This window comes from Populus alba, chromosome 12 (assembly GCF_005239225.2).
Source record: "Populus alba chromosome 12, ASM523922v2, whole genome shotgun sequence".
NCBI classification, from domain to species: Eukaryota; Viridiplantae; Streptophyta; class Magnoliopsida; order Malpighiales; family Salicaceae; genus Populus; species Populus alba.
In genome coordinates, this window is record NC_133295.1 from 2,045,124 (window position 1) to 2,168,509 (window position 123,386).

Sequence of the window (123,386 nt, forward strand, 5' to 3'; positions counted from 1 at the left end):
CAAATTTTCTTGCAATCAAACCCTCCAATAATTCAATTAAACCTTCAATAAAATTTAATTGAGTCCATAAACATCTGATTTTGTACTTTTCTTCCTCAAATAAAATTTCCTTAATCAATAGGGCTCTTACTAGTCAATGATATACTGCCAAATTTTGACATTTATATCTTTGAACCTCCTCAACCATTTTTTTTTTTTAATTTTTATTATTCTCTTTTCTTATGCGGGGACCCAAAAATGGGTTACGACATCTCTCAAAAACTCCTCCTCGGTCCTAAACAATCTTCCCCCTCAATTTCCACTTTTCTCCCAAAAGTTTTTTCTTCCCCCCTCCTTTTGTCTCCCTCTCCCCTAGTATTTATAAGGGGAAAACAGGGGAAAGAGAGCTACTACCCCTGTCTAGTCATGACACAAGGGTAGGGTGGCTACAAGGCAGCTACCCCAGGACTACCCACAGGGCTTGTCCCCTCTGATTTTTTTTTTTTTATCTAATTGTAGGCTACAGGTGTGGGTTATGTTGGGGTTTGGGCAAGTTAGGGGGGAAGCGTTACAGGGGAGAGAAACTTCTTCTTCCCCTACCTATGTGTGTCTAGGGGAAAAAAAAGCACGATACTGTTCAAAATGGCATCGTCTCGTGCTTTTCTTTTCTTTTCTTTTTAATAGTGCATGAAATGACGCTATTTTGCCAAAAACACGTCGTTTTATTTAAAAAGAAATGGCTCCAAAACTTATCGATTTTCAAATCAGTCCTCAATTTGTGATTTATTCAAACAAGTCCTTAATTGCAATTTTAATTTTAAGAATCAATTCAAATGCATCATTGCCAAATTCGAATGTTAGCCCTAAAGTTATTTGCCTTTTTCACTTTGGTCCTTACTCTCGAATTTATGCAATTTGATCCTTAATTGATCAATAGACTTTTAATTTCTTCAATTTGGCCCTTAATTCGACAATTTCAGTTCTTCTATTTATGCGCCTTTTCCAGTTTGGTCCTTGGTTTCAGATTTATTCATCCAAGTCCCTAATTGGCCATCAAACTTCAATATCTATGCAATTAAGACCTTGATTTGACCAAATCAACTCTTAAGAATTGTAATTTGACCCAAGAACTTTAATTTTTCCAATAAAAGCTCAAATTAACTTAAAAAAACAATGTTTCTTGTTGTCAAACCCTTCATAAATTCAATTAAACCTTCAAATAAATTTAATTGAGTCTATAAACATCAAATTTTGGACATTTCTTCCTCAAATTAAATTTTCCTTGTCAAAAATGCTCTGATTAGTCAACGATATATTGTCAAATTTTTAATTTTTGTATTTTTCGAACCTCAAAAATTCTTAGTCATTTTCTGGGCACTCTAGCATCCTCTTCTCTTTGCTATTACGTTTTGGTTTTCTTTTAAATATATAAATTATTTATTTATTTTCTATTTTTATGTGGAGATCCAAAAAATGGGTAACAATATTCTCAAAATACAAATAATACTTTTTTATAGTAGTCATGACATCGAGAACATACTCATTATTATTCATGTTGATAATATAAGTGTTCAAAAAAGAGACAAATGTTTCTTGAGCCATCCACTTTGGAACCTACATAAAGCAGAAGGTTACCTCACGATGTACCTTCACCAATGACAATATCGCCAACATAATAATAAATCATCTCCTTTCCAAAAAAAAAAAAAAAAACTGAGGAGTTGCAAGATTTTAAAAGCAAAGTGTTTTAAACTCACATCAAAATAATTTTTTTTTCAAAATGCAAGCTCAAGATTCATTCCAGACAAAGATTCGTTCACCAAAACCAAAAAGGAGAAATGAAAAAAGGTTTACTCAAAACTATCATTTATCTAAGTCGCTAATAGAGTACACTTAGGAGACAATGACCTGTACAAGGAGGCAATATTATGTTTAGAAAGGGACTTGATCTCTTTGGGTAATAGAAAAAGAGGAAAGGAAATTTCCTACAACGAGAAAAAGGGCATTTTTGCTTACAAAAGGTAACTTGGTCTTTTCAACAAGTTACACTGAATGTTATTGGCAGTGAGACAAGAAATTAATGAATGATCTTCTCAAATTGATCAACAAAACAAAGAATTTCCAGCGAGTAAATAGGTCACAATGGTTACCATAAAGACTGAGATGGGTAAAATTACAAATATTCAAGAAAAGACCTATAAAAGCAAGCTCAAGCAGACTGAAAGCCAATTAATAAAGATGACTTAAAATCAGAAATAGCAAGACCTCATCAATCAAGCAATGAGAAGATTGAGAAGAAAGGAGGGCCTATATTTCAAATTAGATAAAAATACATGCATATCATCTAACTTTGAAATATTAAACAATGTGTTTTGCAAGAGAAATTCTTGGCGGGATCCATCAAAAGGAAGGCTACCTTGAAATGGCTAAGAATTGAAAATGCTTTTGAAAATTTTTTACTTTGAAATTTTTAACCTGGGCAAGCCTTCCATGGGAATTAAGCCATCTGAAAAATCCTTGTATTTTGGCAACCTGAATAGGTCACCCATTATAATAAGATCATTTTTTAAAAAATCTCCTTATTTTTCCACTTGGGTAGGTCACCCATTATAATGAGACCATTTTTTAAAAAATCCTCATATTTTTCCACCTAAGTAGGTTATCTATTACAATGAGATCATCTTGAAAAATCATTGTATTTTTCCACTTGGCTACGTTACCAATTACAATGAAACAACTTTTAAAAAATCATTGTATCTTTCGGCAGGTAACCCATTATAATGAGATAATTTTTGAAAAATCCTTGTATTTTTCTACTTAAGTAGGTCACCCATTACAATGAAACAATTTCAAAAAATCTTTGTATTTTTTCACTTAGACAAGTAATCCATTACAATGAGATCATTTTCAAAAAATGCTCGTATTTTTCCATTTGAACAGGTAACCCATTACAATGAGATCATTTTGAAAAATCCTTGTATTTTTTCACTTGAGCAGGTAACCCATTACAATAAGACCATTTCAAAATTCCTCGTATTCTCCCACATGGGCTGGTAACCCATTATAATGAGACTATGTCAAAGAATCCTTATATTTTTCTATTTAGGTAGGTCACCCATTACAATGAAACCACTTTTGAAAAATCCTTGTATTTTTCACCATCAGGCAAGCCGTATGGAACAATTAAGTCACCTTTAAAAAATCCTTGTATTTTTCACCATCGGGCAGGCCGTCTGGAACAATTAAGCCACTTTTGGAAAATCCTCGTATTTTTCACACCATCAGACATGTTGTCTAGAACAATTAGACCACTTTTGAAAAACTCCTTGTATTTTCCACCATTAGGCAGGTCGCTTGGAACAATTAGGTTATTTTAAAAAAATTCTCGTATTTTTCACACAAATCGGCCAGGTCACCTGAAACAATTACTTTTGAAAAATCCTCGTAGTTTTCAACATCAGATATGCCGCCTAGAACAATTAGACCAGTTCCAAAAACTCCTCGTATTTTTCACACCATCAAGCTGGTCTTCTAGAACATTTAAACCATTAAAAAAAAAACTTTTTTGATTTTTTTCCTCGACAAGGTAGGCCGCCTTTCAAATGACTAATTTTTCAATTTCAACATTTCTTTGTGAAGATCGTCTGTCAATCTACTGTTTTAAAAAGTTTTCAAGACTCTAAAAAATTATCAAAATTCTTTTTTGTATCTACTTTTCCTTATAAATTTACTAATGCAAAGCCATAAGAAAACAAAAATTTTTAATGTCTTTGCATCATAAATATTATAAAGAGGGGACAACTATCATAACCTAATTTTTTATTCTATTTTATCTTAAGTTATTTTATTTATTTATTTATAAAAATAATAAAAAAATAAAAGAATGAAGAATAATTTAAAATTCGGGCCAAGACAATATAAATTGAACGTTTAAGGATTTAATTAAACTTTGGATTAGTTTAATTAATCAAAACTTTGGATTAGTTGCAAAATTGTTTTTTACTGTTCATTACCTTTTTCGGGGACAGGTCCAGAGAAAAGAAAAGAAAAAAAAGCTGAAATTGGGCCGGGCTGGGTTTTTAAAATACCCGAAATAGATATAAAGAAAAATAACGAAGCTGGTCCAATATCCATTTTATCCTATCATGCGGATCCAAAACCCAATTTTCAAATATGAATTATGTCTTTTTTTTAGCAATTTCAACATAATCATCTATTTTAGGAATGGATTTTATTGGTCGTTTTTAACCAAAATATTATAACATTTAAATGAATAAATAAAAACACATTAAGGGTAGTTTTAAATGGACTCCTCGTCATCTTAACTAGGTGTAGGGGAATAATCGAGAAGCGTCAGCTCCTCGTGGAGAAGCCATATATGAGTGAGAAACTCTCCGCCTTGTCCGAGTTGTTGTGCGTGCTGATTTCCCCTGCTTTGTCTTCCGGCATGGTATAGAAATTCAAACCAGCAAATGGCAATTAACTCCCATTTTCTCTCCATGCGCTGACAGCATGTACGGAAAGAAATAATAAATTACAAAAAAAGAAAAAGGAAATAAGGGAAACTAAAATGAAAAAAAGATTAAACAGATATACAGGTGCTCACCTCTTCTTCAGGCCTATCCCGCATGCTCTCTATCAGCTCTTTAGCAACCACGCACCCCAAGGGTAAAAGGGATCCGCTCAGTTGTTGCTTTATTTGATGTACACCGGTAATTGAATCTTTGTGCCGCTCGTACAACCTTTTGGAAGCCTCGATAAGAATCTTATGTTTTCTGTCTCTCTGGTTGCCGTCTTTATCAAATAATGCAATTATTTCTTTCCTGCCCTCGTCACAAGTGCGGTTAAAGTTGATCTGACCAATTGCCCCTATGGATGGAAACGTTTCAGGTGAAATGGCGAGGAGATACATCATATATCTGGAGATGCTCTTGCTCATTTTCCAGTTCAATACAGCAGTTTCGTATTGTCTGTTTTCTTTTTGGATGAAATAGTCATGATCTAGGCCATAGCAGAGCTCTGTAGCGATGTGCCAAATAATGATCGTTTGATGAAACTCTGCAAAACCACTCAAAAACTGAATCTTCTCCGTCTCAGCAGGCAACAAAAATGTCAACGATAATTGTGGGTTAACATTCCCCGACTCCTCTTTTAACATCTCCCCAAATTTAATGGAACGCATGACTAACCATTCCTTCAAGCCCTCTGGGACTTGACGATAACCTTTGTCGCACCCCCAAAAAATCTCAATTCATCAATTGCGAGTTCGACTGGCGAAATTTTTTTTTTTTTTTTTTTGGTTCTTTGGAGTCGCCACCTAGTATTTTGGTCACTAGGAACCTAACTGGTCTCAGAGATCGGGTACGGAGACTGGTTGCGTAAAGGGAAGGTATTAGCACCCCAAATACGCCCTACCTAAGGTAAGCTGCATTGTTTTATTGTCTGATAAAAACTAAAGTGTTGTCGTGTTTTCCTAGTCGTTGATCTGTCTATGGTTCAAGAAAAATCCTCCTCAGTAAGAAGGTCTTTTATCTTATCGGGTAAAAATCCTAACCGTTCTAACGTCCATACCAAAATTTTATTAATAATACTTAGGAATACGTTTTACGTATAAATTCGTAATCCCAAATACTAAAATAAGACAAAAAGATTTTTTAGAATTTTTGAAATATTGGCCTAGTTCTCATGGCTTGAATAAACTGGTTATTAAAGCCAAAATGCATGCTAATACATATATTGTTTTGAAAATTTTCTTTGTTGTGTGAAAATAATCTTATAATATTTTATATATATATATTGGAGAGACTAGGCCGTGTTTTTAAAACAAAAAACAATTTTTGGAAAATATTATTTTTTTTTATGCTTTGACGAAAATCGGGTATTTAATATTGAGCTTGTATCCTTACGGTATAAAAATACAACCCAATATTAATCCGCTTTTAAAAACAATATGCAGAAAAATCAATAATATTTTTTAGGGAATTTTTAGAAATTTTTTGAAAGCAAAAACATTTTTATTCTGAAAATCTTTGATGTTTTGACGAAAACCGGGTATTTATAACACTGGTTTTGTATCTTTACAGTATAAAAATACAAACCAAAATTAAACCATTTTGATAAAAATAGGCAGAAAAATCAACAACATTTTTATTTTTATTTTTTTTCGAAATATTTTTATATATATATAAATACATTTTTTATATATATAACATATATACACATAATAATAATAATAATAATAATAATAATAATAATAATAATAATAATAATAATAATAATATATTTATATATTAAAAGGGCTGGGCCGACCCAAACTAAACTGGGCCGGACCCAGCCCACAGTCGTTGGGCCGATCTCGGCCCAACAAGTACCGGGCTGACCTCGGCCCAAAGTACTGGGCGAACTCGGCCCAAAAAATAATTAACCTCGGTCTGGGCCGGACCCGGCCCAGACCGCCGGACCGGGCCAGATCTCTCTGGCCCGGTCCACATAATTCTGGGCCAGACAACATCTGGCCCAGAGGAATTAAAAAACGCAGGGGGGGAATTATTTCCCCCCCTCGTCCCCTGCATGCAGAACGCCTCTGCATGCAGGAGACGAAAATTAAGAAACAAAAAGAAAAAAAATGTGCAGGGGGGAGGGAAGCGTACCTGGCACGGCGGAGACGACGGCTTGGTGGCGGTGCTGCTGCGGAGACGGTGGCAGCTTGGCTTACGGACGGCGGTTCAGGCGGTTTTCTCTCTCTCTCCTCCCTTCGGGTCTCTCTCTCTCTCTATTCCTCTCGGGGTCTCCTCCTTTTTCTTTTTTTTTTTCTTCTCTATTTATAGGGGCAGAACCGTGGGGGGCCATGGGGTGTAACGGCTGGTCGGCCAATATCTAAAGGTGGTGGGGGCGAGGAGAGAGAGAGGCGCGGGAAGATTTTCGAATTTTTCTCTTCTTCTGTTCTGTTAAACGGGGGGAAGGAGGAAGATGAACAGTGTCGTTCAAAACGACACCGTTCTGATCTTCCTCTTTTTTTTTTTTTTTTTTTTTTTTAATATATGAAACGGCGTCGTTTTGGGTAAAACGCGCCGTTTCATTTAAATGGTTAAACTTCAAATCAGTCCCCCAAATTCGGTCCCCGCCCCTCTTGTTGGCCGCCTTTTTCACTTTGGTCCTTGGCCTCTGATTTATGCAATTGAGCCCCTAATTGATCAAATAAACTTCCAATTTCTTCAATTAGGCCCCTGAACCGAATAATTGCAGCCCCTCCATTTACGCGCCTCTTTCCAATTTGGTCCCTGGTTTCGGATTTTTCTTATTTAAATCCCTAATTGGCCTTAAACTTCAAATATTTATGCAATTAAGCCCCTGATTTGACCCAATAAATTCCTAAAAAATATATTTTGGTCCCAGAACTTAAATTTCTCCAAATTAAAGCCCAAATTGACTTAAAAATCAATTTTCTTGGAATCAAATCTTCTATAAATTCAAATAAAAATCCAATTAAGTCCATAAAAATCCAATTAAGCCCATAAAAATCCAAATTTGGGCTTTTCTCCCTAAAATTCAAATTTTCCTTCTCAATAGGGCTTTCATCCTTCAAGAATATACTGTCAAAAATTTAATCCTTGTATTTTTAAATTCCTTGACCAATTTTCTGACTTTTTCGGGCGCTTCTGCCTCTTTTGGCTATTTATTTTATTTTTTTCAGGGGGACCCAAAAATGGGTTACAACAGATGCCCCCTCTTTATAATACTTACGGAGCATGGGTTTTGCGCAGTAAGTGTTATAAAGATAAACCCAAAACGGAACTCCCGAAACTGATCTGGCCGAAGCTTGATTGACCTGAAACTTTGTCTTTTACAACAATCCTCCTTAGCCCAAAAACTATGATCAAAACTTAGTCATCTCGAGATCCTTATCCAGCGATCCTCTGAATTCTTACTTTAGTTTGATCAATATGGAAATCCATCCGAGATCCCATCTGGTGATCTCCTTTAACTTGGAATCCCAACCGGCGATTCCTTTACTCATAATCAATACAAAAAAAATGTGTATGTGGTCTCATTATGATGGGTGACCTGCCCGAGTGGAAAAGAGAAAGAGTGGTCTCATTCTTTGGGTGACCTACCCAGGGGAAAGAAATGGCCTCATTCTTATGGGTGACCTACCCAGATAAAAAAAAATGGAGAATGGTCTCATTCTTATGGGTGACCTACCCAGAAAATATGGTCTCATTGTGATGGGTGACCTACCCAGAAAAAGGGAAGAGTGGTCTCATTCTTTGGGTGACCTACCCAGGGGAAGGAATGGCCTCATTCTTATGGGTGACCTACCCAGGGAAGGAATGGCCCTCATTCTTATGGGTGACCTACCCAGATAAACAAAAATGGAGAATGGTCTCATTTTTATGGGTGACCTACCCAGAAAATATGGTCTCATTGTGATGGGTGACCTACCCAGAAAAAGGAAGAGTGGTCTCATTCTTTGGGTGACCTACCCAGGGGAAGGAATGGCCTCATTCTTATGGTGACCTACCCAGATAAAACAAAAAATGGAGAATGGTCTCATTCTTATGGGTGACCTACCCAGAAAAGTATGGTCTTATTGTGATGGGTGACCTGCCCAAGGAAAAATGTGAAGTGCGGTCTCATTGTAATGGGTGACCTACCCAGAGAAATATGGTCTCATTGTGATGGGTGACCTGCCCAAGGAAAAAGGAAGAGTGGTCTTATTGTATGGGTGACGAACCCGAGAAAAATGATAGTCTCATTGTATGGGTGACGAACCCAAGAAAAATATTGGTCTCATTGTATGGGTGACGAACCCAAGAAAATGCTGGTCTCATTGTATGGGTGACCGACCCAAGAAAAATGATGGTCTCATTGTATGGGTGACCTACCCAGAAAAATAATGATGGTCTCATTGTATGGGTGACCTACCCAGGGGGAAGAAATCTTATTAAACTCCATGCTTTTCTAAGAAATGGTTTCAATATGAGGTCCCTTCTGGCGACCTTCCTTGATGAATGTCGAAGTACGAGATCCCTTCTGGCGATCTCAAATAACTTGGAATCCCATCTGGCGATTCCGTTTATTCAAAGCTGAAATATTAGGTCCCTTCTAGCGACCTTCATTGAAATATGAGATCCCTTCTGGCGATCTCCTTTAGCCAAACAACTTGGAATCCCATCTGGCGATTCCTTTTATACCAAAGCTGAAATTTGAGGTCCCTTCTGGCGACCTCCATCGAAATACGAGATCCCTTCTGTCGATCTCAACAACTTGGAATCCCATTTGGCGATTCCTTTTTACCAAATGCTATCGATGTCGTTCTTCCTGCTGGCAGGGTTTGAAAACCATTATCTTCTCTTCTTGTTGTTCTAGAATCAACTCAATGATTCTTTCTTCGTCCATAATCTTGTTGGAATGCGTTAAGATCTCCTCCTGTAACGATCCAAAAAAACATATATGCAATGATTTATGATTAGATGCAATGCATGCATTTATACCTGGTTTTGAAACATAGGTCCCAACCTCTTCTTCTAGTTCATGAGACTCCCTCTTAACATGAACTTGCTTTCGAAGTCCTATGCTAGATTTATCTCTCGTGCCCCTATTATATTCTTGGAGAAGAAGTCTTTGACTTTCTTCAAGTAGTCCTTTTCTCAAAATGTATGACTTGTATTTGCCTCTTTGTCATGCTTTTGTCAAATGCTTTAGCTTGGTTTTCAAATCTATAGGCTTTCGTAAAAATTTTCATAAAACATCTCGTCTTGCCCCCAGTGTAGGGGTGCGATATTAGTCTGGGCTTTTATATAAAGAAGAAATCCATTCCGACTCAAAACAAAACCACCAACCAAAAAACTCTTTAGAGAGTGAAAGGACAAATGATGTATTTTTTCAAAAATGCACATTGTTTAGGATTGATAAACTCTATTTTTATCTTGAAAGAAAATTTACAGGTGATGTATCAATTCATTATGTTATCCAGAGGTGAGGTTGTATTTCAAGGGTAGCTTTTCTTAAATTTCATATTAAACCATTTTATGATACTTTGTTTGTAACCACTCAACTTGTTCCAAAAGTGCATAATCTCATCATTTATTTAAAGAAAAGGAAAAGGTAGGCTCAAAGATAAACACAAAAATCTGGTTGATAAAATGAGCTCTGAATGCTTACTAGAGAAAATAAAAGCAAAGACAAAAGCATGCTAAGGCAAATAAAGTTGTTTTACATTTTAAAAACTACGAGAAGTTCTTGGGTCAACCCGTTCTAAAACTTCTTCTAGTGTGTGGAAAGTCAACCGAGGCAATGCTTCATCTTCCTTCCCCACTTGCGTTTCCTTCGATCTCGCCTTCGATCTCGCCTTCTTGATTATTTACGACTCTTGACCAAGGTTTTCCAACCTTTATCCCCTATCACTTTTGTCATGACCAGGCAATGGATTTGAACTGATATTGGGTGTGTCTTCAAACGACACCCATCCTATCTTGATGAGCTTCAACAACTTGTTCCTGAAACCATAGCAAGTTTTAAAACAATGCCCGGGAATACCAGCATGGTACTCGCAATTCAACTCGGGCTTATACCAAATGGGAAATGGTGGCTGTAGTGGTAATGTAGGGATAGGAGCTATTTGTCCAATGCTCAGTAGTTTGGCATATATGTCCTTCAGAGGCATGGGTAATGGCGGTAATTGTTCTGAAATGTATCTTGTGTTTGGTCTTTGGTGGTTGTTTTGGGTGTTTGACTGGCTATTTGCTCGATTAGGGGAAAAAGGTTTGTTAAAGTTTATGTGGGCCACATGGGAGGTAGGTATTTGTGGGTTATATGAATCCGTTATCTTGTCACTGGACCCACCTTCGAAGTTGTTAACGGGACCTTTCAATTTTCTTCCGATTAAAACCCTTTGTCTCCAATGGCTCAATTATGCGTCCAGCTTTAATCCCTTGCTCGATTCTTTCTGCTATGCGTACAACATCATAGAAATGTTGAGATGAGCTACCCATTAAATGCTCATAGTAGGGTGCCTTGAATGTGTTGGCGAACAAAGTCACCATCTCTGTTTCTATCAAAGAGGGTTGCACATGAATGGCCTCGTCCCTCCACCTTTGCGCATAAGCCCTTACTGATTCTTGGCTTCTTTTTTTCCATTGACATAAGGCTCGTTCGATCTGGAGCAATTTCCAAATTGAACTGTATTGCTTAAGGAAAGCCTCAACTAAATCCTTCCATTTCTTGATCTTAGCATTATCCAGCCTCATGTACCAACTTAGTGCCGACCCTGATAGACTGTCTTGGAAAAAAGTAGATCAATAACTTATCGTCATGAATCACCTCAGCCATCTTATTGCAATAAGATCGAAGGTGAGTGTTTGGGCATTCCAACCCAGTGTACTTTATAAACTCCGGTATCCTAAAAAATTTTTTTGGTACCGTGATGTTTGGTACCAAGCATATTTCAGACGCTCGCATGGGGTCAAACCAGTCATTTCCCTCGACTGCTCTTAACCTTTCTTCCAAGGCTGATATCTTGTCATCTTTCATAAATCTGGTGGACCTATTATCGGGAGGCCTTTCCACAATGATGTGAGCTTGAGCGGGCTGAATGGGAATGGTAGGCGCAAAGTGCTGCCCCGTCACTGATTCTGCCCCCAAGTTCTGAGATGCCCCCGGAACATGAACTGATGGTGCTCATATATAGGTGGTTGGGTAGACGTTCCCTCCCCGTTCTTGACTCTTAAAAGTTGCTCAAGCAGATTGGTCAGTCGAGAAACTTCATTTTTCACAGATTCCAACTCGGTCTGGTAATGCGACTCTAATTGAGCTCTTTCTTCGTTTTCCATTATTGATCTGGACCGGGTTTGGTGGACTCTGGATGTGGGACCTATGTTTCACGATCTGGAATGCATGTGATGCATAAGTGATGCACGATGAGTATAATATTGCAAAAAGATACATAACCTAAGGACAAGCTCTATTTATTAAGTTAGAGTGGGTATTTTTCTATCTGGTCTTGAAGGGTCTCATATCTGCCCAGTGACGTTCTTCGTAAAGAAGTATGGGGGCGTTGCAAGGAACAGTTAAGACACGTATGTCCACCATTACCAAGCAGGCACTCAGATATGAGTTGGGTGTTTCACGCATTTAAACCCTGACCAATAGTCTTAGGGTAAATCGCTAATTCCCCACTTAACTTAAGGCTTGTGTGTGCTTCTCAAAATAAAAGCAAGTGATGCATGAGACAATTTTATACAATGCATAAATAATACGCGTAAAATAAAAAAACAAATATGCAAATAAATAGAAAGGCATATTAACAATAAACATACAAAAACACAAACATATCAGACAAAAACAAAGCTTAGTCTACAAGGTCCCCAGTGGAGTCGCCATTCTGTCGCACCCCCAAAAAATCTCAATTCATCAATTGCGAGTTCGACTGGCGAAATTTTTTTTTTTTTTTTTTGGTTCTTTGGAGTCGCCACCTAGTATTTTGGTCACTAGGAACCTAACTGGTCTCAGAGATCGGGTACGGAGACTGGTTGCGTAAAGGGAAGGTATTAGCACCCCAAATACGCCCTACCTAAGGTAAGCTGCATTGTTTTATTGTCTGATAAAAACTAAAGTGTTGTCGTGTTTTCCTAGTCGTTGATCTGTCTATGGTTCAAGAAAAATCCTCCTCAGTAAGAAGGTCTTTTATCTTATCGGGTAAAAATCCTAACCGTTCTAACGTCCATACCAAAATTTTATTAATAATACTTAGGAATACGTTTTACGTATAAATTCGTAATCCCAAATACTAAAATAAGACAAAAAGATTTTTTAGAATTTTTTGAAATATTGGCCTAGTTCTCATGGCTTGAATAAACTGGTTATTAAAGCCAAAATGCATGCTAATACATATATTGTTTTGAAAAATTTTCTTTGTTGTGTGAAAATAATCTTATAATATTTTATATATATATATTGGAGAGACTAGGCCGTGTTTTAAAACAAAAAACAATTTTTGGAAATATTATTTTTTTTATGCTTTGACGAAAAATCGGGTATTTTAATATTGAGCTTGTATCCTTACGGTATAAAAATACAACCCAATATTAATCCGCTTTTAAAAACAATATGCAGAAAAATCAATAATATTTTTAGGGAATTTTTAGAAATTTTTTGAAAGCAAAAACATTTTTTATTCTGAAAATCTTTGATGTTTTGACGAAAACCGGGTATTTATAACACTGGTTTTGTATCTTTACAGTATAAAAATACAAACCAAAATTAAACCATTTTGATAAAAATAGGCAGAAAAAATCAACAACATTTTTATTTTTATTTTTTTTCGAAATATTTTTTATATATATATAAATACATTTTTTATATATATAACATATATACACATAATAATAATAATAATAATAATAATAATAATAATAATAATAATAATAATAGTATATTTATATATTAAAAGGGCTGGGCCGGCCCAAACTAAACTGGGCCGGACCCAGCCCACAGTCGTTGGGCCGATCTCGGCCCAACAAGTACCGGGCCGACCTCGGCCCAAAAGTACTGGGCCGAACTCGGCCCAAAAAATAATTAACCTCGGTCTGGGCCGGACCCGGCCCAGACCGCCGGACCGGGCCAGATCTCTCTGGCCCGGTCCACATAATTCTGGGCCAGACAACATCTGGCCCAGAGGAATTAAAAAACGCAGGGGGGAATTATTTCCCCCCCTCGTCCCCTGCATGCAGAACGCCTCTGCATGCAGGAGACGAAAATTAAGAAACAAAAAAGAAAAAAAAATGTGCAGGGGGGAGGGAAGCGTACCTGGCACGGCGGAGACGACGGCTTGGTGGCGGTGCTGCTGCGGAGACGGTGGCAGCTTGGCTTACGGACGGCGGTTCAGGCGGTTTTCTCTCTCTCTCCTCCCTTCGGGTCTCTCTCTCTCTATTCCTCTCGGGTCTCCTCCTTTTTCTTTTTTTTTTTTCTTCTCTATTTATAGGGGCAGAACCGTGGGGGGCCATGGGGTGTAACGGCTGGTCGGCCAATATCTAAAGGTGGTGGGGGCGAGGAGAGAGAGAGGCGCGGGAAGATTTTCGAATTTTTCTCTTCTTCTGTTCTGTTAAACGGGGGGAAGGAGGAAGATGAACAGTGTCGTTCAAAACGACACCGTTCTGATCTTCCTCTTTTTTTTTTTTTTTTTTTTTTTTTTAATATATGAAACGGCGTCGTTTTGGGTAAAACGCGCCGTTTCATTTAAATGGTTAAACTTCAAATCAGTCCCCCAAATTCGGTCCCCGCCCCTCTTGTTGGCCGCCTTTTTCACTTTGGTCCTTGGCCTCTGATTTATGCAATTGAGCCCCTAATTGATCAATAAACTTCCAATTTCTTCAATTAGGCCCCTGAACCGAATAATTGCAGCCCCTCCATTTACGCGCCTCTTCCAATTTGGTCCCTGGTTTCGGATTTTCTTATTTAAATCCCTAATTGGCCCTTAAACTTCAATATTTATGCAATTAAGCCCCTGATTTGACCCAATAAATTCCTAAAAAATATATTTTGGTCCCAGAACTTAAATTTCTCCAAATTAAAGCCCAAATTGACTTAAAAATCAATTTTTCTTGGAATCAAATCTTCTATAAATTCAAATAAAAATCCAATTAAGTCCATAAAAATCCAATTAAGCCCATAAAAATCCAAATTTGGGCTTTTCTCCCTAAAATTCAAATTTTCCTTCTCAATAGGGCTTTCATCCTTCAAGAATATACTGTCAAAAATTTAATCCTTGTATTTTTAAATTCCTTGACCAATTTTCTGACTTTTTCGGGCGCTTCTGCCTCTTTTGGCTATTTATTTTATTTTTTTCAGGGGGACCCAAAAATGGGTTACAACAACCTTTGTATCGTTGTTTTTCTAGCTTTCGGTTGATTTTCAAGAGCTCTAACATTCCACGAAAACACATGGGTTTTTCGTTGAAGCAGTAGCTTAGCAAATTGAATTGACCCATGTAATTTGACCATCTATGATTTCTATGTATTCGGAGAGAAGTGATGCATCGTGAGATGCTAGGGATATTATTTTTTCTCATCCAGACAAGAGTACGGTCTGAGAAAAGGAATGCAAGTGCCGCATAAAGCTCCAAAACAATTGCCACAACAAGCAAAGAAAACGTAATGCGAAGATCGACCTTCGAGTACTTATGTACGTTGTGGGGGGCCAAAGAAAATAACACCAGCACAATGCTGGTGAGAAGAAAACTGGTGAGCCGCAAGACAATTCCACAGGGGGTGTAGGACACTAGTGCCTTCGTATAGAGCAGGTCATACATGAATCCAAGCTGCATTTCAATTACCTTAAAAGCATCTTTAGGAGATATTTTCCACAAAGGATTCCAGGTCACTTCTTCCGCCAAAGGATTCCAGGTCCCTTCTTGATGGTTAGCCAAAATGCGCCTTTGTGCCGATGTCGGAAAACCTACGAAGAGAGGCTTAGCCAGCTCCAACATCCCGTAGGAGACTTGAAGTAATTCATCATCAGAAATATTAGAATTATCTTGAACATAAATATTCGAATTATCTTGAACATCAGAAATAGAGGGCAAAATAGTAATATGAAACCGGGATTTTGATGCATTGATCCTACGGTGGTCATAGCTTGCAGACCACAGGACCCATGTTCTTTCTCCATACTTAATCAGCCCTGCCACCATTATTGGAATTGTTAGAAATGAAACGCGGGAACCTGTCCACCCGGCGGAAAGGATGTAAAATGCAACTACCGTCTGGCCGGCCAGTTGAAACAAGTGCCTTAGCCATAACTCGTTGTCCTCCACAGAATACGCGGTGATTGTGTCAGGCCCACCCAAGTGCAGTAAGAGAAAAGGTGCCCAAAATGCTGTTAGTTCGAGTTGTGCATCCAAAGGCCCAGAATGATAAACGAATCGATTTGTGAGGACACCAAGTGCAGTTGTTGCTATAAAATCTGCGAGCAAGTAAGCAGGCCATACAGTAATCTTGATCCAAGTTTTGTTAATATACTTCCTACGATTGCCGAGAAGGATGAGTATTACTTGGAGTGAGAGGCTATTCAAGACCAATGCTTGCAGCTTCCATTCATTCCACAGTTTCTTAAAACTTGGAAAGAGTGCCTCCATCGGTATCGTCCTATATATATATATATATATATATATATATATATATATATATATGCATTGAAACAATCAAATTACAAACAATTGAAACAAAGCTGCAACAACCAGATTCAAAAAAGTAAACTAGATAGGTCACGAAACAAAAAATAGAAAATAAGTTACTTTAATATTCCATATGAACAAAAAGAAAATCAAAGCTGACACCATGCGTTCACCTAGTAGAATGCAAATGGAATTTAGTTAACATCATTCCAGAAATTAATATGCATTTACCTCTTTATAAAATGATGCTTGTTAAAGTTCGGCCGCGAAATATGATAATTTAGCTGAGAGTGAATATTCCGAGAGAGATTTTGAAAGATGAAACCTTATTGAGTGATGTTATGGTTCTTCAAGTTTATGTTTATAGAACTAGCAAACGAATATATCCTTAGTACTTGATACCCTTGCTCTCCTCAAGAAAAGAATTTTAATAAAAGGGAAAGCTTGTAATACAACAGGCAAACATCTATGTTTTTTTTTTGCTCTCACTGTATGAAAATACCAAATTAAAGTAAAGAAGAAAATTACATCCACTTTTTAGAAAGAGGCAGTAGGTTTTATTGTTGACACTTGACAGAACCTTTTTTTAATATAAAAATAAATAACCATTAAGAGAATGTTATTTTAGAAAATAGCTTTGTTGAAAACAGCTCTATTAGCAAGCAGAATACCATTAAGAGAATGGTACTATTGATGAAAACAAATACAAAGATATTTCACTATATATTTTAGAGGATCTATCACAAGAAATTTTTTTGAGCAGGGCGATAACTCTAAAAAAAAATCTAATTCAAACCTTTTCATGAATTTTCTTCACCAGGAGGCAGTATTGCATTGAATTATGAAAAGAAAATTCATGAAAAATATGAACATCAAGAGTTAAACAATAAAAGAAACTGGCATTATGTCTACTAAACATTCTTTTCCAGTACTTGGTTGCGATAAACCCACAATTATCTATATCATTAGAAAAAAACTAAAAAGAGAAGGAGAAAACAATGTTGACCTAGACACATACAATATAACCAGTTGTTTTGCGCAGATTTTCATAACCCTATTATGCAAAAATAGGATATGCATTTGAAATGTATACCCCAGCTATCATATATATATATATATATCATTAGCAATACAAAAATGGAGCAAATAATCTATTTCTTTATCCAAGCGAGGGTCTTTCTAGTTTGTATGGTTCAATTGTTGATCCAAAAAAATTCTACAATAAAATTAGAAAGGAATATAGATTCCTATCCACGATGCTTGTGAAACATATATTTCTCTTCACCTTTTCTTTTTGTTCCCTGAATGTTGATGTTATGCATGTTCCTCCTCCTTTCTTCTTTACTTTTTCACAAGGCAGACGTCTCGTGAAAATTATGAATTAATTCCAAACTTGCATGCTATGCCATCTTGTGGGAATTCAAATGACCAGAGGCTAGGTGCTCCCTTTTTTTAGCTTTCATTTATTTTACTGTATGCAAAGTAACAACTGCAAGTAAAGAAGCAAATGCTACTTTAAACAGACGAAAATAGGAATAATTGTTCTTTTGTTGGCTAGCAAAGCACCTGCATGGATCACTTAATTATTCTCTCCTCTTTTTTTCTTTTTAGTACGTACCTTGATGTTTTTTGTCCATTTCACGTTACTTCTTCTTCTTCTTCTTCAATTCTTCACCACGAGAACTTCAATATGCATAATTAAGTGTGTGTGTGTGTGTGTGAATTCTCTCTCTTTTTGGTATATAGATTAGTCATCATCTATAATTCTATCATTCTTGTCCAACTAGTGCATAAATTAATTTTCTGTTTCTTTTTAACAGATCACTTGATGAAACTCTTTGAGAGATCTTTAATTCTTTGGTGAGTAATTGAAAAGCATAAAAAATTCTTATTGACGGGGAATGAAACAATGTCAACCTTGTAAGATGTGATTAATGAGCTCTTAAAATTTTTAATAACTATTAGTCAATTTTGAGAAGTAATTTTTTATTTAATATATAACTACATACACTATGGATGTATAAATTATAACAAGTTTATTCAAAAAACGAGTCCTCATCTATTTATTTTTTTTCTATTTAAAAAGATTGGCTGTATTGCTTTTCACAGCCTCTCTAGCAGCTTGCTGTATGCGTTTGTTGGCCTGTAAAGGCAATCTCATGAATTATGAGTTGATTCCAAACTTGCATGGTATGCCGTATTATTAGAATTGAGTTGCATCTGAGAACTAGAAGATTATCGATATCAGTACTACCAGGCTAAGTTGTAGCTGAACTAGCTAGGTGAAGTGAAAACATCTTGAAAAGTGGCTGTGTGAAGTAATTATTATGAATGTCTAAACACTAGACTTCTTCATAATTAATATTTCTTATATAGCCTAGCAAGTCTGATCATAAACTTTCATCCTTTCTTTGTCCACAAAAAAAACTTTACAAAAAGATAATACATGTTACTTAAGAAACAGGAGAGAAAGCAAACAAAATTACTGAAATATTTTATTTGATCTTTTACCTTTTATGTTGCTGCTTGCTAGCTACATTATTCTATAATAATAATAATTATAAAATAATACTTTTTCATGGGCATTTATCCATATCTTCTAGAAGGGAATCTAAGGAATAGAATGCTTGTGATTGGTCATTAATGTTAATAGAATTAACGTTTTCTTCTTCCGAGGAAAAGAATCAAGAAAAGGAAAACGTCAAAAGACGAGAGGCTAGATGCAGAGCCAATGCCATGTTTCCTCTCTTTTTAGCGTTTTTCTTTTACAATATGGAAACAACAAACGCAAGTAAATGAGCAAATACTACTTTAAAGTTTAAACAGAGGCAAATAGGAGTAAGTAATTGTTCTTTTCTGGCTAGTAAAGCAACTGTATGGAACACTTAATCACACCTCTTTTTTTCCTTTCCACGTCTCCCTTCTCCTTTCTTTTTTGTTCCTCGATGTTTTTTTGTCCATTACAAGCTGCTTCTCCTTTCTTCTTCTTCGAGTATTCTCAACGAAACCTTCAATATATATATATATATATATATAGAAGCATGTAGCGTGTGTGATATATATATTCTGTCTCCTATAGGTATATAAAATGGTCATCATTCCACCATTCTTGTCCTTCTAGTGCATAAATTATTTCTGTTTCTTGGGAACAGATCATTTTAGAGATCTTTAATTACTTGGTGAATAATTAATTGAAAAGGATAAGAAATTCTTGTCAATGTGAAAATGAAACAATGTCAAACTGGCTAGGCTATATAAGTAGTATTTAAAAAGTGTTTAGCCTTCTTTTTAATTAATTAATTAGTCCGCCAGAGTAGTAGATCATGAGAAGAGCATAGCCAGTTTTAAAGATTTATTCGCATCACCTACTTCAGCTATAATATGGCTTGTTAATACAGATATCGATCAAATTCTAATTTTCCCTTAGCCTGGTTCTCGGATGCAACTAAATGCTAATACGGCATTGCAATTACTTTGCATTGATTCATAATTCTCAGGCTGTCTGGAGAAGAAATGTAGTCGGAAATTTGATAACAAATAATTATAATTAAGTAGTTAGGTGTTAGTATCTTATAACTAAATAAAAATCTCTCTAAGATAAATTACATAAATAATCTAGTAAAATTATTTATAAATTAGTATGACAAGTATAATTTTATCGGTCAAACTAGAATAACAATTCAAAGCGAGTTATTAACTCATATAGTAAAAATTCAAGCCAAAATCCATAAAGTCAGCCAATAATACCAAAACTAGAAACCTGAGTCCAATAGTACACAAGTCATCAAGTCAAAGACCCATCACGACATGTCATTTGCTCCATCTAAATGACATGTCCCCTGCTACAGCTACCATAAGAAAATAAATAAATAAATAAAGCATCTATCATCATAAACCTCCATTTTAATAATAACGAGATCCATTTAAATTGACGTTGAAAATTTAATTTTTATGTTTTCGATTTATCTCTTTTTCTTCCAAGAATTCTTCAATGAAAGTTCTAAAAAAGCTTGCTATACAAGCCTTCTCACATTACATGACAATAATAAAATTAAGATATACGAGACTTAAACTTACTTTATTAATATAAATTTTCAGTATCATCTTAATTTCTTCTATTTAAATTTCAGTTTTTATTAAAGAAAGTTGTAAATGATAATTTATCTTATGCTTAGAAACACAATTGCCTTGTATTTTCAATTAGATATTTAGATATCGTTTAGTATTATAATAGTTTTTATTTTTGTCTATTAACAGATAAAATATTATTTGATTAGATAAATAAATAATTTATATTTTTTATATTAGGTTTTATATAAAATTTCTTTTAAAACCTTGATTTTTTATAAGGTAAGATAATATATTTTTTATTCATGAAAACATTTTACTTATTTTTAATTCTTTTTCAAACTAAAAATAAAAATATTTTTTAATTTATTTTTTAAAAAAATTATAAAAATTACTATAATATCAAACACACCCTTAAAATTATTATAATATCAAACATATTTTTTTTAAAAAAAATTACAAACTAAGTATCTTTACAAATAATTTTCCTGTACTGGGCCTAATAACGCAAAACAAGGAAAACCCAATCCTCAAAAACCCCTTAGGCTCCAAAACAGAAAACCTCACCCGCGCGCCAAAACTCCATTTCCCGCGAAATCAAAAAAACCCGCCAAACACTCTCAGTGTCTCCGAACTCCACCCTTAAAAAACCCACATGAAAACCCTCCTCGACAGCAAAAATGGCGCTGAGAAGCAAGAGAAGTCAAGCTCCAAAGCCAATATCTAGATCCAAAGCTGCTGCTGCTGATTACAGTGATGTTTACTGTGAAAAATGTGGGTCAGGAGAGTCACCAGGAGAGCTACTTCTTTGTGATAAATGTGATAAAGGGTTTCATTTGTTTTGCTTGAGACCTATTCTTGTTGCTGTTCCTAAAGGGTCTTGGTTTTGTCCTTCTTGTTCCAAGCAAAAGATGCCCAATTGTAAGTTCATTCCTTTTTTTAAAAAAAAATGTCCTTTTTTAGCTTTTTTATGGGGTTTTGTTGTTGATTTTTTGGTTTTGTGAAATGGGGTTGGTGGATTTTTTTTATTTAAACTTAATTTTTAAGGGATTGATTCGTGGGGTTTTTCTGTGGAACTGGATTGAAAATTGTTAACTGGGAAGGAAAAGAAAAAAAAGGGATGATAGAAAAAAATTAGGAAGTGAAAATTGCAAATGTGTTGCATTTGATAATCTTGGAATTGTTAGTCTCTTAGTAATATTAATTGCGAAAATTAATCTTTTTTGGTTTATTTTGTCTCAAATTATTGAATTTGTTTTTTTAATGAGCAGCATTTCCTCTTGTTCAAACGAAAATCATTGATTTCTTCCGCATTCAACGGTCCACAGAATCGATTCAGAAGCTAAGTCAAGGTAAACAAAAAATATGGGGTTTATGTGCTTTGTGTTTTGATTCATGGGATGGTGTTAGTTACCGTGTTTCCTGTCCTGTTTTTAGATATTCAGAAGAAGCGAAAGCGGTCTAGTAGTTTAGTGGTGTCGAAGAAGAGGAGGAAGCTGTTGCCATTTAGTCCGAGTGAAGATCCTGAAAAGAGACTAGAGCAAATGAGATCACTAGCAACAGCATTGACAGCCTCAGGGACGGAGTTCAGCAATGAACTAACCTACCGGCCAGGCATGGCACCGAGGTCTGTGAATCAGCCAGCTCTTGAGAAGGGAGGAATGCAGGTAAAAAATGGGAAAGCAATTGTTTTAAATTAAAACATAAAAAGATAGACATATTTCAGTGCTTGCCTTGTGAATTCGTTAACATTAGGGACATGGCAGTGCAGTGGTTTTGATGTTTAAGTCTGATTTATGGCTTTAATATCAACAGATATATAGGCCACCTTGTATTGTATATTGCTTGCATTTGACAAGAGAGGCCCCGTTTTGAAATGTCAATGGTTGTGGTTATCTAGATTGTTGTGATGATTGCAGCTTTTTAAGGATGACTTTACTGGCTTCTAGTTACCTGTATCTGCTCTTCTGCAGCTGAGCTGAAATTACTATTTTATAGATTTGTAGGCGCACATGTATACGAATTGGGCAATAGTCTCAAGGATTTTCCTTATTTTTTTTCTACTTTAGAAGTATAGATTGAAGGGGGAGTAACTGTTTCTAATTTTGATTGATGTGTACTGTTGGCTAGTTAGCTGTTTAGTGATTCATAGAGTCCACGTTTATTGAAATTCAAGTATGATTACTGTACAGGTCTTGTCAAAAGAAGATGCTGAAACCTTAAATTTGTGCAAAAGGATGATGAATAGAGGTGAATGGCCTCCTCTCATGGTTGTTTTTGATCCCAAGGAAGGGTATGTATATATAGTTTCCGACCTTTCAAGATTAAATATGTTTTGTTCTCGTTGTGGTTAGTAAATTTGGATCAGTGGTTCAGTATACCTGTTTGATTGTAACAGGTTCACAGTAGAGGCAGATAGATCCATAAAAGATTTAACGATTATAACTGAGTATGTTGGAGATGTTGATTACTTGAAGAACCGGGAAAATGATGATGGTGATAGCATGATGACGTTGCTTCATGCTGATAATCCTTCACAAAGCCTTGTCATATGTCCTGACATGCGTGGGAATATAGCTCGATTTATCAATGGTATCAACAATCATACACAGTAAGTTCATCCTCAACATTGAACTTCTGCTTTAGGCCATGTAAATAAAAGCCTCTGGCAAATCCTTTGGAATTAAAAATTGACGTTACAAGGCTAACCTGTAAGTTAGGCAGACTGCGTGGCATATGGAGTTAATTTCTGATGCATTTGGCACATAGTGGTTATAACACTTTGCATCAATCTGCTGTGCATTTCACTTGATCGTATATCATGGCTGGAGGTGCCATGAGAGTGTAATCATAGAGAACACACAACATATAATTGAGTTAATTAGGAATGTCTCTCAACTCTAGCTCCTTCATTTTGCAAAACACTGAAATAAGTCAGTATAAATGCATGAACACAATGTCTTTCAAGTATGCCAGTTTACTTTTTTTCCTTGGGACATTTGCAATCTTGCAGGAGGCCTTTCTGTTGCAAACAATCCTAGTCTTGCATTTTCCATTTAATTTTTGTCAGATTGGATTTTGAAAACAGTTATACCTTTGGTCCACTCTTATAAGAACCTTATCCTTCGATGCAGAGAAGGGAGAAAGAAGCAGAATCTAAAATGTGTGAGGTATGATGTAAATGGTGAATGCCGGGTTTTGCTGATAGCCAACAGGGATATATCAAAGGGAGAGAGATTATATTATGACTACAACGGATATGAACATGAATACCCAACAGAGCATTTTGTTTAAATTCCTTTCTATTTGATTTTGAAGTAAGTTAACAGTCATCGACTAACAAGCTAGTCAGATGTTGTAGTCCTTCCATACATCAGTGAATTATGTAATCATTGAAGAAAGAAATGTGAAAAGGTTCCAACTTTTGCAACAAGAATGTCTAAGCTCTTGTACATTATTTTTGAAGTATCTATAGCAAGCAAGTCTTGCCTTGCCTGGAGTGAAAGACAGCCAGGGTAATGCTGCTATTACCATGAGACATTCTGTATGTAGCATCATTCTTAAAAACAGGACACGAGCAAATTGTTTCGTCCTTTGATCCACATAGTTGGAGAACACAAGGTTCTGTAAGACAGGAGATTATTTTAGAAGGACAAACCTGAGATGCCATCTAAAATACGAGTGCTGCAGATTAAAACCCAACATATAAGCAGCTTGAGATGCCACCATGCTAATAGCTAGGGACTGCTCAATCATTGGATTAAAAAAACTTTTCTGAGCCTCCACAGCTAGTCTTTCAGAGCTGGTAACTACACATCTGACTCCCATAATGCTAATTCTACCTACTGCTTTGCACCTCTAATAACCCTAGAACGTACTTCAAGGCCAAAAAGTTCAGCATTTCAAGAGTTTTATCTTTACCATGAGTCTATTGGCACCTCATACACAATCGATTCCCTCTCAACCAACCGACAGCAAAGTAGTTACCGGAAAACCTTCCATATGGAAATATTCGTACAGCGCTCACATTCAATGCTCTGTAATCAATATAATAATGGCGATTGACAGTGAAGTTCTTGTAATACTAGTACTAAGTTGTACAGAAGCAGCCAGCATTGTCAGTCCAGAACACAACATGTCCACACACTTTCCTGCAAAACCCAGTGAAATACACAACTCAAGAGTGATCCAAAATTAGGGTCTGCCATGATCATAGTAGCTGGCAAAAACTATTTCTTACGTAGAGAGAGGGAGGTAGGAAAAATGGGCAAGCCCCTCAGATTTGAACCGATGCACCCCCTCGATTGTGGCCCTACACTCACACTACATCCAGAAAATATGTGAGACTGCATCAGATCATGGATCAGATGCACCCCCACAATTGTGGTCCAATGAACCAAAAATTAGTACTTTTTCTCTGCGTGTTACTGTAAGGTGTTGAGGTCAAGCCAAGCAAACATACATGTTACCAGAGATTCTCATCAGAACTCAGATCCCAAGAGAGGGCTTATAGGTTTTACTGTCCTAACAGAAACGGTAGTGCTCATACATCCAATAAAGATAAATTGCTTGGCTAGTTGTCCATGATGGTCTACAGCGTCATATTTCTTTCGTTTTCAGCTAATCTTTCTAGTAGAACATGTTAAAACAATTTGGATCTACAGCAGTATGTTTTTCATTAGCCACACTTCCTTGACACCGTAGCAATTTCCAAATAATCTTTTGCAAGCTTCTAGGTCAGTATAATACGTTGTTGATCAAGCTATCATCCCCTTACATGTGTTAGAGAATAATATAAATTATATTTTAGAATCTCACCTAACAGTTTAAGTTTTTGAATTGAGATAGTTCTTTGACATGGTATCAAAGTCTTGATGACCAAGTGGCCACGAGTTCGAATCTCAGCATCCTCATTTATTTGATAAAAATTAAGCACAAGTTAATGTAGGTTTGTGCAAGTTTCAAGTCTAAAGGGCTTTCATTTGAGAGGATGTGTTAAAAAATAATATAAATCATATTCTGGAATCTCATCTAACATTTTAATCTTTTAAATTGAGATGGTTATTTGACAATATAGATAAGACTCAACAGCTAGACTCCGTCTAGCTAGGCTAGTACTAGTTGATAGTTCTAGCTTTAACTATGCATGGTACCAAGGATATGAGAAGAGCTATAAATCTTGATCGCGCCACAAATTAAAGTTTCAAGAAAAAAAGATGGGAAATTCAATTTGCGTTAATTAGAATATATTATAATTCTCTCAAAACATTACATCAGCTTGATTTAAGCTCGTAACTCATCTTTAGGAATCACTGATTGATTCTTTTGTAGCACATTTAGGCTTATATTTATAGCTATATATATAATCCTTCACTATATAAACCTTCACAATTACGACGTAAAATTACAAACAAGTTTAACTTTGTAATATAACAAGTTTAATTATTCAAGATATTGATATGATGTATGAAAAAAGATGTAATATAAGTAGAATCAATAAATTAAAAGTTAGAAATTATATTTTTTATTAAATCAAAATTTTAACTCAAATTTATAATTATTATGAGCTTTCAAAAGTTACAAGAAAAATTAAATTAATTTGCAAAAGTCATACCAAATAGAATCATAGTCTCTTATGGTTATTCGTTCTCTTGTAGTTTCTTTTTATTATTCTATTTTTTTTATTATTTTTAATCATCTGTAAGGCTAATTTAGTGTTTTTAAGATAAATTTAGGTGCAAAAAATATAAGTACATAAAAATAATGCACGAGATAAGAGTGCTATAAAAGAATCTTTACATCTAAAAATTTAAGCTTTTAGAAGAGAATTCAAGAATAATTTTATATTATTTTGTAATATATCATTTCAAGTAAAAAAATTTTAAACTTGAAATTTATACAGGTTTATATTATGATTGTGTTTAATTTTTATTAATTAGAATGAGAATTGTGAGATTTGAACTTGTGATTATTTAATCAATAAAATTTTAATATTATATCAAAAAATATTCTTATTTAAAAATTTAAATTATTAAATAAAATTTTAAAAATAATTTTATATTATTTTCTCAACGTGTAGGTACACTAACAATACACGGAGTACCCTTATCCAACTCTCAGTTCACTGAATTTGTTATTGCCTTTCAGTTTCAGGGGGGGGGGGGTAAAGTTTAAAGTCCCGGCATGCCTATTTTTCATTAAAGATAGAACTGGGCAGTGGGTACCCATAGTAATAAGAATTATTCAGGGAAATGCAACCATCAAAGACCCACCTCTCTAGCTTGTTTGGTGGAGAACTGTCTGCTACACAACCTTTTACCCTCAGGGTTCAACATGCATAAATCCAGCCATAGGAATATGGATGATATTTTTTAAACAACTATATGAAATTATAAGTAGGTGAAATTTAAGATATAATTTATATAATTTTTTATTATATTTATTTAAGTAAAAGTTATTTGAGTTTAAAAATTTATATAAGTTAATTTATTATATTTTATGTTTAATTTTTATCAAATAGAATAAAAATAATAGAGATTCAAACTCGTGTTCATTTGAACAATAAAAATTAATACTATGAGTCAAAGAATCATTTCAATTTAAAAATTTAATTACTAGATAAGATTTTAAAATATAATTTATATAATTTTTTATAATATTAAACCCATAAGCACGAATATCATTATTACAATCATATTTCCCACTTTCATTTTGAAAATATCACATGGATCTTTTGCTTTATGAAAATTGTTGGTCTTTTTTGTCCAAGACGGCTAACTTGGGCATGCAATACATGGATCTAAGTTTTTCATTATTCTCTTTTATCTAACCTATGACCATAATCATGAACTTCAAATCTACATCTAGGTTATGTTTGGTTAATAGTTTATAATAGAAAAAATAAATACATAAGAGATAAAAATATTTTGATTGAAAGGATGGGACAAGAATATAAAATAAATATATTTTTAAAATAGTTTTGAAGTTAATTTATAACCTTTTAAAATAGAAAAGACAAAAAAAATATGTTTCCTTCATTTTCATTATTTTTTTCTCAAAATAATAAGTAAACATTAAAGAGAATTGAGGTCTGTATAGGAAATCAGTACTTTCCATCTCAGGGGAGGTTATGCCCACACTAGACTCACATGCAAGCTAGATCTATATATATATAATGAGTTCATGACCACTCCTTGCAATCTAACTTACTTTGTGCTGGAAGATGAACGAATTTAGAAATCTAAATGGCTTATAGGCTTGGCTTCATGTATGCCTCCTAGGAATTAAGATAATAGATGCTATGATAGGTTTCTTGCAATAAAGAGATGATGATAAGGATTTCTTGTTTTATTCCCAAATTAATTAGCAGAAGGATACGTATATTATAATGTCATTAATTATGGGAAAACAGAAAAAAAAAGTAGAGAAAATTTATAGAAAAAAAATACAGGTGGAATAAATATCCCTAATTAATTAAAATTTTAAAATTCCAAACATATATGTATAATTTATTTATACCACTCTCATATCATTAACAATAAGCTTAGCTAGCTTGGGTGATCACATGAATTGACAAAATTAACTTTCTCGTGGATATTGAAGACTCATGTATGACAAATACGTTTATTTTTTGCATTATCATTTCTAGTTTGAGTTTAATTACAAAAGTATGGTATGGATTGTATGAAAATCAAATCATAAGTTAATGTTTGGTTAATATCTCAAGATAAAATATATAGATAATGATAAAGAAAGAACATGTTTCATTGTGTTTTCTGTTTTGAAAATATAAAAATTTATTTTAAAAATATATTTATTTTATTTCTTTGTTTTTATCTTTATCTTTATTTCTTCAACTAAATATTTGTTTTTATCTCTTTTATATATTTATCCCTATATTCTTGGACATTAACTAGGGGTGAGTATAAAAATAAAAAAAAATTAATTAAACCGAAAAAAACTGAAAAAAAAATAAAAAAAAAAAATAAACTGTGAAGAAAAATCGATTAAATTTTTTTTAAAAAACCGACCGGTTCAGTTTTATAAGCCTGAAACCAAAAAAATTAACCGAACCCAAATTAATAATAAAAAAAAACTAGAAAAAAAACCAAGCCAAAACCGAGCCAAACCGATTTGAATCGGTTTTTATTCTAAAAAATCAAATCAAACCAAAACCAGTCAGTTTAAACTGATTTTGGTTTTTTAAAAAATAAAAATTCATTTTAGTTGTCTTTTTTATATAAAAATCAAACCAAACTGAAAATAATCACCCTTGACATTAACCACAACCAACCTAAAGAAGTTTTTTCCATGTTAAGTATATGCAACTGATCATGTTACAATCGTAATTAGAAAACAATTCATAGTAGATGATTGTAAATTATCATGATTAACAAGCTATCATTCTAGAAGAACATATTTAATGTTGCTAATCAAAGGATTACTATCTATAAGAGCCAAATAATTAATAGTATCAAACATATATTAGGTGAGACTACTTCAGTTGTCGGCCATAACCCATTACTCCTGTTAATGAAGAGACTTATTGGAATCAAAATGATTGAGATTTACATTGTTAAAAAAAAAAAAAATCAACGAGGGCACCTACTTATGTCTTTATTTAATCATGTCGGCGTCCATAATTAGCAAGTAACTTACTAAGGAGCCATTCATGCGACCACATAACCTCCATAAGTGACCTAATTTTACGAGGACACAGAGAGAGAGGTGCATCCTCTCTGCCCTAAAACCCCTAAAGCTCAAACCTCTAACCTTTCTAGCCAACTCTGTGGACGAAGCACCAAAAAATAGAAGGGATAGAGTAAAAATACAAATTAAATGGTTGACAAAACAAGAATCCGTGTGATGATCAGACCCACGATCTCAAACCTTGGGATCTTCGTGTAATGTCAAAGATCAATTTCATTTTATTTTTATCGAAGAAGAAACATTACAAGTCAACTATTAGGAGAATCTGGTGCTGTTTCTCAACAACAAGAACAAACCACCCATGCAATACCATGAACTATATGGACATTATCGAGGCTACAATCTTGGGGTTGTGCGTGTGTTTTTCCCAGAGAATGATTTGTTGCTTAAGGAGAAGGCAAATTGATGAATTAAATCATGGCCACCTACAAGTAATGCCTTAGAGTTTTACAACTCATACTCATCATGCATATGGATCATCGCATCTTGGTGTCCAAACTAAAGAAAAACAAAAAAGAAAAGAGAAATCCCATATTCCCAATTTTGGTTATGCATGTTATTGCTAGCTTACCACTTGCTTACCCTAATATTTGTAGTTTGAACTTTTTATAAAGAAAAAAAATAAAGTAATTTTAATTGATTTGGATTAACTTTTTAACTCATGACACGAGTAATAAGTTAATTAAAAAAAAATTATTTTAATCGATTTTAATTAACTTTCCTAACCCATATGAGTAATAAGTTGATCTGAGCTTAATGATTATGTTTATACTTTCAAGAATTTTAACTTGTCAGGCAATGATTTGTCAAAATTCATTTTTTTTTATAATATCAATCCTTTCAAAAATCAAATCACTGAATTTTATAGAAAGAAGCAACAAAAATAATGTTAATCACCGTATAAGAGAATTGCAAGCATACATGCATCATCAAATGCGTTGACAATGTTAACTAGCAAATTAATAACATGAAAAAATAAGTTAGAAAAACCATTATAATCAATTTATGGACGACAAGGCCTTTAGATTTTGCATGTGGAGCTAATTATTGCAAGCCCCACTCAATTAAGCAATCAAACCTGGCTTGTGTATACCACGCATGAACACGTTTGTCTCTCATTGAGTATGACCTTATGTACTTGCCAAAGCACAGAAATTAATTTGTAAATGAAAAGTTGGGTGTAGAATTATAAACATTGTATTATTACTTGTCTTAATAACAAGCCAAACCTAATTAATCAGCTTAACTTCAAACATAATCATTAATAAAAATATATAATATCAACACATCAAAATAATTTAACATAGTATAAATTTTTAAAAAAAAAAAAAGATGTAAAGAGTTTAATTCTGATCTTCATTAAATTTTTAAATTTTTAAATTTGAGTCATGAAATTAGTATTTAATAAAATTAATTTTTTAATATATATATATATATCAAACTAATAATATTAATAGGAAAGTTGTAATAAAATATATGCACTCCCCTTCATGTTAAACAACAAGAAAAAAAAAAAAAACCATAATTAATTTTGCCCAATGCATGTCATGTCCAGCTTTAAACAAAGTAATAATAAATCAACCTCTCTTGTACATCAAAACAATGACCAAACTAATTTCCAGGGAACAATGATGTGGTCGATTGATCTCCAAAGTAGGAAGAACAATCATGCTGAAGGTTGATCACCAAACCTTGAAGTAAATTGTTTGGTCACGGGGAAACAAGCATGAGTTTTGCCTTTTGACTTATTAGGGTTTTGTTCTGCTCTAACGAGACATAAACCTATAAAAAGTCGACTTAATTAGCACCAACTTAACCTGTGATTTTGCTCTTACAATTACCCTATAATTAAAGTTTTTCTTTAATTTAGCTAGGTACACCTTTTTAGCATCATCATTCATTTACTCTTTTACTATATTCATTAAACCCGACAAAAGCTCAAATCATGAGTGAAATGAATTAACCTGGTCGACATGACATGCAAAATTTATTTTAATTTTTTAAAATAAAATTAAAATAATATTATTTATAAAAAATAAACTGAATTTTAATTAGGTTATAGATTAATCTATTAAGTATTTGTTTTTCTAACTTGGTTGAATTAGGTTTAATAAGAATGATTCTTGCCCTCGATAATTGGTATATATAATATGCATCAACACCTTTAGTTAAATTATTGGTGGGAAAGACCTCATATTAAAATCAATTTAATATTCCAACAGAATTATTTCCATTGGATGGGGTCCCACATGGGATCCACACACCCAACTAGAAAAAGTAATCACATTGGTGAATAATTAATTATGAGAAGTTGATAAAATTATATGAACTAATTATTTGATTTCCTATTTTTTCTTTCCTAATGATGGCAATTCACTTTTATTAGAGTTGATAGGAGAAAAGACGACTCAAATCCAATTACAAGCTCACTGGCATTGGATTTTTTTTTATGCATAATTTTTAATTTTTCCAAATATTAAAAAAAGAGAGATTTGGAATTAATCAAAGAAGAGCAAAAGTAGAAAAAAGTTAATTTGCATATAAAATTTTAATCTCCAAAATATATTGTTACTTTTGATTAAAAATTTGGTACCACTCTCTTGCTTATACGACTCCATATATAATTTGTTTTACTTTGTCTATAAATTTACTTGTGAAAAATCAACGAGATAATAACGTGGTAAACTATAAAATATTGTAGTGAAAATTAGTAGCCAAAAAAAAAAAAAAATTTCCCTTGTTATTATTATCATTAGACAGCATCCTAACTAATGAGGGGGAGTCACCTTAAATTTAAAAGATCTTAATTTTAATTTTTGTTTAATTTTTAAATTAAATTATGTAGAAATTAATCCGACCTTAAAAGATTGAGTATATCTTTCAAAAAAAAAAAAAAACAAACTAGACTTGCTCTAATCAACTTGCAACTTAGAGTTATGAACTTATTTTATGCTGAATTATTTTTATTTTATTATATAATAAAAAATATAAATAATTAATTTATAATAATTAAATAATTAAATAATAAAATTAAAAATAAATTTAATATTAAAAAAAAAAAAAATAAAAACAATTGCATAACAAAAAAGCCAAATGGCCAGTAAAAAACCATGTGCTTGACAAAAATGCCCATGCACGTGGGCATAAGAGAGGCTGCAAACTTAAGCACTTTTTTTTTTTTTTGCTTTTTAAGAAGAGATAAACAACTTGTCGTCCACTTTTCTTTTTTTAAGAAAAAACAAACACATAGACAACAAGTTGCCTGTCATCCATAGAATGAAAAAAAAAAATTCCATTATGAATCAAACTCTTTGTTGATCGGACAAAAGGTAACAATAATTCAATGAGAGAACAAAACAACCTCATCAAACTCTTCAGCTTCTTGATTGCCATTAATAGGTAACAATAATTCTTTGTTGATCGGACAATCTAGCTACCATGAGAACAAAACAACCTAGACAACTTTTAATAAATCAAGGAAAGAACAAGATTCTATTTTTATTATTTATCATGCTTGTAAGCATTTTTATTTATCATCAAAAATTTTCTTTTACTTTGACGTAAAATTCCCTATGATGTCAATACTTCAAAAGAATATCAAATGCTCAAAAACTTTATGGATAGAAAATATAAAATTTTCAAGTATTTATGGGTGAGAAACCAAAAGGATGGGCAAGAAAGAATATCCCAGTTGAGGAGGGAGAAAGGAATGGTTTATATTTAGCTAAATTACTAGGTAATTTACATGCGTTACCCGGGGTTAGATTAAGTTTTTTAAAAATATTAAAAATTTATTCAGTCTTTAAAAAGAAAAAGAAAATTACGTAGAAATTGACATGATATGACGTTATCAATTTGATGTGTTTAAGAGTAACCTACACAACCAGAAAAAAAACATGGTTTGATTAAAAAAATCAAGATGATATTTTTAAAAAAATAAAATTTGAGATTACAACATATTAGATAGATTCAGATCAACTTAGGTTAGCATGTAAGATTCACAACCCATATCATGAGACTGTGATAACCTCGTATAAAGCAAAGTAAAAAAAATATTTTGAAATTTAATTCTTAATTAACCCAATATTAAAGAATTAAATTGAAAAAATCAATTAAAAATGACTAAAAAAAATAACCGAGTCAACTTGAGTTAACCTATCAAACTTGGGTCATGAGATTGAGATAACCCAATAAAAAGCAAATCAAAACAAATTATGAAGCTCATTTTCCGATCAATTTAATGTTGAATGGTAAAATTAAAAAAAAAATTTAATTAACAAAATAAAAGACTTAAGCTTCATAATTTTTTTTATAAGATTATCACAGTCTCATGATTCAGATCATAGATTTTACGAATTAATCTTGTTGAATCATGTTGTTTTTAGTTTTTTTTGTAATTGATTTTTTAAAAATTTTATCATTATATATTTAATTTGATTGAGAATTAAACTTAATGATTTTTTTTAAAAAAAAAATTATCTTAATCTCATGACTTAAATCAATTCGAATTAATCTACCTCCTTTTTCATAGAAAAAAAAGATCTATAACCACTCCATCATGGTGATTCATTTTATCACAGTAGAGTCCAAGAAGAAATTCATACATATTATTGATATTATTTGAACCTTTGATAAAATATCCCACTATTCATTTGAATTCATTGTTTGAATTCAACAAATGTAAGTGACTTGTGTATACCATGCGTAAACACCTTTGTCTCTCATTGAGTATGACCTTGTGTACTTGCTACGCACAGAAAGTTGTCAAAGAAAAGGTTGGTGTAGAATTAGCTGGAACATTCTAGTATTAGTGTCTTCTTGTCTTTAATATAAGGCAAACACATAATCATTAATCTTTTTTTCCACTTCAATAAGTATATAATATCAATATATCAAGTGATTGATATCAATACATCAATCTTTTTTAAAGTGTGCTTTGGCCTCGTCGCCGATTATTTTTATGTTTGTAATTGTATTTGGATGCATTTTAAAAGGGTATTTGATTTGAAAAAATATCAAATTAATTTTTTTAATGTTTTTTTGATGATTTTAATATTAAAAATAAAAAAATAAAAAAATATTTTGATGTATTTTTAAATGAAAAATATTTTTAAAGAGCACTCTTCATCACAATACTTGTGGAATACAAGGAGCTTTATTCCCTTGATTAACCTTTTAAATTAAAAATTTTAAATTAGTATTTAGTAAAATTTATTTTTAAAATATATCAAACTAATATAAAGAATACATTCTTATAAATGTTCAAATAAATCTAATTTTTTTTTATTAATATGGATGTTCTGGCCAGCTTGCGTGCATCTTCGACTAATTTTACAGGCCTTGAAATTTTTGAGGCTCGAACTAGTAATCTTTAAAAAATAAATTTAGAATATAACTAGTTGAGAAAGACCCCTCAAAATTAAATAATATGAAAGTCATGTCATAAGGTGTTTTTTCACAATTCAATAAACCTAATCTTGATCAATGTGAAAGTTGTTCTAGGATATCTAATCAAGTAATGTCAAAAAAAAAAAAAAAAAAAAAAACTTTGGCATAATGCATGTCATGTCCAACTTTCATGAAAATAAAAATAAATTAACGTCTTCTGTGCATTAAAACAATGACCAAACTAATTTTCAGGGAACAATGATGTGGTCGATTAATCTCCAAAGCAGAAAGAGTTAAGAAAGGAACAATCATGCTGAAGGTTTATCAGCAAACATTGAAGTAAATTAATGTTTGATCATTTGGAAACAAGCATTACTTTTGCTTTTTAACTTTTTAGGGTTTTGTATTGCTCTAATGAAGACATAAACCTATAAAAGTCGACTTTATTAGTACCAACTTAGCCTGTAATTTTGCTCTTACATTGAACCTATAAAGTGCTGTCTAATGTAGCTGGGAAGCCTTTTTTAGCATGATCATTCATGTCCTTTTTTTTTTTTTTTTGTGTTTTTACTAAAGTTGTTAAGCCTGGCAAAAAGGTTTGAGTCACAAGATTAATTTAAGTTAATAAAAAAAATATTGTTTTATTTTAAAATAAAAAATAAAGTTAAAATGATGATGTTTTGAAAAAAATTAAAAAATTAAATTGGATTTTAATTGAATTGTGGGTTAAATTAACTGAATTAATATCGAGTCAATTTCTTTCTTTTTTTTTTTTCAACTAGACTCGATCTGGTTTAATAAGAATAATTCTTACCACATATTATAATAATGGAGAATTAAAAAATTATTAATGGAAAATACCTCACATTAAAATCATTTCAGCATTGTACATGATAAAGTAGTTAACTTTCTCTTGAAATATACTTATTTTAACATAATTATTATTTTTATTTTTTATATATTAGATGGGGCTTGAGATCCACTTAAAGAAAATTGAAAACTACAATTGTATTGTATTTAGCATCCTTAATATATATTACAAAAAGGAAGCTATAAAAGGAATATATACAAGGATCAAGCTATATATATAATATGAGATGCACAATCTATGCTCCTATAATCAATAGCGTGTTTTGCTATCCTAAAGTTAAGTCATGATTAGTGATATCATATAATCAAGCTTGATTATGTGATGGCATTTCGCGAGAATATAGTACCATTAGTGATGCCAATCTCGAAACATAATAGTCGAAAGCGTGAGTGAGCTAGCGACTTAGTTAATAGATCAACAAGTTGATTTTTAATAGAGACATAGCCTTTTATTTTGAAATCCATAAAAAGTAGAAGGTCATCTCATTATATACCTTCATTAATTGTAATTTTGCTAACGCAAAAACAGATCATCCCATTTCCTTATGAAAAATTATTACCAAGAAGTTGTAATATTTCAAAAGCAAAATGTTTTAAACTTGCATTGAAACAATTTTTATTTTTAAAATGCTAGGTCAAGATTTTAAAAATCATTTTGGTTAAAGATTCCTTCATCGAAACCAAAAGAGAGAGAGAGAGAGAGGAATGAGAGAAGGGTCACTCAAAACCATTATTTGTCCAAGTCACTAATAAAGCACACTTAGAGGTAATGGATAGTGCAATGGGTTAATGTTATATTTTAGAAGAAAATATGATCTCTTTATGGTAACAATTAAAGGAGGGAAGGAACACTTCCTATAATGAGACAATGAAACATTTTTGTTTACAAAATACAGTTTGATCCTTTCAAGATAACTAGTGATGATGAACAAATGGGTTGTGATGAGCATTAGGAAGACTAGGCTAGGTAAAATTGAAAACATTTTAGAAAAAACTTATATAGACCAACTCGAGTGGGCTAAAAGCCAAGAGATTAGAAATAAAAAAAACCTCGCCAAACAAGCAACAAGGAGTTGAAGAGAAGTGGGGCAATATTTCAAACTAGATAAGGATATGTGCATGTTATCTAACTCAAAATCATTAAACAATGTGTTTTTGCATGTTAATTATTCATAAGAAAATTATCAATGGGATCCATAAAAAAGGAAGGTCACCTCAAAATGGCCAACATTGAAAATGCTTCTGAAAATTTTTCACTTTATAAAAATCTTTGAACTTTTTATAATTAAATAGGTCACCCATTACAATGAGATCAATGTTGAAAAATTTTTAAGTTTTTCACGAATGTGCAGATCACCTATGAGAACTAGACCAACTGAAAAATCTTTGTATTTATTAAAATTAGATAGGTCACCTATTACAATGAGACCAAATATTGAAAAACTTTCAAGTTTTTTTCATGAACAAGTAAGGTCGCTCATAAGAATTAGATCAACTAAATTTTTTTTGTATTTTTCATAATTAGGTAGATCACCCATTATAATGAGATTAATGTTGAAAAACTTTCAAGGTTTTTTTCATAAATGAGTAGGTCGCTTATGAGAATTAGACCAACCAAAAAATCTTCGTATTTTTTCACCTAAGCAGGCCACCCGAAAAATCTTTGTATTTTTTAATTGAGTAAGTCATTCATTACAATGAAATCAATGTTGAAAAACTTTCAAGTTCTTCACTAACAAGCAGGTTGCTCATGAGAATTACAACACTTTTGAAAAAAATTTGAATTTTTCACACCAAATGAGCAAGTCATCTAGAACAATTAGATCATTTCTGAGAAATCCTTGTATTTTTCACCAACAAGCAGGTCACATTAGAACATTTCTGAAAAATTTTAAACTTTTCACCAGCAGACAAGTTACTTGGAACGATTAGACTAATTCTGGAAAATTTTAGAATTTTTATTAACAAGGTAGGTTGCCTCAAATGGCTAATTTTTAGATTTTACTATCCCTAGGAAAGAAGGCTATTTGTCAATTTACAAATTTCAAAATATTCAATTTTTAAAAGAAGTAAAAGTTATTTTCAATGATGTCTCAAGTGAATCCATAAGTCACTTCTTTCTCTTGAACATTTGTGGTAGCACAATTGGCAAACACATTAGCAGGACGATACTTGAGACATCATTTGGCTATATGGCCAGCTGTTTGGTCACAAAGTTGACAATTTGGTGTTAGTGATTACCGCGCTGTTGAGAACTTTTGTTAGGAGTTCTTTGGTTGTTGGTTTTTTGTTGGCTGTATGGCCAGTCTTTTTTTGAAAGGATAAAAAGACGACTCAAATCTAACTATAAGCTAACTGGTATTAGACCTTTTTATATACATAATTGTTAATTTAATATCCAAATATATTTTTTTTGAAAAAAAAAAACAAGTGATTTGGAATTAATAAAAGAATAGAAAAATAGTAGAAAGTTAATTTGCATATAAAAATTGAATCTCCAAAATATATTGTTAATTGTGATTAAAAAAATTAAAATTTAGCACTACTCTCTTGCTTATGACTCCATAGTTTTTGGATTATTATTTTCAGTTCGGTTCATTTTTTATATATATATAAAAAATTAAACTGATTTTTTTTAAAAAAAAAACCTAAACCAGTTCAAACGACTGGTTTCGGTTCGGTTTTTTAAGACAAAAACCAGTTCAAACTGGTTTGGCTTGGTTTTCCGATTTTTTTCCGGTTTAAGTTGGGTTTGGTTTTTTTCAGTTTTAGGCTTATAAGCCTAAAACCAAACTGATCAGTTTTTTCAAAATTTTAATCAGTTTTTTTTTCACGGTTTGGCTTTTTCGATCATTTTTTTCCAGTTTTTTTTTATTTAATCACTTTGTCGGTTTTTTTTGCTCCCTCCTAATAATTTCTTAGAAATAGTTTTTGATCATACTGAAATTTTTTTATATATAATTTAGTTTTATTATTTTTAAGTTTATAATTGACTATTATTCATCATCATCATTAAGAATTATCATGCGATCCAAACTAATGAGGTAGAATCACCCTCTATTGATCCTATTTTAAATATTTCACCTTCGGATTGGCAGGATATGAGAATTTGTTCTCGATCACATATATTTTCCTGTTCAGAATCCAATCAATTATTATTAACAAACATGCATGCATAAACATGGGAGTCCTATGCTCTTTATGAGCCATTATTGCTTCCATTTTTGTCGGCCTCCGACTATTGACTCCTCCGTCTCAGGACGGTCATCGCCCACCTCCTTCCATGAATTGCTCTGTAAACTGTCACCAGTCACCACCTTTCATAAATTACTTAAATTCTACATAAATACACACACACACACACACACACACACACACAGGAGAAATAACGAGGGTAGTTCTTTCTCAATTACAAAAACCTTAATTACCTCGATTATATTTCTTTGAACATAATGTTTTTTTTTTTTTTTTTTGCAAAATCTGAAATCTTAATGCCGGGAAGTGTCGTTTTAGGATAATCTCTAATTTATATACAAGAAAAGGGTTTGTTGTTGAAAAAGATTGCGTACATTATTAAGAAGAAAGGTCAATGAAAAAAAAATATTTGTTTTTGGGATTTCAAAAGTATTTTAAAAATATTTTTTTTATTTTTATTTTAAATTAATATTTTTAGATCATTTTAATATGCTGATATCAAAAATAATTTTTTAAAAATAAAAATATATATTATTTTGATATATTTTTAAATAAAAAATATTTTAAAAAAGCAATAATAATCACATATTCTGAAACAAGAAGTAAATGGTTCAACAAATGAGCCACTATCATACAAAATTGAAACACCTCCTATAATAAAAAAAAACAAAAAAAAATATATCATTTAATTAGTTAGTTAGTTAGTTAATTAATTTTTCGAAACTCAAATTGCCAAAAAAAAAAAAAAAGAGATGTTCCACTCTAAATTACCAAGTCAAATGCTTGAGGCTTTGAATAGAAAGTGGGGATTAAGATAACTACCTATATAATATAATAGTAATACACATATAATATAAATATATTTTTTGGATTAAGTTTGGATTGATTTTTAAGGGGGTCAAAGTTTGATAATATTTTTATTTATTATTTCATTAAATAAGTTAACTTAAAAAAAAAAAAACCTCATTCAAATTAATATTCAAGTTAAATTATCATGAAATTAGTAAAAGCAAAGGATAGATTGCTTTTCATGTAATAATGATACTCGTAAGTTTGACTTTATATCATTTGTAAATTAGGCAAAACAATCTGTTAACAGTTGTGTTAAACAGTTATTTTAATATATTTTTAAATTTAAAATACTTTAAAAAACAACCACCTATCACAATATCAAATACTACTTGTATTTAATTAAAAAATTCAGTTTTTATATGAAAAAATAAAGTAAATAAACTAGATGCGGAAAACAACATGACACCCTCTCATAAAAACCTTGAAATCAATCATGAGAGGTGTAGTTTAATTGATCAGGTTCTAAGTTTGTTCTCTAAAGATCACTAGTTTGAGCCTCACAAATATTACGGACTGCTGGAAGAACCTTACATACAAGATCAAATAGAATAATAACTGAAATCACGAATTTGATGGGGGAAATAGAAAGAGAAGAACTAGTAAATCATTGGATTCATTTACTTTATATTTTTTTCTAAAAAATCATTTTCTTTTATTAAACTGGGGCTAAGCATCTTAGATAGCCTTGTACGTCATATGATTAATATTTTTCATCTTAGCTAACAAATGGATTTTTATTAACAATTAAGGTTAATAAAATTGTTTGATTGAATTGCCTAATAAATATAACAAATGTATGGTGGAATGCATAAAATTATCCACACAAAGTTTAATATATGGATTTGATAAAAAATAAAATGTCGAAATGGAATTTTCCCAAAAAGATTGGTCGTGCACTTTTGCAATATAGTCGGTTCTTATTATATTCCCATGGAGTTTACACCATTTGACCCTAACTAAACCTTTAGTTAGAAGTAAATTACCTATAAACTATGATGTACCCTTTACATCATATTTTATACATCTTAAAATAAGCAACAACAATTTAGATTAAATTGTTAGAAATGATTTTTAGATTAAAAAAAATAGTGAAGTTGTATTAGGTTAATGTATCAAGATAAAAAAAAAATTACTAAAAAAATCGATTTTAGTGTCAACAAACTCTATTCAATAAGAGAAGTTGAATAATAGTTATTTTAAACTTTAATATTGCTTGAAAAAACAAATTAAAATTGTGAAAAATAATTTTTACTCGGTTTGATTTTATGTTTCTATTCCGTTGTTTGGGTTTTTAAACTTGGTGAATTGATTTTTAAATGTTATGAGGGTGTTATTTAGGTTAAAATAGGTTTAAAATGAATTTTTTAGAATAAAAAAACACATGTCTTAATTTTCCAACCATCATAATGATGGGTGGAATATATTGTGTGTCTTCCCAAATTTCATTGTCTATTATATTTATTTTGATTTTTTTTATAAGGTTATTCCAATTTTATGATTGAAGTTGTGATTTTATCAGATTAATCTACATTGATTTAGATTGATTTAATATATCATCATTATTTTTTAAAAATTATTATATTAATTTTTTTTTAATTCACCTTTTATTTTTTATGTTTTTGTTGTATACTTACATAAAAAAAATTATTAAAACAAATACAGTCTATGACTGATTTACAGGTTTGCTGAAATAAACATAATTGGGTTAAATTAATATATTATTGAGTCAAAATTTTATTTGAATTCATATGTGCTTGATTTATTTTTTCTGTCATCTACGTTTTTTTTTTATTTGATATTATTTTTATATTCAAGAAAAAGTTTAATTCGGCCCGCCAATAACACGGATAGCAACCTACTCTTCTCTGTATCTATTTATTCTAACTATTTATTTTTTTAATTTTAAAACAGTAATTAAAATGAGACATATAACTAGAAAAAATATATTTGAAAAATAGTGATTGTTATTTTGTTTAAATTATTTTTTATTTAAAAATAAATTAAAAATAATATTTTTTTTTATATTTTAAAAATTATTTTTTATAGTGTATTAAAATAATTTAAATATATTAAAAAATATTAATTTAAAATAAATAAAAAATTAATTTTTTTTAACAACAAATGTAAAAATAAACCAGGCGGAAGAACTGTGGAGAGAGAGTTAAAGAGCAACTCTCGTTTCTCGGGCCATCAGTTCACGATTATCAAGGAAATTATTTCTTTCCTGTTTTATCCTTCCATTATTTTTTTTAATTTATAATTTATTTGTGTACATTGTTTTTTCTCTTAATTATTTTTTATTTTTATTTTATTTTCTCCTTCTGTTATACTGTCGTTGTTGTTTCCTTGCTTTCTTCACATATATGAGAAGACTAAAACATTTACAAATTTTAATGGATGCTTTGACCTTTGCTCTCTTCATTTTCAGAAAAATCTCTTAAACAAAACAAAACAAACCCCTGTAAGCATTTCCTTTTATTTTTATTATTTTAAAATTTTGTTCAAAAAAATTGAAACTTTTTTGTTTGTTTAATGGTAATACGCAACTCATAATTCTGTTTTATTTCTACTAATGCAGTCACATGATCTTCTACTTCACGTTGATGGGTTTTTATTTTTGTGTGGTGAGATTATGTTTTGAATGCTAAAGTTTGGTTCTTTTGAGTGAAAGATAAATTTTTTTGAAGCTTCAATTTTGATGGTTTTGTTATTTTAAGTGTCGATCTTCTTTTTTATTTAATTTATTGAGAGGACCAGATTCAATGGGATTGGATTGGAATCCATGTTTGATCTCTTAGTTTTTATTTTATTGTTAATGTTGTCATTGCTGTTTGATTTATTAAGTTTTTTGTATGGAAACTAGAGGCTGATCTTGGTTTTTGTGTTTCTGGTTTGTTTTTGTTTTTCTAGCTATTTTGGGATTGCTTGTGTTGAGGGATATAGTTTTTTAGCATAGCTTAAAAAAGGTTCCTTGAGAAGGGGTTTCATGGGTTGAACTCAAAGAATAATGGGAAGTTTGAGTGAAGAAGAATACCGATTTTTTGATGCCTATGAAGACATTGCATCAATTTCTGATGCAAAGTCTGATAGCTTTGAGATATTTGATTCTCATTCTAGTTTTGACAACTCTGTTTCTAGTAGTCTTCACCATGAACTATGGATTAAGAGCCTTGGAAGTGTTCAGGAGCAGCGGAGTAAGTTCTTTGATTGGATGGGAATTGGTTTAAATGAAAATGGGAATAGGAATTCAGAAGCATTTAGTCCAGAAGGAGAGAGTGATAGGATTACAGAAAGCAGTGGGGCTGTATTGAGAAAGTCATGTTTCGAAGATGAATTTTGCTCTACTCGATCTATGATGTCATGTTGGTCTAATGGTGAATCTAGTTTGTCAGCGGAGTTGGGTTTGTTGGGGAATTTTGTTTGCAGAGAAGGGGATTCAGGCGGGGGGATGATGTGCAAAGTAGATGAATTGGGGCATGATGTGAAAGCAAATGAAGGTTGTGAAGTGGACTCAGAACAGTCAGTAACAGCTGAGGAATCTGAGAACATCTCTGAGTCTTCTCCCTCATTTCAGAAACCTATGCAGAATGAAGTTGGGGAACCAAATACTTTGGTGGATGCTCCGAGAAGGCTTAAGAAGGGGTGGTTGAGTAGAATACGTTCCATTTCATGCATTGTATATAGCCTACGGGAAGCTGACAAATTGAGACATGATGATGATGATGATGATGCACTTCTGCGGTACAGGGTACAAAGAGTTAAGGTTCACCGATATGGGAAGCGAATAAAGGAACTCTCGGCTCTTTATAAAGGACAAGATATCCAGGCCCATGAGGGTTCAATTTTGACCATGAAATTTAGTCCTGATGGGCAGTACCTTGCAAGTGCTGGTGAGGATGGGGTTGTGCGTGTCTGGCAGGTCCTGGAGAGTGAGAGATCAGATGAGCTTGACATTCCAGAAATAGATCCATCCTGCATATACTTCACGGTGAACCAACTACACGAGTTGAAACCCCTCTTGGTTGAAAAAGAAAAGACGGCCAAAATGAGGAGCATGAGGAAAACATCAGATTCTGCATGTGTCATTTTCCCTCCAAAAGTTTTCCGGATTTTGGAAAAACCATTGCACGAGTTCCATGGGCACAGGGAAGAGATCTTGGATCTCTCATGGTCCAAAAATAATGTAAGTTGCTTCATACTGGATGCATTTCTCTAACAAACTGAAGAAAACAAAGCATAATATTTACAGAAATTCTTTTTTTTTTTTTTAAAGCAGCATTTACTATCAGCTTCAGTGGACAAAACTGTCTGTCTATGGCAAGTGGGACGTGACTGTTGCCTCAGAGTTTTCTTACACAGCAATTATGGTGTGCTTCTGGCTAATTTTAAGTTTCTCCCAACATATGTTCTGTTAGTTTACCTGTTAGTCAAGTTGAATTACCTTTCTCTTTATTTTGGTTATTTGTTTATTTGTTTATTTTGTATGTGATGCAGTAACCTCTGTTCAGTTTAACCCTGTGGATGATAATCACTTCATGAGTGGTTCAATTGATGGAAAAGTCCGCATATGGGCAGTTAATAGTTGCCAAGTTGTTGATTGGACTGATATAAAAGATATCGTTACGGCAGTGTGTTATCGTCCAGATGGGCAGGTTTGACAAATTTCCCTCAACTCTTTTCTCTTAAAGAATTGAGTATCTGGGGGTGTATTTTCCCATGTTAAGTGACCTCATGGAAAAACTTCTCTTCATGTAGGGAGGGATCGTTGGCTCTCTGACAGGAAACTGTCGCTTTTATAACATGTCAGGTATGCATATTCAGATAATTAGCACCTACTGCATTCTTTAGGTGTTAGGACATGAGTAAGTCAAAATGCTGTTACTTTTCATTTGTAGAAGTATTTCTTTTGACAGCTTGTTATATCCTGGTTGAATTACATGTCGTAGGGGCAGTCTCTCATGCAGGGAGGGATCGTTTTATGGATTTTATGCATGAATTTACTGGTTTAAATGGGTTGTATCTCTGAAAAGGTTCATAATAATTTAGGTTCCATGGTAATAAAGATCTAGTTTTGCCTCAGATTAACCTTGAGTTTTATGCATTTAAAGAAGAAATGAATATTCACTAAATGAGCTATAGTTTCATCAGGTTCAGACAGCTACTTGCAACTTGATGCTCAGATCTGCTTACCTGGTAAAAAGAAGTCACCTTGCAAAAGAATAACTGGCTTCCAGGTATTTGTCTCCTGCCTTACAATGTTGCTTTTGCTGCTTTTTCTCTGTTCATGTTGTTTACTATTTTACTTCATTATATGCCTCTAACTCCAGTTTTCCCCACAAGACTCAACCAAAGTAATGGTGAGTTGTGCTGATTCACAAGTCAGAATTCTTCAAGGACTTGATGTGATAGGCAAATATAAAAGTACGTATCTTTAGCTTCCATTTTGTTATCTTTTCAATGTCATCTATTAATGTTGTTTCAGACAAGTCAGAAGTTTTTGTGTTGAACATTAATTGCTTGTAGATTTCATATTGTGAAACCCAAATGGGTGTGCTGCCTGTAATGTTATGAAATGTGTGAAATATAAGACTGTTTTATTATCTTAGTTATCTAAACTGATTAATTTTTAATCCTGATTTTCTTAAATTTCTCCCTGCTCTTTAGGCAATACAGCAAACCAGATATCTGCATCTTTTACTTTGGATGGAAAGCATATTATCTCGGCTTGTGAGGATTCCAATGTACATTTGTGGAATTACATTGATCAGGAACAATCTGCAACTCCTCAATCAAAAAACTCAAGGTCTTATGAACATTTCTCTGCCAATGCATCTGTTGCTATACCTTGGTGTGGATTGAAATGTGGGAGCTTAGATAATGGATGGGGTTTTCGTGTCTCTGACAATAACTCACAGGAAGTTCTGCCTCTTTTTCTCCTGCTCATTTTTCTCTGAGTCAAGAATATTTCTCAGAATCTTTTCCCAAGGGTTGCGCTACTTGGCCAGAGGAAAAGCTTTCCTCGAGCCCATTGTCGACATCATCAGCAATGCACAAATCCCAGTACAAGTTTCTGAAAACTTCATGCCAGAGCGCAGACAGTTCTCACGCATGGGGTCTAGTCATTGTGACTGCAGGGTGGGATGGAAGAATAAAATCATTCCACAATTATGGGTTACCAGTTTCTGATTAACCTATGGTGGTATAGCAGTGCTTCCGAGAATCAAGATTGATCCTATTTGTTGGGATTTTTAGTGCTCCCTTTGATGGATTACCTGCCGCAAAATCTGATGTTGCGTAGCTGACCAATTAGCATTGAGTTTGACATCATAAAAAGTCGCCAGCTTCCTCAACTTTTGCTGAGAATATGCAGTGTAGATGAATGTTTGAGACTTCGGGATGGGCCCTTCTTGTATCACGGGTGTACTGTAAAAGAAGCATAAATGACAAGTGGCAACAGTTCTTTGGCTGTGATGATTATGTAGCTTGGGAAGAGCTAGAGGCTGAGGTTAGCCTATCTAGATTCCCAGCTTAATTATACAATTTGTTGATAATTTTTGCACGAGAAATTTGTCTGCTCAGCCCAGTAAAAGATGTGCAAGTCATGTGTTATGAGAGACCAATTTGAGATTCTCTCTCTTTATAATAGAGTTATAGAGGTGCTTGTGGGACCTTTGTTTAACCTCTTTCTTTGGCTTGCTAAAATGAGAGGAGGGAATCCAGAGCTGGTGGTTGCAGTTTATTTGGGAGAAAAAATGGTGGGGAACTCTGCCATTATAACTTGGTGGCCAATCTGAATGATTGAATTGTTTGTCTGCCATTTCATGCTTCATGGTAGGGTCGATTTCACCTGAGCTTGACGGTGGGGTTGTATTAAGCTTCATCTTCAGTTGAATGATTTGTTTGATTAGCCGAGTGCTTACGCTGAGTCCCTGATTTGCTTGGTTGGGTCGATGTCACCTGAGCTTGACGTGGGGTTGTATTCAGCCTCATTTTCAGCTGACTGACTTGTTTGATTAGCCCAGTGCTTATGTATGTTGATTCCCCGATTTGCATGGTGATTGGATTTCCAGATGAAAGCCTCTAGCCTTTATTATTTCATGGATGCTGGCAGGCAGTCGACTAACTTTGATCATTGCTTGAGGGGTGATCATCTTCTCTCTTTTTTCCCCACTAACAGAATTTTGTATACTGTATCTCATAATTTATTCTAACATCACTTAGATTAGTTTTGAGGCTATTTATCTTCAGAAAATCTAGAAGAAATGCCCCGAGTTTAGCATATGCAATTGTGGTTATGTAAATGAACATGTTCAGAGGTTAATTTCCTTGTAAACTGTTGGGGGAAGTGGCCTGGAAAATGAAAATTGATGAGCATTTGTGCTCGTCTTGTATGCCTGATAATTGTGTCTCTATCTCAAGTACCATGGCTATCTCAGAGAGATTTATTACCAAATCATTTCCCATCTTTTCTCTCTCAATCTGTTCTGTAACACTAACATTCTAAGACTGTTTTTTTCCCCTTCAGATGCTGATGGCACAGTAAATTATTACCTGTTAGCCCATTTCAGTACTTGGCTAAAAAGTTAAAAGAACAGAGCAAATAAACTATGCATCAACAAGGAAATACAGAAACATGGGTTTAAATCTCGGTGCTCTGTTTTTGGTTAAGCCGTGATCTGTTCTGGTAGGCCAAGCTGGGGGAGGAAGGTGACGCCACAGCCAATTATTAACACTAAATTTTCATCATTTTTAGACAAGAACTTCTCTTAAATCATTTCAAGGGAGTTACAGACTTATCATGGGAGGCTGGTGATGGGAATTTCAATTTCTAAACTTCGGCTTCAAGTTGATAAAATCATTATAAGAAAGAATAACGTAACTTTGTGCCTTTTCTATTCTTCTCAATGTGAAACATCCACATGGGTGGGTGCCATGTAGTGGGTTAGTGACCTCGGATTCCTCTTCGCATATATTTCTGCATTTCATTAAAAAAAGAAAAAGAAAGATAAAACACCCATATATTGCACCGCATTAACAAGCTTACCCTTAATCCAACATCTTTTATGGTTGATTAGTCAGTTTTCTGCTTTTTATAATATTATTAAATGTAACCTGGGTGGTTTATAGTGTTTGAATTAAATTGAATCTGTATAACTTAGTGACATCGCATATTTATTTATAACTTGATTAATTCGATCAAAACTTGTTTGATTTTTTTTAAAAAAAATTAAATTTTATTATTTTAAATTTTATTACTTTTTAAAAAATATATTAAAACAAAGATGTTTTGAATCATTTCTAGTTAACCAACTCAGTTATAACTCAAATAATGTCTCCACTAAGTATAATAATTAAACACCACATGCTTCGTTACATCATAATCCAATACCTTTTAGGGTAAATAAGACAGAAAAAAAGCCATTAATTTGACGTGGTTTAAAGAATTAAAGCACTAATGGGCCATACTATACTCTTAAAACCATGCAATTAGCACTTTATGATGATTTCTGAGGTCCCTTAATTAGGAGACAAAAAACAATGACTTGGGTTTCAAGGGACAAAACCTAAGTAGCATCATATAAACTTTGAGCTCTAGACCTTAGTGAACATCCTTTTGATCTGGGAGATTAGTGGGGTTATTTTTTGTATTAACTTGAGTAAAACTTTTTTAATAGATCCAATAAAAAAAAACCGACAAAGAAACATAGGATTTGTTGCCAATCCCTACTCTACGCACTACCTAGGGTTTTGCTTTGTACTTATGATTAACAAACCTGTTTACTCCACTAAGTGAAGTACTTGTTAATTACACATGTTTCTGTTCTCTTTTGTACTCTTGTGTCACCAACTCTTTGGCACTCAAGAGAAAAGAATCCACTTTCTCTGCGATTATGTTATTAAAAGCTTTCAATACATTAATTTAACTATCAATAACAAAGTAATTAAACTATATATATATATATATATATATATATATAAGTCATAATGATATAGTTTTTTTTAAAAAAATAAATAAAAACGGGTTTTAGATAGGTTGCAGATCAATTTTGATTAATTTTCTTAATTTTTTTTAAAAGTCAACCCATATTAAATCTTAAATTGTCCTGTCAGAATAACCATATTAAAAAAAAAAAATTAAATTATTTAGGGTCACTAGACCTGATTTGTTGATGAATAAAAATGGGAACATCGGGACAAAATATTTAGAATTGGTTTTTGGATATTGAGATTAAGTTTTCTAATAATTAAGAATTAATAAGTTATTGATTGATGATACATTCATAAAAAAAAATTAATTTCATAAAAAAATTTATGTGAAAGGAAAATTTAAGAATGTTGAATTCACTTGACAACCATTTTAAGAAAGCCTAATGTGGATAGTATAAATATAATTAAGCAATTAACATGGTGGAATGGGCTGGACTCTCCAAAACAAACCAATTTAGGGGCTCTGAAAAAAATTTTTTTTTAAACCAGCCCAAATACCAAGGTGTCAATAAAGCTTGCTTTCCTCTCCTACTCTCCTGCTCCTTACAGGGCTGGATTACTGGTTGGGCTCTTCAAGTTGGGGTTAGGCCCTCTTGGGTTATTTCCTGTAATTTGACTATTTTAGTTTGTAATTTGGGACCCCATGATGTCATCATCTTTTCCAAGTACAAATTAATTATTAATAATTAGTTTTGAAATTATAGTCATTATTATTTTTTAAAATATTTTTTATTTAGAAATATATTAAAATAATATTTTTTATTTTTTAAAAATTATTTTCAATATCAACACATCAAAATAATATAAAAATATAAAACAATTTCAAGCAAAAATATTTCTAAAAAAAATCATGAAATGTGATTTTAACCAAAAAAACAAATAACATCTAAATTCTTTTAAGTATATTTTTAAAAAAACCCATATACATCACGCTATCAACATAATTACTCTAAAGTTATTAGGAGGATAATGTTAGTATTCGTAGGAATATATATATATATATATATATAGTAGTTAAACCAAGTCTTACCCAATTTGAAGAGTTGATTAAAAAATTAAATTTTAATCAAGATTTTATCGACCAGATTTTTAATGATCCAACCGAACTCGATTAAAACAATAACAAGGAAAAAAACAAGATATATAATTTTAATAAAATCATGGATTTAATTATTCAAGAACTGGCTTGGTAACCTCATGGTTTAGATATTTTTTTATTTTTGGATGAATTCCCGAATAAGGTATGACTAGTATGCCAAGACCAGTGTTAAGACTTAAGAGTTAGAGACGAGTCTATCCTGACGAGATATTTTGTTCAATGGGAGACAAGTGGACTTGGCAACAAAAGACACAACTGTTCCTATGTGTTCTGCCACGTCAGATGCATGCATGAATGTCCATCCTGGAACCAAACCTTTCAAACGGATAACTCCCAAAATCAACAATGAGCTGACACTTGACAGACAAACAACACAAAGATAGAAACCTCTCCCTCCTGTGATTGATTAAAAATGGCATCAGCAACTTTTTCCCTCCCTCTCTCTCAAAACAAATTCCCTCTTTATCACTTCTCTTCTGCGCGCCGTCGGTTTCCCATTCCAGACCTTCACTCACCTCTCAAAATCTGCTGTTCTGGTAAGTTAGATCCTTCACATCCTCTTAACAGGTTCAGAGTTTGCAAATTTGTTGCTTATCAGGGATTTTTCTTTAATGGGGCGACTTAAAATGTGGTCAACATTCGCTGGTTTTGTGGCTCTTGTGAGTGGCAGGTAGTAGAGATGGTTCTAAATCAAGGGAAAGCTTGTTTCAGCTTAAGAAGGAGATTAATTATGTGGCTTGTGGCATTCTCGCTGCTTGGGCTGTGACTGCTGCTTCACCTGTAATTGCTGCTGCTCAGGTTGGAAGAGCCCATTTTAGAACTTTATTTTTACAATTAAACAAAGCATCTATAAATAGAAATTGTATTTTAATTTTAGATATTTCGGACAAAACAATTCCTTTTAAGTTTTGAAGCATTGCCTAAATATGCTTGCAATTGTCAAAGCTATTCAATTATGATCTAAAGGGAACTGTGTGAAATCTTGGAGAGACTGCTGGTGGAGAAGTGGGAGTGAGGGAGCTAAGAATTGAACCTTGAAGGAGATATCTCCTTTTGATGGCATGTTGCAAAAAATCCTGGGTGTGTAGAAATAGGCTGAATATTTCTTGAATGAAAGGAATACTCTTGTTGGTTGATGTGTTTGGTAAAGCATGTAAAGCATCTTGGGTCTAAGGAAGGGTATAGGATTTATTTCTTACTTTGAGGTTATTAAATCACAATTGTTAGAAAGGAAGTGTGTCGGCTTGAGTTGAGAAAGAATTCATGTTGTCGAAAGAGGTGAATCATTGGCAAGAAATCTTTTCACTTATATGTTGGCAATATAGGTCTTGCTAGTTGGTGTCTTTGGTAAAGCAACTTGGGTCAAAGGGTATAGGATTTATTTCTTAATTTACTCAGAAGATTTATTAAATCACAATTGTTAGAAAGGAAGTATGTTGGCTTGAGTCGAGAAAGGATTCATGTTGTTGAAAGAGCGGGATCATTAGAAAGAAATGTTTTCAATTAATTGTTGGCAATAGAGATCTTGCTATTCTGGCTAAGAGGGTGCGGCAGTGTCGGACTCTTGCTTTGTATTATTTTTTTCAGAAATTGATGTTTAGCCACTTGTGGTACACTCCTGAACGATTAAAAAATAGTGAATGTTGGAATTGCAGAATTGTTAGATCACCTCTTGCTATCTTGTTGTATGTGTTGAATCGTGGATGACTTTGTTTTCGTTTGAACTTACTTATGCCATCCGGCATTTTGATCTTTTAATTTTTTTAGTTGTTTTTTACACAGAGCATGTTGTTGCCATATGAACAATAGCAATAATAGTAACAACACTAATAGAAGCTAATTTCAATGTTCTTAAATTTTACTAGATTCAGTATGTTTGCCTTGCAGAGGCTACCCCCACTATCGACAGAACCCAACCGATGTGAGAAGGCATTTGTCGGGAACACGATTGGTCAAGCAAATGGTGTTTATGACAAGCCTATTGATCTTCGCTTCTGTGATTATACAAATGACAAATCCAATCTAAAGGGGAAGTCTCTTGCAGCAGCACTCATGTCAGATGCGAAGTTCGATGGTGCTGATATGACAGAAGTGGTAATGTCTAAGGCTTATGCTGTTGGAGCTAGCTTCAGAGGTAACTTCTCCATTCAGTCCTCGGCTATCCTCTCTAGATCATCTACGCCTAGATGATGAGCACATTGATGCAAAATTTTCATGGTTGAAAAATGAAAATGTCACAAATTCACATTTTTATACATGCATAAACAAAGAGAGGAGAGGGAAACAGAACTAAATGAGCTGCTCATGTAAGGCATAACTGTTCTTTTCTTTCCTTCCCTTTTGCATTTGAAGGCAAATTTGTCCATGGAAATGATGAAGTAGCCTGCAAATGGTCTCTTTCTGGTAGTGCAAATGATATGGGTGGCTTGAAAGCCATTGAAAATGACAAGTATTTGTTTCTAACAAATGCAGGTCCATACTAGCAAACTCTGAGAAACGTAGAAATATATGCAAATGTAAGGATGAGCAATGGCTTATTATGCCTTGAGGATTTGACATTCAGGGCAATAAACTTGACGTTCAAGCTCTCATCGAAACACTTCATTCTCTTGTCTTAACTGCATGCCTTGTTGTGATTCTCCTAATCGAAGCCAAATATCAATTAACACTTAATTTTTTCTTATGGCCTACTTCTTGGCATCAATCTACCCTTCATCAACAACTATAATATATTTTTCTTGACTATCTGAAAACCGAAGCAGATCATTTATGCTCTTCAAAAATCAAACTAAAAATATATCCCTGAAATACGTGTAGTTTCCTAGAATAGCTATATGAATTTCAGACTGATCAGAAAGCAGCAATCCTACGTAGGATTTGTAGAGTTACTATGGTTCTTTCTGTACATTCCTGAAGTGTTTCCTCTTCTTTTATTTGAAAATGTGAAAGTGTAGCGGTCAAGGAACTCATAGGATAACAATGACTCCAATTATTTGCAGGAGTAGACTTCTCAAATGCTGTTTTAGACCGAGTTAACTTCGGAAAAGCTGATCTCAAAGGAGCTGTATTTAAGAACACTGTGCTATCAGGCTCCACATTTGATGAAGCTCAACTGGAAGATGCTATTTTCGAGGATACCATTATCGGCTACATTGATCTTCAGAAGATTTGCAGAAACACATCCATTGGTCCTGATGGAAGGGCTGAACTGGGCTGCCGATGACCTCAAGTTTATCTCATGATTAATATATGTTCCCACATTTTATAAATTCAGAATTATGTTGAGCGGTTCCAAATTGATATAGAGCAAGACAATCTTCATTCTCAGTGAATCTTGAACACAAAAATTTTATGAAAGCTACCACACCGAGACCCCTTTGTTTTTTTCTCCCTCCCATGTCATATTCTCCTAGTCCTTTTGCTTGGTGCATTGTTTGATACAACCCTCTCAACCCTCATCAACATATCCCAGAATTATTTACTCTATCAATCTCAAGTGATTCAAACAAAATTTAGAACCTCCGAGTACGAGGAGGCTGTTCTTGTAAGTAAAACATAGATATTACATATTGCAACTCGTAAAGCAAACAGGCGCATCTAGTGTAGTGGTATCATAGTACCCTCCCACGGTACTGACCGGGGTTCGATTCCCCGGATGCGCACGGCCTTTGTCTTCTACTTTTGTGGCCAAACTACGTTAAGGTCTTTCTTGCTCCAATCTGAAAATTATTTTTTGTATTTAATGTTTGTTTGTGTTTTTTTGAAATTATTTTATTAATTTTAAATTAATATATTTTTAGTGTTTTTGAAATTATTTTGATGTATTGATATTAAAAATAATTTTTTTAAAAAACAAATATATTATTAACACAAAAAAATATTTGAAAAATAACCATAAGCTATCAAATAAGCTAATTAATGTCAAGAAAAGCTGGGCTTCACAGCCGGTTGCTGAATCATTTATATCTTTTTTAAAAAAAAACTAGAATAATAGATAGATTAATTAATAAAAAAATAGCATTAACAGAGGCACTTCTGAATATTAATCTTTTTCTTGAGAAGAATGATGGGAAGAACAGGGAGAGCATTATCAACATATATATCCTTCACCTGATTCTAAATTAACGCCTCTCAGTGCTAGCTAGACCTCATATCCTCGGCCCATGGAGGAGGAAGGGTAGCTGCCTCTAATGGCTCCTCTACCTTACCCTGTGTGTTAGAAATAGTAGAGAGAAGCATGCACTTGCAATCATTAGATGCACCTACCCTATTTCGATCGTTTTGTGAAAACGTTTAATGTATCATATGGTCTCTACAGGTGCGTGATTCTGTTCTCGTATCAGCACTTTGATTTTTGCATGGTACCAAACTTGGAAAGATAATAAATGAATATTGTCCATTTCCTCCATCTAGCTAACCCCATTACCACAGACTCTTGCCCCATCCTTTTGCATTCTCTCCAAGGCTGCTAACTAGTTGAAAGCTCTGTCTTTTAGGTTTTGTTTTCTTCTGTTTTTTTTTTTTTTTTATGTTGTGTAAGTTTATTTTTCTCGATATTATTAATTTCACTCAATGTATTAAACTTAAACATCATCTTTGATTAGCTAATTAAATTTATAATTTGACTCTTGGATAAGATAACGAGTTGCGTTGGGTTTAATAATTTTGTTTTTATTAACTACTTTAAACTCTCAAGCTTTCCTTAGTCATGCATTACTTGGCTTGAGTTGATGGTATTTTAATAATTATTTTAATTTATTTCTCGTACTCATGTCAATACTTATGTGTTTATGACAAGTTTTTATTTTATTTTATTAATGTGGATGTCCGGATTAATTTATGTATATCTCGATTAATTTCACGGACCTTGAAATTAACGACAATATAAGGTTCACTGAGAGGACTCGAATTTATAACCATTAAGAAGTAAACTTAAAGTCTGATGAATTAAATTTTTTTTACTTGTATGTAAAAGTGGAAAAATTTATTTTAAACTTAATTAGAATATTTTTATTTAGTTTTATATATAAAAGAATCTTCAAGACCTTACCAAACATTGTGAAATACCACGACACATGTATCCCATCATCATACAACCAGATAATATTGACAATATAAATGGTTTTTGAGTTTCAAAGATTTTTTGAGAAATGACAAGGTCTATTTTCATGAATTGACGTGGCAAATGAATAGAGCATAATTGTACGTTTTTGGAGGGCACAAGCAAGGGACGCCATTTATTGCTGGTTTTAGAGGTAACATGTTGCATGAAACTTATTAGCATGGAAGAATCTCCTTATTGGCTCACACCTTGGCTCCCACAAAACATTCACCTACATATTGATAGACAGGCTACGATTTTCGATGGTCAAGTAAATCATGTGATCGTGGGTGCCAGGGTGTATATATATTATTTACTTAGTGGCCTCAAGAGGGTAACTAGGGTTTGAATCTGATTCATTGCTAGATTACTTTTTGGAGTTCATCCGTGAAAATTCCAAATTTTTTAATTTTTTTTGTAGCTCCATCAATTTGACACGGAACATAAGGCCTATAAGAAACTCTATTATTATATTGATATTGGCTATGATAATTTGAACGACTTTCCTATGCTATTATAGAGTAGTTTTTAAGAAATTACCAACAACACTTAGTTTATCTAGATGATGTATAAGATCTATAATATATAACTCATTTTTAATTAGGAAAAATAATGCATGAGATTTCTTTTCTTGATGTTGGAACGACCGGTTAGAAAACTTATGTCATAATAATCATCTATTGTCTAAACCATTACTCATACTTTCTTCTTTTTCTTTTTTCTTTCTATTTTTCTCGATTCTATTTCTATAAGAATCTTTTTTGCTGAGATGATACTCTCTATTGATGAAGGTTTTTTGGGTTTATTTTTTCATGTCATATGAAATTATTTTATTGATTAATTTTATTTATGAGATTTTATAATATATATCTCATTTCATGTGTTCATCTTTCAGTGGTCAATAAATATATAAAGATTCATTTATTTTTCATGTCACTGATTTTAATTTTTTTTTTTAAATAACACATGATATAATTTAATTGTTATATATTTTTTTGTTTCTACCATCATCGATCGTTATCATCCGAGATCCATATCTATAATATATAAATTATTTTATTGATTAACTTTTATTTATAAGATTTTATAATATATATCTCATTTTATATGTTCACCTTTCAGTAGCCAAGAAATATATAAAGATTCATTTATTTTTCATGTCACTAATTTTAATTTTGTTTTATTTTTTTATATAAAAAAATAACACATGATAGAATTTAATTGTTATATATTTTTTTGTTTCAACAATCAAATCATCGATCATTATCATCCGAGATCCATATCGATCTAGCTTTAGTAGTAACCATTAATTAAGATATTGCTTAGACCTTAAGCATTGCATGGGATTTCTGTTCTTGACGTTGAAACCCACGAGAAACTTATGCCATGGGATTTCTTTTCTTTAATTTATTTGTGAATCATACCACCATGAATTAAGTATTTCTTTGCCATTTCTTCCACAAAAATGAATATTCCTTCCAGCATACTTTAAGTGTGTCCCATATTGTTTACCTTTTCCAATGTGTTCGTTCATTTTAATAATAAAAACAAGTGATTTTTCATTGCATTGTTAGGGTTGTAGAATTAAGGTGTTCCATGATTTTCTCTACACACAAAAAAAAAAAAAGAAGAAAAAGGTGTATGGAACTGACAAAAGATTTGTTTATTACTTGGCACTCCCTTCAAGCAAAAGAAGTGCCTAGAAGAGATAGATCACTTGGAAGTTGGCACTTATTATCATGCAAATTAATTAATTTATACTTTCATGGATTAATCTGAGGGACTAGTTTGCCGAATTGAAATTTTCAGAAATCATAATCGATCTTAAATCAAATAAAATAATTGATATATATATATATATATATATTATTTTTTTCAATTTAATTTCTATATCAAATTCCACCTTAATTAACCCATAAATCTAGTTTTGAAAAATTCAGTATTACCATTTCACTTCACAAATCAAAGTTAAGTTTTTTTTTTTAATTATTATTATTAATATGAATGTTCGGATCATTTTATATATATCTCAATTAATTTTATAAATTTTAAAATTAATGATTATATAAATTTTCAATAACCATTATATATTTTCTATTTTTAATATTTAGCTAAACGTCTATTTTCTATTTTTAATATTTGGCTAAAGGACGTTCAAATGTTCATCCCATCGAGGTCTTGTTTTCTAGCAACACCAAACAGAAGATAACAAAAATGGGGGCAGAATCTGAGGCCAGAACAGTAAACATAGCTAGAAAGATAAAAACAAATCCTTGTTTTAGGGGTCGGTGACTGTGAGAGGCCAAGAAAGTACCATATTTAATTCATCGATTAGAAATTGCAGGCGAGCACCAAAACTCTGTTTTAATTATATTTATATTCTATTTATTACTTTTTTTGAATGGAAAAAAATAAATATTCATATTATATTTATTGGTTTTGGATACTTATTGAAGTATCCATTACTCAAATATTATTTATTGTTTAATAAAAAATAAAAAATTAATATATCCATATTTTTAGTTGGATGTGGATTGAATTTCGCATTCAGTATATATAATAATATCAATATCTTATCTAATATCCATGAAATAAGATAACTACTAAAAAAAAATTCACTCATTTGAATATATATGTTGAGTTCACTATTTATTAAGTTTAGGCTAAATTATCATTTTCTTTTAGAGGTGACATGATGTTGCATTGGAAAAAATATAGCTACAATATAAATTTTAGATGAAATAATGTTTATACGCTACTAGAATATTTTTATTAGAGAAAAATATAAATCATATCTTGGAGTCTTATCTAACAGTTTAAGCTATTGGGTTAAGATGGTTCTTTGACATGGTATCAGAGCTTTAATTATTAAGCGGTTACGAGTTCGATTCTCACCATCCCTATTTATTTAATAAAATTAAGCACAAGGTAATGTGGGTATGTGCAAGTTGAAAGCCTTTCACTTGAGGGGATGTGTTAGAAAATAATATAAATCATATCTTGGAGTCTCACCTAATAGCTTAAGCTTTTAAATTGAATTGATTCTTTGATAATTTTATCCATATTTTTTAATTAATTTTCTTGTAGTGTTTATTGGGTTTTGGATATTCAGTAAAGTATCCATTACTCAAATATTATTTATTGTTTAACTTAAAATAAAAGATACACACACAGTCGGCGGTTTTGAATAGAGTTTCTAATAGAGTATAATAATATTAATATTTATCCAATTAAGGTTAAAGTATCGTCTACTTTTAGAGGTGATCATATGATCTTGCATGGAAAAAATAAATAGAGCTGCAGCAGAACTCCTATTTAATACGCATATACTGACAACAGTCTTGAACAAGAAGATGAAGTTTGGAAGGGTAGCTTCCAAAACTAGAGCTTCAATTGCTACTGACTTACTATATAGTAAAAAAAGGCAGGCTTAACTTGTACTTTAATGGTCATGTTGATGGTTGTTGAGCTTGAAATTATATATGCTGAACTGCCATTCCATGATCAACTACAATTCCTTTCTCTGTTTTCTACTCCCAAACTGATCGTCAAGTCTCAACAAATTTACACTACCTTCCAGCCATTTTCCTCGCCATGATAGCAACTCTTAGCTATCACCACTTTCTATACTCTTATTAATGTAACTACCCGTTTGCCCTCAGCAAGATTAAACCTAAGTTACCCTTGGGGAGAAGCATCGCCGTTCAAAGTGGGGCTGTGTCCTTTGATGCTTGTCATTTTCTTAGCAAGACGAGGGTGTATGTGGTAATTTTGCCCTAGTTCCACGCATGTTGGCCTTCTATTTGTAGCTACAAGCCTGGATTCCGAATGGCCATGTTTAGCAACTCTTGAAAGCTCCTCGGTTGATAAGAAAGAGAGAAAGCTGGGAGAGAGAATTTGAGCTTCAATCTCTCTTTTTAATGTTTCTTGCTCAAATGAGTATTCCAACAGCAGTAGCCTGATGCAACGAGCATATATTTTTTACTTGTATCACTGTGTATGATGTTGCTGGAATGCTACTGTTTCTGAGATGCTCATTTGAGCAAGTAATGTTAGAAGATGGTATTTTTTGCACCAGGGCTTGCTTCGAAAAGGATCGAGTGCAGCATGCCTGTTCTTGGTTTATCAGATAAGTTAGTGTAACTTTCTTTCTTAGCCATACATGTCATGGTTTTCTGTGTTTTGCTTACACGAGGCCTAGCACTAAATCAGGTATAGGGTTTCCTTTTCTTTTTGTATTCTCTTTAAATAGTACTGGTTTTATCTAGGCAGGTAATCCTTCTGGTGGTCTCTTGCTTCTCTCCCCACTTTTCATGCCCCTCTTCTGTAATTCCTCCTCTTCCTCTTTCTTCTTCCCTTGGTCTTGTTCAATTTTATGTCTTTTATCTTATCAGTGATCCATCTACAAAGCCTTTTCCTATGATGATCACAGGTTCTGTTCTTTGCCTGATGTCTTGAATTGAAGCTAATTGTGCTTTGCATATATGGAAGTCCTTCTGCTTCTGATCACAGGTTGCCCAAATCTCTTAGGATCTCTGTGGCCAGAACTGTCTTTACTGCTTATCAATATTTGATTCACTGATTGACATGAGTCTCTCTTCTTGTGGGGACTGACAGGCCGGCTGCAGTTTTGTTATGATCCTTTTGTCACCATGAGATCATCCCATGCTTGTTTCACCTCAAGTTCTATTTTTCTCCCTGGATTCTCAATAAATTAAGTCCTTGGATGTTTTGTTGCATGGTTCTGTGAGATTTTGTGCCCTATAGCGGGACATCTCTTCTGCTGCTATATTTATGTCCCCTTGTCTGCAATATTAGCATGGATTACGGTCCATGCCTTAAAATTTGTTCTATGTGCTGTATATAAGCATGGTTCTTTGTGATTTTTTCCCCTTTTAGTGCTACTCTTCTGATAATACAAGTCCTGTTATTTCATGGCCAGTGCCTGTGGCCTTGTTACTGAGGTCATTGGTGCTTTATACGGTCTGCATGCTTATTTCTGGCTGCTGTTCTGGGCTACTACTGACATGCTGATGTGCTTGTTGCTAGCTGCTATAAAAGCTGTATGTTTCCACTTTTATAACTGTTTAATTGCTTGTTGCTTTTTGGGTTCTCCAAACATTAATTCTACCTATGGCTTGTGTAACCTTGATAAAGATATATAATACTCTTAAATATTTTAGTAAAACGATCGTCAATTGACCAGGGAGGTTAGTATAGAATCAACAAGAACATGTTTAGTTGGAAAGATAAAATAAATGGGAAAATAAAAATAAATGTTTTTAAAATAATTTTAAATTAAATTTTTATCTTTTCAAAACAAAAAAGAAAGGAGGATATGCATGTTACCATCTTTATTTTTTTCTGTTCTGAAACAGTAACTAAAAGTTATAACATAAAATATCACTTTTAAGAGTAATATAATTAACTCGATAATCAGTTATCACATGTATAGATTATTGTGCTTAATTTTAATCAGTTCTGGTTAATTAAGATTATATTAGTATTTTATGAGTTAATTATTACAAACACATCTAATACTAACTTGATTGTTTATTGTGTTAATTACCTCTAATTCACTTGTTCTTGACACTTGGGAATGATTCTTGATACACACACACGCACACACACACATGATGATGAAAGGGTCATAAACACTAATATAAACACTAATATTTAAGAAAGTAATTAAATGGATGCTTAATTACTTTATTTTGCTTGCTATTGACGATCCTTACTTTATTTCTACTAGATTAAATGGATCCTTACTTTACCAAAGGTTCATTCCTTTATTTGGCTTGCTATTCAAAACTGTGTTTCTACTAGATCCTTACTTTTTCGCCGCGGATTAATTCTTCAGGACGAAGCTTAATGTCCCTTTTGTGATACCAAACTTGAGACTTAATTCGATCAGATCACCTTCTTCTTCATTGTCTAAATGTTCTTGGTGGGGGTGTCTATAGCAGCTTTCCTAAATTGATAGATCATCAGATTCTGCAATGGCGTTCGTTGGTTAATGGCAAGATGCAAAAACAAAACTTGGCATATTCTCTTTTATGGGATAGCGTGGGATATATGGTTGGCTCGGAATAACCTGAGCTCCAATTCAAAACAACCAAGCTGGGACACAGTTCTTGACTTGATTATTCACAGGTTGGCTATGTGGTTGAAATCAAGTGTCGGGAATTTTAGTTGCACAGGCAATGATCTGGTGCAAAGTACAAATAGCCTCCTTCTTTGGAGTAATTAGCTAGATTTGTACTGTTTGCATTCTAATAGGGGAATTCTTGTCTTTCCTCCTTTTCTCTTTCGTTTCTTTGTTCTTGTTCTTGTTCTTGCTTCTATTTTCTTCTGTCATTCTTTAAATGGCTAAGTTCATTTTCAATTTATCGAATATTATCCTACAAAACGGATAAAGCAAATGTTCATTTTGCAGGTCATTATTCAATCAAATTTTTCTGAAGAATTCGCCAGATATAAAGGAACATTACATATCCAATTTGTAATGATAGATCAATATCATGAATAACAATATCTGTAATGATATTGATCTATCATTTAATTTGATCTATCATTCCTAAATTGATGTTTCAGAAAATCAAATGCGTTTGCCATTTGATTGAATAATGACCTGGAAATGTTCTTCTGTCATTCTTTAAATGTTCATTTTCATGTAGCTAAGTTTATTTTTATGCTACATGTAGTTGATAAAGCAACTTATTTCAATAAGAAAGTTTCACAAATTCTTAATATGCCTTGTTTATATAAACCTAACAAGACCATACAGAATCCATTGTCTTTTTCTTGGTATAATTTTCAGAAAGAGAAAACAAGATGACCCTAATTTGCATTTAACATACATAAAATCATGCGCCAATCGTACAATCATCAAGACCATACAGAATCCATTGTCTTTTTCTTTAATTTTATGATATAAATACAGAATATACTGTTCTAATCAGATAAAAGCCTGTTAAAGGATCGACTGTGACTAATGTTTCAGGTAAAGTTTTTCATGTGACTAAGGCGAGCATGCATGATTCCAAAATGTATGTCCTTACATGATGAGAGTGGTAAATGTATGTACAAATATAATTCCAAAATGTTACAGAGACACCAAATAATTGAGCCTTGAAGCATATTATGTCATTGAATTCAGGCAGGGTACAATTAGTGGATGGTCGAAAAACATTTACTGGATCTTGTCTCAAGTCTCAGCACCATATATAGCCAAAGTTCAAAGTTCATAGATTCATGAAACCTTACAAAACCTGAAAAGACAAGAAATTATTTAACACTTTTTGTAAATACTCACCCTAATCCAGGCATGAAATCAGCAGTTCAGCAAATTGAACTAGAGCCTTGTTTGTTTCCCGGAAAGTAGTTTCCGGGAAACCATTTTCCAAACTTTCCAGTGTTTGTTTGTCATTACGAAAGTTGGTCAACGGAAAACAATTTCCGGTCAACGGAAAACACTTTCCGGTCAACGGAAAACACTTTCCAGTCAATTTTAGTAAAAAAAAAATTGACTTTGTTTTCAGGAAAGTGCTTTCCTTTTAGCTGTGTTTGTTTTCCGGAAAGTGGTTTCCGGGAAAGCAAAACTTTCTTGTGTTTGTTTGCCAGTAGGAAAGTTGGTCAATGGAAAACACTTTCCAGTAAAAGGAAAATTTGGCTTGGTTTTCAGGAAAGTGTTTTCCTGAAAATTTTGAGGGGAAAACACTTTCCGGAAGTTGTGAAAAATTTAGAAATGTCATTATTTGCTGATTATATCAAATTTGATCCTCAAACTTTTGATTGCTATATATATTTTGTTTTGAATATTTATTTTTCAATTTCATCTCTTAAAATTTTATTTTTATATTAACTTTGGTCCTTATTTTTATAATTGCTATTTGCTTTTTTCTTATTATTTTTTATTGAATTTTTTTATTTATCAAATTTGATCCTCATTCTTTTGATTGTTACTTATTTTATTTAAAATAATTTATGAAATGTTGATTATTATTATTTTAATTTCTTCATTTTTCATTTTTTTTTAATTTTTTAGATTTGATCCCTATTATTTTGATTATTATTTGTTTTATTTAAGATAATTTATGAAATTATATTTTTTTTTTCAATTTCATTCTCATTCAACTTTTTAATTTGTAAGATTTGTTCTTTATTATTTTAATAAACTTGAGAAAAATAAAATATTAATAAGTTATTTTCCAGCTCATTTTCCATGATATAACCAAACACTGGAAAGTGTTTTCCAGTTCATTTTCCATAACACTACCAAACATCGGAAAATACTTTCCCGGAATTTACTTTCCAGGAATTCACTTTCCCCGGAATTCACTTTCCAAAAGGAATTCACTTTCCTGCAAACAAACGAAGCCTAGGATTAATTAGGATTCCAGAACTATAGAATTAATAATAAACGCATAGTATCTTCAAAGAGAAAGAATAGTTAATCACTTGAACAAGAATGCTTTCTAGCACAGTACCTTCTCCATTTTAGCAAGTAAAGATATATTCTTATCTCCATAGCCAAGTAAAGCAATGTTTGGAGCACAGTACTTCTTACATATTCCTTTCAGAAGTCTTGTCACCGATTCCAGCATGCTAGCTATTTAGTATATGTGCATGTGATCTTTTGTTATTATTAGTGTTGTTGAGATTTGAACTCAACATTCATTCCCTTTTCCTGTGCAAAAAGTGCCACTAAGCTAAAAATCTATTGGTTATCCATCGTCATGGCTTTACAAAGCTAGCTTAATTCAAGACTTTTAACAAATTAATTATAGATACACACTCCAAGATTTACTGATGAATTTTCTATCTGTATTTCTATTATTATTTTATTAATAATTAATTTATTAACAAAATCATTGATGAAAATACTTTATCTGTAAATCTTTTATCGGTAATTTTTTTTTTCTATCGATAAGCTGTTGGTAATAAAAAAACATTATTGCTAATGGATTTACTGACGGATAAGGCGCGTAAAAAAAATATCTGCTTCATTTCATCAGTATTTCCCTTGACAACATATTGTATGTAATTCCATCGATAATTATTTTTAAAAAAAATCATTTTACAAAACTATACAATAATTAAATTAATATAAATCAACATTCTATAATACTCAAAACGCTTGGAAAAAAAAGAAGAAAATCATATGAAAAAAAAATTCTACAACAATATTCATACAATTATTAAGAACAAAAACTATTAAAAATAAAATAAAAATAAAACAATATAGTGAAAAAAACACGAAAAAAAAAATATTACTTTAATGTGGTTGAAAGTGAAGTTAAGAAGAGGGGAATAAAAAAAAATCCGTAAAATATATTAATTAAAAAAACTGGGAAGAAAAAGAAAGAAAGGAGAAGAATATATACCTGAGTATAGAGGAGAAGAGAAGAAGAAAAAAATAGATATTGATATTTTTTATATATGGGGAAAAAGAAGAGAAGAGCCTTGTTGTTATGAAATTATGGATTCTAGAAATTTTATTGGGGTGTTTTGCTGACAGAATAAATTTTATCATAATTCTGTTGATAAAGTTATCACATCATTATTTTTTTACTTTATTTTAATTATTTTATTTTCTATTATAATTTTTTTAATATATATCAAGAGAATATTATCGTTAGTAAAATCTAGTAAAAGTTACCGACAGGAAAATTCTTTCCATATTTATATTTATATTTATTGATTTTTTCGTTAGTGACATGCTATGCTATGCCAAATAATTTGTGCTAAATTAATGTATCAAATCGAAACCTGATATGGAACAGATTCAAAGGTGATTAAAGCCAAAAAAATCCATGTCGAAAGCAGCAGGCAGGTACAACAGTAAAAAGTTATCTGATTCACAGCACAACATGACAGCACAAAAACCTCCCCTACGAAGAAAGAAAAGCATCTCAGGTCCTTTTCTTGAATTAACGGTCCATGGCTGTGCCCCATGCAGCACTAACTTCCACACCCTTCACCTCTCCTGATCACAGCAAACAATGGCGAAACTCTTGGCTTCATCTTCTTCTTCAACAGTCTCCACTATTTTGCTTCTTGCCTCGGCTTTCAACATTCTAGGTATGAATAATATTTATCTTCCTCTTTGTATGTGAGCTTATGATTTCATGTATGAGTAATTATCAATCTTGCTATTTTGTTAGGGGTACTGGAAGGAAGCATCGGAGTCAACTACGGCACGGTGGCTGACAACCTGCCTCCACCAGCACAAGTAGCCCATTTTCTTTTAGAATCCACCATTATCAACCGTGTTAGGCTCTTCGATACGAACACCGAAATTATACAAGCCTTTGCTCACACTGGCATTGCAATCACCATCACTGTCCCCAATGATCTAATCCCTCATCTTGCCAAGCTAGGTTTTGCACAAGAATGGGTGAAATCCAATGTCCAGCCTTATGTGCCGGCCACCAATATCGTCCGAATTTTAGTTGGCAATGAAGTGATATCACCAGAAAACAAATTGTCTGTAGCAAGCTTGGTTCCAGCAATGAAAGCACTTCACACAGCTTTAGTTGGTGCATCATTAGACCATAGAATCAAGATCTCTACCCCTCACTCTTTAGGCATTCTCTCAAGTTCAAGCCCGCCATCCACTGGAAAATTTCGACAAGGACACTACACGTATTCTTAAACCATTGCTTCGCTTCCTTAGAGCTACCAATTCACCTTTCATGATTAACTCTTATCCATTTTTTGGTTTCTCCGCTGATACTCTTGATTATGCACTGTTTAGGCCTAATTCAGGAGTGTTTGATGAAAACACCAAACTTTCTTACACAAACATGTTGGACGGGCAACTTGATGCAGTCTTTTCAGCAATGAAACTTCTTGGTTTTAGTGATATTGAGATTGTCATAGCCGAAACCGGGTGGCCATCGCAGGGAGAATCATCACAACTCGGTGTTGATGCAGAAAGTGCAGCTCAATACAATAGGAATCTAATGCAGCATGTAACATCCGGTGCCGGCACCCCCCTCATGCCCAACCGGACGTTTGAAACTTACATTTTCGCACTTTTTAATGAAGATCTCAAACCAGGGCCTCCTAGCGAGAGGAATTTCGGATTGTTCCAGCCAGACATGACTCCGGTGTACGATATTGGAATCCTAAGGCCAAAGGTAGCGGCTGCTAGCAAATTCCACCATATATATTACATACTTCGTCGTCCTCACAATCGCCCTTCTAATAATTTATAACCTTGGTGACAGCATGCTTTGTTAATTATTAGTTAACATTCATTAACTTTCTAATCATTGTGTATGCAAGATTTCGAATGAAATTCGATTCGATCACTGAAATTCTGTCTTGACAGGCTAAATCATCCATTCCGACGAGCCCTGCACCGGTGAGTCCACGGCCAGGAGGGCCTAAAGAGAAGATTTGGTGCCTTCCTAAAACAGGAGCAGATGTGGAGGCTCTGCAGAGAAACATTGATTATGTTTGTGGGCTGGAAGCGGAGTACTGCAAACCTATTCAAGAAGGTGGTGAGTGCTTCCTGCCTAACACAGTGAAAGCACACGCAGCATTCGCCATGAATGCATACTATCAAGGCACAGAAAAGAATGGCTACGACTGCGATTTCGAACAAACCGCAGCCATCTCCAACGTGGATCCAAGTATGTTCATTTTCTTCTGCACTATTTGTCACCACATGCATCACACCTTCTGTTCTACAGAGAGAAACTCTTTGAAGAAATTGTATTTCCTGTTTAATTTGTTCTATCTTTCGATATCCAGGCTATGGAAATTGCAAGTATTGATCACATCGGTGCCTGCATGCAATGGCGAAGGGCGTTGATCCATTCCAGCAGGTGCCGTCAAACGAGCTAGTAGCCATGCAATGAATAGATATATATTATCGATAAATTACACCCACCTTCATCTTCGTCGAGGAACATATTGTCTACTGGTTTAGCAACTCTCATGGTGCTTAATTATAGAATATGTATAGATAGAACAGCAGGTATACAAGTATATTATCCCTATGTTAGCCATTTATTTGCTCAGAGATTGTAAAAGTGAATGCTATTAATTTGGTATAATCATATATTTATGGACTTGGATTAAATATTTAAAACAAATTCTGATAGTTCTCATTCTTAATTACTATATATATGAACAAAAAAAAATGATGTTATTGTTCCTTTTAGTTTATTATTATTAATATGGGTGTCTGAGCCAGCTTGTGTATATCTCGATTAATTTTACGAGTCCTGAAATTAATAATAATGTAAGTCTCCAGTGACTATCATATTAGTTATTACAGAACTCAAACCTGAAATTATAAGAAAAACAAATTTTTTAATCTTAAATTTTTATTACTAAATCACCTACTATATATAGTTATGATAAAAATTTTATTGCTTATAAAGGTGGAAGAGGTGAGAAACTTTGTGAAAGTGATATTATATGCGACGGGTTTTTTTTTCAGTGGCTATTGTGGTTTTTATCATTCAATTTTTAACTGTTTCTATTAAGAGAAATATATATATATATATATATTAAAAATAAATTTTCAAAAAAATATTTATTATTTTAATATATTTTCAAATAAAAATTACTTAAAAAATAATCATTATTTAAATTCAAAATCTAGCTCCATCATAATTTCAAGTTAAATAAAAATAAATATTGACTTAGTTAAATTGATATTACTTTTATAAAAATATTGATTAAGATTAAATTTTAATAATGCACTATTTAAAGTTAAATAAAAAAAAATATGAATTTGATTAAAGAAGATGCGGAGTTAAATTCTAATTTAAAAAAAAATAGTATAATTATTAATTAACCTGAGTTAAGTTGTGATTCTATAAATTAGTATTTCAATTTATTTTTATTTTTGATTCCGCGACAACTACAATACCAAGACAACATGTATACATACAGTTGACTCTCATTGTCACCATACTTCATTGAAGGACGTTATTACCATTTTGTTTTTAATAACAAATAACTATATTATATTATGAAGAAGAACAGAACCAGTAACAATTTGCCAGGCGCCAAACCCTCCCTCCCTCCCTCCCTCTTTTCCGGCTTCAAAAACCCAGAATCAATTCTAGGGTTAGGGTTTTGTTAAATTCCTTACCATTTTCAATGGCAGATTGGCAACAACTGCTTCCGTCAATCTTCATAGGTCTTCTCTTCTCTTACCTCCTCGCCAAACTCATTTCCATCGTCGTTTCATTCCAAAACGACAATCTCCATATCACACGAAACCCCCAATCCCCCAAACCCCAATCCACCACAACCCCCACCACCCACCACCACCACCAACACTCTCACGGGGATTTTGATTCGGTGGTCGCAGAACAAGGTAGTGTGCGAAACGACAGCCTGTCAGGGAATGATAGCGTCGGCGAAGACGACGACGACGACGACTGGGAAGGTGTGGAGAGTACGGAATTAGATGAAATGTTTAGTGCTGCGACGGCATTTGTGGCGGCAACTGCGGCGGATCGGAATTCGTTGAAGGTATCGAGTGATTTACAGTTGCAGCTTTATGGGTATTATAAGATTGCTACTGAAGGTCCTTGTACTAGTCCGCCTCCTTCTGCTCTCAAAATGACTGCCCGGGCTAAATGGTAATTTATAGAATTGATTTTAGTGGGTTTTTAGTTTTTGTTGATTTTTTAAGGTAGATAATGTACTGGGTAAGTTGGTGAGATTATGATGGATTAATTAGAATTGTAGTCCAGGTTTGATCAGGGTTTGAATGTGTTAGTCTATAGTAATTAGGAGGTAGGAAACAGGTAAGAAAGTTAATTTGTTGTAATTAGTATGTAATTTACTTGTAATGTGGGCGGTGTGGGTTTCAGCAAGTATGTGGGTTTGTTTGTTTATGTGTTTATCTCTAAGGAGAATGAAGTAGGTATTTGAAACTAGACAGGTTTGCTTTGGGTTGTCACTAATGATATGCACGGTCTGTCAATGAATTTTACTTTAAAGGATAGCTATTAGCTATATATGGGTAGTTGTTTAGAGGGTTTTGAGTTTAATTTGGTTCTTGTTCATTTGTTAAAATGGGTGTCAATTCTTACAGAATAGTTCTTGGGGTTGAATATTATGTTTAGGATGTGAACAATTAGTGGCTGGTTGATTTTGAATCGTTGGGTGATTTGAACTAGGCAAGCGTGGCAGAAATTGGGTGCTATGCCACCAGAAGATGCAATGCAGGAGTACATTGATATTGTTACAGAGCTGTATCCTACTTGGGCTTCTGGCTCTACTGTGGTGAGGTTTAGCCTTATTATTTAGCCTTTTTCCTTATCTTTTCTTCAATTATGTAGATGTAATTACTTTCATTTGGATTATGTATGTTTATTTCTTAAATGTATGGATGATTAGAAGAGCAAAGGCAGAGATGGTGACGGACAGAGCACGGATGGCAAAGGACCTATGGGACCGGTTTTCAGCACTTTTGTCTATGAGGAGGAATCAGAAACTGAATTGTAAGGTTCTTTTAACTTCTATGCAGGAGGCCTACTTAATCTGCATGTCTTTAGGTCTTCATATGATCACTCAAATAGCTCCTTTTTAAGGGTGGTGCCCAGGATCTTCATGTGATTGTATGCTAGCATGAGTGTGAAAAGTATAGGCAAGTTCATGTTGCTTTGGCTCTAATCCTATGACATGCCATTTTTCCTGTGTGTGAATTTTGGTGGAATGTCTAGTAAATATCTTGATCAGCTTTCCTTGAGAAATTGGTTTTTTTTGTAGCATAGCTTGTAACCTGTATTTATACCTAGTTAGGTACGTTGCTTCATAATGGTACCATATGTTGGGATGAATTAGTGTTTTGGAGGAAGTTACAAATGTCTAGTAGATGGCGCTACTGAAAGTGAGGTGCAGGAATCTTCACTTAAGTGTGGAGTGGAGCACTTTAAGGCTGCGTCCAGCATTTCTCAATAACCTGATGTCTAATTTACCAGTTTGGTGCTAATAATATGACAGGGGTTGGGAGGATGGTTAAATGTGTCAACCAATGAAGCATTGACTGCAGCAGCAACAATTTCAAGGGCATTGCGATGTGTTCCATGATGAAGTCTATGCTTGTATGAATGGTGTCAATAATAATTGAAATATGTAGATGCTGTTTAGTGACCATGTTATTGATACTGTCACCAAGAGTATCTTTATAAATGTCATAGGCACACAGGAAACAAGCTTAATGGTTTGTTGTTCCCACTTTTCAGGAAAATGGATGCCATTCATGCCTTTGCCAGAGAAGGAGAGGTGAATAATTTGCTCAAATGCATTGATAGTGGTGTTTCTGTGAATTTGAGAGGTTTGTTTCTCTGTTTTATGCTCTTTTTCCTGGTCATGTGTGGGCACTGAAATAAATGAATGGTATTAGACCGGTGTCATGAATAAATTTGTCACCTTGATTGCATGGGTGTTTACTTGTTAGTCAAATTGAGATGTCCTGAATATAGCCTTCAAGCATGCTTGCACCCAATTTAATAAGTCATTATCGAGCTTACCATGCTTGGCAGAGCTTTAGCAATGCCGGGTGCCATTAAATGATGCAATCATATTCATAACTAAGAAGCTTGCCAAGATTGTCTTACTGGTTAAATTCTTGACTGAAACTTGCCACTATTTTATTGTAACTAAGAACATATTCTCAGAAATAAAACATGCCACTATTTTGTTGTAACTAAGAAAAGATCTGCAGTAATAAAAAAACGTTTTGATTGGAGGTCTATAATTTTTCCCTTTTATGTGATTTGATGTGAGGTCTATGATTAAAAAGCGACTGGATTGAAAAATTGTATTTCCTGATATCAAGTTAACTCTCAATACGGAAGTGGGCTTGGCAATGTTTTACAATATTCATAACTGTAGCTTGTGTGGTGTTTGTTCTTTTCCTTGAACCAATGAGATTTCTAAACACTTTAGATTACTGCAGATAGTGAAGGCCGGACTCCTTTGCATTGGGCTGTAGATCGTGGTCACCTTGATATTGCTGAGGAGCTTGTTGGAAAGAATGCTGACATAAATGCAAAGGTACAGTAGATGTTTGAGGCATCTTTTTTGAACTGTCTTCAATTCTCTGGTACTATTACTTGCTAGATATCATACAAATTGAAGTGCTAGTAGTTTTCAGTAACTAATGTAATAAATGTCCCTTTGCTTTTTACTTGAATTTCTAAAGTTTCTATCTCAAGATTAGAAATGGGCATCCCTTATTGGGGTCCTGAAAAAGATTGTCCATTGTCCCACATTCCATAGAATTTGTTGGTTTCAGGCCTCATTTCCAGCGGTGGTATAAGGCAATGGCCCTGCTTTCTCTCTCTGAAAAAAGAAAGCATTTAGTGACGTAGATTCTTTGCATGAACACCTGCATTACTGAACTTGTTTTGAGATTTTCCTTGTGTTTTAGGGTGAGATGACATGGAAATTCTTTCTCATTGTTGCTGTTCTGATTATTGCTAATGGTCTTAAGTTTTTTTAATGGCAGGATAATGAAGGCCAAACACCATTGCATTATGCTACTGTCTGTGAGAGAGAAGCAATTGCTGAATATCTCGTGAAGCAAAATGCTAATACATATGCGAAGGACAATGATGGCCAGTCTGCCCGTGATCTCTGTGAGTCGGACTGGCCTTTTCTGCGAGGTGTGGCATCATAGACTGACTGGCTGCCTGTTTATTTTGTGGTTCCTTCCAGTTAGTCTTCTTGACAAATTCCCTGCAACTGTACATGGCTCCAACATATAACCTTTTAAATTCTCTTGCCTTCCCATATTTTACGTAAAGAATACGAAGGTTGAGTATAGAGGGTCGTTAAATGGCATGACATGCTTTGCCTTTTGCCAGTACATCATTGGTTTATAACTCAGTTGTAGCCCTCATCCTGTTTTTTATCCTCAGATGTTTGTTGAGTTCTGTGTGTTGCACGCAGATGGAACCATTTGTATTTGCTTCCTCGCCACCGTCAGGAATGGTGGAAATAGTATTTTCTTTGTAAAATTGGCTGCTTTCTTACAAGAAAAAACACAAATTATCACTGCAAGTCCATGTCTTTGTTCTCCATTGGGCCTCATGGCTACTCTAAATCCAATTGTGTGGATCTTGCTGTATATGAGATTAGATTGGAGTGAAGTGAAGGATCGTAAGTTTAGAGCTACATTAAAATATTTTAAAAATATATATAAAAAAATTGAATATACAGAGTCTCGTAAAATATTTTTATCTCTTAGGAAGCTATTTCTATTTCTCGTTAAACAATGGTAGAAGCGAAAAACAGGGAAGAAAATATAATGCTATTTTGAATTCTAAGATGTGATCCTCTACGCAAAAATGAAGAAAGAAACCTTACTAAACACCCCTTTTCCTGTCTCGCGATCAATCATTCTAGCGTAAGGAAGTAAAAAAAAAAAAAAAAAAAGGCATCTTTAAAGCTCATCATTTGAGTCATCTTCATCTCCTGCATCTGCTGCACCTCCCGGAGCTCCACCAGATCTCTGATAAGCAGAAGTGATTACGGGGTTGCATACAGCTTCCACCTCCTTCAACTTCTCCTCATAATCTTCTTTCTCAGCGCTTTGATTATCATCTAACCACTCGAGGGCCTCCTTAACGGCTGTCTCAATCTTCTCCTTCTCATCAGCCTCTAACTTGTCCGCCAGCTTATCTTTGTCATTGACCTGGTTCTTCATGTTGTAGACATAGGTCTCCAAGCTGTTGCGGGCGTCAATCTTCTCCTTGACCTTCTTATCTTCCTCTGCAAATTCCTCAGCTTCCTGAACCATCCGTTCAATCTCCTCCTGACTGAGCCTACCCTTGTCGTTCGTAATTGTGATCTTCTCAGATTTTCCCGAGGCCTTGTCTTCGGCCTTGACGTTTAGGATACCATTGGCATCAACCTCAAATGTCACTTCAATCTGAGGAGTTCCTCTGCTCGAATAAACAAGCCACATCAAGTTAGCCGGTGAAGAACGGGTAATCACCATGAAAATGAATCCAAGAGATCGAGCATAAGAATCAGAACAAACCTTGGAGCTGGGGCGATTCCAGATAAATCGAATTTCCCTAGCGACCTGCAATCCTTTGTGAGACTCCTTTCACCCTCAAAGACCTACAGTACATGATCACATTAAAACAGCTAATTTCATATGCAGGCCTCTGTGCAAACAGATGAAAACTGAAATTATGCTGGTATACCTGAATAGTGACAGTAGTTTGCTGATCCTGGTAAGTGGTGAAGGTCTGAGACTTCTTAGCTGGTATGACGCTGTTTCTTGGGATCAACTTGGTCATCACCCCACCAACAGTTTCAATACCAAGAGTAAGAGGTGCCACATCCAACAGAAGTATATCTGGAGGAAGCAAATTAGATCAAGACATTACAGTCAGTGAGCTTGGGATCTCGTCGATTCGAACTCCTAATTCAGTCGTATTAATGGCATGAAGAAAGATTACCTTTGGTTTCATCGCCACCCTCTCCGCTTAAAATGCCTCCTTGAACAGCGGCGCCGTAAGCAACAGCCTCATCGGGGTTCACACCCTTGTTGGGCTCCTTCCCATCAAAGTAATCCTTGAGAAGCTGTTGAACCTTGGGAATTCTAGTGCTTCCACCAACAAGAACAATTTCATCAATCTGGTGTTTCTCCAATCCAGCATCCTCCATGGCCTTCTTAACTGGTCCCATGGTCTTTCTGAACAGGTCATTGTTCAGCTCTTCGAACCTAGCTCTGGTAAGTGGTTCAGAGAAATCAACGCCATCAAAGAGAGACTCAATCTCCACACGGACTTGATGCTGGCTACTCAAAGCTCTCTTGGCACGCTCACATTCTCTCCTTAGCTTTCCAAGAGCTCTGTTATCCTTGCTGACATCCTTTCCATGCTTCTTCTTTATCAACTTAATAAAGTACTCCATAATTCTCTGATCGAAGTCCTCACCTCCCAAATGAGTGTCTCCATTGGTTGCAAGCACTTCAAAGACACCATTATCAATGGTCAAGATACTAACATCGAATGTGCCGCCACCAAGGTCAAATACAAGAATGTTCTTTTCGCCACCCTTCTTGTCCAAACCATAGGCTATAGCAGCGGCTGTTGGTTCATTGATAATCCTCGCAACTCTCACACCGGCAATAACTCCGGCATCCTTAGTAGCCTGCCTTTGGGCATCATTGAAGTAAGCTGCAGAGTTCAAAAAAATCACTAAAGCCAATCCTCCTCAACCATACTTTACCAATTCCTAATCGAAATTGCTTTAAATTGAAAAACATTATCACTTTACCTGGAACAGTTATAACAGCATCCTTGATTTTCTTTCCAAGGAATGCCTCGGCTGTCTCCTTCATCTTTGTAATAACCATGGCACTAATCTCCTCAGGGCTGAAAACCTTGGTCTCCCCATCTTTAATCTTGACTTCAATGTAAGGCTTTCCATCCTTGTTGACAATCTTGTATGGAAAAAGCTTCATGTCCTTCTGAACTTCTTTGTCGCCATAACTACAAACACACACACACACACACACACACAGAGATTAGAATCTCAATCACGTAACAATCATTCACACACAAGCATGCATACAAAAGAACTATGAGAGAGAGCACATACACTCTTCCTATAAGTCTTTTGACATCAAAGATGGTCCTCTCAGGATTAGCAGCTGCCTGATTCTTTGCAGCCTCACCAATCAATCTCTCACTGTCAGTGAATGCCACCCACGACGGCGTAATCCGGTTACCTTGATCATTGGCTATGATTTCAACATGCCCATTTTTGTAAACACCAACACAAGAATATGTTGTTCCAAGGTCTATTCCTATCACTGTCCCCAACTTGGTGGCCTCCTCTTTTGCTATAGAAATTGCTAACAAACTCCCTGTTCACAGATTAAACTCCCTTATCAATAAAGGAAGCAAGAATCTCAATCACAATCTTAAAAATCAATTTCAAGAGAAAATACACAGGAAGCATGTTATTCAACTTCTGCTGTGATTCAATTTCATTTATAAACAGAGAAAAAAAATGCTATAAGGAAAAAAATCATTCCCTTTGAATTCGGTATTTATTAGCATGATTAAAATAATAATAAAATAAAATAAAAAGATAGACCCTTTTGCTAAACCATTTTCCAAATTCATTCAAAAAAAAACTCAAAAGATAAAACACGATAATAAGAAACACCGCAACACATCATTAACGTTTCAGAAACTTCACTTTCTTTTACTTTCCTCTACTTTCTCACCATCCAAACACAAGCAAATATAAACAAAACCAAAAACAAAAACAAAGAAAAAGGAGTGAAAAAAACTCAAGAAAAACTGAACACTTACCAAGCAAAAGAATTGCCACTACCATAAAAGAACCTGCGCGATGCTTCAATGAAAACCCCATTATTGCTTGTCTTGAATGACAACAGATAAAGATTTTAAGTCTCTCCTTTCTACTTCAATTGGTGTTTTTTTCCTTCTTTTGGATGATTTTCTGTCAGGCACCAGACATGCTTTTATAGTGGATGGAACATGTCACAGTGCTGACATGGACCAATTATAATTCAGAAAAAAGTCTGTTAGAACTTTGAACTATACTTCTTGGGAACATGTCACAGTGATGACGTGGACCAATTATAACTCAGAAAACTCTGTTTAAACTGTAGTTCTAGTTAACATGTCACGGTGCTCACGTGGACCAATTATAATTCAGAAAAAGTTATGTTTGATGTGGCTTTCGGAGAAAAAAAGGTTGGTTATATATTTATTTATTTATTTTAAGCATCTAACTGCACCAGTAATAATTTAAAGGGTGTTATTTTAATGGAAAAATCATGTAGAGTTATTTTAAATTAATAGTGAAAAAAATTAAGTAGAGTTTCAAGAAAGACAGGACGGGGAATTGAAAATTACTTTCAATACAGATTAAAAAGACATACATGTTTGCACAGAAGAAGAATATATAGACCTTCGTTGTCATCCCTATTAAGGTTTTGTTTATCTTTGAAGTAGAATCGTATTTTTTAAGAAATGTTTTTTAAAAAATAATTTTCTGAAATTAATTCTTTTAGTATTTTTTAAATTAATTTAATATAAAATTTTATTTTAATATATTTTATTATTTTTAAATAAATAACCATTACAATAATATAAAAATAAACATATTTATTAACACAAACTTGCGCTGTCACCGTGTTTCATTGAGCATCGATACCATTATTATTTTTTTTAATAATGATAACTAAATGTTATTATTTTTATTTGGTCATAGCTCATCCAGTCGTTCTTCTTTTCTTTTCCTTTTTTTCTTTTTTCTTTTTTTTTCTTTTACTCCTCAATGCAAAAAAGAAAAAAAAGTGATATGCAATTTTTTTCTCTTATTTTTTCATTTTCTTTTAAATTGTTGTATAGAAAAAAGATAATTATAATCCATCAGTTTGCCTTTGACATAATTTCTCGATTTTATCTTTATATATGCTAATGATATTCAAATTTAATACATATGTTATTTGTTTTGAGTTTTTTTTTCAATTTTTATTTTATTTCAATATTGTCTTGCATAGCATACTTCAACATCTTTGATCTTATCATTATATCTTAAGATTTTCACATATCATGTATTTTATTAATTTAGAGTGTGTTTGGTACTATGGTAGCTGTTGTATTGTGGTTGTAATTTAATTAAAAAATTTATAAAAAGTACTTTTAGTTGAGGTTGGTTTGGAAAAAATATATATTTAGTTAAAACTATAGTTGAAATTGAAATTGAACAAAAAGTAATTTAATGTGTTTGGTTAAGAATGCTTTTGAAATTAATGTTATAATATATATATATATATATATATATATATATATATATTGATAGTTTTTAATTTAAATATGTAGATTTAACTATTGTTATTACATCATAAAATAAATAATATTTTATATCAAATATTTTTTATTATTTCATTAAACTATCTATAATTCCATTACATATGAAATACATTCGACAAGAACTACAGTTTTTATAAAATTTTTAAGAGCGCAACAACATCAAGTAAAATATAATCAGGAACACAATTAAGATTGTGATCAAAATCTGCAAATACCACGTTATCGAGCGATCTCCGTCTAATTTATATAGTATCATTGAATAATGTTTAACACTAGTTTTTTGAATAAAACACAATTAAAAATAAAAAAAATAATTTTTTTATTTTGCTGGGTTGGATCCAGTTCAATGCATTTTTAGTTTTAAACTAAACCCGGTTCGATTGGAACAGTGAAAAATATCTCCACTGTTCATATGAACAATAAAGGCATGCTCTACTATTTATTGAACATTGTAACGACGCTCCACTGTTCACGTGAATAGTATAGCATGACTACAGTGTTCATATGATTTTTCCACACAAAAAGCAGCTTCTTATGATTTTGGTAAACCTGAGGCACAACCACAGTTTATGGTAGGTCCTACGAGTAAAAAAATATATTTCTTACAATATCAAATAATAATAGTTGTAGTTATGGATGAATCTTACCTGCAGCCACAATACCAAATAGCCACTCAACCAACCTTATCAAATTATTATTTAATTGAAATTATCTTATGATCGAGCATGTTGTTAGCATCTCATGATTTGAGTGCCTTTACCGTATATTTAGAGCTTTGTTGTTTATTTAATTTTTCAAATTACATCTATTAAGAAATATTGGGGTGAACTAAACTAACGTATATATATATATATATCGATTTTAAATTATATTTTTTTGCAATCTTGTTACTTATTAATTGAATAAACCTGCTTTTAGGGGATGATGATGACTAAAACACAAAACAAAATTTTCTTTCAATTATAAAAAAGGTGGGTTATTTATTTATCATTATTTTGAAGAGGAATTTAAAGAGAGTTGCTTCAGCCAATAAAAAACTCGAGTTTTGTGTTAGGATGATCTTCACCATTGATTTTTTTTTTTAAAATGGTATCTCTGTGGGTCATTTATAGAAATTAGAACTTGAGAAGAGTTTACCAAAGTCATTAAAAGTGGGTGAAAAAAAAAATGATTCATACACCTTAATACCTCACATAAAATCATGAAAAATATTCCATGTTTGATAATTTCATAATAAAAAAATTTCTTGAACTCTCTGTGATCTTCATTTATTCTTCTTATAATTGGTGGTAAAAAAAATAAATAAACAATTTTAATCGAGTATGAACAATCTAATTATTAAGATTTAGAATTTTCTCTTAGAAATATTAATTTTAAATACTGAAAAGAGATTGCATGAGGAATGCAATAATTCTCTCTCAATTCTATAATCCAAAATATATTAAATCTTAACTAACCCGACATATAATAATAAAATTTTATGAATGTGACTTATAATTCTCTTAATCGCCTTAAAAATAACTTTAACAATTTTTTTTTTTGAAATAATCCCTTTTATTAAAAAAAAAGAATGGAATTCCATGTACAAATGGTTTAACTTTAAGGGCTAAGCTAGCTAATTAAAACCACACAAATTTGGGTAATTAGTTTACAGTTATCGTAGTTAACATATATATTCTCACAAAAAATACATTGTTGATATTTGTTTCTTGCCAAAATTTTCATTAATTTTTCAGAATAATTTATGTATGTAATTATTTTATCATTTCTATGACATGGCAAGTTTGTATGTAGTTTAGCCAATCAAAATCTGGATTTTGTGTTGGGATGATCTTCATCATTGATATTTTTAGTGGTATTCTGCGGTTCATGTGATTGAACTCATGAGAGTTGACAAGAAATTGGAAAAGGGAGCGATTTTTTTTTTTATTATTATTTTCCTTTTCTTTTTCAGGACACAAAAACCATACAATTATAGTAAAAAACACATGAGAATATTAAATTTATATGAGACATGCCGGTGGAAATTAAAAAAAAATTCAATATTCAATAATATTTTAATATGTTCATTTCAAAAATAATTTTTTTAAAAAATAAAAAAAATATCATTTTAATACATTTCAGTAAAATAAATATTTTAAAAAATAACTATAACTATATTTTCTAAACAAGTATTTAGTGGTATTATATGAGTCGTGTTGTTGAACTCAAGAGAGTTGACAATAAAATGAAAAATGAAAGAGGAAGGGAAATTTTTTATTCTTTTTTTTCAGAACATAAAAACCATACAATTACAGGAAAAATAACACATGAGAATATTAAATTTATATGAGACTCTCTGGCGGAAATTACAGGAATCCAATATTCAAGTATGTTAAATAATTGTTAATATGCTGGTGAAACACTCTAATTAATTAAGATTTAAATTTTGCACTTCAAAATGTTAACTTGAAATGCTGGAGAAATATGGGATTGCATTTATGAGAATAAATACTCCCCATTCAACGACCCAAACTACATTAAATCTTCATTGAATCAGATATATAGTGCAATAAATGAACATAATATAGTTGGTTTGGCAATCATTGAACATAAATGAACATAATGCAATATATGTAATAATTTTTCTAAAAACAAAATAGATAACCTAGTTAATTCATATTAATTATAATTCAATTGATTAATTATGGTTTTAAAAAATTCATTTTTCACTGTATTATAGTTATAAAACTTGGCCTAATATATGATATGGTTCACAACTCGAATCACATATCGAACATGTCATGTTAAAATATTTTTATTTTAATTATTTTAAAGTAAAATCAATATTATTTTAATTTTTTTTAAAAAATTAAAAATCAAATCAAGTCTTACCTGAATTTTGATTGAATCAATCATATTTGATACTGTCAATTTTTCAAAAGATATATATATATATATTTTTTAAAATCAAAATCTATAAAATAATATTTAGTTACCATCTTGGAAACGGGAAAATATATCTCCTTATATTTCTTGTTTTTTAAACTAAAAACTTTACTCTGAATCTTTTATTTTTACTATATTTATTGCTTTAATTTTGGATAGTAGCCAAACAGAACCCAAAAAAAAACCTCTCATTGCTTTCCAAATCATAAGCAAACAAGAAATGTCGGATTATGAATCAAACCAACTGGACCCAAGTCACACCTCTACAAAGACAGCCCAGACCAACCAACCACCGTTAGATTAAAGTAAACAGCCATCAACAAATAATCTTAGCCATTGGATCAACACACAACTCTCACTCGCATTGACATAATCCTGGAGCCCACACTCTAGCTTCCTTCGTCCAAACTTCAAGTTACTATACCTAAACCCCAATAATTTCCAATCACCAATCATGTCCGTCAGATGCGATGACTTTTTTTCTCACTTAAACTTTTGACTACAGATAATTTAATAATGAACAAACTACACTCAAGCCCTCCAACTATCTTACATATTTTATTGAGGTCCCAAATATTGTAAAAGCTTTAATTACATATAATTTATCATAATTGAAACGATGTTTGCCTCCTAGCCGATCAATGTTTGCTGTTGTTTTCAAACATGCATGAATCCGGAGGTTAATACATTGTATTTTATCCGAAAGATCATGTGTTTAGCATGCAAGATTACAAAAAAAATAAAAATTAAATAATAATATATTTACAAATTATCAAATAAACATCGCTCATAGAAAGAACATTAAAAAATTATTTATATCAACCATTATAATATTCTCAAATTAATTTTTGTGTTTTATATTAAGTTTATATTTGATATTGTGATGCAGAGTGTTTTTTGCTTGAAATGCATTAAAATATATTTTTAACTCTTGACATCAATACATCAAAATCATTAAAAAATATTTTTTTTAAAAAATCAATTTAATGCTTTTTAAAATAAACATACTTTTAAAAAGCACATAGAAGCAAAAGCTATCACAATCCTAGATGAGTCCTTAAATCATTTTCATAATGTATTTTCAAGTAAATCAATCAAATATAAAATAATCCATTTTTCTACACTTTTTTTATTTTTTGGATTCAAATATAACGTTAAAACAAGCACAATAAATCATGTATAATTTTAATATTAAAAGTATACATTGAGTTATTTTGAAAAAGAATGATTGCATTTCCATGTATAATACAAAGTTAGGAAAAAAATTGTATTGGATGGGAGGACTAATCTCTTGTGATATAGTACTAACATAATTAAAACACCCATTTAGGATTGTGTTTACACCAAAAATTTGATAAAATTTGATTTTTTTTAAAATTATATATTTTTTTAATTTTTTTAAATTGTTTTAATGTGCTGATATCAAAAATAATATTTTAAAATTTTTTAAAAAAATTATTTTAATATATTTTTTTAAAAAAATTATTTTAAAAAATAATTGTTACCACACTTCCAAATACCTTTTAAAACTTATACTAACATATCAAATCAAAGGACCTCATCAAAATTTGTAGCATAACGAGGGTCCAAGATGTAGTTTGCCCTTTAATTAATTATCCTTGGGCCCACAAAGAAATTGGGACCCACTAATCAAGACTTGTAGCAGAGGATAACACCTTTTATTTTTATTTTTATTTTAAAAAGTAAAATTGATATTTAGATTTCCATTCTATTCAAATCCTGCTTCACATCCGCGTCTTCTCTCTCTCTAAAAAACTCTCTCCTAGGGTTTCAAAGCGCCGTTCCCCTCTCTGTCTTTCTCACACTCTCTACAGGTAATTAGTTTATTTTTCTGAATTAACCGTCTAAATCGCTTCATTATTTGCTCAATTAGGGTTTTACTGTGCTGATTTTGTCACTCGATCTGATCAACGGGATCTGATCAGTTATTTTTCTCAATTGGGGTTTCTGAATCTGTTTGAAATTTTGATTAAATTTTGGAGTTTTGATCTGGGTTTTTTGGAGTTTGATTATTTTAAATTTTTTTATGCTACACTGTTTTTTAGTGAATTTTGATTGATTATGATTCCTGGGTTTTAATTAAATTCACTGATTTTAGTATTAACTTTACTTTGATGTTTTGATCCTTTTGCATTTATTGATTTTGCTAGCTTTTACTCTCTTTTTTTCGTTGGATTTTGAGTGGTTATTGTGTGGATCCCTTTTTGAGATGGATTTTTAATTGCTAATTGGCTGGGTCAAATTAAGTAGATTTAGAAGTTTGGAGGTGTGAGGCTAATGAAAGTTTGATGCTTTCAGGTAGAATATGGCAATGGAAGTGACCCAGGTGCTTTTGAATGCCCAATCTATAGATGGGAATGTGCGGAAGCATGCAGAAGAAAGCTTAAAACAGTTTCAGGAGCAAAACCTGCCCAGTTTTTTGCTCTCTCTCTCTGGAGAGCTAGCTAATGATGAGAAGCCTGTTGACAGTCGTAAATTAGCAGGTTTAATTCTTAAAAATGCGTTGGATGCAAAGGAACAGCATAGAAAGCTTGAGCTTGTTCAAAGATGGCTGTCGCTGGACAACAATGCAAAGGGTCAGATTAAGGCATGTTTGTTGAAGACACTTGCTTCTCCTGTACCAGATGCACGGTCAACTGCATCTCAAGTTATTGCTAAGATTGCAGGGATTGAGTTGCCTCAGAGACAGTGGCCAGAGCTGATTGGATCACTTTTATCCAATATTCATCAGTTACCTGCTCATGTCAAGCAAGCTACTTTAGAGACTCTTGGATATTTGTGTGAGGAAGTCTCACCTGATGTTGTAGATCAAGACCATGTAAACAAGATACTTACAGCAGTAGTACAGGGCATGAACGCAACTGAAGGAAACAACGATGTTAGGCTTGCTGCAACCCGAGCACTGTACAATGCACTTGGATTTGCTCAGGCAAACTTCAGCAATGATATGGAGCGTGATTATATCATGAGAGTGGTCTGTGAGGCAACTTTGTCCCCAGAAATGAAGATAAGACAAGCTGCTTATGAGTGTCTGGTCTCTATTTCATCAACATACTATGAGAAATTGGCTCCTTATATGCAGGATATCTTTAACATCACAGCAAAGGCCGTGAGGGAAGATGAAGAACCTGTAGCCCTTCAAGCAATTGAATTCTGGAGTTCAATATGTGACGAGGAGATAGATATCTTGGAAGAATATGGGGGTGATTTCACTGGGGATTCTGATATTCCTTGCTTTTACTTTATTAAGCAGGCTCTCCCTGCTTTGGTCCCAATGTTGTTGGAGACTCTCCTAAAGCAGGAGGAGGATCAGGATCAAGATGAAGGAGCTTGGAATATTGCAATGGCTGGTGGAACATGCCTTGGTTTGGTTGCAAGGACTGTGGGAGATGATATTGTGCAGCTTGTTATGCAATTCATTGAAGATAACATTACAAAACCAGATTGGAGGCATAGAGAGGCAGCTACTTATGCATTTGGCTCAATCTTGGAAGGTCCTTCCCCTGAGAAACTAACGCCTCTTGTTAATGTTGCTTTGAACTTCATGCTGACTGCCTTGACAAAGGATCCAAATAACCATGTGAAGGATACAACTGCTTGGACCCTTGGTCGAATCTTTGAATTCCTCCATGGTTCAACTGTGGATACACCAATAATTACTCAAGCAAATTGTCAACAAATTGTCACGGTACTTCTCCAGAGCATGAAGGATGTTGCCAATGTAGCAGAGAAGGCATGTGGTGCCCTCTATTTCCTTGCCCAGGGTTATGAAGAGGTGACCCCATCATCACCTCTTACTCCGTACTTCCAGGAAATTGTCCAGGCACTTCTCACTGTGACCCACAGAGAGGATGCTGGGGAGTCCCGATTAAGGACTGCTGCATATGAAACACTGAATGAGGTGGTGAGATGCTCGACTGATGAAACAGCACCAATGGTGCTGCAATTGGTTCCTGTCATCATGACGGAGCTTCACAATACTCTTGAAGGGCAGAAGCTTTCTTCCGATGAGAGAGAGAAGCAGGGTGAATTGCAAGGGCTTCTCTGCGGTTGCTTACAGGTCATAATTCAGAAGTTAGGCTCCTCTGAGCCAACTAAGTATGTGTTCATGCAATATGCAGATCAGATAATGGGGCTCTTCCTGAGGGTATTTGCTTGTAGAAGTGCAACTGTGCATGAGGAGGCCATGTTAGCCATAGGAGCCCTTGCCTATGCAACTGGTCCTGATTTTGCAAAATACATGCCAGAGTTTTACAAGTACCTAGAAATGGGCCTTCAGAATTTTGAGGAGTACCAAGTCTGTGCTGTGACTGTTGGTGTGGTGGGTGATATCTGCAGGGCATTGGAAGATAAAATTTTGCCTTATTGTGATGGTATTATGACTCAGCTTCTCAAGGATTTATCAAGCAACCAGTTGCATAGATCTGTGAAGCCTCCTATTTTCTCTAGCTTTGGCGACATTGCCCTGGCAATAGGAGAGAATTTTGAGAAGTACTTGATGTATGCCATGCCAATGCTGCAAAGTGCTGCAGAGTTGTCTGCCCACACAGCTGTTGCTGACGATGAAATGACTGAATACACAAATTCTTTGAGAAATGGAATTTTGGAGGCATACTCCGGAATTCTTCAAGGGTTTAAGAATTCTCCTAAAACTCAGCTCTTGATCCCTTATGCACCTCACATCCTGCAGTTCTTGGATAGCATGTACATGGAGAAAGACATGTGAGTTCTTCTGAAATATACTCTTTATCTTCTGTTTTGTATAGTTCTTATTTGTACATACATGTATTTGTGTGTGGATGTATGCACGTGTGTTATGTATAAAATGTTTGTTATCTGGTTAATGACCTGTAAGCTACTTGTCTGCAGGGATGAGGTCGTTATGAAAACTGCAATTGGAGTCCTGGGAGATTTAGCAGATACACTGGGAAGTAATGCTGGCTCTTTGATACAGCAATCTCTTTCTAGCAAAGACTTTTTAAATGAATGTTTGTCTTCTGATGACCATATGATTAAGGAATCTGCTGAATGGGCCAAGTTGGCCATCAGTCGTGCCATTTCTGTTTGAGGTTATTGCTATTTGGCATGTTCTTTTCTTTTAGAAGTCCCTGCATGCATTTGGGTGTATTGAGTCGGGGTCCGGGGTTGCATTTGTGTCGGGTCATCGGTCGTCTGCTATTTTCAGACAATGGAAGTCACCGGTCTTCAGGTTGTCCCTAACTGTTGCATCAGCACCACGAGTTTGGGTTCTCGATTTTGTCATGGAGGAGAAGGGGGTGGGATTGCTTTTAAGATGTGGGTGAAGGTCTGTCAAAAAAGTCTAATAAATTATTGAGTACAGAGCATAGAATTGGTGGAAATGGTAGGGGAAACTTTGATTTGCTGAGTATATACAAGACAGTCAACACCTAGTCATTGGTTGTTTGTTGTTCCTTGAAATGGTTGACCTCTTCTTGTGAGACTACACACTGCCTTGGTCGTCTTCTCTGAAGTACTATCTTAGGTTGTTGGGATGGATTTCTGTCAGGTCAAAGTTTTGTTACACTGGAAGACCACCTAGGTGCTGCACTACAGAAGAACCGGTTACCAGTCCTGATTTTTCTGCAGCTCGTTGTTTTTGTTTATTCATGTCTGTATCGGATTATCATAATGTCTGTCATGGTCAGGTTGTGTTTTTAACTGTTGCACTGTTTTGGTATACATGGTTGGGGGTCTTGTCTTCAACATATTATTGAGGGTATTGAATCCTGCATTGCATTATTCTTTTGTCTTTTATTGTCTTCATAGGTCTCAAGTCAAATGTTGTATACATTTTGCATAGTTGCATTCATTAAATCATATACTCTTCTGCCCTCTTTTTTCCTTTTTCTTCACAAATATAGGTTTCCATCTTTCTACAGGATGTGTAGTATTTTGGTAACATGTCATGAACTGTGGTGACATTGTAAGGATTGAATGTGAGAGGCATTACGGTTGTATTTTGCTGTTTGCTTCGTCTGTGAAGCAAACACTATGGGATTTCTGGAAGCTTTTTGAAACTGGCTCTAGAAATTTCAATAGTAGTTTCCTTTTATTCCTCTTTTTTAATGTTTTCGGCATGAAATGGTGTATTTTTTTTTTTTGAGTTCGTTAGGAGAATTCTCTTCTGGTTATAATATAGAAGGGAAATGTCTGCTCTCCTTTCAAAAGTGAGATTTGAATCCAATATTAACAATTAAAATCTCAATTTTAATCTTGAATGTGCTTGTTTTAAACAGGATCAAATAAACAAGGCAGATTTTACTTTCTAACATGATTTTCTTGACTGCCCTAATTTTGATCATGAATTTATCTAGAGCTTTTTTTAATATGATTGATTAAACAAAAAAATGAATTAAGAGAGATCATATAATTTGGGAATTTACCGACTGTGATGCAGCTTGCATTTTTTATTTTTTATAGTGTTTTTTAAATTGTCCTTTGTTTGACAAAAATGTTAAATTAATATATTATTTAGATTTTTTAATAGTTATGATATGTTATGTAAAAAATTAAAAAAAAAATTTAATAAAAAAATACTTTTGAAAATCATTAGTGGTGGCGTTCATATCTGATTTGGCGTTGCATCAAATGTCGTACTAGACATGCACCTACAACCTTTTAATTTAAATAATATTTTATAAATATTAAAAGACATCCTACATGAGAATTACAAAAATAAAATAACCGAAGTATCCTTAATCCAAAGCTAATAAATATTATTTTTTAAAAGCATTCAAGTAATTGTGGTGTAAAAAATTGAAAAACCTGAAAAGAACAATTTTTTTTTTCTTGTTATTATTTTAAAAAATGAATTGATTATTATTGTCATTTTCTTTTTTGTATAAAAAGTGGTTGATTTGATAGAGACAGGACAAAAGCCATGGAGAAGTGAAATGGTTTTCAGCCTTACAAAATCAATTGGTTCGATAGAGACAGTACAAAGCCATTGGGAAGTGGGAAGGAACCCAAGAAAGAGGTGCTTTTCACCTATGCTTTGAGAAATAAAGGGGAATGAATCAAGGGACCTTTAACTTTATGTGATTTTGTATTCTTTTAATTACTTCAAAATAAATTTTTTTTATCATATTTATAAAAAATATGTCAAAAATAAATTTTTTAAAATAAAAATATTATTTTAATATATTTCTAAAAAGTATTTTCAAGGATTAAATTAATGATTTTTTTTATTTTTTCTTAATGATTTTGTTGCTTTGATGTCAAAAAAAAAATAAAAAAAATTGTTTTGATGTATTTTCAAAGTGAAAAATATTTTTAAAAAACACCTTATATCATAATACCAAAAAACATACAAAGTATGAATTTATTCTGTTTAAAATATAGTTTTGATATTAGTTTGTGTTTAATTTAGTTTAGTGTGTATATCATCTAATTAACTTGTGAGTTTTTAAGTCAATTAAATTTTATCATTTTTATTCAAAATGATATATATTTTTTTTAATTTTTTAGTTTTGATAAGACTAAGTTTGAATTAAGTTTAATTGAGTTGAACGAGTTGCTAGTCAACCCAATATGACACTAAAATTTGACGGAATTAATATAAAAATGATTCAAAATAAAACTTGAATTAAGTCAAGTTTTGAGCCTTCCAGTTATTGGGTCAACTCGTGGGCTAAGATAGTTTAATATTTAAACTTTAAGATTTGATATAAAAAAGAATTTTATATGTATTTAGAAATATGGTTGGAAATGTCTATTTAAAGTGCTATTAAATTGAATATATCTTTTAAAAATCTTCTAATAGTTCTGACATAACATAGACTCTTCTGGTTTCTATACTTCTAAGTTATGAACTTCTTGAACGGTTGATAAGTAATAAGTCTCATTTTCTAAAAATATCCATCAATTATGTGTAAAAGAATAATTTAAATTATATATTGAAATGTAACTTAATAGTTTAAATTATTAGGTTGAATTGGTTTTTTTGATATGATATCAGAGCTTTAATTACTAAGCAGTTACGAGCTTGAATCTCACCATCCTTATTTATTTGATAAAAAATTAAGTATAATATAGTATAACCCTGTGCAAGTTTTAAGCCTAAAATTTTTTTTATTTAAAAATATATGTTAAATAATAATATAAATTATATTTTAAAACTTCATCTAAAAATAAAAGTCTTTAGATTAAATCGGTAAAAATTTACCTATCAAAATGTTGAACCATAGTATTGCTTAATTAAAATTAGAAGAGAACCTCTTCCTGCTCCGCTTTTGGAGTGCAAAGTGGAGTAATAAAGGTGGAGCTAGGAAATCAAATTGACATCATATTACCATATGATGGTAGCCTGTTTTTTCAGTAGAAACATGCAAGTGAAGTCATAAATTTCTTATCCTTCTGTCGTTAGCTGATGCAATAGAGATCCATTTCTTGCTGGGCAAAAAAACTTGAGATCAGTGAATCAACGTTTCTTGCTTTTCCACTTGCTTCAATTCTCACGGCCAAAGATGACCTCAGGCCAAAGATGGCTCGGGCCTCGGGGGATTCGAAATGTATGAAATGACGAGCAGGGACTTGGGGGCAGTTTTGAAACCCGGCCCGGCGGATTGATTTGGGACTTGGCCAAACTAAGACTGGAATTGGGCTGAGTTGAAAAAAAAAAAAAAAAACTTGGTGTGAGCCGACGACCTAGTAAAACCCAGCCGCAAACCCATTAACTTTTATTTTTTTTATTAATAAAATGATATCGTTTTGATTTTTTTAAAATTTTTTTTGACCCGGCTAACCCGGTAACCCAGTTAAAATCTGAAATTCGAATCTTCTTAAACCGGGCCATTACCAAACCCGGTCTTAAAACTATGCTTGGAGGTGATCGTCGAATAATAGCTTAAAAAATCTATAATTTTTTATTTGAAAGTTAGATTGAGTTTAAATTTTTACAAGAATTTCTTAATGTTGTTTTTCTGAAATAATAATCTTTTAGCGTTGCACGGACCGTCGGATTTTTAAGATATAAAAACTCTCGCCTCGGGCCCTGGTTTTGGCTAATCTTGTTATTTTTCTTGGATTTCATATATTACTTCGGATTTTTATAATTATTTCCTTTTGTATCTTTGGGTTTTTTTTTTTTTTTTTTTTTTTTTTAATTCAGAAAGAGTTTTTAACCTAATTAAGATTTGTAAACATTTGAACATGACAAACTTCTTGAGAAAGAATAAATTTTTGTGAATTTGAAGTTTATATTTTACAACACTTTTTCACTCATTAAATTTATATGTTGTGTTTGTTGGTTAACAATTTTTTTTTCTTCCAAATCCCACCATTTCCTCTTTCATACCTTTTTCTTGTTTCAATATGTTTAAAACTTGCCTCATAGAATGTGAAAAGGGCACTTGATCAAAAGAGAGTTGCATGCCTAGCATGACACATTACTCAAATCTGACTCCAAAAGTTTGACTGTGATTTCTCCATAAGTTTATATTTTTAACAAAAGCAACAACTTCGCCAACGTTACAAAAGCTATAATAAATTATTCATCATCGCGGAATATATTATTAATTATACATAGTTAATATAATTTACGTTGGTTTTATATCGTTATCAATCTGTTTAATTTGACATAATTCTATATATATATATATATATATATATAATCGTAACAAATGGATCATAATATAACATATATATTGTCGCACCCCAAAAAAAAAAACTCAACAAAAATTTTGTTTTTAAAATTTAAATTTGTTTTGCGGCATTCGACTGGCGACTTTCGTTTTGTTTTATTTTGCTGATTTGGTTCTTTGGAGTCGCCACCTAGTATTTTGGTCACTAGGAACCCTAACTGGTCTTTCAGAGATTCTAAGGTAAGGGACTGGTTGCGTAAAGGGAAGGTATTAGCACCCCTAGTACGCCCAACCTAAGGTAAGTTGCTTGGTGTTTGGTTTGCTTTATAATTGCTATGGTGTAGGTATTTTCTAAACTTGTCAATTGATTTTGGATAGAAATCTAAGGAGATTCCATGTGCTTTGAAAGCTCATTTTTCCCTTAGTATTTCAAAAGTTTGTGACTCATAAATCGTGGGAAAAAAAAATTAAATTAATTTTGAAATGTCCTCGATTATAATCAAGGCTTCTTTCAAGAATTGTGTGCGGATTTATTATTCCCGACAATATTTTGGATATTCATCCTTTTAAGGATTTCTTTATCCAAACATTAGCGGTAAATAATAAATAAATTCCTTTTCCCAAAATAAGATTTTTATAGTTTTTTGAATATTGGCCAATACCCTTTGGAATTTTACAAACACGTTGTAAAATCCAGAAATGCAAGAAAATAATTTGTGTTTAAGAAATCTATGCGAAAACACACTTTCGAAGCTTCCAATATATTTTTTTGTAAAAGGAATATTCAAAACATGTTAGAGTATTGGCCGTATGCAACACGCAAGAAAACACATTTTTTTTTGTAAACATTTTTTTTTGAAAACAGGTATTTTAAACACTGAATTGGTATTCTTACGGTATAAATATACAAACCAATATTAATCCACCCTAATAAAAATATGCAGGAAAAATCAACACTATTTTTTTAAGGCCTTTTGAAAATTTTTTTTTTGAAAGCAAAAACATTTTTATTTTGAAAAATTTTTGATGTTTTGACGAAAAACCGGGTATTTTAATACTGGTTTTGTATCTTTACAGTATAAAATACAAACCAGAATTAAAAACATTTTTTGACAAAAATATGCAGAAAAATCAACAATATTTTTTAGATTTTTTTCGAAATATTTTTTTTATATATATAAATACATTTTTTTATATATATAACATATATACACATATATAATATAATAATAATAATAAAATAATAATAATAATAATAATAATATAATTATAATATATTATATATTAAAAGGGCTGGGCCGGCCCAAACTAAACTGGGCCGGACCCAACCCAACAGATACCGGGCCGAACTCGGCCCAAAAGGTACTGGGCCGACCTCGGCCCAAAAGGTACCGGGCCGACCTCGGCCCAAAAAATAATTAACCTCGGTCTGGGCCGGACCCGGCCCAGACCGCCGGACGGGGCCAGATCTCTCTGGCCCGGTCCACGTAGTTCTGGGCCAGACAACATCTGGCCCAGAGGAAATAAAAAACGCAGGGGGGGATTATTTCCCCCCCGTCCCCTGCATGCAGAACGCCTCTGCATGCAGGAGACGAAATTTAAGAAACAAAAAGAAAAAAAATGTGCAGGGGGGAGGGAAGGGTACCTGGCACGGCGGAGACGATGGCTTGCTGGCAGTGCGGCTGCGGAGACGGTGGCAGCTTGGCTTACGGACGGCGGGTCAGGCGGTTTTCTCTCTCTCTCCTCCCTTCGGGTCTCTCTCTCTCTATTCCTCTCGGGGTCTCTTCTCCTTTTCTTTTCGGTTTTCTTCCCTATTTATAGGGGCAGAACCGTGGGGGACCATGGGGTGTAACGGCTGGTCGGCCAATATCTAAAGGTGGTGGGGGCGAGGAGAGAGAGAGAGGCGCGGGAAGATTTTCAAATTTTTCTCTTCTTCTGTTCTGTTAAACGGGGGGAAGGAGGAAGATGAACAGTGTCGTTCAAAACGACACCGTTCTGATCTTCCTCTTTTTTTTTTTTATATATGAAACGGCGTCGTTTTGGGTAAAACGCGCCGTTTCATTTAAATGGTTAAACTTCAAATCAGTCCCCCAAATTCGGTCCCTGCCCCTCTTGTTGTCCGCCTTTTTCACTTGGGTCCTTGGCCTCTGATGTATGCAATTGAGCCCCTAATTGATCAATAAACTCTCAATTTCTTCAATTAAGCCCCTGAACCGAAAAATTGCAGCCCCTCCATTTACGCGCCTCTTCCAATTTGGTCCCTGGTTTCGGATTTTCTTAATTAAATCCCTAATTGGCCCTTAAACTTCAATATTTATGCAATTGAGCCCCTGATTTGACCCAATAAATTCCTAAAAAATATATTTTGGCCCCAGAACTTAAATTTCTTCAAATTAAAGCCCAAATTGACTTAAAAATTAATTTTTCTTGCAATCAAATCCTTCATAAATTCAAATAAAAATCCAATTAAGTCCCTAAAAATCCAATTAAGTCCATAAAATTCCAATTAAGTCCATAAACATCCAAATTTGGGCTTTTCTCCTCAAAATTCAAATTTTCCTTCTCAATAGGGCTTTCATCCTTCAAGAATATACTGTCAAAAATTTAATCCTTGTATTTTTGAATTTATTGACCAATTTTCTGACTGTTTCCTGAGCGCTTCTGCCTCCGGTTATTTTTCTAACCTCTTTTGGCTATTTATTTTTATTTTTTTTCAGGGGGACCCAAAAATGGGTTACAACATATATAATAGTAATGTTAATACAACAAGTAACCGAGTTTAGAATTATATTTAATTATATTGTTAAATAGGGAAGACATCACATTTAACTTAGACGTGAATTAAATGTAGATTGCAATGACGACGGACGACGAGATAGGTTTATTTTAGAGAGATTTATATGCATATTACTTTCTTCTTCTTCTTCTTGTTTGTTTTTGTTTTGTAATTATTGTTGTTGTATGATTTGAGATATAAAATAAAATTGACATAAAAGATGAGCTGTTTGAGAGTAAAGGAGTTATTATAATTTAAAGTAATATTTTATTTGGAAATATATTAAAATAATATATTTTTTTAAAAAATTATTTTTAATATCAACACATCAAAACAATATAAAAATATATAAAAAGTTTAAATAAAAATAAAATATTTAAATTTTAAAAATATAATTCAAACTACATTTCTATATATATATATATATATATATATATATATATATATATAACTTGGTAAAAGATTGAAAAGTTGATTTGAGTATGTACACCTTTGAAAGTAGAAATAATAAAATAGATGGATCTCCCGTGCTACAGAAACACCCACTAAGAACGGCAGGTTTTACTTTAAAGGTAGTTCAGAGAAGGTGGCAATGACCTCTTATTCACTATTCTGCCACCAATAATATCTATCAATGCAACGAATATGATTGGGTTTACACATTTTTCTTCTCTTTTTCTGCTCCTCCTCCATGGTAGCTACAGTATCTTATCTTTAAATTATAATAGGAATGGCAGGTTTCGCTTTTTTAATGAATTTTTAAAATAAAAAAATATTTTAAAAAATAATTATTACTACAATATCCAACACTACAAATACTATTTACCACAACTCTTTTTATCATACCCTATTTATTCTGAAATATCAATTCAATGATTTATTTATACAAAACTTAACTTAAACCTGGTTTTAAATTAAATTAGAATAAGAATTGATCCAATCAAACTTGATTTGATTATTTTAATTTTTTTTAAAACAACATCGTTTTTTTTTTAAGTAAAATAAAATTTTAAAACAATAGCATTTTGAATTGATCAGAATCAATTTAAGTTAATTTGTTAAGCCCGTAACTCAGTCTTATGCTATGTTATGGCCAATGCTGTATTTAATAACTCTATAAAAATAAAAAAATTAATTACTCAATTAATTTGTATAAGAAAGAAAAATAAAGGGTAAGCATCCAAAATGAATAGAATCTACCACAATGGACCATCATGCATTGTTTTCATGGCTCTTGGTCAATCACATGGTATATATATTCGCCACAATTTGAATTAGCTAATCTTGTCTTGATTTTTATGATATTTCTGCTTGAATTTCAGAATTTAGATTTGATAAAATTAACAAACTATTGTTTTTATTTCACAAGTATAGCATATGCCATGCGTCATGCTTCGCTGCCTCAATCTAATGGAGAACTAACTTAAATCCATCTAATTCAAAGTTTACTAGCTAGTATTAGCATATGCTATGCGTCATGCTCAGTTGCTTCCATCTAATGGAGAACTGTAGTTTCTATCTTTTATTAGATTTTTTTTAAAAAAAAAGTATTTCAATTATGAATGTGAACTACTTTTATGATTACACTAGGGGTTGTATTTTTTATTTTTTTCATTTTTATAAATTCATATTTTTTTAGAAATATAAAAAAACAATAATACTTTCTAAAAATGACATAATATTTACCAAAAATTCAGCTCGGTATAGTTTATTATTTAAAAAACCAACCAAATCAATTATATATATATATATATATATATATATATATATATATATATTCATAATCAAACCAAATTAAAAACTGGTTTAAAACTTACATTAATGATGAGAGCATGGACACATAAAACGAGCAACTAATCCTCACAATAGTGTGCTTACAATATGGTTCTTGTAGGGGTCGGAGGAGAGGATATGATCACCTTTCCCTAACTTAAAAATAGTTGCAAACTTCCTTTAAAAATGTCCATTATTTCTCATCAATGATCCCCCTTAAATTTGGTTCTTCTCCACCACTGAATAATCCCTTTAAAAAATCTAGAAAAATATTATTAAATTCAAATTAAATAGTTTAATTAATAGTGATCAATAGAATCGATGCTTACTTTCATCAAGGCTCATTTTTTTTTTTTTATTTCTCTAATTTTTCTCACCTTCTTGTGTCCATCTTTCCTGTGGAGTAAAAACAAAGTTATAGTGATTTCTAGAGCAATTATTAATTGTGCTGGAGTTTAAAACATCGTTAGCGAAAACTATAGTAATTGAAATGAAATAATAAGAGCAACAATTTTGCTGTCCGACAAGCTAAAACTCCTTCCAAAAATAGAGTTTTAAGGAAGTTTATGAGTCAATTACCAACCTTATAAACACCAAATGGTCTCCCGAGGGATGATTAATTGAGCTTTTTGGTCTTAATTAGTGATGATTAATAATAACTAGACTAGTACTCTTGCTGGGAGTTCAAAGGGTTGTGCTGTCCCCCCCTCTCTTCCTCTCTTGCTAGTAGTGCTCTTCGCCCCACTACTAAAAAAACCAACTTCTCAATATGCTTTCTATTTGATTTCATCTGTAGGCCACTACTTTTTGTTTTTATGACTTTCAAAATGCCATGAAAGACGTAATATGTGGATCAAAAGCATTGTTGATTCAAATCAACGTTATTAAATCTTGAAATAGTAAGTACTGATTCATCAAAATAATATTATTTCAACGCTTTTTTTTATTGGTAACAATAATATACCAAGTTAACTTGAATTAGCTTCAAATTAAATTTTTCTAAAACTCAACCTCAATTAGGTATCAAAACTATCAAGTTCCTTGCCTTATTTGTCTCCATATATATATATATATATATATATATATATATATATATATATAAACTTTCAAAGGGTCATGACAGACGAAACATGAGGATCAAAAGGTTTGCACATTCAAATGTTGTTTGGTACCACGGAAAAAGAAAGATGTTGGAGAAAGAACAGTACCCACTACGAAATAGTTAGTGCACAAGAAGAAGGTTGACAATTAATCCATTCCATTATGCTTCCCACTGGATTTTCCAGTGAGATCGATGGTAGATATTAATTAGACTCCGTCATCCTCTAACCTATTGTTTCGAGAGAGAAAAAAATCAGGGCACTTTGTTAAATTTTCTAATTATTCTTAATTTTATATGCGAAAAGATTATAGCAAGATATTTATACAATCTAGTTTAAAAGTATAAAAGTTGATAAGTATTAATTAATATAATCTTGCCTAATAATGATAAAATTAGTTTTATATAGAAAGGTTTGTTTGATAAGTAGTACACGTTTCTTGTCAAAAGACAAAAACAAATTAGATTTTCAGTAGGTATTTAAAAGTATGATAACAGTTAATTTTTAAAGATAATTTTTTTAAAATACATATTAAATAATATATATTTTTTTAAAGCCATGCAAAAGTTGTTCTAGCTTTTTTCCACACATGCGTACAATTACCTGTGCTTGTTTGATGCTGCATAAAAACAGTGTAGTTGACTTTGAAACTGTTGGCTAAAAGTTAATGCATTTCATCATCATGCTGTAGCTATTGGGTGGGAGAACTGCATCACCATAGCTCTTCATGGCACTCTCTACCACCAACCATAAAAGGCAGTCTTCCCTCCCCTTCCCCTTCCTCTCTTGCTAAGGCCATATCCATTATCTTAACAAGAACTCTGAGATTTAGCCATGGCTCTTTCTCTTGGGATGATCAAGACTTTTCTTCTGGTTTCCCTTTTACTCCTTGCTCCCTTGTCTTCAGGTTAGTATTTAATTTCTCAACATTAGCTTAAATTCATTCCCAACTTATTATCATAAATTAGCTTACCAAAGAGTGTTTTGTTTCACATAATTTGTAGGTTTGGTTGAGGGCTTCGATGAAGGAATGAACTCGTATCCCTCCCTTCACCAGGTAGCCTAAAAGCTTTCTGTTTATCTCATATATATTTCCTATATTGCGACACCGCTGGAATAATTACACCAATAATTGCATTGATATATACATATATTGTTTTATATATATATTGTGTCTTTGTAAAGGATGGCGGCATCCAAGTGAATACAAGGAAGCTTTTGCTGGACGAGCTGGATTATGACGAGACTGGACCTAACCGTAGACATGACCCGAGGGGGAGACCTGGTGTTGGTGGCTACAAGAACCCTTGAATTCTCTTGAGCCATTATCTATATATTATGTATCCTCTGGAGGTTTTGTTCATGCATGATCAGTCAGGAGATATAATATTGCATTTCAAAACTATCTTTATGTAGTAGATAATATGCTAGCTAGCTAGCTATTATTGCATGTACGAGCACCTAGCTAGCTAGTTGCCCACGATTGTGGGACTAAGTTATGGTTTTACGTACGTTGCTGGCACTGGTGCTTTATGTATGAACTTCTCTGCGTCTTTCTCATCTTATAATATTGTAATAATAAATAATGAAGTTGGCTAGCTTTTGCTCCTCCTTACAAGAGAGTTTCCAGCAAATGGAAGCTTAAGAGATAAGCTTAACATGCTTGGATGCATTTTTACTGGTTTACAAGTTTGAGCTGTGGATTTGCCGATCGATCAGCAGTTGAAAAGAGCCATGATGACGACCAATCCACTTATAACTTCATTGCTTGGCTAGCTAGCTAGTACCTATGATCATATGTATATAGAAATGGTGTTATTATATAATGCTCGATGAGAGTACTTGTTCAAAGTTGACTGGAAGAAATTCATAAAACAGTATTATATTCGAGGATCATTCTCCGTATATAAAAATTACATTATCATGAGAGATTTTTATTAATACAAGGGTGAGATCACGAAGAAGGAAATGAATGTATTAAAGAATAATAAAAATAATATATTAAAATTTTATTTAATAATTTAAAGTTTAAATTTTTAAGTTGAGATGATTTTTTAATATAATATTAGAGTATAAATCTCATCATCTTTATTTTATTTAATAAAATTAAACATAAAATAATATGTTTCAAGTTCAAAGTTAAGTTGACCAGAAGAAATTCATAAGACAATATTATATTCGAGGTATTCTCCATAAAGAAAATTACATTATTCATGTGAGATTTATATTAATTCGTGGGGTGAGATCAAGAAGAACTTTGAATAAATTATAGAATAATACAAATAATATATTATATCTTAATTAATAATTTAAACTTTTAAGTTAAGTTATATTTTTTATATTATAATAAATTTCACCATTTTTATTTTATTTAATATAATTAAGTAAAAGGTAATGTAAATATATTTAAGTTTTAAGTCTAAATAAATTCTATTTGAAAAAATATATTAAAAAAATAATATAAATTATATATTACATCATGGTAAAAAAAACTTCAGTTTTTAAATGATATCATCGCTCAGGAAACATAATTTATTTCTTGATTTCGGCATTTGTCACATGGGTTAGAAGTAGGAAGACGAACCGCTCTTGATATCTGATTTGATTTTTTGTAAAAGTTTTCTTCCTTGCAATGACTAGCTATCCATTGCCATGAGAATTGTAAATTCAGAGCATCTTCCCTCAATAACATGTTCCTGTGCACCTTTCCAAGTCTTCTGTGCCGCCATTAAAGCATACGGTGCCTCCGTTATAATGGGTTTTCCATGGTCTTAGAACGTCCACTGCAAAAACATACTTTACACCCACTTCATCACTAAAACCATTTGAAAATGATAGATTTTCTATCCAAGAAGAGAAGATCATTGTAGGATGCTTTAAAGCAACTGTTTCCAGCAAAAGATTTTGACTCTTTTTAATCACAATATCCCTAGCTAGGAAAATCCAAGGTTTGTATCTTAATTATTTGCAATTCTTAGTGAGTGTCACGAGGCGAGCGCCGGCGCGACGTCGTCTGGCGACATCGGAAGCTTTTTATCATGCCTGCTGCATGAGGTGCTGTGTGTTGGGAAGGATTTTTGGATTTAATCATAAAATTATGATTAATGTTTAGGAGTCACCACCTAATATTATGTTCTATAGGAACCTATGGTCTGTGAGAGTCTGGGTAAGAGATTAGTTATGTAAGGGGAAAACGCATCATTCTCAGTGCACCTTATCTAAGATAAGCTGCATTGTTGTTTTGATCGTTTTTTTTAAGTCATGTTTCTATTCGTTGGTATTTTCTAAGGCTCAAGGCAGATCTTTCTTTATGAGAAAGTCTCTATTTTATTAGGTTAAATCCTAACTGTTATAAAATCTAAATTTTAGCATCGTATTTATTTACATCTTGTATTTTTAATACTTGAGGGTGTACTTTTACACATCACAAATATTAAAATCTACATCTTGAAATTGATAAAAATATGAAATTGATTATATTTAGCAATGATGAGAGCATTGACACATAAAACGAGCAACTAATCCTCACAATAGTGTACTTACATTATGGTTCTTGTAGGGGTCGGAGGAGAGATGACCTTTCCCTAACTTAAAATAGTTGCAAAGTTCCTTTAAAAATGTCCATTATTTCTCATCAATGATCCCCATTGAATTAATTTGGTTCTTCTCCACCATTGAATAATCCCTTTAAAAAATCTAGAAAAATATTATTAAATTCAAATTAAATAGTTTAATTAATAGTGATCAATAGAATCGATGCTTACTTTCATCAAGGCTCATTTTTTTTTTAATTTCTCTAATTTTTCTCACCTTCTCGTGTCCATCTTTCCTGTGGAGTAAAAACATAGTTATAGTGATTTCTAGAGCAAGTATTAATTGTGCTGGAGTTTAAAACATCGTTAGCGAACACTATAGTAATTGAAATGAAAAAATAAGAGCAATAATTTTGGTGCCCGACAAGCTAAAACTCCTTCCAAAAATAGAGTTTTAAGCAAGTTTATGAGTCAATTACCAACCTTATAAACACCATATGGTCTCCCGAGGGATGATTAATTGAGCTTTTTGGTCTTAATTAGTGATGATTAATAATAACTAGACTAGTACTCTTGTTGAGAGTTCCTAGGGTTGTGTTGTCCCCCCCTCTTTTGCTAGTAGTGCTCCTCGCCCCACTACTAAAAAACACCAACTTCTCAATATGCTTTCTATTTGATTTCATCTGTAGGCCACTACTTTTTGTTTTTTTTTTTACTTTCAAAATGCCATGAAAGACGAAATACGTGGATCAAAAGCATTGTTGATTCAATTCAATGTTATTAAATCCTGAAATTATAAATTTAATAAATTAATATATACAAATTGATCAAAATAATATTGTTTCCAAGTTTATATACCAAGTTAACCTGAATTAGCTTCAAATTAAATTTTTTTTTAAACCCAGCTAGGTAACAAGACCCCCCCCCCCCCCCCCCACACACACACACATATAAAAACTTTCAAAGGGTCATGAGGGATAAAATATGAGGATCAAAAGGATTGCACATTCAAATGTTGTTTGGTACCACGGAAAAAGAAAGATGTTGGAGATGGATGGAGAAAGAACAGTACCCACTATGAAATAGTTAGTGCACAAGAAGAAGGTTGACAATTAATCCATTCCATTATGCTTCCCACTGGATTTTCCAGTGACATCGATGGTAGATATTAATTAGACTCCGTCATCCTCAAACCTATTGTTTCGAGAGAGAAAAAAAAATCAGGGAACTTTGTTAAATTTCCTAATTAATCTTAATTTTATATGCGAAATAGAGATCATTTAATATGTTTGATTACATTTAATAAAATCACTAAATTTACCCTAACACTCAAGCAACTTAATTATATGTTTTTCTCTTTAACTATCATAAATGGGTTCTACTTTATAAAAGAAGATTATAGCAAGATATTTATATAATCTTGTTTTAAAACTCTAAAAGTTGACAATAAGTATTAATATGTTCTTGCGGTAAAATTGGTTTTATAATAACAAGGCAAATTAGAGTTTCAGGGGTGGTGCTGTTGTTTTTTTTTTTTTTTATTATTATTTTAAAAAAAATAAAAAATATATAAAAAATTATTTTTATATCAAATCAATCCAAAAATATATAAAGAATAATTTTATATAGAAAGAAATTTAAGTTTTTTATTAAACACAGTTTGACATTTTTATACTTGAAGAAAAAAAAACCAACTAAAAATTAATATCTTTTATCATTAAATAAAATAATATTTTTTTCTAACAAAACTTTCGTTGAATGTTAGACTACATTATAGTGGGAGTCCTATTCCGAATATAAGACCCCTAAATAAATGTTATAAAACTACTTGGACAATATCGTTTCAAGTGAAAGTAAAGGCCAATATGATGGCATTAGGTAAGCTGAAAATGGCTAACATAGTTGGAGCCATGCAAAAGGTTGTTCTAGCTTTTTTCCACACATGCATAGAATTACCTGTGCTTGTTTGATGCTGCATAAAAACAGTGTAGTTGACTTTGAAACTGTTGGCTAAAAGTTAATGCATTTCATCATCATGCTGTAGCTATTGGGTGGGAGAACTGCATCACCATAGCTCTTAATGGCACTCTCTACCACCAACCATAAAAGGCAGTCTTCCCTCCCCTTCCCCTTCCTCTCTTGCTAAGGCCATAGCCATTATCCTAACAAGAACACTGAGATTTAGCCATGGCTCTTTCTCTTGGGATGATCAAGACTTTTCTTCTGGTTTCCCTTTTACTCCTTGCTCCCTTGTCTTCAGGTTCGTATTTAATTTCTCAACATTAGCTTAAATTCATTCCCAACTTATGATCATAAATTAGCTTACCAAAGAGTGTTTTATTTCACATAATTTGTAGGTTTGGTTGAGGGCTTCGATGAAGGAATGAACTCGTATCCCTCACTTCACCAGGTAGCCTAAAAGCTTTCTGTTTATCTCATATATATTTCCTATATTGCGACACCGCTGGAATAATTGCACGAATAATTGCATTGATATATACATATATTGTTTTATATATATTGTGTCTTTGTAAAGGATGGCGGCATCCAAGTGAATACAAGGAAGCTTTTGCTGGACGAGCTGGATTATGGCGAGACTGGACCAAACCGTAGACATGACCCGAGGGGGAGACCTGGTGTTGGTGGCTACAAGAACCCTTGAATTCTCTTGAGCCATTATCTATATATTATGTATCCTCTGGAGGTTTTGTTCATGCATGATCAGTCAGGAGATATAATATTGCATTTCAAAACTATCTTTATGTAGTAGATAATATGCTAGCTAGCTAGCTATTATTGTATGTACGAGCACCTAGCTAGCTAGCTGCCCACGATTGTGGGACTAATTAAGTTATGGTTTTACGTTGCTGGCACTAGTGCTTTATGTCTGAACTTCTCTGCGTGTTTCTCATCTTATAATATTGTAATAATTAATAAATAATGAAGTTGGCTAGCTTTTGCTACTCCTTACAAGAGAGTTTCCAGCAAATGGAAGCTTAAGAGATAAGCTTAACATGGTTACATTGTTACTGGTTTACAAGTTTGAGCTGTGGATTTGCCGATTGATCAGCAGTTGAAAAGTGCCTAATGATGACCAATCCAATTATAACTTCATTGCTTGGCTAGCCAATACCTATCATATCTATATGGAAATGGTGTTATTATTATATAATTCTTCATGAGAGATTTATATTAATACGAGGGGTAACATCACCAAAAAAATGAATCTATTAAAAAATAATATAAATATTAAATTAAAATTTTATTTAATAATTTGAAGTTTAAATTTTTGAGTTGAGATAATTTTTTAATATAATATTAGAATACAAATCTCATTATTTTCATTCTATTTAATAAAATTAAGTATAAAATAATATGTTTCAAATCCAAAAAAATATTATTTAAAAATATATATTAAAAAATAATATAAATTATATATTAAAAAATCATCTAATCCTTTGAATGACCGCATATCTAAATTACCATAATTTCTTTCTTGATATGGGCATTTTTCACATAGGTTAAAAGTAGAAAGACCAAGAAATGAATCACTCTCAATATCCAATTTGACATTTATATTAGATTTGATTTTTGTAAAGTTTTCTTCCTTCCAATGGCTAGCTATCCATTGCCATGAGAATTTTTCTAAAGTTGACCGGATGAAATTCATAAGGGAATATTATATATATTCGAGGAATTCTCCATAAAAAAATTACATTATTCATGAAAATCCAAGGTTTGTATCTTGATTATTTGCAATTCTTAGTGAGATTCTATAAGAAATTTCATGGATCGGCCTTTACATTGCATTGTTGTGTGTAAATATTTGGAATGCCATTGTCTCAAACAAGGTTTTTAAACCGTGTTTCAGCCTCATTCTTTTTGTCTAGATGATTATCGCAAGGATCGCTAGAAAAGATATTGAGTCTAGGAAGCTCCATGCTAATGTCAAAGGAAAATTGTAGGATATAAAACAAGTCCTCAAACGGTTTGGTAGCAACATCATATTCTCCGAGGTCGAAAACTTTCGTACATATGTTCATGAATGTATCCTACAAAACAAAGCTTCATACATTGTCTCTAGTTAGATTGTTGAAAGCTGGAGTACTAAATACAGTGTTCATTTACGTGATTACATAAATGGAAAAGACAACTTCTCCCATTTATTAAATTCAGTCTAGTTATGATTAAAAAGATTAATCCGTAAAAAATATAATTATTTTAGATTTTTTAAAAAAAGATATAAAATTAGATTTTAATTAAGTCAGACAGTATTGACTCATTAGAACCAACAAAATCAAATCAAATTATATTTTTTAAAAAGTTTACCTAGGTTAGCTGAGTCCTAAATCATGTTGGGTTTATAATAATTGTAACTCAATGCATACAAAACTTAGCTCCATTGGATTCCATAATTTATTAATTCTTTCTACAAATAATAGTTTCTTTTGTGCACACAATGAATATTGATCACACACAACACAGTTGTACAAATTATGTTCCCCTCGGTTCCATAAAAGAATCAGTTAGTTTTCGTGATGTTACCACTTTTTTCGCCTAGGTAATTTTATGCAGGTTTTGTCAAGAAAAAAATTACAACTGGCATAACTATAAAATGAAGTTGAGATTGGTAACATGCACCCATCACACTTTAGATCATCATCAACCTAATCCTTAATGACAAGATTGATGATGATCTAAAGTGTGATGGGTGCATGTTACCAATCTCAACTCCATTTTATAATTGTGCTAGTTGTAATTTTTTTCTCGACAAAACCTACATAGAATTACCCAGGCGAAAAAAGTGGCAATATCTCGAAAACCAACTGATTCTTTCATGAAACCGAGGGGAACAAGATCTGTACAACTGTGTTGTGTGTGATCAATATTTTCGTGGGCTCAGGACTCTGCATTGATGTCCGATATTGCTTCTTTTATCCAAATTAATTTGTGCATGTCAAAAGGAGCTACAATCAAAATTCATCCCACAATAACTTCTATAAGGATTGATTATTGAAGAAGTATATGGGACATCGCAGGATTCAAGATGTGCTGGGTTGAAGCATCAAGCTCGTCACAAGAATTCTACAATAGCCCTCGATAGCATTTTCTAAACGTTCATCAAGAATTTGATGATGAGGTCATATTTATTTACCCCGAATCTTGACCTGAAGTGTCCATTTAACCTTTCCCTCTGGCAACGGAATAGACTTTGGGAAGCGTAGTGGCACCTCAAACTCTCCAAGAGCAGTCAAAGGTGACGGAAGATGCACGTTGTCAGGTTCAATCTGCACATTGAATTGCCTTGTCACCTGAGATGTACAGAAACCATGTTAGCACACATCACACCAGTCAGTCAAAAACTATCTTTTTAGCATACCAAGTATGCTGCACCTAACTACAAATTACGGAATTATAGTATGTATAAAACAGAACCTATATCATAGATCGCAGTGTCTAAAAGAGAATTGCCAAACTGGGTTTTATAGATGGTTTTGTTAAAGATATGTTGCCAGAACTTGCTCATGCATCAATATCCACCTACGTTATTTTTCATGGATAGAGACAAAACATCTTACATCACAGCATTCTGAAGAGAAACTGATATACCTCTCTTAAAATATCATCCTTTGTCACTGGTAAAAGAATTTCTATTGGGTCATCTTTTGATTCACGGGCACGGAATTTTGCAGTATTGATCCCTACCCTAAAAGCCTACAATCATGAAAAACAGGTCAGATACCTCGGTAAGAGGAAGCCAACTTGTTATTTAAAATGTTTCATATTCTCAATACACTTTTCAAAAGATAAACTACTAACCAGCCGGGCTTTTACTAAGCGTTTTGCTGCTGTTTCGTATTCTTTCATCTTATCTTCCATTGTCTCTTTAACTACTTTCACCTCCTCTTCTTCCTCGGGTTGGTAAATCTGATCCACAACACATCACAAACTTAACACCAATCACTTGACGTTTCTCAAACAAAACCAAAGGGACGGGTGGATGCTAAACTTCAATTGGCAACTTAACAACATAATGCAGGTCAAAAATACATGCTGAACAAAAATCAAGATTAAAGACCAGCTACTTTCACCGCATAAAAAAACACTAACAAACACATGGAACTAGATAAAAAGTCCGTTTGTTTACAAGGCTGCGGCTGCGATTGCGTTTTAATTATACCACAGTTTTCAGCCGTTTGGTTATGTAAAAAACATGATTTATTATTCATGGATCCCACATTATTTTTGCATCCAAAACACAGATAAAGAAAAGCAACGAATTCCTGCTTTTCATGCACTGTGCATGCTACACTGTTCTGGCCGGACCGGGTTTGGTCCAAAACTCAACATGCATTGAACCGAGTCCGATCCAGTAAAATAAAAAATAAAAATTATGTTTAATTTTTTTAATTGTGTCAAATATATTTCATAAGTGATGAAATTGTAGATAGTTTAATGAAATAATAAAAAATATTTTCTATAAAATATTATTTATTTCATGATATAATAACTAATAGTTAAAATCTACAATATTTAAATTAAAAACCATCATTATTAATATATTTTTTTAAAATTATTTTATAACCTCAATTTCAAAAGCATTATTAACCAAATACATTAAACTACTTTTTATTCAAACCTCAATTTCAACCACAGTTTTAACCAAACATACATAAATATCAAATCAACATCATCCAAAAACACATTTTATAAAATAATTTTTTAAAAACTACAATCACAACAACTACCACAATACCAAACACACTCAAAATAAATGTAAGAAATTTGAGCAAAACCTTGCGTTGCTCCCTGATAAGATGCGCAAACTTTTCGATATTAGGGACAGCAAGTAATTTGGGCATCAGATGGTTGCGGAAATGCCCCGGCGCAACCTTAACTGTCTGACCAGCTTTCCCAAGCTTCTCTATGCTCTGCAAGTGCAAATCAAAATCCAGCATCAACATTAATATCTGAACCGACACATAACCTGATAAGAAACCCAAAAATGAAATATTTCCTACTTACTGTTGTAAGAATAACTTCTAACTTCTTATATCTAACGCCTTGACAAGCATATAACAATGGATGTATAGCACCATCAGAGCTCTTCAAGTTGGTTTCTTTAGCAATAATTCGCCGTAGAGCATTTCTGCTGTGCTGAATACAAGCCATAATCACCACAAAGAGTCCCTGTTTCAAAACAAACCAAAATTCAGTCGCTACAAATACCAACAAAACAAAATCTTAAATAAGCAAAGAAAAATGCAACAAAAAGGCAAGTGCTTTAAAACCCAGAACCCGAAAATAAAAGCACAAAAATCAAGAAATTTCATTTCTTGCTATAAGATTATGAAAAATGAAAGTAACTCAAGATTTGTTAGCATAAATAAATCAAACACTAAATCAACAGCAATCCCACAATAGCCAGAGCATAAAACTCAAAATCTAGAAAGAAAAACAATGCCTAAATTACTTACAGTAAGTAATTTAATTTATATTCATATCTCTTTAATCACACACGTTTTTATATCCGCCCTGCTCTTAGCTTGGCGACACTTAGCATAGATCACATTGCCCCTCACTAAGGGTGAAAGGTAGGGGCACGGATTACACACCTGCAACCAATTCCCTGCAAGACGGCTAAGACTGACCTCAAAAAAGAAGGCGTGGGCAATGAATGGTCCTAGCCTTGCAAGACTCGCTTTGGACTACCTCACCCCAAGCACGTTTTTATCCCTTTAATCACTGGACACTAGCCAAATGACAAGCTTAATGGGATAGAAATACTTCTAGAACTAGATTATCCTGAGCAACACTTTTAGAAAAAACTGACCAGAGAAAGTGGCTTTCTTCTTTGAAGGAGTTTGTTGCTAGGGTTTTAGGCATCACAAGAGCCTAGTGTACAGGGTTTCAAGCCTTGAGCAATCTTTACAAGAGAATGTTGTTTAAGGCTTTAAGCGTTCGGGAAACTTCAAGGCCCAACTTATTTGTGTTCAGGCTTTATAACCCTCATCTTTCACTAACTGGCCCAATAAGTAAAAGGCTGAATCTCAGCCCATGAAATGTAGTCGAGCCCTAACTTTCAAGGTTTGTTTGCTTTATTTTGGGGCTGAAGTCACTTCCACTTGTCCTCCTCAATTTGGAATTGACAGCTGAGGACTTTTGTTCATTTTATTTATTTGTTCGTTCCCTTTTTTTTCACATTTTTCTACTTTTTTTTTTATTTGCTTATTAATGTGGGTGTTACTAAATTCGGTGTTATTTACGTTTCAACTCAATATCTTATCACCAATCGAAGCTAGGTTTTTTTTATTATTATTATTGTATGTGTTTTTTTTAATGTTTTATGCTTGAAAATATGTTAATATATATTTTTTATTTTTAATATTAGCATAATTAAAATAATAATAAAATATTAATTTAAAATTTTTTCAAAAATAAAATTTAATTTTTAAAAAAATATATATAATTTCACTGTATTACATGCCTTTATATTATCTAACCCGATAAAAACTTAAACTTAAGTGAGAACTTACTAATACAATATCAGTTTTATTGAGGAATCACGTATAAAGTGGTAATTTATTGATCATTATATTGCAAATAACATGTCAATGATAGCCCAATATCAACTCAATCATAAAATTAATTTTTGAACTTTTTTTATATTTCAAGTTCTTTTTTTATTTATTTTCACCATTTTCATAATTATATAAATGTTTCAATATTTTTACCCAATACAGATGTTTTTATTGCATATGTTTAACAAACATATAAGAAAATAATGTATTGTTAAAAATTGCTAATTCATTTATAACAATGATGGCGGGTTGGAAATCTTAAGCCCAAGTTATGGCAATTGATGCAAAGGAGAAATACATTAAAACGAAACGACAATAGAACAGCTGCAATTCATACAGGAAAATTTGAAGCATTGCAGAGTTCCCATATAGTTACATTTACAGATGAATTCTTGCTCTCGAGATTTATGATTTAAAACAGCAACCGAATGAAAAACAAATGCAAAAAGGGGGACTCAATGCCCCTTGTTCTCCATGGATGTATGCCTGGGGCATCAGGAACTCTTCCCGTTTGAAGCCAGCTTCATCTTCAACTTCGTCGGCTTCAGTGATGAGCCTATGGTCCATCTTCTTGAGCTGAATTGAAGCACAATGATCCAGTTTTTCATTTGAGTTTTACAAGAGTGTTCATTTTTGTGAACGCCCAAATGCGAAGGCACATAAACAAAAGCAAGGATACAGAAGGACTTACTGCTTAAAATAAAGCCTTGAAGCAAGCTCTGAGCTCTCTCTGCCTGCTCTGGTGTTCCAGATATTTTTATAATCTTTTCTTTCACATCCGGTCTATCTTCAACGAGGGTTACATTGGCTCCAGATAACTGTACCCAATTTGTCGAGGTCAAGTGGAAAAACTTCACACTTAAAAATAAATAAAAAACATCCTCAGAAACTTGCTGCAGGAGTAGGCTCACCTCACTAATCTGTGCAAGCTTGTTTTTTGATTTTGTAATGAGCTTGGGGACCGCAGGCTCCGGTATGACAACTTCAAGTGTACTCCTAGTGACAAGTGTTACAGGGATTCTAACGAGAAAATAAGATGATGTTACAAAGTAGAAATCAGACGTTGCTCTTGAGATATTGCCTATCAAGAAAGAACACATGGCCTAACATGGTAAAGTAAAGCTGAATTGACTACCTAGTCATTGTAGTAATAGGCAATTCTTCACGACGTTCACTTTCATTCTGCTTCACTGCTTCAACACTAGATCCTCTAGCATCCTACAAAACAAAGGGTTTCTCACCTTTTAGACATCTCAAATAAAAAGAGCTAGAACTACAAATGTTTTTAACTCAATCCCTCTGCTCCTTTATTATTCTGGTTTTTGCTTTAGGCAGGACACTAGCCATAAATCTAATGATAGATCGAGAAGAGGGATTTCACAGTCCTTTCTTTTTATTATTATTATTGTGTCCTCTACTCAAACTTTTCTATGACTTTGACTTTTATTCATTTCTTAATCCTCTATGCTGATCTTTTTGAAAGGGCAATAGCTACCTCAGGCGATTGATAGAATATAGAGATGCATCCAGCAAAACAGGGTTAAAAGTCCTTTATAAAACAAACATAAGGCTAGCAGGAACAGTGGAAGGAAGCTGTCTGCTACAAGGTTTATAAGGGCACTCCACATAGGCAGCAAACAGGACAGAAATAGTTCATATTCATATTCATTAAACATTTTCAAAGAGTGTACCAAGGTTAAGTCCGGTTAGCTGTTTATCCAATTTCCTTGATAACAAAGATAATGAGTACTCGAATAGAAAAGAGATAAAAAAGAACCTTTGATGGCAGTGGTGTTGCAGCAGACTGTACATTCTGGTAGCTAGCAGGAGGATCACCACCAATGGGCCCTTCACGAGCTGGGGTTGGGCTTGGAGAAGCTGCCTGCATTCCTCCAGCAAGGGCTGGTGCAGACACAGGTGGTGGCAGTTCCTTTTCAAAGACATCCTTGTATATGTAACTCCGAAGTCTTGATGTCACTTCAACAAGAGCATCACGAGCTGCCCTTATTTCCCCTTCAATCTGTAGAGAAAGTCAAAATCACTCAGAAATATAGAAGTCTGATTTGCAAGGCTCTCATTTGATCTCATGGGAACCCAGATAGGCAGATACATATTGCAGGAACCCCGCAACTGTTCACTTCCAACTCTGCAGGCATATTAATAACAGTCGACTAGAAAATCCATTCATGAAAAGAAGCATATCAACATGGAGGGTGCCCTCACAACTGTTCATTTCCAACCCTGCAGGCATTAACATCAATCAACTAGAAAAATCCATTCATGAGGAAACTGCCCTGCACTTGTGCCCCAGACAAGATAATCAGGGGCTCTGGTACAGCATTTTCTCCATGAAAAACTACCCCTTAGTTTACCAGAAACTTATTTTAACAACAGAGTCATCCAATTGTCTCAAGTGAGATTACATATCAAGCATCATACAAGTCTTTGTTTCATTTGTGCTTATTCATTATGTGGTCTTAAGTGGCATTTAACATCAAGCATATACAAGTCTTTGTTTCAATGGTGTTTATTCATTATGTTGCGTGACAAACCTGTACAATCTCATCTATCCCTGATAGATATGACGGAAGCTTTTCTTTTGGCAAGATCTCTATTGTTGCACCAGTTAACCTTTCTATCTCAGATAATGAGACATCTCTTCCCTCTAAACACCCAATCTCACCAGACCGGACAAGTAACCTAGTTGTTGTTATGTTGTCATTATCTGGAACAAGATCAGCAATGCGAGTTTGAATGTGTAACAAAGCTTCTTGAGCAGGAAACAGCTCATCATCAGGACCCTAAGCGTAGATGTAAACCAATAGATATGTTAGGTTAGAACCTTTCACAGAGGAGGTGGGCAATGTTGCAGAGCTCGAGAAGAAAATGAAAATCTACCTAAATATAATAGGATATAAAACTCAAATTTGAAGAGGAATAAATACACAACTGATAAACCAGGAAGCAATATCGTAAAGTGTAACTGAAAGGAATAAATAATCACTTAAATGACAAACATATCTTTATAGGCAGAATAGACTCTTCTGCACCCCTGATACTAAATAGAAACAAGGAGATGGAGAGTACCTCCTCAGAGAAAATGGTGATTATCTGTTCATCAGAACCAGAGACAGGATCAGCGACCTTAACATCCACACCAATTTCATTTTGAAGCAAGTCCACTATGCCATCAGACTCTCCTACAACTCTATTAAGTCTGTCAATTGGGCAAAGGATTCGAAACACAAGGTCCTCGACATAAAAGGGCTGTGCACTGTCAGCAATGGGATCAGCCCCAGCATCAGCAGCAAAACCAGATGTTCGTGAGGAATAGTTATTGTTTCTGTAGTTGGAACCAGGTAATCGTGAGCCAAAAGAGGGCGGTCCATCCATCGAGGAACGACGTGTATTCATGTGAGGAACATAATCATCATCAAAAAGCCGTTCTGGTGAGTGAACTCGTCCATGAAAATGACTGCGGTCACGATGCTGACTCTCTCTCAATCTTGATGAAATAATTGCAACGGCATTTTTCACAGCACTGACATCACCTACAACCTGCCAGGAAAGCACAAAGCATGAGGCACTGAACATGGTAATTCAAATAGAAACAATTTATCCTGGCTTTACATTTGCTTCAAGAGAGGAAAAATCACTTGAAGCTTCATGCATTTCCAAAACCCTCCATTGGAAAGAAATCTCAAATTAGTACCTTCATGACATAACATCAAATTATGCATTTTACAACAAACTCAATCATATCAAGGGCCAGCAGAGGAACCAATATCCAGAGTGTGCAGTCAAAACTTTAACTGCCATATGGAAATAATTCACGTCCTGAAAATCTTATTAAAAGTAACTCAACAATCTGGTTCTCTAATCAAAGAATTAAAGACACCAAACACATTAGAAAGCACAACCAGCCACAATTCAATGGAATTGAACAATTGACAGCTCTAACTCATCAACTTCCAATCTTTGATCTCTTTTCCAGTTTCAAATGGATCAAATCAAATATCTAAATAGCAGTGCAGTAATAATTTCTTAAAAATCCTATAAATTTAATAACGTCACAATCATCTCACAATCAATCAAAGAAAACCCCAGATATTCTCAGTCCTCGATAATAAGCCAAAACTCAAGTATAATGTTTCATAACTCCCAAACATTGCATTAAATCCATTGCATTTAAAATTGCACAAGTCATTTACAAATCAATCCACTAACTCCCCTGATACGGTCAGTTTCAGTTTCACCAAAATCAAGTTCCATCCAACATTTTGTTCAATAAAAAGGTCCTGGCAGCAGTAATATTCAGTCACAAGTACAGCACAAGAGATGAATTGGGGAAACATAAAACCTGAACAATCTCCTCAGACATGGAAACACATCTTGGCAAAGTATGATCTCTAGGCAAAATCCTAATCTGGGTCTTTGTTTCCATCCTCATTTGCTCAATAATCTTCCCCCCTTTTCCTAACAAACAACCCACGTGCATTCTAGAAACAACCAACCTGGTAGCCACTCTATTTCCTCCTCTGCCCACATACTCATCCTCATCTAACCCACCAGCACCACCACTCACCACCCCATACTGCAAATCATTCTCAAGAATCCTATCATGTATCAAGAAGAGCGCCTCTTGCGCTGGCGAAAAGGAAGGCATTCTCCCTTCTGGGTCTCTCCTACGCGTATCCGAAATCTCAATAATTCTCTCCTCGTCACCAGGAATCAACTCATGAACATTAATCCACGCCCCTGTGTGTTGCCTAATTGACTTTATTATACTCCCCGACTTCCCAATTACTCCTCCTGCTTTCATATCATGACATAAAATTCTGTAACTTGTTGTCACCATTAATGACGATGATTGGTCTTGTTGCTGCTGCTGTTGCTGTGGTTGCTGCTGCTGTTGGGTTCTTGAAAACCTGTTGTTGTTGTTGTTGTTGAACATGTTGTTGCCTCCTTGTCCACGGTGACGGTAATAATTGTTGTTGTTGTTATTGTATCTGGGTTTGGTCGTCCTAGTCATGTTGTTGTTGTTGAGGTTGTCATTGTCATAATCTTGATGGTCATAGTAGTAGTTCCTCTTGGATCTAGATCTGTCCATTTTCTTCGAAACCCCCCAACAAAATGCAAAGGTTTATACACTAAAGATCCACCTGTTCCTCTCTTTCTCTGATCCTTAGATTTGTCAAATGTTCAGGGTTTGATTCTTTCTTGCAATTCTCTTGATGGGTTTGATTCTTTCTTGCAATTCTCTTTATGGGATTTGAGTCTTTGCTTTTCTTCGCTTTCCAGCTGCTTGATTGTCTCTATGAGTCTAGGAAAACCCTAGTAGAGAGAGGAGGAGAGGAGGTGGAGAATCCAGAAAAGAGAAAAGGGAGAGACTAAAGAGATTGCGACTGTAAGAGTCATGCTTTAGTGATAAGTTAGCTTGAGCAAATTAAAAATTAACCCGTTATAAAATTAGATTTTTTTATGTACTTTATTAATAATGGTAATACTTTGTTAATTTTTTATATATACTTTACTTTCATGGTAATTCAATGTTATTTATGAATGTTTACATTTTACTATTTTAACTTTTATGCTTTTACATTTCTCAATGTGTCACGTTCATTCAATTATAAAGTTTAATTTAAATTTAATTAATAAATAAATTTAATCGATAAAATTTAATTAATTATCATATTTTTCCTTTATCTCCTTCATTTTATTCTTTCGAGTGTTTCTTAAAATATATATATATATATATATATATGTATTTTAAAAAAAATTATTCCTTTTAATTTTATAAAATAATTCAAGTTGAGTTCTTTAATAAACGGTGATGTTTAATTGTGGATGTTATATTTATTGTTACATTGGTGTGGTTGTTAAAATGTAACTATCAATGATTATTGTATTAACATATTTGTTAGTATATATTTGGTTATATCTTATATTGATATTGGTGTGTGTTTTGATAGGAGATATCTTATGTTTTTTTAGTTTTTAAAGGCTTGGTTTGTATGAAAATAGTGTTATACTTTTTAAAAAAAAATTACCACACCACCAAGTTAACACACACTCAAATTATGATGCTAAAAAACTATGTTTATAGTTATATTTTGTTTATTAAGTAATTCAGCATAATTAAATATTTTGTCAATTTTTAAAGTGGATACTTAAGAATTTTTATAAAATGCTATCACATGATTGAGATTTTTCAAAAAAAAAAAAAAAAAAAAAATATAGGAAAAAGAAAGAGAGTGGATGAAGTGAGCTTTTGTTTCCTTTTATTTATTATTTTTATTAGCTATTTGAAGATAAAGGATCAATAAAATATTTAGAAAGGTCAAGAGAAGAATCCAAGTGAATATTAAAAGAGAAATTCAAATAAATATTGTTTAATTTATCTAACTATAGGATTTTACGTATTTGGTATTATGTTGCATGATATTTTTTAAAATTATTTTTTGTAAGGCCCAGCTCACTCCCCCTTGCTATATATTATCTACAATGGCTCAGCCCAACCCGGCTTTCATGCCTCACGATTTTGTTCCTGGAAGTTCATAGGCTCCAAAACGCGTCCAACAAGGTTAGGTATCAATTGTCTTAATATGCCCTAACTCTGGACACTCTTCTTTCGATGTGGGATGTTACAATCTCCCCACTTTAAGAATGAGTTGTCCTCGGCTCTGATACCATATGTAAGGCCCAACCACTCCCTCTTTGTAGAATATTGTCTGATATGACCCAACCCAACTTGACTTCCACACTTTATGGTTTTATTTCTGAAAGCTTATAGGTCCTAAAACGCGTCCTACAAGGTTAGGTACCAACTGCCTTAATATACCCTGACTCTGGACACTTTTCTTTCGATATGAGATGTTACAATTCCATCACCTTAAGAACGAGTCGTTCTTGGTTCTGATACTATATGTAAGGCCCGACCCAGTCCCTCCTGCAGAATATTGTCCATTATGGCTCATCCCAACCTAGCTTCCACGTCTCATGGTTTTGTTCATGGAAACCTATTAGCCTCAAAATGCATCTTACAAGGTTAGATATCAACTGCCTTAATATATTCTAGCTCTAGACACTATTCTTTTGATATAATATGTTACATCAAATGATAAAAATAAAAAAAAATTAATTTGATAATTTTTTTTTAAAGTAAACACACCTCTAAAAAAAACTCAAACACAAAAATCCTCGTGCTACTAAACACCCACCATTACCTAACCTAAATATTAAATACTTGGATAGACCATGTATTAGCTCCTCTAGATTTAATGGATTTATATATGAGATTTAATATTTTATAATATTATAATTTTTTTAAAAATACCAGTATAGATATTTTATATTAGATAGCACTAATTGATCTATTTATTCGTTAATTTATTTCTAGAATCTCGTAGGATTATGATATATTAAGGTTTGGAAGGTAAAAACAACAAGAAAACATGAAAACGTGTATGAAAAAAATGGAAAGCTTGTTAAATTCTCAATGGATCACTGAGGCCTTTTTGGAAATTAAAGAAAAAAAATTGAAAAAAAAATTAAAGCTTTTTAAGGAGGAAAGTGGAAAATCTAAAACTTATAGAACCTAAAATATTGTTTATCCTAGTTACCCCGCTTACAACATCCGTCTTTCTTTGGAAGATACATAAAACGGGTAACGTTCCAGTGACATACGTCACCGTTGGGGGAGACCATATGGTGTCGTTTTCTTTTTGTTAGGCCCGAGGGTGTCGTATCATACGACCAAATAGTGCTTTTAATATTTTGGGATATTATGAGAGTTTATATTTTAAAATATTTTTATTTATATTAAAATAATTTTTTTATTTTAAAAAAATTATTTTTAAAATTAGTATATTAAAACAATACAAAATATACAAAAATTAATTTTTAATAAAAAAAATTATTTTTAAAAAATACAAGTATAATCATGTTTTCAAACTATCTCAAAGATTTGATGGCTTCTATATTTTATAGTCAAATTTTGGTTTTTAGGTCATTAATCCTTAAATTCCATTTAAAATCAACTTTATTAGTAAAATTCAATAACAGCTTGATTAAAATCAAATCAAAATAAAATAAAATTAAAAATATACAAAGTAGGTAAACTTATGGATTGACGAATTAGTCTACTAATATAGTAATTCAAAGTTTTATTTTCTATATTTTTTTAATATCTATCTTCAATTAGTAAGTAACTTATGAAGCTGTCCCATCATGATTTTAGATTAAGAGAATATGTTTTTTAATTATTTAAGAGCAAATATATTTCACAAACATCACACTATACGTTGAGTATTGACTGGTGAAGAAAATTTGGCGCATCAATCATGGCGTATTTGGGATATTGTAATGGCAGGTAATTATCACATGGCTTTGGTATTCAACAGAAGACATCTGGAGGTCTTACCTAATTCTAAAATTTGTTTGTATTCAACAAAAGTATATGATTAATCTAAGGTGAAATCAGCATCCAAGATTGAATCCATCGGATCGGAGTCAGTGTTGGTACATCGCCGGCAACTCAACTTTTTACCTATCAAAATTGAATCAATTTCTTTAATCAAAGTATGCTTGACCCATGTACCACCCAATTTAGGGTTCAAGTTGTTGTCCGGTCAACTCATGAATCACCAGGTTAACTAAGATTAATTCTAAAAACAATGTTGTTTTAATAGAAATTAAAAAAACCTAATTGTAGTCAACTCAATTGGGTTCGGAATGCGGGTTTCATTGAAGATCAATCGGAAAGCAAGCTCGTTGACGGAGTTTAATAACTATGATATTAGCTACAATACCAACTCAATATATGAGCATCGATTAGCTATTGAAATCAGGTCTTAAACATTATCGTGTTTACATGAAGGTAGGGCATGTCCATGGTGATTTCACAAAGGATAGCGATGAAATACAGGCGCCGTGATGATATCTACATTGCAATTGCTAGAAGCTTTTGGCAGGGCTGGCGAACAGATCATTTATTCTCCATATCTTTCTTATTTCTAAACATTTTAGATTTCGAGACTCATCATTATATGCGGTTAATTTCCTGGCTAGCTCCAATTGCTGCTTAATCTGTGAGAAGAGAGGAAACTCCCATGGACTTTGGCTGGAGGATTGTATGGCTTTATACCTCCAGGCTTTTGTGCTAATTAAGTTTGACATTGATCGAGCAAGCCAGAGTTCAAGCTTTTACGTGGTTTTCCTATTGCATGGGAATGGTGGAGTTTGGAAATTGAGTGAAAGAACTTGAAGGAAAAAGCAATTAATCCATCAGCAAAAGAAAAACATGATGCTCCTTTTCTTAAACATCGTAACAGAGATTTGTACCATGAAATTTTCCCTTTTTTACAAGGTTTTTCTTGCAGCCTTTTAATTCTCATCCATGAAGTGCTTGGCTGGATAATTCATACTTCACATTCCCTATAGCTATATATGTCAAGGCATGTGAAAAAAGGGAAATGACTTGTTACATTTCTGTGCTCTACGTACCTTCATTATTTTGCAGGCATGCAGGGCCCTCTCCAAGCAAGCTCTTGCAAGAACTGCTGGTGTTCTGATCAGTTCATTTACTTATTATTCAGTCTAATTAAGTTTTTATTAGGTTGATTTATACTCCAAGCCTGGCAGAAATGATTGGCTTTCTGCAACTTCTGTTGATCATTCTATTAAATGAATGACGTCACAGTATTATTAGAAGACAAGATGAATACCAAGTGCATAATGCACGAGATTCAAAACCTAATTATCGAGGAGGAGACGCAACGTCCGTACAGCAAAAGAAAAAACTAGGATTTTTCAATCTGATCCAATGATCAAAAGTTATACATTGTTGATGTATCTCCTTCGACACGTCTGGACTGCTTCCTTGTCGATGTGCACCCCGAGTCATGAGGTGAGGTTGATGAGTAGAAATAAATCAGCTGAGAAGTGCAAGAATTAAAAGTAAGCTATGTTAATTTCTGCTGGGAGTGTTTGTGAGGGCTGGTGAAGCTACTGATGGATTTATATCTCAACTCAATGTATGCTATAATGACAGATTATTTGAGCTTTTTTCCTTTCTTTTCATCGTGTGTCAGAGGCGTTCTGGTGTCACCAGCAAGTGGGATATTCCTGGAAGCTCTCACTTTGTTAGCCCAGTTTGTAATGTCAAACATTTGCGCTTCGACGCATCATCTCACAGATTGAAATCATCTTTGCGCTTAAAACATGGAGGGAAGAAGAATATTAGAAGAAATGTCAGACAAATCACTGCCCTAATGCATTATAGATGAATATAATGTTGGGGATTTTGACTGGTGATATACTGATAGTTGTTTATTGGTGGGTAAACACAGTAACATAATATTTAACGTGGTTCGACAAATCACTTACATCCACGAAAGAGGTCCATATTATTTGAGATAAAAAAAAAAGATACAGTACACATACATAGAGAAAAATGATTACTTCATTAAACTTAATTTCCATTACTTCACACATTGCTATACATGGACAGCAAAGCTGCTATTCTTTGACAAGCCACTCATCTTTCTCTCTTACACTTTCTTTAAACTTCACTTTTTCTTTCTCAGTTTGCTCTCAAATAATACATCTATTTATACGTATTAATGATAAAAAAGGTGTGAGCCATAACTTATGGTACAAATAGTGGCAAACATGGGTTGCAACTTTTTTTTTAATAGTCAGTGCAACAACCATTATAATCTTTTAACAACCCTATTTATTAGAATAGATTGCAAATGTTCTAAGATTGATGTTTATTAGTGGCAACAATCGTATCATACAAGGAGGAAAAGGTCATTAATGCAACGTTCACAGTGATGATTATTAGCCTTGACCTTGATGGTAGCATGCCATCCCCATCCTGCATGCTAGGCCTAGAGTTTGAGCTCTCCCCACCCCCTCCATTCAGGACTAAACCCTCCCTTTTCCATCCAAAAACCAGTCTGTTTCACAGAAAAGACTCATCTGAATTCGCAAGGCAAGTCAACTAATCATTTTCTTATTGCTAGAAAAGCAGCAACAATTCTCATCAAACAGTTTCACTATATATTTATTTTCCTTCATAGCAATATAATTTAAGCAACAAAATAGGTGCATAGAGTTGTGATTTTCCCTTTTCTTTTCTTTGTCTGAAAATGACAAGCATACCTGATGAAGACTTTGATAGTTCACTGAAAGAACTTTGGCATGCCTATGATAAATCAATAAATTTTCTGTAGTTTACAACCTCTTGGTTCATCTATCCGATTCGATTGCTTATGACCCGTAATGAGCCCAAAACCGAGTTCTTCTCTCTCCATGCATGCAAGTACAAGACCATTTCCAAATTAATGACAGAGTCCTCCAAGTTCAATTCTCAACGGAGAGACACTGAGTATACATTTGGAAAGCAATTTTTACACACTCTTCGCTCAATGTATGCTGTGATAAATAACCTAAGCACATCCTCAAGCAAAGGACTTCAAGACAATGAGTTCATGTTTTCATCAACCAAATCATCAATCTGTTTCAAAGATAAGCTTCTAAGCAAAACGAAGCTCTTAATTTAACGAACCTTTTAACAGTCAAGTGAATACAAGCATTGATGTTTGACTTAAAATTCTTCTCTATATTCCATATGTAAAGAGAGCCTATGAACCTCTGGGCTTGGTGAACTATATGGAAAACCTATCAAGGCCAAGAATTTGAGGCATGGAAGTTTAAGTTGGAGACTTTAATTAGTCCATAAGTTAATGTCCCATTTCTCTAATAAAAACTGGTTTTCTAATGGCATTTTTTACAGGTAAAACACAGAGTATGCGAAGTAGGGTACCATCGTGTAAATCTCTAGTTCTATCTTTAGATCATCCAAACTTTTGAGAATTCACAGATATGAATGATGGGACCGTTATTTAGAGAATCAGTAATAAAGGTTGTTTTTACAGACTTTCGATTATATGTATATATTGAAATATTGTGATTTAGATTAAGATAATCTGATTATATAAAATTTAAACGCTGAGTCTTCCTTTTTTAGGTGTTTATTATAGTGATCTCTCAATCAGTGTGCCGGTCACGTCCCGGAAATAGTTGGTCGGTACGTTTTTGGGGCGTGAGATTGATAAAATGGAGGAAGCCTGGCTATTTGATTTAGTTTTGCAGACACTAAATAAGCCTTTGTTTCAATAACTTGAGAGTGGAAAAATGAAGAACCTTTACTCTCTGGTTGTTGGCTATGTACATCAATATTGTGTAATAGGCTCCTCCTCTAATCACCTCTAATCAACAATCTCTTTTTGGACAAATGAAGCACCATTCAATTGTTTTCATATATATGATTTCATTCTGATAAAAAGAAAATTTCTATTTAATTACAGCACTAAATTTTTTTTCTCATTGCTCCTTCAGCAACAACTTTTTTCTTTTCCATCAGAGTGAGAACCCTGGAAAGAAAATAGACTACACATCCATGGAGAAGAGACACCACAGATGTCCTCTAGCAAGACTAAAAAAAAAAGAGACAGATTAAGAGAAACAGGTTCACAATGTGGTTAAAAATCGTGGAATGGAGACTGGATAGTTAACATTTTCTTTCTCAAGCAGTTGTCCACAACTTATGATCATTTATTTCTTTTCATTCTTTCAGAAAGTGTTGTTATGAAGATGAAGCCGCGCTTGCTTGCGAAGCCAGGACAGAAAATTAACTGTGTATGGATTCCTTTACTGGAACAAAAATGGCAAGCAATATGGAAGGCTAATATGAATTTAGCCACCACTGCCAAAATATACTCCTAGAAGATATGCAGCTGCTAATCTTCAGGTTTGAACCTGCATGAAGATGAGAGGTGATGCATTAGACAACAAAATCTTCACTCAGTATTTCACAACATTGTCAAGACAATATGAATTGGATAACATAAAATCAAAGAAAATGGTAGCAAAGACATGAAAGCAAACATGATTTAAGTGCCCCTAATGAAAAAGGAAGTCAACATTCACGGAATTTGTTTCAATATTTAGGGTTAGGGTTTAAAATATTTTGACTGCATAGGCCGATGCCAACTCCTGTCATGAACCCTAAATGGGCTGGGATCGATGCCAGGACTTGGTCACCTACCTAGGATTAATTTTACAACTGATGAACAAGCACAGACAAAACGGGTGTTGAAATTCACTAACAAAATTTGTAAAACCAATATAATCTAAATATCTCTAAAGAAAATAAAATCTAACAAGACAATGCAATCTGAACAAAAATAATGGTATATTGAAGAGCAGAGCTCATACACAGGTGTGCATATACATGCTCAACTGAAAGAGATAAACACACGCACACAACAAACAGAGACAAAGGGCTCTTCAAAGATGATGCATGCCTAAATTTTCAGACAAAATGAACTTAAGAAAAGCAAAGAAAAGGGTACCAAGACTAAATTGATATGCACATATGAGAGCAAATGACAGATTCCGATACTAGTCTTAAAATGTCAGCTCAAAGGAGGCAGGTCAATATCAAGCAAGGAATGCATCCATGCTATTGTCTCCTTAAACTCATCAGGGGTACAAATTACATGTATAACACTTTGATGACATTGAGCCATGTCAACCCCACTACTCACAAACCCTAAATGGGTTGGGATTGATCCCAAAACTCAATCACTTTCCTAGATTTGTATTGTTGAACAAGCTTAGACAAAACAAATACAGATTCCAATTTCAGTTATATTCTGTCAATTGACAGAATCGACAAAATAGGATTGTAAAAGGAACTTAATTTTACTTAGTTATTCTCAACCTCTTCTGAGACCAAAACCGACAGGACCGTAGCTATATGCACCTCAAATTCAGACAACTAGCGAAAGGGTTATCAAAACCATTCTCATATTAACAAAACCATATATGAACAGGTCCAATGAGGTTAGATTGAAAATGTCAACAAATCACCAAATTTACATTGAGATAATTAAGAACCACAGACTAGTAACGAAACAAGCTGAATATCAATATCGGAAACAAACAGAAATCCTCAACCTGATACGAGGCACTGCATAATTTACCAAACCCTCCATTGATGACTGACAACGAAGCTGTTGGAAGAAGGATGAGTGTGATATAAGATAAAAAATAGCAATGCAAACTCAAAAACTCAATAACAAGAAAAAAAAAATAAAAGAAAAAAATATTTTTATGAACTGGTTCAACTAATTTCTGGAAATTAATTTACTTTCAACAGAGGTCATCTGGTTGACAATCCAAGTCTTACTCCCATTTCGGATAGAGCTTTAAGAAACGTCAGTTCTGCAAAACCTTTGCTGTCAAAACTTAGGTCCGGAACTGAAGTTTTTCCGTCTTTCAAGACAACATACTTTGTTCGAGAAAAAAAGGATTTTGTGAATCATGTCGTCTGGTAAATTGCTCAACTTGTCTTCTATTTTTCTGTAAGCCCTAAAAAACCCATTTAGAAGACCTGAATAACAAGATGAACCAGTGAAGAGGCAGTGATACCCGAACCAATTTAGGGACGCAAAGAAAAACAAATTATAGCTTTGGCATCCTGTGATAGGGAAGACAATTGATTTTGGAGGCATTGTAGTCCTTTTATTTTTAATTTTCTGATGATTTTGTCCAATTTTTTTCATATACAAATTTATTGTTTCGTTATAGTTTTGTCAATTTTTTATTTATTTATTTATTTTATGATATCACACAGGGTAGGTTGTGGTCTGTTGAAGAAATGTTCAAAGCATAAGAAAAAATCAACAAACTAGAAGAATAAAAATCCAAATTTAAATAGTAAGACAGTTTTTTTTTCTTATGAATAGGAAGACAATTCAGATTTCGCTGTTACATGTTAGATGAATACTACATTCTATACTATAATAAGACAAATGATCTGAAAATAATCTTTGATTAAAAGCAACGTAGTCTGCATGTTGGTTGACTGATCATGAAACTGTTAATTGTCTAGTGTTTTTTTGAAATGATATTAGTGGGTAGCTCACACACACACACACACACACACACATATATATATTCAAGAGATTCAATTATATTATAATTTATATATATAAATTATTGTTATAAGACTTGGTTCATAAATTAAGTCGATTCATGCATGTAAATCAATTTTATTAAAATAATAAAATTTAATTTTTTACAAAATAAAATTATTAATATTGATTTAGTTTGTTTTAATCAGGTCAATTCAAGATGAACCTAAAAACTTTAGATAAACATTTCTAGATTAACCGAGTTTTACTAAGTTAATATTTATTTTATTTAACTTGAAACCTAATCTAGATTAGAATTCCAGTCTTGGATTTTTTTTAATTAATTTACTAGATTAGGCTGAAATTAAAAGGTACATAAAAAGCTATTTTTCATAATTTTACTTATAATTATATTATAAAACCTGAATTGGCTAAATATAGAATTCAACCAACCAATAACTTATATTAGTTTGTATTAAAAAAAAATAGAAGAAGAAAAAAATCTGGTTGTTTAGGTCTACCCGATCAAAACCCAACCTTTAATTCTTTAATTTTTTTTAAAAAATAAAATATTTTGGTTAAAATGATATCATCTTGATAGATGTATTTTATAAAATTAAAATTTATTTAAACCAACTTTTCTAACTCATAACGTAATTGAATTTGTGTTTTATAACCATGCTTACAATATTAAAAATAAAAAAATGATATTATTTTTCAAGAAAAATAAAATAAAAGATTAGTGATTAGGTGAACCTCACTCTAAAAGGACCGACCACCGTGCGCACACACGCTAGGCGCCGCTACTTGGAATCTTCATAATTTTCGCACGTTGCCCAAATTAAACACTTTGACTTTGTATGAACAGAAACAGCCTTCTATCTATGCGGCTAAAAAAGCATCCTGCTCTCATCTGCCACCCCCACCAAACTTGTCATCCTCATCCCCAATCAATAATAAATTATATATTAGTCCTTATATTTCAAAACAACTGATTGTTTAGTCCATGTAGTTCAAAAGCTTCACATTTAGTATTTATATATCATCCTTTCGTTTGCATAGCTGCAACTTTGGGTGTGGTTGAGGATCTTCAATCTGTTTGTTTTTGTATTTAAAAAATATTTTTAAAAAAATTTATTTTTTTTATTTTTTTTGCTTTAAATTAATATTTTTTTAGGTGTTTTTAGATCATTTTGATGTTTGATATCAAAAATAATTTTTTTAAAATAAAAAATATATTATTTTAATATTTTTCTAAATAAAAAAATATTTTAAAAAATATTTTTTTGGAGCTATTATACTTGTGGTTCTAAGTGCCAAGAGTCTAGCTGCATAATATTTCATGAGATATGATTTTATATTAAGAATTTGTTTAGTATTGTATTGGGGTATGGTTGTATACATTTTTAGGTCCACCATGACATTAAAAGTTGTTTGATTTTTATTTTTTAAATTTATTTTTATCCTAAATTGCTGTAAAATACTTGATTTTAAGAAAAAATATATTTTATATCTTTTTTTTTAAACTTGTTTGTTCAAACCATAATAGTAAAAGTTAAGTAAATAAGACTTTTAACTTTAAGAGCTTCATTTTATAGCTTATGACTTCCAAAAGCAAAGCTAAACAAAAAGAGCTCTTTTTTAAGAAAATAAATTGCTTGTTTATGTTTGATTAGCTTTAAAAAATAGAAAAAAAAATACAACTACAGAATGAAAACAAGATGAAAATATAAAATAAATTTGTTTATGAATAAATTTATAATGAAGAAGAAATATTCATTCTATCTTAAATATTTTTATCTTTTCT

At 32.9% G+C, this 123,386-nt stretch overlaps 8 protein-coding genes, 2 long non-coding RNA genes, 1 other non-coding gene and 1 pseudogene across 18 annotated transcripts; 9 read left to right on the top strand and 3 right to left on the bottom strand.

Annotated features, from left to right (window-relative positions):
* Positions 1–20,804: 20,804 nt before the first annotated feature.
* LOC118033714 (histone-lysine N-methyltransferase ATXR6) lies at positions 20,805–23,654 on the top strand. 2 transcript variants are annotated; one of them, XM_073403738.1, is made up of 6 exons: positions 20,805–21,139; positions 21,490–21,570; positions 21,656–21,885; positions 22,411–22,511; positions 22,617–22,829; positions 23,358–23,654. In XM_073403738.1, the coding sequence occupies exons 1-6, from the start codon at positions 20,899–20,901 to the stop codon at positions 23,392–23,394; spliced, it is 903 nt and encodes a 300-aa protein (XP_073259839.1). In that variant the 5' UTR covers positions 20,805–20,898; the 3' UTR covers positions 23,395–23,654. The 2 variants fall into 2 exon arrangements, with proteins under 2 accessions (XP_073259839.1, XP_034894700.1); XM_035038809.2 differs by having other exon boundaries at positions 20,808–21,139; positions 23,353–23,654.
* A 17,760-nt stretch (positions 23,655–41,414) lies between these two features.
* Positions 41,415–46,633, top strand: LOC118033158 (WD repeat-containing protein YMR102C-like). Its single transcript, XM_073403665.1, is given in 8 exon segments — positions 41,415–43,415; positions 43,506–43,599; positions 43,727–43,884; positions 43,988–44,039; positions 44,381–44,466; positions 44,560–44,653; positions 44,897–45,160; positions 45,163–46,633. Coding segments are annotated over 8 exon segments (2,184 nt in total). The 5' UTR covers positions 41,415–42,239; the 3' UTR covers positions 45,423–46,633.
* A 3,009-nt stretch (positions 46,634–49,642) lies between these two features.
* On the top strand, positions 49,643–52,707 carry LOC118033584 (thylakoid lumenal 17.4 kDa protein, chloroplastic). The gene is made up of 4 exons (XM_035038595.2): positions 49,643–49,855; positions 49,990–50,117; positions 51,207–51,453; positions 52,319–52,707. Exons 1-4 carry the CDS (start codon positions 49,732–49,734, stop codon positions 52,540–52,542), a joined length of 723 nt encoding a protein of 240 aa, XP_034894486.1. The 5' UTR covers positions 49,643–49,731; the 3' UTR covers positions 52,543–52,707.
* Positions 52,708–52,910: 203 nt separating this feature from the next.
* On the top strand, positions 52,911–52,981 carry TRNAG-CCC (transfer RNA glycine (anticodon CCC)). Its single transcript has one exon. It is a non-coding gene; the product is annotated as a tRNA-Gly (tRNA).
* Positions 52,982–57,784: 4,803 nt separating this feature from the next.
* LOC118033707 (uncharacterized) lies at positions 57,785–60,744 on the top strand. The gene is made up of 2 exons (XR_004684901.2): positions 57,785–58,746; positions 58,853–60,744. It is a non-coding gene; the product is annotated as an uncharacterized lncRNA (long non-coding RNA).
* Positions 60,745–64,342: 3,598 nt separating this feature from the next.
* Positions 64,343–66,527, top strand: LOC118033575 (glucan endo-1,3-beta-glucosidase-like; annotated as a pseudogene).
* Positions 66,528–67,412: 885 nt separating this feature from the next.
* Positions 67,413–71,423, top strand: LOC118033141 (acyl-CoA-binding domain-containing protein 2). 3 transcript variants are annotated; one of them, XM_035038010.2, is made up of 6 exons: positions 67,413–68,033; positions 68,577–68,682; positions 68,797–68,900; positions 69,645–69,736; positions 70,361–70,458; positions 70,913–71,423. In XM_035038010.2, exons 1-6 carry the CDS (start codon positions 67,546–67,548, stop codon positions 71,081–71,083), a joined length of 1,059 nt encoding a protein of 352 aa, XP_034893901.1. In that variant the 5' UTR covers positions 67,413–67,545; the 3' UTR covers positions 71,084–71,423. The 3 variants fall into 3 exon arrangements, with proteins under 3 accessions (XP_034893901.1, XP_034893918.1, XP_034893908.1); XM_035038027.2 differs by having other exon boundaries at positions 68,800–68,900; XM_035038017.2 differs by having other exon boundaries at positions 68,577–68,679.
* Positions 71,424–71,693: 270 nt separating this feature from the next.
* LOC118033134 (luminal-binding protein 5) lies at positions 71,694–74,883 on the bottom strand. The gene is made up of 7 exons (XM_035037998.2): positions 74,745–74,883; positions 74,023–74,290; positions 73,699–73,913; positions 72,876–73,598; positions 72,618–72,772; positions 72,449–72,531; positions 71,694–72,350 (listed from the first exon to the last, which is right to left on the bottom strand). Exons 1-7 carry the CDS (start codon positions 74,803–74,805, stop codon positions 71,849–71,851), a joined length of 2,007 nt encoding a protein of 668 aa, XP_034893889.1. The 5' UTR covers positions 74,806–74,883; the 3' UTR covers positions 71,694–71,848.
* A 6,031-nt stretch (positions 74,884–80,914) lies between these two features.
* LOC118033125 (importin subunit beta-1) lies at positions 80,915–85,329 on the top strand. Its single transcript, XM_035037986.2, has 3 exons — positions 80,915–81,040; positions 81,525–83,948; positions 84,096–85,329. Exons 2-3 carry the CDS (start codon positions 81,532–81,534, stop codon positions 84,292–84,294), a joined length of 2,616 nt encoding a protein of 871 aa, XP_034893877.1. The 5' UTR covers positions 80,915–81,040; positions 81,525–81,531; the 3' UTR covers positions 84,295–85,329.
* Positions 85,330–100,114: 14,785 nt separating this feature from the next.
* Positions 100,115–100,974, top strand: LOC140954377 (uncharacterized). Its single transcript, XR_012167572.1, has 3 exons — positions 100,115–100,270; positions 100,368–100,420; positions 100,547–100,974. It is a non-coding gene; the product is annotated as an uncharacterized lncRNA (long non-coding RNA).
* A 2,015-nt stretch (positions 100,975–102,989) lies between these two features.
* Positions 102,990–105,968, bottom strand: LOC118033090 (uncharacterized). 5 transcript variants are annotated; one of them, XM_035037954.2, is made up of 6 exons: positions 105,845–105,968; positions 105,037–105,201; positions 104,808–104,942; positions 103,831–103,938; positions 103,621–103,725; positions 102,990–103,322 (listed from the first exon to the last, which is right to left on the bottom strand). In XM_035037954.2, exons 2-6 carry the CDS (start codon positions 105,181–105,183, stop codon positions 103,158–103,160), a joined length of 660 nt encoding a protein of 219 aa, XP_034893845.1. In that variant the 5' UTR covers positions 105,184–105,201; positions 105,845–105,968; the 3' UTR covers positions 102,990–103,157. The 5 variants fall into 5 exon arrangements, with proteins under 5 accessions (XP_034893845.1, XP_034893836.1, XP_034893823.1 ...); XM_035037945.2 differs by having other exon boundaries at positions 105,663–105,926; XM_035037932.2 differs by having other exon boundaries at positions 105,627–105,926.
* Positions 105,969–106,870: 902 nt separating this feature from the next.
* On the bottom strand, positions 106,871–112,023 carry LOC118033080 (RNA-binding KH domain-containing protein RCF3). Its single transcript, XM_035037926.2, has 8 exons — positions 110,953–112,023; positions 109,680–110,150; positions 109,145–109,393; positions 108,370–108,612; positions 107,728–107,810; positions 107,504–107,612; positions 107,284–107,410; positions 106,871–107,168 (listed from the first exon to the last, which is right to left on the bottom strand). The coding sequence occupies exons 1-8, from the start codon at positions 111,700–111,702 to the stop codon at positions 107,149–107,151; spliced, it is 2,052 nt and encodes a 683-aa protein (XP_034893817.1). The 5' UTR covers positions 111,703–112,023; the 3' UTR covers positions 106,871–107,148.
* Positions 112,024–123,386: the final 11,363 nt, after the last annotated feature.

Coding starts and splice junctions, on each gene's coding strand:
- LOC118033080 (XM_035037926.2), bottom strand. CDS start 111,702: ATGGACAGATCTAGATCCAAGAGGAACTACTACTATGACCATCAAGAT. Junction 109,394..109,679: donor TCACCATTTTCTCTGAGGAG/GTACTCTCCATC, acceptor ATCTACGCTTAG/GGTCCTGATGATGAGCTGTT. Junction 107,811..108,369: donor CAACACCACTGCCATCAAAG/GTTCTTTTTTAT, acceptor TTTGTTTTGTAG/GATGCTAGAGGATCTAGTGT.
- LOC118033584 (XM_035038595.2), top strand. CDS start 49,732: ATGGCATCAGCAACTTTTTCCCTCCCTCTCTCTCAAAACAAATTCCCT. Junction 49,856..49,989: donor TCTCAAAATCTGCTGTTCTG/GTAAGTTAGATC, acceptor TGTGAGTGGCAG/GTAGTAGAGATGGTTCTAAA. Junction 50,118..51,206: donor CTGTAATTGCTGCTGCTCAG/GTTGGAAGAGCC, acceptor TTTGCCTTGCAG/AGGCTACCCCCACTATCGAC.
- LOC118033090 (XM_035037954.2), bottom strand. CDS start 105,183: ATGGCTTGTATTCAGCACAGCAGAAATGCTCTACGGCGAATTATTGCT. Junction 104,943..105,036: donor TAGAAGTTATTCTTACAACA/GTAAGTAGGAAA, acceptor TTGCACTTGCAG/AGCATAGAGAAGCTTGGGAA. Junction 103,323..103,620: donor AGGATGATATTTTAAGAGAG/GTATATCAGTTT, acceptor TGTACATCTCAG/GTGACAAGGCAATTCAATGT.
- LOC118033125 (XM_035037986.2), top strand. CDS start 81,532: ATGGCAATGGAAGTGACCCAGGTGCTTTTGAATGCCCAATCTATAGAT. Junction 83,949..84,095: donor ATGTACATGGAGAAAGACAT/GTGAGTTCTTCT, acceptor ACTTGTCTGCAG/GGATGAGGTCGTTATGAAAA.
- LOC118033134 (XM_035037998.2), bottom strand. CDS start 74,805: ATGGGGTTTTCATTGAAGCATCGCGCAGGTTCTTTTATGGTAGTGGCA. Junction 73,914..74,022: donor AAAAGACTTATAGGAAGAGT/GTATGTGCTCTC, acceptor GTGTGTTTGTAG/TTATGGCGACAAAGAAGTTC. Junction 72,773..72,875: donor GGGTGGCGATGAAACCAAAG/GTAATCTTTCTT, acceptor TGCTTCCTCCAG/ATATACTTCTGTTGGATGTG.
- LOC118033141 (XM_035038010.2), top strand. CDS start 67,546: ATGGCAGATTGGCAACAACTGCTTCCGTCAATCTTCATAGGTCTTCTC. Junction 68,034..68,576: donor ATGACTGCCCGGGCTAAATG/GTAATTTATAGA, acceptor GATTTGAACTAG/GCAAGCGTGGCAGAAATTGG. Junction 68,901..69,644: donor GAGGAATCAGAAACTGAATT/GTAAGGTTCTTT, acceptor CCCACTTTTCAG/GAAAATGGATGCCATTCATG.
- LOC118033714 (XM_035038809.2), top strand. CDS start 20,899: ATGGCGCTGAGAAGCAAGAGAAGTCAAGCTCCAAAGCCAATATCTAGA. Junction 21,140..21,489: donor CAAGCAAAAGATGCCCAATT/GTAAGTTCATTC, acceptor TTTAATGAGCAG/CATTTCCTCTTGTTCAAACG. Junction 22,830..23,352: donor GGTATCAACAATCATACACA/GTAAGTTCATCC, acceptor CCTTCGATGCAG/AGAAGGGAGAAAGAAGCAGA.